At 41.2% G+C, this 134,025-nt stretch overlaps 1 protein-coding gene across 1 annotated transcript; it reads right to left on the bottom strand.

Annotated features, from left to right (window-relative positions):
- Positions 1 to 73,475: 73,475 nt before the first annotated feature.
- Ift57 (intraflagellar transport 57) lies at positions 73,476 to 131,644 on the bottom strand. The gene is made up of 11 exons (XM_006989979.4): positions 131,265 to 131,644; positions 128,774 to 128,936; positions 127,727 to 127,845; positions 124,695 to 124,785; positions 118,340 to 118,408; positions 103,375 to 103,497; positions 79,280 to 79,351; positions 78,225 to 78,356; positions 76,669 to 76,731; positions 74,978 to 75,044; positions 73,476 to 73,850 (listed from the first exon to the last, which is right to left on the bottom strand). Exons 1-11 carry the CDS (start codon positions 131,474 to 131,476, stop codon positions 73,672 to 73,674), a joined length of 1,290 nt encoding a protein of 429 aa, XP_006990041.1. The 5' UTR covers positions 131,477 to 131,644; the 3' UTR covers positions 73,476 to 73,671.
- Between the last annotated feature and the right edge of the window lie 2,381 nt (positions 131,645 to 134,025).

Raw genomic sequence — 134,025 nt, 5'->3', positions numbered from 1 at the left:
AGTTACGGAACACCAAGAAGACAGGCAAGTTACCTTTGTAGACACCAGCTGTCGCACCCCGGCTATGGAGGGGCACAGGGAAGAAATAGTCAGCAGACACCTGAGGAGATGTAGAAACTGCAGGCAGGGTTGCATGGCAGGAACCATGTCCTTCACCGCAAACAGAGCCAGCCTGGCTTTGCAGAGGAAGGGTATAAGAAAGACTCTGACTTCTTTCTCCATCCCCAGCTCCTATTACTGGCAAATCTCAAACAGAAACCAGAGGGAAAGGGGCTGTTGGTGCAGGTGAAATTCTCCATTGGCCCAGGGCACAGGAGAGAGGGATAGAGGAAGGACTTGAAGGAAGCCGTCATCCCTGTGGGACGACCCCTGTAGCTACTCTTTGGGTAATGGTGATGTCACAGACTCACTTTGGCAAGGATGTTGATTCCTATGCCTGGCAAAACAAATTACCATAAATGAGAGGTTTAAAACTAGAGACCACTGTGTGCAGTTCTGGAGGCCAGAGGTCCAGAGTCAAGGTGTTGACTGGGCCCCGATCCTCCTGAGGACTGGAGAGGAACCCTCCCTTGCTTCTTCTTAGTTGCCGTTAGGGGGTCCTTGGCAGCCTTGGCTTTTCCTGACTTGAGCTGTGTCACTCCAGTCTCTGCCCCTCTCTGTGCATGCCCTTTGTCCCTATGTCCTCTCTTCCTCACATCAGGACACGAGTCACGGGTTTTAGGATCACTCTAAGTCCAATATCACCTCAAAACCTTTAACCATACACAACTGCAAAGGTCCGTTCCCAAATTAAAGCCATAGTCTAAGGTACCAGGTGGATACGAATTTGCACAACCGCCAGTGAAATGTGTTATTTCTGAAGAGAAGCTTCAGTCCCTAGCATGCAGTGTGCCTCTGCCGTGGCAATCAGCAGGACCCTGAGGATTGCTGTTCCCTCAGGCTGGGTCCTGGAATGAGGATGAAACAGAAGACGGAGCCCCAGCTGACCCGCTGAGGAAGCACAAGAATATAAATAAACATGTCATCTTTCCTGACAGATGTCCCGTGCAGTGTTCAACCACAGTCCTGCTCTTCAGAGATATCCCCAGGTGAATAAAACTCCCTGCTTCCTTCTTTTTCCACGCAAACATCCTCAAATGGTCCCAAACCATGGCAACTTTTTAGTTTACTAATGCTCCTATTCTAAGGCTAAGCTATAGAAAAAAATCTGACTTTAAAGACTGCTGAGGGTCAAGTTTTCTAGGACAAGCAGCATGGATGTTGTCTTGGTTACTTTACTATTCCTGTGAAGAGATACCCTGACTGTGGTGCCTTGAAAGAAGATGGCCCCCACAGGGAGTGGCACTATTAGGAGGTGTGGCCTTGTTGGAGTAGGTGTGGTTTTGTTGGAAGAAGTGTGTCACTGTAGAGGCAGGCTTTGAGGTCTCATATATGCTCAAGCCAGGCCCAGTGAGACAGAGCACATCCATGTGCCTGTGAGTCAAGATGTAAGGACTCTCAGATGTTTCTCCAGCACCATGTCTGCCTGCATGCTGCCTTGCTCCCCATCATGAAGATAATGGACTAAACCTCTGAACTGTGAGCTAGCCACCACAACGAAATGTTTTCCTTTGTAAGAATTGTCGTGGTCGTGGTTATGGTGTCTCTTCATAGCAATAGGAACCTTAACTAAGATAGTGGTCAAGGCAACTTATAATAAAAGAAATTTGTTGGGGGCTTACAGTTTCAGGTGGTTAGTCCATGACCATCATGGTGGGGACCATGGTAGCAGACAGGTAGGCATTACTCTGGAACAGTAACTGGGTGCTTAAATCTAATCTGAGGGTTGGAGGCAGGAGGGAGGTGATTAACTGGGGATGGCATGGGCTATTGAAAGCTCAAAGCCCACTACCCCCCAGGACACACCTTCTCCAACAAGTCCACACCTCCTATTCTTTCCCAAATAGTTCCACTAACTTGGGACCAAGTAGTCAAACCTATGAGCCTATGGGAGTCCCAGTCACTCACACCACCACAGGTGTTCATTGTAATTGACTATAGAGTAGTTGTCTACATTTTAGATTGATAGTCCTGTCTCCAGTTTCTGCTGAATTCTCACCACCAGCAGCCAGGAAGGTCAATAGAGGACTCCTTTTCCTGTCTGCATCAAGGCTTTCTGGGTGTGTCCTTCCTGCCCTGCTGTGTTCACTTGTGAAAAAAAAAAAAAAAAAACTATCAAAAACATCTATGAGTTCCCCGGGTATATCTATTGATCTCTAACTCTGGGCCAGTAGCTGTGGCTGTGGGCCAGGTCACACAAGATTTGTCAGAGAGTCACTGTGAAAGCAATGTGGATGAAGGAGGACCACTCTCCCCGATGCGACTCCTTCAGATCTGGGATTGGGAGAAAGGTTGGTGGGTCGATGGCTCTTTAACCTTTCCTATCTGTATTGAAGGGAACATGGACATGGCGGCCCCACACACCAACCGCTGCTGCAGAAACTGAAACGTCCCCCTCTCTCCACCACCACATCTTCTTTGACCACAGTGGGACAGGAAGCCAGTTAGACACAGTGTGACCTGAGAGTGTAGTTCCCCAGGGTGACACCTGTGTCAACGGCAGCCCTGAGAGTTTGCCTGAAATGCCATTCTTCTGCTGCACCCAATCGCCTAAAGGGGGCATCTGGGAGGGCCCAGCGGTTTTGGTTTTGGTGAGTCTTCCAAGGGATCTCCATAGAAACACGTGACTGCCTCTGGCCTAGAGTAGAACCTAGGGAGGCAGGTGGCATGCCTTGGGCGGGATATGAAGTGTTCAGATGTCCTCCTCGGCTTCTCTCTGCCCTTTGTTTCGGCGGGAAAGTTCCTCAGCGGGTGCAGACCCTCAGCTCTCCTCGTCTGCTGAGTATGTGGTTCCTTCTGCAGGTCGCAGATGTCAGCTGGGCTTTTTTTTTACAGAACTCAGTCGATGAAGCGCGTCAGCCACAGTGAGGCCTCTCTATAGGCAGCTGGGTCTCCAGCACCTCATGCTGAAGGAGGGGATCCCTTGTCTGTTCTGACAGACACCAACATGTACTTCCAAGTGGCATGAGGAGTCTCGGGGCTCTCTCTAGTCAGTTTAGACTCAGTTTTGCAGGCAGGGTTTTTGGTAATTACAAGGTGTGTTTTTATGTATCTGGCAAGAAACTGAGTGTCTGAAATCTGTGCTAACGGTCTCCTGAGTTTCCACTGAAACTGTCTCCTGACATTTTGATAAAACTTGTAAAGCTTCTGTAGGCAGCACCCTTGTCCAGAGAATGAAAGAAATAAAACCCAGGGTTCCCTGGAGGGATGACAGATCAATACCCATTCCACCCGGTGGCAAACTCAGAAGCCCGTGTGGCATTGTGTGGACGAGAACAGAAGAAAGCTATCCTCTACTGTAATTGGAAAGAAAACTTGTTCATTTTCAACAATCATGGGGGCCAGACCACCTGGAGCTGATTCGGAGAAACTAGGCAAAATGTTTGGCCCAACATGCTGTCTTGGAAAGTTTGGGAGCATCCTAGACAGGTCAAGTGTGAGTATTGGTCCCCTAGAGACGGAATAATCTAGATTACCATCTGTGCTTGTGAGTGGCTAAATCCCTCTTCTTTTTATTTGTTCAGATGACTCTTGTCTGAGAGTGCTGGAGAACTATGCTTACCATTTGTGTCCCCATATCTGACCCCCTACCCAACTAGTCTTTCTTTCTTTTTTTTTTTTTTTGACTGAACCTATGCCTATACAGTTTTCTTTTTCTCTCCCAAGAAGTGTTTTGCGCCAGCAGAATTGAAAGCTAGATGAAAAGCTATCAAAGCTCTAATGGGAGGAATCGATAGTACTATGTGTAAGTGCGTACATATATCACAAACGACAGGCTTATTTCTATGCAAGTTAAGATGTTCCCAGCACCTCTTATTGGCTCCCTGCCTAGCTGTGGCATGCATGCTCTGAGGAATATACATGGCTAGGCTCATCTTGCCGAGACAGGGTGGATAGCTAGGTATGGGCTGTGATTTGATTTTTCTTCAGGGACCTTTCTGTGGCTGCCCTAGCTGGCCCAGGCCTAGGGCCTGCTGAGAATTCCCCCATCACTTACCCCTTTGCATTCAGGCACTAAAAGTTGTTTAAATGCAAATTATTTTCCAGGCGGTAGAGCCATTATTATTCATTAATATTTGGCCTCTAATGAGTTTATCAGCTTAGAAGAGAATGTGCTAGGGTCTTTAGGTAATAGAAACTAAGGAGATATGTTTTAATAATGATGGGTGGAAAGCGTATAAGGGTAAGTTCTAAAGCATTGTAGAAATATAGCTGGAGACTCAGGCGTGTCATGAGGCTGGTTACAAGGAAAGACGTAAGATGAAGGAAGCAAGTGTGAAGGTGGACATCAAAATGCCTTCACAAATCTAGGTTGTTTGTGCCTGACCTTCTTAGCATTCAGAGCAAGACCATTTACAGAACCTGTGCTGGGATGTGGATAAATGAATGCCACCTGGAATGTGGCATCATGGCCTCCCAGAACTTGCTCATCTATCATTCCCAGGTCCTGTGGGTGTAGTAGAGAAACAAACTAGATAAAAATATGCCTTTGTGGTGCTTCCAAAGGTCCATTAAGGCGGAAGGGGCAGAAACTGCAAGGCTCTGCCGCTGGGCCATGCCTGGTTTATTTGAGGAAGATTGGGTTGGGAGAATGGTGGTCAGCATGACAGACCAGCTAGATCAGAGTGAGGGAAAGTGAGAAGAGCAGGTCAGGGGTAATGGAAACTCCAGATCACACAGGACCTTCCTAGACTTTAGACTTCACCTTTTACCCTGATGAGGGGTTTTGAGGTCAACAGTGGTCATTTCCTAACTTACAATACAGCTAGAAGCCTGGAATGATGGCTCATGCCTGTAATCCCAGTACTTAAGAGGTAGACACAGGAGGATCAGGGGGCAGCTTCAGCCACATAGTAAGATTGAGGCTATCCTGGGCTGCATGAGACACTGTTCAAAAAACAATAAAAGCCTATTACACATGTTGGAAAACTCAGTAAAGAGACAGAGGTGGTAAATATTTTCAGTGAGGGGGTCTCTTCAGTGTGCTGAGTCTTCTATCATTGCACTGACTAAGTCAGCTAATATGTGTGGCCATGGGCCAATGAAATGTCAGTCACCAAAACAAATTATATTTGGCACTTATTGACCTTTGTGCCATTGCAATAGTCCAAAGGAAAAACTTGCTTTATATGATTACTTAAAATACATATCTAGCATAGATAGAGATACATATATATGCTATATATGTATATAGATTAAGTGGAGTTACCTACACAAAGAGATAATATGCCCTCAAGAGCAATAGATTACTTAACAGAGATTCCAGTGCCAGGCAAGAGATATTGCTCTTCAAATTGTTGGTCAAGGGGCCAAGAGGACCACAAACCATGTAGGTTATGGCCATTGCCCTTGGCTGCCTCCCCAAACATGAGTGCGATCCTATTGCTGAAGACATCACAGTCACAGACCTGGAGAACTTACATGAGTACTGACCTGGAAGTCTCCGCCCTTAGGGCCAGCTCTCATAACACCGTAAACTGTTATGACAACTGTCAAAGCAGAAAAGTTACCAGCAGTCCTATGCAGCTGTAAATCCGACGAACCCAACAATGACGAGCCCAGCAACACATCACCAACCGTGCAACAGTGGCACTTACGTCTTGTGAAACCAACGGCTTTCTCACTGGACTTAAGGCTCAATAAGATGGAACTCAGGCTTGGCACTGTGAGCCTAGCCAAGAACCTATGGCTGGAGGGGTCGTAGACCCTAGAGAAGAACCCACAACTACCATTTTGCTAAACTAATATAATTTCCAATTGCTATTGAAATACTTCATCTATACATTAGTGCAGCTCCTACCCCTTATCAAAATACTTCTTTCGGCAGCAGAGGGGAGCTATTACAGAGATCTACAGCTGGTCAAAATGACCATGGGGTGCCCAACCCTAACTGATGTACCTATAAAGTAATTCATACACTTAAGACTTAGGGGGCATCATGGAAGAAATGGTGGGGTGAGTGCAAAAGCCAGAGGACCAGGACACATGCTGTGAGAGAGTGACTTCTGGACATGAGAGCAAGGTTGCACCCCTGAACTCTCAACACCATACAACACCTACATATGACTCTATCAGTTGATCTACCAACATGATCCGGAAAAGCTCACACATCTCCACTCACACTCCTCCCACATTGTGCGTGTGAGGGTGTTATCTCTGGAACCTTCATGGGCAGCAGAGGGACGAGATGCAGGAAGCAAGAAGGCATTTGGCACAACACGACTCAGTAGCCAGTGTTGGTTCAAACTTCAGGAATCTGGCCCCGAGTGGTTTATTTTAGGCACTTTTAAACACATCACAATCTGGTGAAAACTAATCTTTTGATAATGAACTTAATCCCGTGTGCACAACAAAGCACACACAAATCTCCTTGAGGAACAAAGTAATCTAAATGCAAGATAAGGCATGCTACATCAAGACTCTTTGTAAACTACCTGTGACACCTTCCATAAAGACAAGTTCTATAGATTGAATGAGAAAAACGGGTTTAAATAAGAAGGGTGTGGAGGAGGCTCTCCAGCCACACAAAGTTTGCACAAAGGTCACCAGGCTAGAAGTCAGGTCACCTCCAGACCTCTGGGCAGAAAACTGGTTTTGCATTCTTTCCCCAGAAGGGACCCTGATGGCTTGACATTCCAGGTTTCTCAGTGCGTGCCCGGGAGCACAAAGACCTTTGTGTCCATAGGCTACAGGAAGAAGTACAGGCAGTCAGTCAATGACTGCTGAGAGAGGGAGAATCAGTTTTCTTCAGGGATGAGCCCAAGCTTAAGTCAGCCCTAAACCTGTGTATATATAAGAAACACTAACTGAGCTCAGTAGGATATACCTCCTCTGTGTGTGTGTGTGTGTGTGTGTGTGTGTGTGTGTGTGTGTGTTTATATGCCCTTGGATATGAAACTCTTTTAAAAAATAAGATAAAATATATGACTCCAGCTGTAGCAGAGGAGATAATAACCAGGGGCCGAGTCTTGCATGTTAAAAGGAGAACTGATAGCCTTTGCTGTCAGAGCAAATGTGAGGCAGAAGAAACTCAGGAGGTAAATGTAGTTCTCCGGTGTTTGGCCATGAGTCGGGATAGAGCCAGCTCTGCTGGGCTGCGGAAAAAACGGAAGGGAGACAATCGGGAGAAGGGCTACTAGGGATCAACTTGAGTCATGAGGATGTAAGATGCCTCTAAGATAAAGGAATTGGGCTGCATGTTCCCCCACTCGCCTTCTAGCTCCAATGTTCCCCGATCACGTGACCGCGAGACAGTAACAGCCCTGCTCTTTAGAAAGCCCTTGCACACAGTCCTACTCTGTCTTTCCCAAAAGCAGTTGGCAGTGGTGCTGACGAGAGAAAGGAGAAGCGATGTAAATTTCACTTCCTTCCATCATGTGGTCGAGATGAGCACACTTGAGACGTGTTCACCTGTTTTGGAGCTCTCCCGAGCCATGTGGAGATTCTGATAGCCTCTTTGCACCCAGTAAGACACAGCAGGACTTTTGCCAGAAGCTCCTCCAGACCATTTAAATGTTCTCCCTGAAAACCCGACTCTCAGCTCTCCTCCCTGAGAGCTGTCTTCCCTCTCTGCCTTGATTCTTTGTACCCAAGCAGCCGCTGAGCCCGTGGGGTTGTCTGTGGTTCAGAGTCCCCACCCTTCTCCGTGGGGCCGTTTGCAGCACAGAGCCGGCAAAACCTCACTGGGCGTATGCTGAACGTAACATATTTAAAAACTGAGCATTTATCGGAGGCAGCAGATGGAGGCAGCAGAGTGGAGCTCCCAGAACCGAGGGCAGGGAGTGTTTCATTCAAGTGTAAAGCTCGCACCATCTAGACTCAGCTGGCACTGGCTCATAAAAACCAGTGAAGAGAGAGAAGAGTGGAAAAAAGCCACCTTTGTGCTAGGTTCGGAAGGTCACCGCATTCCCTGACCTTGAGTCCTCCGCGGTGAAAGACAGTATTCACTGTGGGAGGGGAAGAGCAAAACTTCCTGACTGATGTCCTTAATATACTGTACTTTCTTAAAAAAAAAAAAATCTGATCAATTTAAGGAAAATTCAGAAGCTCAGAGTAAATAGAAACAGAAATCACTTTACTTACGTACGTGTAGTGAACGTTCATTCTCTGACAGACGTTTGTTGTGTGTCTGACCCAAGAGCCCTCGGAGACAAGGAATTAGGCAGGTCTCTTCATGGAGGTTCTTAAATATTACATGTGTTCAGTGGATTTCAGCTTTGATTTCTTTTTACTGTCCTCCTCATAGTTCACCCTAAAAGCATAAATATATTCAAAGCCTATTCTATTGACTACTTGAACTAAGAAGTATGTTTCAGTGGTGAACTTCCCCCGGGCTCAAGTACCAAACTCAATACGTCAATGGTAAAAAAGAGAGAGGTGGGGGGGCGGGGATAACATTTTTAAAACGCCTGTTTGAGAGAAGAGCTACGATCGTGCCGCTCTGTTAGGCAAAGTCAATTTTAACAGTTGATCTCAGGTTTGCAGAAGTGCTCAGAGTCACTCAAAAAGGGGCCAGTGGATGAGGCCAAAACAGTAAACCTTTGTGGGATGCTCGCCTTCCATTATGTTTTGAGAGGCATTGAGAAGTGAACGGAGTAAATCGTGCATTTCCTCCCCATGCCCTTTTAGGAGCTTCTCGAGGAAACTTCGCATCATTATATAAAAGGAAGGTATGGATTCCATCCTCGGTAGGTCCCATTCCCTGCTGCCACCCAATGCCCTAGTCAGAATTAATCACTCTTTCCCATTGGTACCACCAGGAAGGCATAATGTCACATTTAAATAGACCACATTTTGTACTTAGCTGGTGCTCATGATGCATTGTGAATCTGTCAGAGAAAGTATAGCTTAGTGCCTGGCACACAATTGGTACTGAATTCATTGAATAAAAGACTAAAGACTGTAGAGGAATATGTAAGGTTTATGAATGGGGGAAAGATCATCAAGTGTCCTTTTTATCATAGTGTCTCCATATAGAATAGGTCTATTTAGAGAGGCTCCCATTTGAGGGGGGCGGGGTTTGACAGTGTGTTCAAGGTACCCTCGGGGTTGTTCTGATTTCCAGTGTTTTGTTTGCTTGTTTCTTTTTAGCATTTGTTTGACAATCTTATTCAGCATTGATTCAATCAGGTTGGGTGATCGCTCCGGGATGATAAGACCATTAGGGGACTTTCCTGCTCCTCTGCAGGCACCTGTGCTTTCCAATGGGCTGGAGAGAGTGCAGAGAGGAGGGGCATGAGAGCAGGGGGGAGGAGAAGAGCCAGGGTGGAGCCAGGGCACAGATGGCGATGTAAGTTGAGGCTTTGAGTGGGTTGAGTCAAGGCAGAACTGCGCCCTTTGGACAGTCTGGACATTCTAGACGGCCTTACTGTGATCACTTACAGGAGAATGAGTCTACCATCCAGTGCCAGAGATGATATATGTTCTTTGGTTTAATCCATAGGTCCTGAATCTAGCATGATACGTAAATATAGCCCAGACATTCATGGAGGTGACTATCTGGTTATGATTTTCACAGACTAACCCCTGCCCAGGTCATGTATGAACACAAAGCATACAAGACACACTTTTAGAAAGCCCTGCATTTTCTAGGAAAATGATTTCTTTGTGACTAAAAAGAATATTCTGTCCTGCTGTCTTTGGAACCTTGCCAGGAATTGTTCATCATCTTCAACATTCCCTTAACTGTCACTTTGTTCTTAGAATCTATGTCCCCAACATAGTACATCTGAATCCATCTCCATTTGTAGCCAACAGTCCTTGGTGCTTCTAGGGAAACATTTTTTTTTAAACTTTGTTTTGTTATAGCCTGTCCCCCACCCACTCCTGTTTTGTTTTTCTGAAACAGGCCCTCCCTAGGCAGCCCTGGCTGGTTCAGAACTCACTCTGCAGGCTTGGCCAGCTTAGAACATGCCATCCTCCTGTTTCCACCTTCGGAATGCTTGGATACAGACCTGTGCCATCACACCAGTTTGTGGTAAGTCTTAGCATAGTGGTGCCCAAGGAAATTGTGTTTAATATGTTGCTTGCTCTTTGCCCTTTTTCTACCCTCCGTGTGTGTGTGTGTGTGTGTGTGTGTGTGTGTGTGTGTGTGTGTGGTGTATATGTGTATGTGTGTGTGGTATATATATGTGTGTACGTGTGTGTGTGTGTGTGGTGTATGTGTGCATGTGTGTGTATGTGTGTGTGAATTGTGTGTGTGTGTGTGTGTATGTGTTGCTCCTGTGTGCAGAGGCCAAAGGTAGACATAGGTTGTTCTTCACTCATTTCACCTTATTCCTTGAAATAGGGTCTTTCACTGACCCTGCAGCGCACCAATTCGGCCACATGACTGGCCGGCAGACCCAGGGCATCCTCCTGTGGCTGCCTTCCTTCTCAGCACTGGGATTAGATAAACACACCTCCCCACACCTGGCTTTTCCATGGATGCTGGGGATCAAATTTAGGTCTTCATGCGTGTTCAGCAAGCACATTATCTACGGAGCCATCTTCTCGGTCTATTCTTTTTCCCATTTCCTCAATGTAGCTGAATCACTATGTGAAAGTTTAGAGTATGACTATAGATACCTATGTTCTCTATATTCGAGATAGTAAAGACAGGTTACATGAAGAGAGTGAAGTGGTTTATAAGGAGTCAGGAAGACAGGCACAGTAAGAGTAAAGAACATTCTAGGCAGTCCTTCTAAACATTTCACATCTACAAGAATCGTCTGGTGATCTAGAGAAAATGTGGTTACTGGTTTGGTGGTTCTCGCTTGAAGTCCAAGTATCTACTTTTCATTAAGACCCACCCCTGGTCATGCTATGGTGTTGATGGGTAGACAGACCAAAATCTGCAGGGGAAAAAAGATCAGGTGCAAAGGTGTAGAGGCTCTGAAGAGCTCTTCTCGGTAACTTAGTGTAACTGGAGAACTAAGCATCTAGGGCCATGTGGTAGGAGGTGAGGTTTGAAGAGATGGAGTCAGAACACACAGGAATTCGCCCAACATGTTTGGCCTTCATTTCATAACCAGTGATGTATGTGCAAGGCTTTAAGCAGAGCTGTGCCAGGTTATACCTCTGCACCTTGGGACATGGTTCTGCTGAATACATGATGTCCAGGGAAGACGCTTTTACCTAATAAATCCTAGTGGAGGATTTATTAAGGCAACTCCACATAGTTAAAAAGGTTTATTTTGGGGTAACTTACAGCCAGTAAAGGGGTTGGTTGCAGGATCTGGGAGAGGCACAGTGCAGTCCAGTGTGGTTCTCTAGAGTACTCTGCTCGGTCTACCATCCAGCATCCAGGATCACAAGGAACCAAGAGAGCCAACATATCTGGATCTTGGGTCTTAGGGCCTCCTATCTCAGTCCCGCCTCAGGGGCAGATCATAGGTAGGCATGGCAGTTACCGGAAGCCTCACTAGGGGTAGTACTTCCAGGTCAAAGCTGGAACAGCTACCCACTACAACCCCCAACTAAGGAACTCACAGTAGAAGTAGAAGAAAGAAGAGGAGCATATTCCTTTGGAGTTGGGTTTTCTTGAGACTGTGCTTGCCTGAGTGTGAATGGTGAGGGCAGATCAAATAATACTTGTGAGTTTCTGGCTTGAGCCCTGGTTGTAGACTGATGGAGGACATTAAGCTCAAGGGCAAAGTTCAGGGACATCGATTTGTAGACATGTAGAGTGAAGGTACCTGCTCTATAAAAAACAAAAACAAACAAACAAACAAACAAAAACCAGGACACTAACCCATGGAACCAATGGGAGAACTTTTATTCAGATATTCAGGCTTACCAAGCTGTGCAGAGGAGGAACATATATAATCCCAAACCCACGGCTAGCCAGCCCAGCACTAAGGATGAGGGGGGAAAAGTAGCAGCTATTAGAGAAGATGTGTTACCCACTCTGATCACTTGGGTGTCAAAGATTAGCCAACAGATGGAACAAATTTCCTGCCTCCTAGGCTCAATCTTTTTCCTCGTTTCACATACACACACACACACACACACACACACACACACACACACACACACACACACACACACACACTGCTGCTGCCATGTTATACCTCTGAAGGCATTAATTACTTCAGTTTGGAATCCTCCTGCTCAAAAGTCCACATCGCTGTCTTACCTAGATTTCCTTCAAAATGCTACCAGGGATCTCCTGTCTGCGAAGACTCTTTCTAACCCCCTGACTTCATGTCCTGCTCACAGCTCCTTCTTGCTGCGATCACACAGCACTGTGTTTGCAGGGCTGTGTTTGTGGTTCCCCACTACTCTGCGGGCTGTGAGCTCCGGAAGGGTGGGGGCGTGTCTTAGTCTTCATCACTGCTAGCTCAGAAAGTCATAACATTTACACGTACAACTTCTTTACCAAGAGGGGCTTCCACACCGGCTTCCCTCCTCCCCCTGAATGCTCTCACCATTAATATCATACTTAATTATTTAGATTTGATTTATTGGGAGTCAATACTTAATTTAAAAAAAAACTAATTTCTATTTAGGATTTTAATAAATAATAATGTTAAATAATTACCAGGAACACATCAGAATACAAAAACATTTAATTCTTCACATAATTAAATTTTAAATAAAATCTAATGGAAATAAGTCCTTTCCACAGAACCCTTAGCTAAGTTTTCATTCTAATTCTTGTCCTTGTCTGTCTTGGCCCTGCTTGTATCTTCTGTTCGCTGGCTCTCCTTATGAGTTCTTTAGTGAGGTTTCTGTGGAAGAAAGTGGACTTCCTCCAGGCCTGCCATTAAAGAAGGTAACTGTTCCTGGCTCAAGGAAAACATAGTCACTTTTAATGTAAGAGAAAATTTGAAATGTCTATAAATTAGCATATCTGGGTTTGGATATTACATTCCATCTTTCTGTAGCAAGTATTTAATTTTACTCCTCTAAACACAAATATTAATGGTTAAAATATGTAGAACACCTGCCTTCTGACTTTGTAATCAGATGATGTACTGTAACACAGCAAACACATTCATGTGCATGCAGCACTCACACCCACACATGCTCTCTCTCTCTCTCTCTCTCTCTCTCTCTCTCACACACACACACACACACACACACACACACACACACACACACACACACACATTTCCAGAAAGCTATTGTGTTTGTCTGGCTCACAAGGAAGAACTCAAGGAGAACAAATTTATTATGAGACCGTGTTCCTCAAACTGAAGTAGCCCTTATCTCAAGCTGAGAATTGTGGGAAGCAACTGGAGTAAACCGTGTAGCTGATGCCCTAAATTGTTTATTTTAGTCAATGAATTAAACATCATTTTTTTTTGTATAAAAACTGGTACAGCTACTTGAAGGAGGAGAATGCAAATTTCCCATGAAAATTTAAAGACTGTAGCAACATAGACTGCAAAGAAATGTAGAACTTGAGGTAAAAACTGCTCGGGCTCTGTCAGAGTGCCAGTCTCACAGGTTCCGTTTGTTTCTTTGTTTAAGTGGGGAAGTCAGGCATTCTTGTACAGGCTTGGCATAGAGACACACACACAGCAGCTGCCGCCCCACAGAAGCCAACGTGGAGACTAAAATGCCGCTCTCCTGACTAAGTCAACTCATGCACCTAGGGGTTCTGGGAACAGAGGTATCAGGACATCAACAGCAGAGCCCCATGTCCTTGACCCCGGAACCTGAGAAGGGTCTCTATGTCAGCTTCCGCAGTTCTTATGCCCACCCGCTGACACTCCTTCCATACTCTCAGTTTCTGCGTTCTCACAGGTTTGTTTTCTAATTTTAGCACATATAAGGTATCCTTGTTAGCCTATATCCATTGTAAAAACGGGTTTTAGTATGACATTTTCACACATGCACATGATGTACTTTAAACATATTCACGATCCCATCCACACTCCTTGTACTCTTGCTCTCTTCAGCTGATCCCCCTCTTCTTCCTACACGGTCATCTTTCTATTCATGTCTTCCCATAATTTTGGGGGCCAACTTTCTCTCTGGGTCTTTGGCTCCTAATTTCATATCCCCAATGTCTAAATAAATTTGTATGTCAAATTTCTATCTCCACAAAGGTGAGAAAACAATTCCTTCATTTAAGCACAAGTATCCCCATTTTCACGTAGATTTGGTGCTACACTGGCACAGAGCACACTCGCCAGCCTACACTCTGCCCCCGAGCTCACTGTTGGCTTTTGGAAAGGGCCACTGTGTAGTTGGGTTACCACGGTTTAAGGATTAAGGTCATTCAACTTTTGGATCGACCACGGTCGTATTTCCTCTGCACAACACTGGAAATAAGCTAGGGGAATCCTAACTCGCTCTGAAAGGTGTCAGATACTGATTCACTCAAAATGATGGCTCAGTGACAGAGTAAGATAAAGAGCCCAAAAAAAGGCTTAACACTGAAACCAAAATTATACAGAAATGTGAAGAATGAGATCTCTAGTTGAATGAAGATTCCTGGATGTTGTGGATATCTTTTTTTTTAAATATGTCTTTTCTTTTAAATGTTTTTAAAATTTTTTCTGTTAGAGGGATAACTTAAATATCATTAGTACCAAGCCTACCATCACTATTCTCTAAAAGAATCCTTGGCCTCGGAGTTAGTTACGTTGCTGTGACAAAACCCCTGCTATTAAATAGTTCTTTTAAAAGGAAAAAATGTACTTCTCACAGTCTTGCATGTTGGGAGTTCAAGATCAAGGACCTCTCAGGTTTAGTGTCTGCTGGAAGTCAAGTTTACACTTGTATTGTGTTGCCTTGTTGCTGCATTCTCTGGAAGGGAGGACATTTGGACTTCAGGTTAATGAAAGCCAGAGGGAGATTCCTTCAAGTCTGAGCCATATCATAAGAAAGCTAATCCTATTCATAAGGCCAGAGCCCTCAACTTACCTCCCAAAGACAACATTTCTTACCACGTTGCATTGGAGATTGTGATATATGTTTTAGTTTGGACCATGTGTTGTGTGACTTTTCTCTGAGAAATGTGAATGAATGTTTCTTTGTCCCAGGTACAGACCAAAGAAATGTTTCACCCAAATATGGCTTAGCAGAGCAGTGCATTTATTGGAGTGAGTTATAGGAGAGGAGTGAGAGGTTATGCTGTGGGATGTCTTTCTGTACATTGTGAATATATGTTGCTGTGATTGGTTGATAAATAAAGCTGCATTGGCCTATGGCAAGGCAGGATGAAGTCCAGTGGGAAAATCCAAGAGAGATAGTGGGAGGAAAAGGAGAGAAAAGAGATGCTGCTAGCCGCCACCAGGAGAAGCAAGATGTAAGGTACCGGTAAGCCACAGCCATGTGGCAAAGTATAGATTTATAGAAATGGGTTAATTTAAGATGTAAGAGCTAGCTAGTGAGAAGGTTGAGTCATTAGGCCATATAGTTTAAAAATAATATAAGCCTCTGTGTATTTATCTGGGACCAAGCAGCTGCAGGACTTGGGTGGGAGAGATACATCCTGACCACAGGGCCCGGGCAGGACTGGAGAAATCTTCCAACTACAAGGTTACTTATAGAAACACAGATGACTCAAAGGCAGGTACATCACTAAAACATCCACCCCAGGTTGAGTGACAATTTAGGAGTACCACATCCCTGGAGCTTCCTGTCTTGCTTGCAGGCAGGTCTATATGCCAGAGAGTTTCTTCTCCCCAGAAATAGCTTTACTGCTTTTCTAATCTTGATTGTCAACTTGACACACTGAGGAAGAGGGAATCTTAATAGAAGAATTTCCTCATGTCAGATTTGTCTGTGATCATGTCTGGGGCGCGGGGGGCGGTGAGTTTCTTGATTGCTGATTGATGTGACAAGACCCAGCCAGTCCACTATGGGAGGTGCTATTCTTGGGTGAATGGGCTATATAAGAAAGGCAGTTGACTGTGAGCCTGGGAGCAAGCCAGTAAGCAGCATTTCTCTGTGGTTACTGCTTCAGTCTCCTGTCTTGAGGTCCTGCTGTGGCATCCTTCAATGGCAGACTATAACTTGCAATCTAAAATGAACCTTTTCCTTGCCAAGTTTCTTTTGGTCATACTGTTTATCACAGCAACAGAAACAAACTAGAATGGAAATTAATAGCAGAAACAATGTGGAGTTGTTGCTGTGATGGACCAGACCATGTTGTTTTGGGGGTAGTTTGAGGAAATGTTTGAAATTGAGCTGGAAAAGCCATTGAGGGCTCATAGCTTAATAATACTCTCTGTAGGAGGTTGGGTGAGACTAATAGAATGAATGGAAAAAGGATCCATCCTTCTGCTGCACCTAAGAACATCAATATCAAGAACAGACATCACCTCAGGGTAAAAGGATAGAAAAAGGCAATCCAAACAAATGGACCTAAGAAACAAGCTGGTGTAACCCTTTTAATTATCTGAAAAACTAGACTTCAAACCAAAACTAATAAAAAGAGATAGGGAAGGATACTACCTACCCATCATCAAAGGAAAGACTCATCAAGAGAATATTGCAATTCTTAACATCTATGCATCAAAAGCAAGGGCACCCAAGTTTGTAAAAGAAATGCTATTACAGCCTAAATCACATATTGACCCTCACACAATGACAGTTGGAGACTTCAATATCCCACTCTCACCAATAGACAGGCCATCCAGACAAAAACCAAGCAGAGAATTGTGGGAGATAACTGATGGTATAAATTAAATGGACCTAACCCGTATCTACAGAACATTTGACCCAAATACAAAAGAACCACATGGAACTTTCTCCAAAATTGACCACATACTCAGACACAAAGCAAGTTTTGACAGACAAGGAAACTGAAATAACTCCCTGCATCCCATCCGACCACCACAGATTAAAGCAGGATCTCAATAACAACAGAAACAGCAGAAAGCTTACAGACTCATGGGAACTGAACAACTCTCTACTGAACGAAAAATGGGTCAAGACAAATTGAGAAAGAAATGAAAAAGACTGTCTAGAATTGAATGAGAATGAACACAGCATACACAAACTTATGGAAACAAAATGCAGGTGGTTCTAAGGGGTGAGCTCATATCACTAAGTGCTTACATTAAAAAAAAAATGGAAGAAAAGGAAATCGAGAGACCTCATGCTAACTAACAGTGTACCTGAAAGCTCTAAAAGAAAAAGAAAAAAATCACAGCCAAAAGAAGTAGACAGCAAGAAATAATCAAACTCAGGGCTGAAACCAATAAAATCAAAACAAACAAACAAATACAAGAATCAATGAAATGAAGAATTGCTTCCTTGAGAAAATCAATAAGATAAACAAAACAAACCCTTATTCAAATTAACTAAAAGGCAGAGAGAGAATATCCAAATTGGCAAAGTCAGAAACGAAAAGGAGACCATAACAACAGACACCAAAGGAATCCAGAGAGTCAGATGGGCATACTTTAAAACCTGTACTCCACCAAATTGGAAAATCTAAAAGAAATGGATAATTCTCTCGACAGGTACCACTTACCAAAGTTCAATAGAGATCAGATAGGCGATTTAAACAGACCTATAAATCCTAGTAAAATAGAAATAGTCATTAAGTCTCCCAACCAAAAAAGGCCCAGGGCCATATATCGTTTTAGCCCAGAAGGTGGGGAGGAACTGGGAGGAGAAGAGGGAGGGGAAATCATTATCAGTATATATTATCTGAGGAAAAAAAAACCCTCTATTTTTAATAAATGGAAAAATACAGGGAAAAGGAAGTGGGAATTAAAAAATAACTGAGCAAAATGGAGACAGTGGAGGTAAGAATGTGACATTTCTGATGGAAACAAAAATTGTATCAAGGCTGTTTGTGTGACATTCTGTGGACGTGAAACCTGTGCTTCCCTGGGATAACGGATGTCATCATCTGGGGCTGAAGAACCAGTTATGACAATTACGTGGCCAGCATCATTGAAGCAAAGGCTTCTGGGAAGTATTTTTGCAGAGTCAGCACACAGAAGCCATGCTGCAGCAGGGCCCAGGATGCGTCTTAAATCGACAGTCTGATTTGGCAATGAATGAGTCTCTCGTTCGGTACTGGTTCCGGTGGCCTGGAAGCTATAAGACTGAAGGGGTCATGGAAAGAAGCTGAGGCTTGGAACCATGTGGCAGGGTTAGAGTCGCTAAGGGAAGCCAGGAGACGGCACTAGTGAGGGTGAAGTCTCGCACAACGCAACGGAGGTCTCAAGAGATTGTAGATGCCAGGACTGTGGGTTACCAACAAGAGCAGTGACCGATATGGAATGGCGCCATCCTGAGCCTATGTGTGCTCTTCAGGTAGCAGAGCCAGAGAAAAAGAGCTACTCAAGCCCTTGGGAGCCAGAAAATCATGAGAGAGCCGCTGATGGTTTTACTTAAGTGTGATTAGAACTGTCCCTGGTTCTTCCATTTTGGAACTAGAAAGTATGCAATTTAGGCTTGATTTTTATAGGAATCCACAAGTAAGAGGCTTTGGATTCTTAAAGACATTGGATTTTAAAAGTGTTGAAAAATTTAAAGCCCGTGAGGCATTTGAAGTTGTGCTGTGTTTTATATTGTTACGTTAACATGTGATCTTGTTTTTTTTTTTTTTTTTTTTTTTTTTTTTTTAAAAGCAAAGGTTATAGTTTAGCAGTGATGTGTTTGTGTGTCAAGTTGACAAGGTGTAGACTTGTGATAGCTAGGCTTGGTTGTCTATTTGACATACTTAGGAAGAGAACCTCACTTGAAGAGTTGCCTCCTTCCGAGTGGCCTGTGAGCATGTCTGTGTGGTGTTCTCTAGTTTACTCACTGATGTGGGAGGGCCCAGCTCACTGTGGGTGATACCACTCCTGTGCAGGTGGTCCTGGGTTACATAAGAAAGCCGTCTGTGCAGGAGCTAGAGAGATAAAACCAGAACAGTGTTCCTCTGTGGTTTCTGTGTTAGTTCCATCTTCCAGGTTCCTGCATTGGCCTCCTGCTCTAACTTCCTGTCATGGTGTTTACCACAGCAACAGGGGAGCACACTAGAACACTAAAGGTTGTTCAAATCCTGTAAGTTTTAGAAACTTCCTGGGTCTCGTGCAATTTTTCATTTCATGAGTCTTAGGACCCTCCTTCCTCTCTTCAGGAGGGAATGTTTATACTAAGGGGAGATGGCTGCAGGTTCCCCAGATTATAAATCCCTAGCAACGGTGAATCATTGAAGTTCTAACCCTCCTGCCTCCAGTTAACCATAAAGAAAATCTCCAAACTACCTTAACCTGATAATAGCATCCTCCTTATTCTAGAAGAGTTTTGTCTTAATTCTCTAGAGAATTCTGCACAGAGGGGTTCAAGTGGATCCAGATACACAGGCCTTGCTGGGTTCCTCTCCCAGCCTATAAACCAGTATGCCTATGTAATGGACCTTCATAAAATCTCTGAAGTTCAGAATCTTCTGGTTAACTGAACACAGGGACATTAGTAGAGAGTGGCTGGAGAGAGCTTAGAAACTCATGGCCCTGTCTCCCAAACCCACCCTATACATTTATTCATTTGCACCCTTTATAATAACACACCTGCAAATATCAGTAAATGCTTCTCCAAGTTCTGTGAGTGACTCAAGCGAATTAATTAAATTCAAGGAAGAGGTGTGGGGACCATCTCCCCGTTACTCAAAAGCTCAGGTAGAATAATCTTGGGGTGTGCCTGGAATCCAAAGCAGTTTTGGGAACTGAGCCCTGATCTGTGAGGCCTGATGCCATTTCCAGGAAGGTGGTGTCAGAATTAAATGGGATTAGAGGACAGGATCTGGATTAGAGTGGAGCAGCTGGTGTCCACTGCTGCAGGACTGCTTGCTGGTTGGGGGAAAATTTGTGTTTTGAGGTCACAAAAATTCTGTTTTGACTGCAATGTGAGAATGGACGGAAGCAGGCAGTTTTCTTTTTCTTGACACAGGGGTTAAACTAAGACATGAATTTGGGGCAAGGACAAAAACATTTCAACTACAACATCTTCTTTGATTGACTGACTGATGATTGACAAAACTACTCTCCACAATATGCATCACAGGTATTTTAACTGACACCTAGAACTCACTGTCTTATAAGAGCATCATCTTGCTATACACACACACACACACACACACACACACACACACAAAAAAAAAAAAAAAACTCTCTATTTTTTAGATAATTGTTTCTAATATTAAGCCAAAATGTCTTTACTGAAACTTGTTTTTAGTTGTCTCGGGTCTTTCTTGTAAAACCATATGGAATAAGTCTATTTCTTTCCTCTTCAAAATAGAATCTCAACTCCATCAATTCAGCTACCATAACACCAGGGTTTTCACTTTCCAATGTGAAACACAGTGTTTCCTCACTAGTTCTTCATATAATATGAGATTAATATACCTCACCATTTAGTTACCTTCTCTTACACACACTGTTTAACATGCATTTTTAAACTGTGGGTTGCATTCGTCAATCAATACAGGAGGAGGAGAAATGGGGTGCAAATAACACCAGGGTTGTTTGATAAAACCCCAAGAAATCATAGTATTTCAAATTTACCTAAAAGTATACTATATTTATATGTATCTTGAGGGAAGTATATCCAGTTGGGCTGATTATGTTCCCTGCAGACAAACAAACAAACAAACAAACAAAAAACCACCCAAAAACCATAGACTAACAAATACCCCAGTACCAGTCAGGAGAAACCTCCTTCCCAGTGGTTAGTCAAGGTAGTTCAAGAGACTTCCAGAACAATAAGGACTACTGATGTCACCCTTGGCTGCCTCTCTGAAGTTGAAGTTAAGCCCCTGCTGATGAGAACACAGGGTTTGGATTATTTGAGCTGGATCCAACCTGAAAACTCCCTTGCTGGAATTTAGTTTCCATAGCCAGAAAATCCTATGGAAGCTGCCAACGGAGGGAAGCAATTAATAGTTCTCCGCAGCAGTGATACCTATGAACTGCAACCAGGACCAACATGGCAATATACCCCTAAAGGTACCTAAGTGGTACTCACATATTGGTGATAGCCCACAGCTGTCAAATTGGACTTAAGAACACTCAAGGGTGGGGTGGGGGTGGAGGGTGGGGGGTGGGGGGGATCATGTCTGGTACCGGAAAGCTAGCCAGCATCCTGGGCTAGTGAGATCACATACTTGAGAAAAAAATCTGCTACCGCCTCTTTGCTAGACCAGAAAAGTTCCTAACTACATTCTAAACATTCTTATACCCACAGGTAAGTGCAGCTGCCATACCTCATCAAAGAAGCTTCTCTTTACAGCAGATGGAGAGACCATCACAGAAAACCACAGCTGGACACAATGCTAGGTCAACAGATTGTGGTGATCCCAACCCCAATGAATACATCTCCATCCACAGCTCCTGCTCCTATGGCTCAGGGAACATCATGGAGAGGGGACAAAAAGATTGTAAGAGGCAGAATATCAGGAAACCAGCTATGAAATATTCTCTCCTAGAAATCATTGCATAGACAAGACCAGAACAATGGCAACATCAACAGACATGCTGATGTGGAAGGGGGAAAGTTCAAGGATCTCACCCCTAGACAAAGAACTGCAGGTAACTAATGACTGTTGGGGAGAGAGAATTAGCCTTTCTTAGGGATAGTCCCCTTATTAGTTAGCAATTAAAAATAGTCAACCCTGAGACCATATATAGACAAAAGACTAAAACAGACTCAGAGGTATGTATTTGTACATACATATGCATATATATGTGTGTGTGTGTGTGTGTGTGTGTGTGTGTGTGTAATAATAATAAAGAAAAAAGGATAATTTGAGAGTTGGTGGGGACAGAAGAGTTTGGAGGGACGATACCTGGGAGGGGCTGAAGGAGGAAAGTTATGTAATTCTGTTTTAATGTAAAATGTATACAAATTAAGAATGGTAAAAAAAAATAATAAATAGGTTGCACTAGTCAGTTCTTTGTCACTTGAGGCAACTAATTAAGAAAAAAGACTTATTTTGGTTCATAGTTATGGAGATTCCAGGACAAAATTGAGCCCCACCCCCTGGCTTGGGGTTCTGTAGTAAGGGTGACAACTCATGTCAGGAATGCAGGGCAAAGGACAACTTTGACCCCATGCTCCAGTAAGCAGGAGGAAACAGACAGAGAGCATGGGCCTGCAGTCCCATGGCCTAGTAACCTCCCAGAGGTTCTTCTTCCTAATGGTTCAACCACTTCTCATCAGTACCACCCTGGGAGCAAGCCTTCCCTACATGGCCCATGAAAGACATCCAACATCCAAACTCTAACAAGGTTATTAAACTACTTACATTTTTAAATATTCAAAAGTAGTTTGCTTCACCAGTACATGAAGTAAGGGCACAGCTTTGCCCCTCCCCACTTAAGTTCAAATTCTGCTAATGCCTTCTCAAATTTGTAGTAGTTTCTGTTCAAAATAATATTCCCCCTTTTGACCCTCATTGAACTTTAAATCTTCATCAAGTGAACTGCTGTCAATCTGAAGCTTGCCTACCTTGTATTTAAGTAGTTGATTCTTTGAACTTGGATGCAAAACTTAACATTTAACCCTATTAAGCATATATTGTTAATTTCATTCCATTCTTCTCCTTTTCAAGGTCTTTTGACTTAAGTTTGATTTCTTTCAATCTGGTTTATCAGCTTTACCTCTAACTTTCTGTCATGTGTAAATTTGATAGGCCAAGTTTTTTTTGTCTTGTTTTTTGTTTTGTCCTTTTGGTTTTTTAATGAGACAGGAACTCACTATGTAGCTCTGACTGGTCTGAAACTCATTATGTACACCAGGCTACCCTTGAATTCACAGGGATCTGTCTGTCTCTGCCTCCTGGGTGCTAGGATTAAAGGTGTGTGTTGCCATACCTGGCCAGCCCGGGTGTATATTAGAATCCAAACTACTAACTGATTAAAATGTTGACAATTTTAGGAGGGTGGAGAATGACTTCACAGTAATTCTCAAATTTGAGAGTGTTAAAGAATCACTCAGGCCATGTGTTCAATATGCTTGATCCCTGAGTCTCATTTCCTGAAATTTGGATTCAGTGAGTCTGAGACGTGACTCCAGGAATGTGCATTTTTAACAAGCACCATATGCTATTCTGATGCTTTTGGTCTTAGGCCACATCTCGGAAGCATCTTCAGAAAGTTTCCTTAGGTTGAAGTTGATGATGCGCTCCCTAGTTTGAACAGGGTGCTGTGGCTTTCTGGCACAGTGTAGAATAGAGAATTAATAGGGACTGAGTGAAGGTGTGAACAAAGGAAGGAATGAATGGCAGGATGGTACTGGGCTAATAATCTAGCTATGTTTTCCAGCTTACTCACGAAGCCAGTATGATCAGCCTTGTCACATAGTCTGTGTAATTAAACTAATTGATACCGTTGATGCTCCTCACTGGGAGAAAAATAAAGAGGGAGGTTTTGCATGACCCATGCTTCAGGAACATATGTCATCTCTTAGTGATCACTGCTTTTCCTTTCCAAGTGCTCAGAAATCACATACTGCATCTGTCGGGACTCTGAGAATTAAGCAGTGTCTTGTCTTAACCTCCAGAAACTTCCTCCAATGCTTCCTGCTTCCCTTGCAAAAAATTAGGGTGTAGGCTTACATGGCATTGTCCATCCTCTTTTTAGTGTGTGTGTGTGTGTGTGTGTGTGTGTGTGTGTGTGTGTGTGTGTCTACGCGCTTCTAGAGACTAAAGCAGTAATTCTCAACTTTCCTAATGTTGTGACCCTTTAATACACTTCCCCATGTTGTGGTGACCTGAAGCATAAAATTATTTTGTTGCTACTTTGTAACTGTAATTTTGCTACTGTTATGAATCATAATGTAAATATCTGATATGTGACCCCCCCCAAAAAAAAATGTTTGCAACCCACAGGTTGAGAACCACTGGGCTAGAGGATAATCCCTCTCATTGTTCCTCAGGCACCTCACATTTCCCTTAACACAGGGTTTCTAACAGACCTGAACTTGTCAGACAAGCCAGCAAGCCCCATGCTGGGTCACATGTATGCTCTTTCATGGGTTCTGATGACCAAACCAAGATCCTCATGCTGCAAGGAAAGGACTTTATCAATGAAACCATGGCCCCGTCTGTCGATTGTCCTTCTTTTTTTTGAGGGGGAGGGTGTTTCAAGACAGGGTTTCTCTGTTTAGTCCTTGCTGTCTAGAACTCACTCTGTAGACCAGACTGGCCTTGAACTCACAGAGATCCACCTGTCTCTGCCTCCCGAATGCTGGGATTAAAGGCGTGCACCACCACAGCTCGGCTGTCCATATTTCTTAATACTTCTTCAGAATAATAAGAATCTAAGGAAGAGGTACTTTAACCAGCAGGCATTTTTTTAGTATCCCCCCAAATATATCTTCAAAGAACTTTTAAGGATCACCAGAAAAACTCAGAAATAAGACACCGTTCTTAATCCAGATTAATGCCTGTTTGCATTTTGCCCTGCCTGTGAGGCTTTTTCCTGACCCAATGGATCCATGTACTTCTTCAGTTCCTTTTAGAGAACAATTCCTCTGCCCTGTTTTCGGCCTTCCCAGATGGGCACTTGGGTTCTCAGAGTGTACTTAATTTTGTTTGCTTACTTTTTCCAGTTTTGTTTTTTAGATCAAACAGTAAAACGAAAGAGACTTCACCAAAGCCAAAGTTAAACATTGCTCCTCCAGGGAGAGGAGGGTTGTACTTAACTCTTCGCCACCGGTATGAAGGCATCTAGAGAGGGCTGATCTTAAAGTAAAAGAGGAAAGGAAGGCTGGAAGGAAGGATCTAGGCCACTGGGGAGTCAGAGGACACAGGAGAACCCTAAGGGATTTCTCCAACAAAGTCAGCTAACAGATCTATCCCCACCTCCCAGGAAGGGGCCTGCATTGGCTATCCCATTAGCTGAAAACAGTGGTGGGAAAGTGGCCTGGACACAGACAGATTATAGACCCTAGTCCCTCAATCTGCAGTCTGAGGAGACCCAGGTGGTGACTCTCTCAGCTATGACACAGAGCCCCCATTTCAGTCCCTGGGTGACTCTCTTCTGATTGCTTGTGGAGACACAAAGGCCCCACTCCCACCCCAGCTTGGGACAGACATGGAAGTTTCTCCCTGAGGTTCTGGGAAGACTGCATCCCAGCTCAACCGCCCATTCTTGTCAGCCTGCCTTCTACTCTTCCTGGTTCTTGGTACTCCTGAATTTCGGGGCACCTTTCTGCGTACCCATCTACAGGCACAGCTCTGAACTCTTGCTGCCTGTATAAATCTTTGCAGCCCTGTGGTGTCCGTGCCAAGAGCACCCTCCATCCATCTTATTCCTGAGGTAACTGAGGCTCAAGAGAGTGGGCATGTAGCTGCTCCAAGGCACTCCCGACACTGGGAAGTGGATGACGTCATTCTAATTTTTTGCATCCCTCTCACCTGCCATTCACTGCGCCTCTTATTGACACAGAGACAGCAGTTGCTTCACAGGGCACTACAGAACAGCTTCCTGAAGACCTACTGTGGGAGAGCGTTTGTTGCAGTTGTGTTAAGACCGTCTGTGGGAAAGTCGGTGCTCGCCTTAGTCTTGACTCTTCCCCAGAGCCTTATGGGGGAGGGGGGACTTGTGTCATCAGTCCAGTGCATTTCCCAGGGCTCAGCTTTCCCCTGGCAACTGGAAGCCAAGGGCCACTCCCCCTCTACACAAGGAAAGCATATACACAGTGCCAGAATGAGAGACAGGCAGGCAGGCCCCTCTTCCTCAACACAAGAGTGACCTCCTTGAGTGCACATTGAGACTGAGTGAAGTAGCTAAGCCGGATGGACAGTCTAAGCACTCTGCTCATTATTAACGAGCGCTTTAAGAGGTGACGTAGGCAGAAGTCTGCAAGGCCATTGTAGCCATAGCTATATGGAGACCGAAGCAATTATTAAGATGAAGGTTGACATTTAGAGGGGAGATGTTTTTTTATTAGAATGAGGCTCTCAGTCCAAAGGTAGGATGATGGCCAACTGTCCTCACTTCCTTGAGGATTTTGCAGAAGCAGAGAAGCCTTGGCAAACTGGGATAGTTGGTGGCACTACAGTGAACATTATATGGCTCAGCTTTTGTGGCTTTTAACTATCGAGTGTCTTCCCCTGTATTGATGATACTTTATGTTCTTTTCAATGGTGTTTATACGGCATTGCTCATCTAGGAAACTGCCTATTGAAACCGTAACAGGGAACAAAATGGAAAGTGAAAACTATCAGAGCCCATACTATAGCAACCACTGTTTAAACCTTCCACAGCTTCCACATGTCCCTATGTGCACGCGTGTGCATGTATGTGTCATGAAGATAAAGCTGGGCAATGCAAATATGTTTGCGGGCCATTTTCCCATCGATAAACATTCTTTAAAATCCCACTGCTAATGGCTGCATGGCCTCCATTGAGGATGCTCAATACTTTAACCACTTTCCAGTTGTTCAATATTTAGGCTAATTTCCACTATGAAAGGTAATGTTGCTGTAAATATTTTTAGGACTCTAATGATTTCTTTTGGAGAAGCTTCCGGGACTTTATTGAACAAAGCCTTGGAGGTGTAATTAAAAGCCACTGTATCTTATCTCTAGAGCACCTCTCGGAAGGCTGTACCTCACATTGCAACCCCGCTTGACTCCCGCTAGTGTCTAGGTTTTCCATGTTCAGCAGCCCTAGAGTGAAGAGAAGAAAATTTCCCCACGCATCCTTCATGTCTTTGTTTACTAGCACAGTTCAAACATCTTTCATCTCTTCCTCGTTTGAATTTTTTTTTCCTAAAATTGTTTGTTCATACACTTTCCCAGAACTTTTATTGAGTTTTAAGATCTTGCTTCTCATTTGCCTAAGCTAGTTACAAAGTTGCTACAATAAATCTTTTCATGACATCCTTGTTTTGAACACTTTCTTGACTGGAGTTTGGCAGGCGTTTTAAAAAGTGCTGTCCCTCAAAAAATGTTAACCGTTTATAGTCTTTAAAAGAGTTAAACCTGTGCACATATCTCCACTGGAGATTCCTCCTACCCACGGTTAGCTCATTAGCACTGACCGAAATTGTTTTATAATGCCTGAAAATAATATGTCACGCACGTATGATGAGGAGCTTGAACTCCTCAGCTGCACTGTGCTGGAACCCCGCCCACCCCGCCCCGCCCCCACGTAGACCTTGATTTTTCCAACATGGGACTACCATGCCACTTGTGTTGTTATTGCTCCCTCTGCTTCGAACTCCTACCCCTAGTTTTATGATGTGTATGTTTGTTCCTCTAATCATGCATGTGCTTTTCTTACCTTTGAGCTTCAGGAAAAAAAAAAAAAACAAGCACAAAAAAAAAACTTTGTAGTCTGAAGTTTTCCATGTCCTGCCCAATCCCGCAGTCACTGGGGCCCAAGTAAACACACAGAGACTTATATTATTTACAAACTGTATGGCCTAATGTCTCAGGCTTTTCACTAGCTAGCTCTTATATCTTAAATCAACCCATTTCTATTAATCTATATTTTGCCATGTTTTCTGTGGCTTTACCTATTTGCTGGCATCTTGCTTCTCCTTTGGCGGCTGCTAGCGGCTGTCTGCCTCTCCTTTCTCTTCCTCCTATCTGCTTGGATTTTCCTGCCTGGCTCCATCCTGCCCTGGCATAGGCCAATGAAGCTTTATTTATCAACCAATCAAAGCAACACATATTCACAGCATACAGAAAGACATCCCACGGCAGTTCTTCACAAAAATTTATTTTTTATCTCACTTATTTTATCTGACTTATTTTTTTCCCTCCATGGGTATAGAGTTTATCTATATTTTATAAAAAGATGTGGCTCAGTCATTTTCACCAGTGGATAATGTTTTGTTTTCTAAATATTGGTATGCATATTCTTGGAGCCTATGGGTGAGGGTTTCTCTTGAGGCTACATGTAGGAGTAATATTACTAGATGGAAGTGTATTTGCATGATCTGTTTTACAAGCCAGGGCCAAGTAGTTTTTTCCAGTGGTTGTGCTAATTACATCCCCAACTGCAGACTTTAAGATCATGTTGTTGGGTTTCCTTGCCAATACTCTGATATTTTCAAGTACTGAAATCTGCTAGCCATTTTCACCCAGTGGATTCACACCAAGGTTTTAGGCTTTTTTTTTTTTTTTTTTTTTTTTTTTTTGGTCCAAGTTCCCGACACCTGAAAAGCAAATCTCAAGAACAAATCAAACCCCTGTTATTTGGCTTTTCAGTTCTCTGTAGGGTCAGACACTTGGCAAACTGTTCATACCTGTCATACTGAGCCTGTTCTGTTTTTGGGCCCTGGGAAGAGCCGATCACATCACTGGGATGAGTGAACAGTAGGTTGAGTAGAAATTAAGAAGCCGGTGTTCTAGCCTGCTTCCACCCCTGATGCTCTGTAGAGCAGGCATCTAAGTCACATCACCTCTGCATCCTAGTTGCTCACCAGGAACAACAGAGCTGACCTCTCTCCCCTCCCGCTGTGAGAATGAACATGCCACCGCCCCCTCCACACAGCATTTTGAAATCTTTGGATGACAGAAAAGACAGAAGCGCCAAGTGTGATTGTTACCCGTGCCAGCAACACTAGAAGACAGCATAAAAATAGGAAGCAAAGAAAATTTCCCCTTGTACAAGCTTCAGTGAGAAAATTGGCTGGTCAGAATGTCATTCCCTGTTTTGGGTTCCATAGACATTGGCATTTATAAAATTAAGAGGGAAAAAAATAATGTGCACAGGCTTTTTTTTTTTTTTTTTTCCTTTTTTTATCTTGGTCAGGCAGAAGTCTTGCGAGTACTCTGATTCTTGTGAGACCAGGTGAGTCGCTGCTTCAGAAGGAAGGGTGATGCCTGAGGAGCTCCGGTCAAAACAGTTCTTATGGATGCCCTTCACATTCCACCTTTCATCCCAAGGCATCTAAGCCGTAAAGTCTGAGAGGATGTCACAGGCTGAGGACTGGGGAGAGTTGAAGCCTTGATACTGTCAGAAAACGGCACTTAATCTACTTGCAGCAGAAACAGATCATCCTTTGGCTGTGGCCTGCTACCTTCCACTTCATCTTCTCAGACCTCCTTCCTGCCCTGTATGTGAGAACATGAGAGATGCGGAGAGGAGACGTTTTTTCAGCAACCTTTGATATATTGGGAACCACAGAATAAGATGAGTCATGCCCATTAATGTGAAGGCTCATTCTAAAATTGCCTTAACCGTGATTTTAGTAGCTCGTATCCATCTTGGTCTGCTGCTCTAAGTGAGTTGTGATGGGCCATAATCACCTTTACTTATAAATGCGATGGGCTGTGGAGACAGTTCCAAGCCACAGGAAAGGCGTTTCCCACTCTGAGCTTGGAATCTGAAATAGGAGGTTTCATTTGATTTTTTTTTTCTCCCTCTGCTCTAGATCTTTACACTGGAGATTTTAAAAGTCAAAATTGCACAGGGTGGTTTGGTTGCTGCGCCCTACAGAGAAGTTCAGAAAGTAAAAGGTAAGGAGGTGTAGCCTTAGGCTTGTAAGGGGGATGTGAGTGACGTGTGTCCACCCACAGGAACTGTTCTGTGAAGTTATGAATCATAGAGTACTCGACTCCTAATTTTCACCCAGGAAGGGAAAGCTACCGAGCACTGTTGAAATGTTTTGTTCAAACGTTTCCCCCAGAGAGGGTCCTCATAATGCCTTCTAGGGTGAATGTGTGCTCTAATGGATGTAATGAAATTATTGCCCTAGAATTGGTGTGGTGTGGTTTCAGTAGGAATCCTTTCCATCAGGAAACATTTCTTAAGAAAAACATTGTCCACTCTGGTACCCAGCCACATGGCAAAGTGTTTATTCAATTCTTCCACCTCCTGAGGAGGGGCACGTTCTACAGATTTGGAATCACCTCACTGAAGAGATTAGTTGAAAAATGGAATGCCAGCCTGCTGGTAGTTTCCTTTTTTGCCCACACCTAATAAATGGTTGAAGTGATCTTTCTCTTTAAATTGACAGATTATTTACTCCCGCGTGAGTTACAATGTTGCTTGAATCTTTTCAAAAATTGTGTGTGTGTGTGTGTGTGTGTGTGTGTGTGTGTGTGTGTGTGTGTGTTTTAAGTTTAAAACTGTTCACAGTAACCTCAAATTCAGTTTCCCTTTACCAAGTTCATCTGTATCTGGTTTCTTAACAATGACAAGAAAGGGAATAATCATCCAGCCTTGAAATGTCACCGTGATGGAGGGTATGGAGAAACATAGGAAAGTGATACAATGCTAAGTGGTATCCAATGGTGTGCTGTAGTTACAAGGTCCCTCCCAAATGCATGGGACGCTATTGTAATCAGTGTTAAGGGGGTGCCAGACTTAAAAAGGTGAAGTCTTTCTCGAGTGAACTAAAACTGTTCTGTGGGAGTGGGCTTTGGATGAAAGAGAAAGACCTTCTTCCCTCTTACTCTGTTGCATTCACTTACCTCACCACCATGTTAGGACATGTATAGCACAGACAGCAGCCAGATGACACTACCTGTCCTTGGACTTCCCACCTACCAGAGTCATTATTCCTGTTGTTCATAAACGACCCAGCCTGCAGTATTATGTTACAGAAGCATAACACACATGAAGGCATCATGGTTTCGGCCTTATAAGTTGTGCATGTGAGTGAACATGGAAAAAAACCCAGAGAAGAGAGAGACAGATGGCTGGTTAAGATGGTGGACGTGTGAGAATTCCCTTCACCTTTTGTTTCCCATCAACATTCTTACACTATTGCTCGTATAATAAACATGGCTATAAAGGAATTCAGGTAAATGCAAGAGACGATATATAACGACGCTAATAAGGTGTAGGTTACAGGTCCCTTCCTGTTCAGGGTGTTTGGTGTAAGTGCCTGGGCTGCTAAGGCTCCAGGTGGAGAGAGGAAGCCGGGTTATAATCAGCAAACGTTTCTGTGTCAGCATTTCTGGCAAAATCACTTGGAGGGATTTTTAGAAGAAAGGGGCCTAATTCTCCAGCACTCCTGTAATTTGTCACGATATAATTTCTCATTCTAAGTAAATATTCAGTTTCATGTCTAATTTTGTATTTGTAATTCCGCATCTTTTTCTTAACGAGGGTTCCTATAATTGGTTCAGCATCATGTCTCACCAACTCTGAAGGTGCCTTTGGTTAGGTGGGTCATGGGAACACAGCTATGCACAGTGAACTGGAAAGCAAGCCCTGGCTCCCACCCCTACTGTTTCCTAAGAATCGCGGGACAAAATGCTGCTGTGGCCAGTACTTCCTTCCTCACCACATCCCCTGATTTCCCTGGCCTTCTAAGTGGCTTGGAGGTCTTAGTCACAAGAAAGTCGGCTGGAAACACTGGTTGGGAGCGGGGGAAGCGGTGCCACAGTGACGTCATGTCCAGACATTCTCTTTTTTCACTCTTGCCCTCATTTGAGGGGGTCTCTAGCCCAAAAGCTTTGGTGTAGGCAACTCATAGAAAGATTTTCCTTTTCTGAAAACCCAGCCAGCTGCCACTGGTGTTACTGTAAACCTCTGGACTCGGTAGAACAAGTTTAATCAAATGATAGCAGCAGAGGAAAAGAGAAAGAAAGGAACATTAGCCACCCCCCCTCTCCCCTCCCCCCACATTCCTTGTTGGTCATGCTGTGTGGTATTTCATTTAACCTCAATAACATTCTGAGAAGGGTATTATTAGTTTTAATATCTAAAATTGCCAGATTTAGCAACAAAAAATAGAAGTTGACCAAATAAATTTGAATTTCAGATAAACATAGCTTTTTAATATATGGGCTCCCCAAATCGGAATTGACAAGACCGATTGAAGTGCCACACATTTTGCCGGGCTATCCTATCATTATTCCCATTTGGGAGCTGATGAAACCAAAGCCCAGAGCTTCGTAAGAAGCCCAGCTGGTACTCAAGCCCAGGGCCTTGCCCTTTAAGCATGGTTTTAGTGCCCCCTCCTCATATCACGGAATTATGTGATATCAGCTCTCCTTCACCCCCAGATAAGTGAGAAATTAATTGGCCCTTAGAGGAGATCTTCCCAAGCTTTGAAAACAACAAGTGAACTCTTTGCTGAGAGAGTCCCCAGGAAATTGCCTCTCAGAATTTCAACATTGCAGATAGGATTCCTGGGGAGAAAGCAACAGGGCCTCAGCTGGAGAAAACACTGAGAATGTGTGGCTTTCAGAGGGAGAAATTCGAACAGGGGACTGAAAGCCCGGAGCACTTTTGCTCCTGGAAAGCAACCTCCCCTGTGGTCCCGACAGTGGGAGGGGAAAGACGCTGGGGAGTTGTGGGTCTTCTCACCTGGGTGTTACTGGAGCCTGAGGCCCGCTCACATTTCCTGTCACCTCTGACGCTGCTGATTTACCTTCTACTCCCGTTCTACACTCTGCAGAACTAATTGCCTGCCTAATTGCCAAAACTAATTGCTCCGACGCCCATTGTTCATCTGCTCCCTTCTCCTGCTTGAATCCGGGCAGACTGGCTCCCCAGAGGGAAAAGCTGGGATAATTCTTGCTTCGGGGATAGGGCGCTTCAGGCCCAGGAGTTTTTTTTTTTTTTTTTTTTTTTCCTTGTGGGTATCGACCAAGGAAGCATCTCCCTCACTTCCGGAAGGCCAAAAGCTCTCAGCGGGGTGGAAAGGCTTCCTGTGTCAACCATGCTGTTCATTGTACTTCTGGGGTGTTTCTCTCTAATTGAGAGTTTAGCATTAGAGCTGGTGATTAAGGTGCCGAGACCCAGAAAGGTTAACGCTGTTCCCAAGTCACAAACCCCTTCATGGCTGGGTTGCATCTGTGACTTAATATTTCTCAATTCAGAGTCCAAGATTCCTATCATCCCATCCGGTAGTTATTAGAGCTATAATAATAATTCTTTTACATTTCCATGCAAACATTTACTAAACCACTTTTGAGTAACATTTTCTTACTTGTAGCCAGAATATGAGTCATTCACATCTATTGAGTTGTAATGGCTATTAAGCCTTTTCTAGGCATTATTCATATAATCATATAAAAAAGTATAAATGTCTACTTTAAGTAAGGGGAAACTGAGGCAAAGGATGGTTAATAACTTGCCATGTGCATACCATTCTTCTGATTCACGGATGACCTTGTGAAACCATTTTAGAGCTGAAGCCGGAGCAACACAAAATTAATTACATAGAGGCAGGAACCATGTGTTCCCATGCTTCTCTACTGCTGAACTAAATACAAACGATTACAAGACCAGCTTGTAATGGACTTGAGGAGGTGTGAAGGATTTCTGCAATTTCCTAGGTAGTGGAAAATCCAGTGAATTGGGGGTGTGAGCTAGGTATATAGCCTTGGGGGGTGCCTATGTGCCCCAGTTTCCTCAACTCTGAAATGAGGGGATTAGGCTCCATGGTCTGAAGACCCTGCCGGCCTGTTCTTCTCAGATGGGTGGAAGCGCACGATGTCAGAGGCTCACACTGATCTTCATGATATTTCTCTAGTGGCCGCAAATGAGAGTCTGATCATTTGATAAGGTCTTCTCTCCCACACTGTGATGGAAAGAATAATAAAAGCAATGATACTATAGTTTGGAATAAGCATTTTCTCATCCAGAAGAAAACGATGGCCTTTACAAACAGTAACCATTTGGAAGGTCCAAAAATAACTCATATAATTCATTGAATTTTGAGGGGGAAAAAGTTATAATACAGGAGAAAGAGATTTAAAAGTGAAGAAAAAAGGTTTATTATTTCATTGGCTAAAAAGGATCTACTAAACAGTAATTATGTGCACCAAGAAAGCACTATTTCTTAAGTGGACTTCTTTTAAGCGGACCTAAAAGGGACAGTCTAGGCATATAATAGGAGCATGGTGTGTGTGTGGGGGAGGGTTTTATTTTTTCCCTGGTGGGGGAGGGTTGTCTCTATGAAAACCAGAGGCTTTAAAATAAATATTTTTGTCATCGGTTGTTCTGTCAGTAGTTTTGGGTGACTTTATGAAGTGTTTGTGACCTTTGAACTTCCAAATCATTGCACGTAGGAAGAAGAGTGGTAAGATACAGGGGACAACCTTGGCTTCAGGAGTTCGTGCCCGCAGCCTGTAGTGCTGGAGACTCATGGAAGTGATGTGCCTCAGAGGCTGGGGGATTTTTCCTGCTCTGTGACCTTGGGCAAGTCCATCCCCTCTCAGGGTCTCTCGCTGCTTGTCTTCTTATATGAACTTGTGGGACTGAACCCATTTGAAGTCTCCTAGGTTACATCTGGGCTTCTAACTGTATATATAACAGGATAGCATTTTCTGGTTAGAGGCTGTTAGTCATCGAGGTCAAAGCCATGAAATCTCATCTTTAACACTGGGGGTGGGGGTAGAAAGCGAATGTTTATATTTATGTTTGTGTTTGTGTTCTGGGAGTCCTGGTAATAGAATCAATTCTAGAGTGGTCCCCCTGCCTTCCATCCTGAAGGAGAAGAGAGGTAACTTGTTTTCCACCCTTTCCTGTGTTATTATGGTAGCACAAAACCTGCCCCCCTTAGAGCAGTAGGACACCCACGTAACTGTCATTTGAAACTGCTCTGTGTGCAGACGGAGGGATAATCATTCTGATCCCCACTCCCATCTCAGAATCCAACAACACAGACCGGGAGACTGCTCACAATCTGGAGGTTAGAAAACCAATGTCAAGATGTCAACAGGGTTGATTTCTTCTGAGGCCTCCTTCCTCAGAAGGCTCGTCGATGCCTTCCCTGTCATCCCCTTGACTCATCACAGTGGGTCAGTTCACTCTTAATGGGTCTGCCTTTCTGCCCCTCCCCCCTCTTACTTAATAACACAGAAAGAAGTCTTCGTGGAATAGACATTCTGGCCATCTCCTTTACATTTTTACTGTGTGCCGTTCACTTTGTGTGTGTGTGAATGTGTGTAGGGGTGTGGGGAGTGGGAGTATGGGTATATATCATGGCCTGTGAGTTGAGGTGAGAGGACAACTCATAGAAGTCTGTTCTGTATCTTCACCATGTAGGTCCCAGGAATAAAAGTCAGGTCATCAAGCTCAGTGGCAGGATACCTTTACCTGCATCACCACACACGCGCGCACACACAGAGTCTCTGAATAATGTGATAATTTTTAAAGGAGCTTGCTAGACTGTCTAGTCTAGAAAGATTGCCATCCTATTTTTAGAAAAGCCATCTCACTAACCCTAACAACCTTTTAATTTGATTACCTCCGTAAACGCCTTTCTCCAAATTGGCTTGCATTCTAAAACACTGGAGGCAAGGCTCTAACTTATCATTGGGAGAGCATCCAATATAACCATAACATGACTCACAAGGAAGAGACTTCCTACTGGTTTATGTTACCTGGAATCTGTCGAGAGAGCCTTCCTCTTCCTATGTGCAAAGGAGAAAACAATTCACTGCTGGCACTTTGCTCTGGCAGCAGGAAATTGCTGTAGGACACCGTTGGGGGAGCACCCGCATAATTCAGTTGTGACAGTAACTATATTTCCTCTCGCAAGCCCTGGCGGAGCTGCTCCATCTTGGGGATACAGCATGTTCAGCATGGCCACTGTGAGCCAAGCCCGCGCTTCCGCTGTAGGCTGGGCATGACACATGGAACGACTGTCATCTGGTGGGAGGCAAAAGCTGCCTATCAAAAGGAAACACCTGCCATGGAAGACTCACTGAAGCCTGAGAAAATAAAGGTCAAAGACTCCGGGCTGAGCCACCACCATTCTCCACTGTTATTCCAGGGCAGAAGGCAGCGATCAATTCATAATGCTGTGAAAGAAAGTAAGAAAGGCCAGGGTGGTGAGTGCTGTCCTACAGATATAATAAGCCCTGAAGGAGGGAGTCTGAGGAGCTGGGACTGAGGGGAAGTCAGGGAACACGATTAAGGACATTGGAGGGGTTGGATGTAATGGCCTAGGGCCTTATGCCTCTCTCTATATATGACATGAAACCTGAAAGTGTCTGGGGAATGTGTGTTTGTGTGTTTCGTATGCATGTGTGCAGGGGTTGTGAAGTATGTACACCTGTTTATCTGGGTGACTGCGCAGGAGAAGGAGGAGGAAAGGGAGAGAAAAGAAAGTGTTAAAGCATAACAAGTTGATAAGTAGCTGAAACATTTAATTGCTACATAGTGTTCTGAGGCCTTATTTATAGTCAGCTTATCCAAACTCTAGGTTACTACACTGTAGATGTCTGTGAAACTAAATTAGTCACACGGGGGTTCTTAATCTGAGGGCTGTTGACATGGACCCATTCCTCAAGGCCCAAGAAAAGGACTGACTTTTAATATAATTATTTCCTTTTGTGATCCTATGAGTTTTATTTTTATATGTTGTAAAACATTCAAAGCAGGGATGCACAGTCTTTATCATGTTGGTTAGAAATGGCATACACATATACAAAAAAGGTTAAACATTGCTAGATCAAAATTAGTATCTTAATTAGGATGAATAGAATATGTTAAAATGAATTAAAAATGTGAATCTTGACTATAACAAGGAAAAAAGTTCTGTACAACTTTTGTTTTAGGAATGCAAATATTTAAATGCTTATAAATATGTATGTTGTATATATTCATGTGATTGTATATTTATTTCCAGTTGTAGAACATGGTAAAAAATGTTTGATAGCCAGTTATCTTCAGGCTACTAGACGTTTGGGCGAAGACAAATCAATCCATTGTTCCAATGATGAATCAGGACTGTGGTGAGTCTTTTCTGGGTTAGACTGAAGTCGTCTGCTCACTTTAGGCATATTCTGGCCATCTTCCTAGTGAATGGTGACCACAGACAGTAGAAGATGGCAGTATCCATCCTTGCTTTGCTAAGACCTGAGTGAATCTGAGTGCCTCTGAGACATGAGTCAGTTCCCAAGTCTGCAGAATGTGTTAGAATCAGAGGCCCTGTTTCCTGGGTAGAGGCTCTTCCTGTCATTGCTGCCAGGAAGTACCATCTTCTGGGCAGAGACATCAATGACACCAGAAGATGCAGAGCGAATGGCTTCTTGGGAAGGTGACAGCAAAGGAGAAAAGCCAAAAGAAGTAGAGGGTAGGGAAGTGGGATGGAGCAAGCATTCAGGCAAGGAGGAGGAGCGCCAGTGAGCACAGAAAAAATAGGAAGTGAGTAAAACAAGTAGCTGGGCCAGCTGAGCTGAGGGTATTAGAGGAATCTACTGCACCATGAGTGTAGTGGTGGTAGTGGTGGGGCTGTTAACCTCCTGCAGGAGTCACAGCATTAGATAGAGTGGGATATAGTAGAGTAGTATATGGGATATAGTAGAGTAGTACAGTGGGATACAGTAGAACAGTACAGTGGGATGCAGTAGAGTAGTACAGTGGGATGCAGTAGAGTAGTACAGTGGGATGCAATAGAGTAGTACAGTGGGATACAGTAGAGTAGTACAGTGGGATACAGTAGAGTAGTACAGTGGGATGCAGTAGAGTAGTACAGTGGGATATAGTAGAGTAGTACAGTGGGATACAGTAGAGTAGTACAGTGGGATGCAATAGAGTAACACAGTGGGATACAGTAGAGTAGTACAGTGGGATGCAGTAGAGTAGTACAGTGGGATAGAGTAGAGTAGTACAGTGGGATAGAGTAGAGTAGTACAGTGGGATGCAGTAGAGTAGTACAGTGGGATGCAGTAGAGTAGTACAGTGGGATACAGTAGAGTAGTACAGTGGATATAGTAGAGTAGTACAGTGGGATGCAATAGAGTAGTACAGTGGGATATAGTAGAGTAGTACAGTGGATATAGTAGAGTAGTACAGTGGGATGCAATAGAGTAGTACAGTGGGATATAGTAGAGTAGTACAGTGGGATACAGTAGAGTAGTACAGTGGGATGCAATAGAGTAACACAGTGGGATACGGTAGAGTAGTACAGTGGATATAGTAGAGTAGTACAGTGGGAATAGTGGGACTGGGAGAAACAAGGCTGTTCAGCTGGAAAGCTCAGCAGAAACAAATCTTGGAATGGAGCCATGCTGCTACTATTAGAGTTGAAGGAAGCCAGGATTATGGCTGCCGGTTCCTGGCTATGGTTAACTTACTAGTAAATTTCAGCTGACTCGTGTTTACTTGGTTAATTTAGGAAATTCCAGATTCATTAGGGCAGGACCCTTTTCCTTCTCATTTCCTCAGTATTCCCAGGGCCTTGGAGAGGCCTCAGCATACATTTGAAAAGGAATTTATATGGTCTGCTGGGAGCTGCTATTGGAAAGAGCTGGAGAGACAGTCCTACCAGCAAAGAACATGCCACATTAGGACCCAACATCCATCCCTCAAACCCATATTAAAAAGCCAGGCATGGTGATGAACACTTTTAATCTCTCCACACTGGAGAGCAAAGACAGGTTGATCAGCAGTATTCACCCATCAGCCAGCCTAGCAGAATCAGCAAGCTACAAGCCAGTGACCCTGTCTCACAAAACAAGATGGATGGCTCCTGAGGAATAACACTCAAGGTTGACTTCTGACCCTTATACACAGGCTCACACACAGCCATATGTGCATACACCAACACATGCAAGGACACACACACACACACACACACACACACACACACACACACACACTCATAGGAAACTACTTGAAATAGTAGCAATACTAATAACTAAATTTAATATATCATGCTTAATAGTTAGAAATCAATTTCATGCATATTATCTCACTTAATCCTTACAGAGTTCCATCAACTATCACTGGTACGTTTTTCATTATAAAGTTGAGGATGCTGGTTCCACGCCACTCTATGACAAATGTCTGGGATTTAATCAATATCTAATATCAAAGCCGACTTGACATTTGGCGTATTTTTGCATGTTGGATATAAAAGCTTTATGGATCTGAGGAGGTGTTTCCCCAGCAGGCTTTCTGTTACTGTAACAAAATGCTGGAGATAAGAAGATACTGCCTCCTTATAAAGAGGAAGGACTTGGCCAGGTGGTGGTTGCATATGCCTTTAATCCCAGTGACTTGGAGGCCAGCCTGGTCTACAGAGTGATTTCCAGGATAGGCTCCAAAGCTACAGAGAGACCCTGTCTTGAAAAATCGAGGGGCGGGGGAGAGGGAGAGAGGAGAGGGAGAGGGAGAGAGAAAGGACTTGTTTTGGCTTACAGCTTAGCAGGTCTTTGTCCATGGTTGACTGGTTCTGATGCCTCTGGGCCTATGATGAGCAGCATTCACAGAGAAGAGCCCATGGAGGAACAAAACCATTCACATAGGTCATGGTGGCCAGGAACTGAAGAGAAGGTGAGGCCAATCCATGTCCTACACTTTCCCTCCAGATCCTGCCCCAGTGATATAGAACTAACCACTTTTTAAAAGGTTGGGGACCAACCTTTTAAAACAAGAAGGGGCATCAGGGTCTAAACTAAACTTCAGGTCTAAACTAAAGCAAAAGGTGTGTGTACTAGTCTGGACTCTCCACAAAGCAGGAATCTCGATGGAGATTCCTCTCTCTCTCTCTCCCCTCTCCCTCTCTCTCTTTCTTTCCTCCTTTCTCTCCTTCTCTCCTTCCTTCTTTCTTCCTTTTTAAATTGTGTGTGTGTATGTGTGTATGTATGTGTGTTCATGAACATGAATACAGGTGTTTAAGGGAGCCAAAGACAGTGGGCTTCCCTGGACCTGGAGTTACAGGAAGCTGTAAGCTCTCTGGTCTGGGTTCTAGGAACTAAACTAGGATCCTCTGCTGGGTCGTCACCTAGTAGCACTTGTTGCAAATGAATGGTCAATTTTCTTGCAGGGAGGGGCAAGTGGCACATTCCCACAACATCACAGCATAGAATAGTTGTTTTGAACCATGACATTTTCTCTACAATTTCAGCTGAAGTAGGTTGGTAGAACGTTGTTTTAGGTGGCATAATATCACTTCCTAATTTGTAAACTGATTACCACATAGTGACTAAATGTCCTAGTTTGAAGACAGTAGATTCCCACATGAAGGGTTAACAGGGTTTCAAGGATTACGTTAGGATGAGCAATTAAACTTGAATAGGCTGGACCAGGCCAACTGCTACAAAACACAAATGCATCACTCCATTTTTTCATATCCATGGCAGAGTTGGCCAATTGATCACAACACTCTTCCTTATAAGTTGTGTTGTCTGCCTCAAAATTATTCTCAACACAGTGATCCAGACAGCCACTACCCATCTATCAATGCTGACACCTGAGATGAAACCAATTTATCATCCTAACACTAGTGAAGAGGGCAAGTATAGGTCTTTGAGCAAATGTGTGTGTGTGTGTGTGTGTGTGTGTGTGTGTGTGTGTGTGTGTGTGTGTACGTGTGTGTGTGTGTGTGTGTGTGTGCATGTGTGCTAGCAAAAGTTCAAGCTTGGGGAGATATAATGAAAATGAACACTTGAGTTTGTTGAACAATTAGAAGTCTATGTTTCCTTTTTAAAGAGAATTATGCATCTGTTTGGAGGCAGAACACCTTTCTCTAGAAACAATTCTCTAATAAGGATTAGATGCAAAGTCAACAGCTAGATTTTTTTCTCACCCATACATAACTACCAGCGAGATGCTTTTGGACCCTAAAAGCCTCAAAATTTATTGACCACAATGCACAAGAGCTTATAGGTTCAGGCTTCTAATTACAAATGCTTACAGTTCAATTACTGCCTCTTTCATAGAATGGTGTCTGTTAGTCCAGATATTGCTTCCAGTGCTGGAGAAATCCAACCTCTCCCCAAGGGACTTCCATTTAGGTTCATGAACCATAACAGGATCACATAACTGTCCTGGTTTTAAAAATTAATAAAATTCTTATTTTATTTTCCAGTCTCTGTGGTAAGAGGCACTGATATAGAAAATGTTAGGAGTAGCTTTTGGATAGTTAACTGGTACGTGAAGGCGCTTAGAGCTAAAAGACATATAATTATATTCTAGAGTGAAAATGTCCCTTAGATACTTTTGAACAAGGGAAGAAAATATCCTCTTTTCATTCTTCTACTAATTCCCACTTTCTGATAAAAAAAATGAACTATACAGAAATACATGTCTCTGTGCATTTTTTGGACATTATTGGACAAGGGTAGAGTCTATAGAGAGGTGTTTTAACAATTCTTCTATTTTGATTTTCAGTGTAGCAATGTTTTAAAATCTAATCATCAGGTAGTTTAAAGCCCAAATATTATTAGTATGTTACTATTCTTCATGTAATTTAACAAAACAATGTAACACAAATTAAAACAGAATTTAAAATTAAATGAATAATGTGTTATGCTTAAAATAGCAGAAATTGAAATCTTCATCCCACACATGACAACACTCAAAATATACAGCATATTTACTACAACTTACAGACATTCCAAAACATTTCCAGGTCTTTAAATGAGTCACATACCAAAATGAACAGCCTTTTGGTGCTATGTGATCTTTATAGAATATAGAATACGTCCTGTGGAAACTCTGGTAATATGCTCATTTTAGATACCTTAATCTTTAGCCACACATAGTCAACCACTAGAGAGAAGCACTTCATCCTCCACAGGAAAGTTCAAGACATTGTCTTCTGACATTTGCTTCATAGAACTAAAGAAAGGACATTGTGTGTGTGTGTGTGTGTGTGTGTGTGTGTGTGTGTGTGTGTGTGTGTGTGTGTGTGTGAGAGAGAGAGAGAGAGAGAGACAGAGACAGAGACAGAGACAGAGACAGAGACAGAGATAGACAGACAGAGAGAGGGAGGGAGGGAGGGAGAGAGAGTTTTAGGTCCATACACATCATCACATCATAAATAACCAGGATATATTTGAAGAAAGCACCAGTTTGAACTGAATTTTTGGGAAAGGCCCCGAAGTCCTTCATAGCCTAATTTCCTTATCAGGTCAGAGTACTAACACAAAAGTCTATTTAAAACTAGGTTTTAGGTGGAGCCATTTGTTGGAAATTTCAGGGTCACCAAGTTGGTTTCCCTAAAGGTAATTGCAGGAGCAAGGGCCTGAATCAGTTCTCGAAGCTCTTACCCATGACGAGTGTTCTTGTTCATATGTATTCTGTACCATGCGTGTCTAGAGGTTATAGAATAAAACGCAGCATATTGAAGGCACCAAAAGGCTATTTCTTTTGAATATGCATAACAACCTCCAAGCCCCAAGTCATTCTCATTTGTCTCTAATGGAAATTTATGGAGGCAAATGATTGCCTTCTCCAGGGATTAAGCCCTCCTGGAATTAATTTGAAACTGGGACCCACAAAGTGTCAAGATACACAACTGTCCCAAAGTTTTCCTTTCTGTCCCTCTATCATCCCCTGGCTAGTACTATGCATTAGCTTAGGTGTGGCATGCTGGTGTGTTGGGTGGCTTCCTTTTTGTCTCTCAGAATCATTTTACTCTCCGATAATTCATTCTACTTTCACAGGAAACATCTCTTTCCTCACCACTTCCAATTGTATGTGTGTGGAGGGGCAGGGCATGCCAGTAGAAGCCGGTGACCAAATCTCCCAGTATCCTCTTCTTCCCTCCTGTGTGAGACAGGCTCTCTCTTTTTGTTGTGCCCTACTGTAAATACCAGCTCGCTGGACTGCAAGCTTCCAGGGATTCTCCCATCTCCACTGTTCTTTCATCATAGGTGTACTAGGATGGAAGGTGTATGCTACCACTCCTGGTCTTCCATGGGGTCTGGGTACTTGAACTCATGTCCTCATGCTTGCATGCAAACATTTTAATTCACTAAAGCCATCTCCTCAGCCTATCACTTTCAGTTTTAAAAACTTTGTTTTCCGTGCTAACTGTGTATTCAACAAGAACCTTTAACATCTCCTAGCTCCTGGACTTATTGGACCGGATGGAGTTAACAAGTTAACGATGCTTGGAAATTTTTTTTTTTAAACAAGGTTTTCAAATGAAAGGAATGCAGTGATGGTGAACAATACAAAAAGCAGCAGTATAGATTCCAGTATCGTTGCTGGCCCATGTAATCCTCGCAGACAAATCCAGTTTTATTTAAAGACATCCATCCGCAGATTAAATGTGGTAAACAGAGCAACATCTGTAACTAGTCTTCTAATTTCACAGGTTTATTCTTGGGTTAAAGTGAATGCTGTCCAAACTGTGAAGTGACATTGACATCTTCCCACAATCCCACACTGAGGCACGATAAACAGATCTTTGTGGTGCAACAGGATTGTCAGCTCCAAGTTGGATTTCCTTGAAGATGGGAGAGAAAGGGTCCTGACTCATAGAAGTGTAGCCTCACTCACAGCAGGAGGCCAAGTAGAAGCAAAATGTCTATTACGGATAGATTGTTAACACCTTTCATTTTGCGTGAAAACACCTTCCAAAACTTGCTTAATAGAGGGCACCTTTGCAGTCAATCACTCCACAAGAGTTCTGGATTGGATCAAAAAAGGACACAGGTTAAGATTAGGGTTAGAGGTTTTATATTACATCTCTGAGTGCCTATATAATTACACTGTGGTGATTTTGAGTTGAAAGCTTGTAGATAATAAACAGAGGATTCGTTTAGTGGTACTTCTGAAGCTCTGTGGGAATCAGGACACATCGGTGCTGGCACACGCTCCTGCCAAGCAGAGGGTAACGAATTTTTAGGCTGAGTCTCCAGTCACACAAATGATACACTAAGGAGGGGTCCAAGAGACCATCCGAAGGAGGACAGAATGGGAAAACTTCCAGGCACACTTGTCTCAGCCCACAACAACTGTAGACACTCCATCAGACCTTTAAAAGCCATTCCCCTCTTCCCCTTCACTTCCACTATGGAAACCAAGCTGAGTATTTATTTTCCCCGCTGAGTGGGAGTGTCAGGAAGAGCTCAAGATTAGAGCAGGCTTAGGCAAAACTGTAACGTAGGTGAGATTGTTGCTGCAGCCTGCATGTTGTCTCTGTGTTCTGGCCCATCTGTACCACCAGCCACCCCACCTCTTCAGAAGTAAACTCACCCACAGAAATGCTCCCGGCTCTTTAAACAGCGCCCTTGACTTGATCTCTCTCTGGGTGCCAGCTAACATGTAATGATTCTAATATTTATTTATCCAGGGCCTTGGCTTATGGACATGAACTTGTGCTAATATTTCTAGGATAGGATTCCTATGCTCTTAATAGCATTTCTGGCAAACGGTATTTAATTTTTAAAAGGCAAATAAATCCACGATGAGACTGATGTAAATATCTATTCCTCTAGGAAGCTTCTTCAGCCCACCTTATCTCCTGGGCTAGAGGCGGCCACTAAGGCTCCCGTGTTTCCTGTCAGGCACATCAAAGGGATCACTTCTGTAACTGTCCCCTCCCAGTTCAGCTGTGTGCAGCCTCGTGTGTATTCATATACATAAACCATTAAACTAATTCCCGCTGCCCAGCGCTTTGCCTGAATGGTTGGAGGATCTTGATAAATATCTTCGTAGAACACACGAACAACGTTGAAGATCTCAGGAACTAGAGGAAAGTGATGGGTTAGGGGAAAGCAAGGTGGTATTTGAAGGCCAGATGGCATTTCCTGATGCCTCTTACTTAGTTATTTTATAAGCCTCAAAAGTCCTGCTGATGAACTTTTGAAAATACCGCTTGAAAATTAACAGATCTCAAGAACCCCTTAAGTGCCTCAGAAGCCCCTTCAGCATTAGAGGTAAATGGCTAAGGAACATAACCTTGATCTGCTCTGTTCATAAGTACCTTTAATACACAGAAAATATTCCTCAAGTGTTTTGGTGTCTGTGTTTTATCCAGTGACAGAGTCTGTGCCTTATACGTTGACACAATATCTTCTACCGAAATAGGGCATAACACAGAAACAAAAATAAAAATAAAATCTCCCCATGGCCACAATCACAACACAAGTCTTGGTGGGGGACAGAGGAAGACAGAGAAATATTTCAGTGGTATCTTAGGTAAATAAACCTAGGCGTCTGGGCTCAGTGTGCTATAGGCATGATTCTACCTTAATAACAATGAAGGCTCAGAGAAGTAAGTGAACCCAGAGGAAGTGAATTAGAATATGAGTGGCTAAGAACTCAGCCTCCCAGAGCATGCAGGGAAGGCTCCGCTGGGTGAATATAAGAAGGAGAGAGTATGCTACTAAATGCTCCCACGGAGTCGCAGTCCCTGGTGAGGGAGTTTGCAGTTTATGCTGGAGTTTCACTGTCTGTGACTAGGGTATGTGCTTCTAAGGAATGGCCTTCAGTCACTTTTGATAACCAGCCTTATCTTTCTTTCTTCCTTCCTTCCTTCCTTCCTTCCTTCCTTCCTTCCTTCCTTCCTTCCTTCCTTCCTTCCTTCCTTCCTTTCTTTCTTTCTTTCTTTCTTTCTTTCTTTCTTTCTTCCTCTCTCTCTCTCTCTCTCTCTCTCTCTCTCTCTCTCTCTCTCTCTCTCTCTTTCCTTTTAAAATCACTTCTTCCTCCATCTTCCTATCTCTCTTTGTCTTCTTTCTTGGCTTTCTTTTAGTGCCTCAGTTGATAACTATCTACGGAAGTGGTATACCACAAAAAACGTAGTACATAAAACTCAGCCTGAATCTTTCACTGCAGCTCTCTTTCAGTCTGTTACATGTTACACACACACACACACACACACACACACACACACACACACACACACACACTGTTTGATCTAGTTTTCTGTCAAATTGACACAAGCTGGATTATTCTGAGAGGAAGAAACCTCAATCGAGAAAATGTCTCCCTAAGATCAGTCTGTAAACAAGCCCTATGGGGCATTTTCTTAATTTGTGATTCATAGGGTAGGGTCCAAACCATTGTCTGTGTCCAACCCATGAACTGTGATCTTGGGGTAGGGGGGGACTATAAGAAAGCAGGCTAAGTAAAGCCCTGAGGAACAAGCCAGTAAGCTGCACTTCTGGAGAAGTGATGGCCTCTGGCATCAGCTCCTGCCTTCAGGTTCCTGCCCAGATTTCACTTGATGATGGACTGTGATGAGGAAGTATAGGCAAAATAAACTCGTTCCTTCCGAAGTTGCTTAGTTCATGGTGTTTTAACACAACAATAGAAATACTAACTAAGACACACACACACACACACACACACACACACACACACACACACACACACACGGATCACTTAATTTCTCCCAAGAGTCTTACTCTCTAGTAATTTCATGTCCATGTCATTAGAATTAGTAAACAAATTCAGGTTAATTGATTTAACAGTGAAAAATTACTAGAATACAGAGCCTGAATTTTAAGTTACGCAGTCTGGTTTCAGAGCCTGTACCTTTTTTTTTTTTTTTTTTTTTTTCTTTTATATCTTGGGACATAACAGATACAAAGTAGGTAAAGAACAAACTTTTTTTTCTTCTTTTTGTGGTACTGGAGAGTGGAACCCAGACTCTGACACATGCTAGGTAGGATCTACTACTGAGTCTCATCCCCAGAATTCAATGGTGTGTTTATAGTTTGCCTTGGATAATGATGCAATGTTTTCATTGTGGTCTATACTTCTCAATTTTGAATGAAAACATTGTTTTTAAAACTATACGATATACATGAGAACCCAGAAGCTAAGGTATTTCGACACCCAGCAGCTTCATGATGTACTTCTGAGACTGGGCTGGCCTGGGCTGATGGACGGAATGCCTGCATTCTTGGCCTGGAGAGGTTAGCCACATCGGTGTTCCTGAACGGGAGTCTAGGGTTCCAAGGATTTGGTAGGTTCCTCCAGTGCAGCATACCTCATGGCTTCCCATGGACTACTTTCCCAGGTGACTGGCCTGCTTCAGGTACCGCTGCAGCTCCTGTTGCTCCTGCTCTCCCATCTTTGACTTCCACTGTGACTTGGAACAGGATCAGAACATTGTTATCATTTGATGTACTTCTATGACAACTTAGTGTTCTTACTTGCAGCTCTTAGAATTGATGGGGAGCAATAATTTAGAATTCCTATGCATGGGCCAGGCATGTTGGCGCATGCAAATAATCCAGGCACTTGGAAGATTGAGACAGAAAGATTACCATGGGTTTGATCCCACCCTTGGATAGATATCATGTACCAGGATAGCCATGGCTCTATAGCATGATGCTATCTCTTAATAATGATGATAATGATAATGATACACAAGAGAAAGACTGCACACATGTGAACACTATGAAGAACCTTGAGCTTCACCTAAAGAGGAGATACACAAGACATTGCACTGAGAAAGTGTTGAGGAATGGCAAATGGAGAGAAGAAACATTTTGCTTAAGAAAAACAAACTGATCATAAACCCTTCATCCTGCTCAGCCATGATTTAACAGGTGTGTGATTTATTCATTTATTCACAGACTGTCTGACTAACCATTCCATCACAGCGCTATTGTCTGCAGAGCAAAACACATTTACAGCAAACTGCACCAGCTTCACAGAGAGGCGGAGTTAGCCAATCTCTAGAAATCCTTTGTTTCCCAAAGAAAAAGAAGGTCAACATCACCAAAACAATGACCCTAAAAAAAAATTAAACATTACCTCAGTAAAGTCGCACCCATTGTAGAATTCTGGGTCATCCCACATAGCCCGCTATAAACAGTGCTTGATATTGAAAAGGAGAAAACAAAGCAGTATGTTATTTTCATTGACAAAACACAAGGCTGTCTCCATATGCAGCCAATATTATCAGGGTCCTTCGTGGATAAGAAAGGCTTGCCTTTCCCAGGCAACTCATCTTTTTCCTCGGGGAGTCATTGTTGGGTTTAGTTCAGTTATTAGGGTTTCATAGAAGTTATACAAGCCTGCCTCAAGTTGCCATGGTCAACTTGCTCCAGCTCCATTTCTTGAATTTGCTTTTCACTTGTAGGTGGGTGACTAGGAGTATTTTTGAGGTGTTTGGATGTTGATGTGCAGCCAAAGAAACTGGGGTTCAGCTGGTTTTCCTGCATGGTTTAAGGAAGAAACATGTACACCATATTATACCATCCAGCTTCAAGCTGATACGTTGCCTTGGTCCTCTGCCTTTTCCTTTGGCCAGGTCCATAACTGTAAGGGACATGATGGTTGAATGAGTGATTTTTACCCTGCCCCCAAACTCCAACGGAAGCAAGAGTTCCTGAAGAGACGCAGGACAGCAAGGAGATTGGGAATAAGAAAGAAGGGATCCTTAATGTGTACACCTGTGGGTGGGTGTGGAAAGAGCTACTTTTCAGTAGCTGTCTGACTTTAATACATTAGATTGTCCTAATTAAGGAAATGAAAGAGCTGCATCTGACAGTGTTCCCTGTGGCCACAATATGGTTGGCACAGTGGGAACCAGGCAATCAATAAGTAAACAGACAGTGCCAGTCTGAAGACCTTTCAGAAAAGCATTTCTATTCAGGGGGAAAAAAAACTTAGCAGTGGTTTTAGTCTCTTTAAATAATGTTCCTCAAAATCTTTTATATTTTAAGTGACACTGTTTTGCCTTTAAACAAGTACCCTTCACCCCATGCTTGTCTTTGGTAATGACTTAAGCTAGAGACCACTCAATATTCAACCTCTGAGTGCTTTAGCATCAGACTCCACCCACAGAAATCCACATGCAGTAAAATGAGTTTTGCTAGGCAAGACAGATTCACTTTTTGCTCCCTTCAGCAATCCATCAATCCAATGGGAAAAAGAAAAGCTCTCATAATAATGGGAATAGACTTCAAGGAGCATGAGCTGATATCAACACTTTGTTTATTAATGTCAATTCTATTGTATACATTTGATGCCAATCCAAATTTTATTTTAGACAAGTTTTCCTGTCACTCTGAATTCTCTCTCTCTCTCTCTCTCTCTCTCTCTCTCTCTCTCTCTCTCTCTCTCTCTCTCTCCCTCTCCCTCTCCCTCTCCCTCTCTCTCTCCTGATACCACATTTTACTAGCCTACTGTTGATGATGTTACTATCAACATTTTCAACACCTTAATAAGCATTTCTAGAACAGTCTAAATTTCTCTTTCAGCTGGGTTTTAGATCATGTAAAAATTTCTTAGTTGACATAATACAACCAGAAACAAAAAAATACACCTTTAAAAGATAACATAGAAGAACAAGGTATGAATGTAAAAATTTCATACTGTTATAACAGAATTTGTACAATATAGGTCACTTAAAATTTGTTAATGGATACATTGACATAAAATTATTTATAAGGTACTAGGTAATGTTTTCATGCATATATACATTATATAATGTTTAAACTGTTGCAGACAAGTCTCTCTTCTCAAACATTTGTCTTTTGTTTAAGGTGAAAACTTTCAAAATCCTTTCTTCTACCTTCTTATAATGTATAATACATCATTGTTATCTGTACTTACTTTACTGTGCATACTACAGCTTCTTGCTTATAGATGTAATTTAGCGTCCATCAATTCTTCTTGAGCTAACTTTGAAACATTGGGTCTCCTCATGTCTTGGCCTTGGGTCATACTTACTGTGTGTTCTCTGAAAGCAGAGATCTGCTCTTCTTGAGTGATTGATAAAGTAGTTTCTAGATACTCAGAATCAAGCCAAAAGTTTAAATGAATCGAACTATTTAGAACTCCCAGTACTATTAGAGAGCAGTAGTGAATTTTTTGTTTCTGTTTTAGAGATAAAGGAAATTTCATTGAGGATATCGTAGTAATTTTTCACCTGGTCTCGTGGCAAGGAAGTAACAATGGTAGATACAAATACAAGCTGTTTAGTCAGATCCTGTGCTCTGAACCAGTGTGGCATATCACCATTCATTAGTGCAAAGATATTGAAGTGATTTCAGTCACACTTGAGAGTCCAAGTACCTTGAAAACACCACGGACTTACACGTTTCAGTCACCTTCAAAAATCTGTACTCCAGTGTCTCAGAGACACTTCAAACTAAACACACCCCAAAGTGAATGCCTATTAAACTCTTCAAATTCACTCTTTTCTTTGGTTTGGTTTGGTGCCACAGTACCTTGCCCTGTAGCTCAGGCCGGCCTTGAACTTGCAATTCCCTGAACTTGCAATTGCCTTCGTCTCTCTTTCAATCTTCTTAATTAAGTATTTTCCTATCAGCAATGGAGGACATCTTCCATTTGGCGGTATGATCCAGACACCTAGGCACCATCACTTACCTATTCTAGAACCCCGATAAGTATGCCTGGAAGCCTCCGCTCATTGTCTTAAAGCAAGAGCTAGCTTGGATTCCAGGAACAACAGGGATTTCTATACTCTTCCAGCAAGAACAGTCATGTTATGGAAATAAGCATAATCCTTAAGTAATAAGGCCTTCTTCAGGACCGCCTTCCTGAACAAGAACTGAGTTAATAATCACCCAGACCATGCTTTGACCAAGAGTGTGGAACTAAACATGCCTCTTACTCTGCCACAATTCTTCCTCTATTTAAACCCGGAGCGCATGTCAGTACCTCAAAGATGGAATTGGGGTCACCGGACCCTTTTATCTATATTAGCCAATGTGGGCACATTAAATAAACCTTCTTTCTCTGTCTCTCACTGCTGCCTGTCTCTTTAATTGGTGGGTTAGATGAATGGCTGAGCCTAATCTGCTAGGGTTCCTGGAGCGGGGCTTTTGTCTTTAAACACCAGTAATAATACTCAATTTCAAGGAATTTAACTTTTTTTCTGGGTCAAAATTTTCTCTTTTGACCTTCGAAACATGCTCCAAATATCTCACTGAAGAATAACCTTCCGAAGGGCTCCTACAGTCCTTTTTATTTTCTCAATGGCCTTCAGCATGAGGCAGCATGAAGCAGCTAGCCTGAGTCACCATCTCCAGATTCCCAGTTTCCTGCCTTCATGTTGGGACCTACTTGGCCGGGGAGATTCTTAAGATTCTCTTCTTGTTTTACTCTTGGATTTTGTGTCTCTGCAGCTTTGGTGAGGATGGGGAAAGGTGGGTTCGATGAAGATGGGATGCTATTGGTAATATTGACAGCTGGGTTAATCCCTCGGTGTATGAATATCTGACCTGAAATCCAAGAGGCCTTGAGGAAAGCATGGAGTAATAGAATTACATGCGAGTGAGAGATGTTAGCAAGAATGACCGTTTTCAGAGTATGTAGGGAAAATGACCCGTGGGTTTCTCTTCTCTGAGACTGGTGTGGAAATCTGGATTCGAATCCAACCCCGTCCCTTTTATATACCTTTTATTACAGCTTGAACTAACACTAGCACAGTGATAGCTTTTATTCAAAACAATGTTAACACATATTCTAAAAACAAAACAAAATGAAAAGACAGAAAACAAAAACTCTCTCCTGTATTTTCCTCTCAGTTTACTTGCTTGGCACAGCATGACGCATGTCCTACACAGGCTGATCTCTAGGACCCTCCCGAGAAGGAATATTAATAGGTATCATTATGTTTGCATTCTAAGACGCACAGAGGAGCAGTTACCTGTTTTTTCTTTTTTTCTGTGAATCTCAGGAACATCTGTCAACCAACAGCTGCTGTTCTATATAGCAGGTGTATGCTAGAGATTGAAAAGATAAAAAAAAAAAATCATATGATGTCAGCTCAGATCACAACTTGCAGCCTGTCACTCCCGCCAAATGGGTCAGTTGAGATGGAAACCACACATTGAGCAGATGTCTATTAATAATTTGGGGAAGTGTCACAATTGAAGTTTACAAAAATATAGAGGAAGGAGAGAGACGATGTGAAACCACCCAAGAGCCTCATTAATTCTTCCCCATTTTAAAGCTCTCATTCTCTCCTTAATTTTCTATAAGTATTAAATACTTTTAAGACATTTTGCTTGTATATATATATATTTTTTTTTTCCTGAGACAGAATCTCACTATGTGTCCCAGGTTGGCTTTGAATTTTTGGCTATCCTCTGCCTCAAGCCTACTGAATGCTAGCATCATAATCATGTGCCCCAACCCCTAGATTTCCCAAGACTTGATGAAGATGTTTGAACAAAAGGGAGCATTTATATGAAAGTAGATGCATCAGGAGTTGGGTGAACCTGCATTGTCTAGTTCACACCTTTCATTACATACATATCTGAAGAAATATACGTCCAGGGATATGATCTAGCAAGGAGAAGAATGTGTTATCTATTATTATATCTGGAGCCCAAAGCAAAGCTAGAGTCTTAAGTGCCAAGCATAGTTCATTATTCTTTCTACACTGCCCTAAAGTCATGTAAAGAGCTCCAGGCACAAGGCATGTTTAATAATATTGTCTCAAGTTCAAGTGTGCTGCCTGTGCTGTTGTCTATGGTAACCTGAGCATGAAGTATAGTGAAAGACACATTCTGAGGACTTGACAAGTCTCCAGAAGGCCTACCTTTTTTTCCCCCCAGAAGCTTTTATTTTGGAGCTTCTGAAAACCTAGAGCTGACTGTCCAAGAGTCCATGTAGGTGTACCCAGTTGAATAGCATCCTTCAAATTTCTGACCATCCACAACCTATGCATGCAACTCATTAGGAATTAGGGATTTTTAAATACTTTAATCAAGTCAAAATGAAGTCCTACTGGGTAGATATGCCCAAATCCAATGTCTGGTTTCCCTCTCAGAAGGCAGTATCAAGACATATGAAGAGAAGGCCTTGTAGTATGAGAGACAGATACTGGAGTAATGTAGCTATAAGCCAGGAAACATCACAACTGTGCCCAGCCATGGGCAGCTAAGAGCAAGGAAGGATTTTTCAGCTAGAGTTATCAGAAACACACCTTCATTTTGGACTTGCAGGTTTCAGAACCGAGAGAGTAGACATCCATTGTTTCAAAACACCCAGCTTGTGGTTCCTCAGGAAATAAGAAAAGTCTGGAAACTGCATGGAAAATGAACAAGGACCTGTTTTGCAGCAGCCTGGGGTGAATCTCTCGGATGACTGTAGCCCACTTGTGTCTGACACAGCTACATGAACGAACTCTAAGTAAAACAAACAGAATTGTGAAGGGCTTCAAGCACATGAGCATCCTGGCATGAGACGTCTTAGATATTCTAGTTCAGTTGAGCCTCCAGATGATCAAATTTCCAGCTGTCATCATGTGGCATCGAAGAACCACCCCACACACTGCAGTCAATATACTAAATTGTGAAAGGTCAAAAAAAAAAAAAAAAAAAAAGGATTGTTTTGATGAGGACAGCTTAGGTTCCAAAGGCTGAAAACAGGAAGTGGTTATTTGAAGACATTTTTGGAGGAAATGTGAAGCAGAATGGGAGAAGAGCGACAGCAATGTGAGAAAAAACTAACAGTGAGAATGTATCATCAAGTGACCATCTGGGGAGGGCGAGGTTGACTGGGTCCTTCAGGGAGCCATGTTCATTCTTGTCCCCATCAAGGTCAAAGACCCTGGAGAACCCAAACTGCCCTACCCTTCAGAGATTGGTTAAGGACTATTCCAAAGATGCATAGACAGGGACTTCTTTTTCTCTGAGGAGTAAGTACAGAGGGTTGGACAGTGGGAAAGACACCCTCTGACAAGGGCATGAGAGGTGTGCTTTGGGGGTGGATATGTACTCTAGGTAGCATGTGTAGAAATGGTGAGGATGGGTGGGTGTGGGAGCCCATTCTCAGGTTCCTTGTGGCTTTACCCAGCAGGTCCGCATAGAGGATGATTAGGACCACCGGCCTGAGTGCAGGTGTCTGAGATGGTCTGCACTTGGCTGTGCTGGGGGAGGAGGTCTTTTGCTCCACCCCTTGGCATCTCTATAAAAACCCTGGGGCAGAGATAGTTGGGGCCCATTGGAATAGGTTCCAGGCCCTCTCGAGGCTATCCTTTATTTTCTATCTGTTTATCTCCACAAGATTCTCTGCAATAAATCCTTCTATCTAATATTTCCTGCTGCTAACACTCAAGAAAACTCTGGGGAGCTGTGGGGTTGGTGGGTAAATGCCCTACAGGTGGGCAATATATACTGGTCATCACATTTGCAGTGTTCACATTTAAGTCCAAAAGTCATTATTCTGGAAACTCATAATCCTGGGCAAATGGAATAGTTGGTCACTATAGGAAGCCATCCCAGAAGATGTAGGGAGAGCTTGATGGTGTTGTCTATAATGGATGCAGAAGTTTCTCCAAACTAGAATGACACTCAAGACTCCTCCAGAGGTGGCATGTAGGAGGCCATGCAAGCTAGAGGCCAACAGGGAACTGAGCCCACTTTTAATAATATAACCTGCCACCTATGACAGGTATAGTGTAATTGTAATTCTTGCTTGATATGTGTAATTTTACTAGGTTAAAGTCAAAACTTTCCCTTTTTTTTTTTTTTAGAAAGAAAAGGGGAAGTGATGGGGGAATGTCTTCCTGTATGCTGTGAAAACAAAATATCTTGCTCTGATTGGTTGATAAATAAAGCCGTTTGGCCTATGGCAAGGCAACTTGGAGGCTGGTGGAAAATCTAAACAGATAGAAAGGAGGAGACAGACAGAACAGAGGAGATGCTGCCAGGTGCCACCATGAAAAGCAAGATGTAAAAGTACTGGTAAGCCACAAGCCATGTGGCAAAGTATAGATTTATAGAAATGAGTTAATTTAAGATATAAGAACAAGAAACCTGTCATGGCCATAGTTTAAAAATAATATTAGCCTGTGTGTGTTTATTTGGGTCTAAGCAGCGGTGGAACTGGCAGGTGAGAGAGATTTGTCCTGACCATGGGCCAGGCGGAACACAGGAAAACTTCCAGCTATAGTATAGATGGTTTCACATAGTTTTGAACACTGTAGAAGGGCAGAAGGTGATAAACATCTTTTAGTTTGCAAATACAAGCATGGGTGAGGAAAGAGAAAAAAGCATCATGCTAACTCTAAGAGCTGGGCTAGAGTACATTACTCAACAATGTATAGACACAACATCATCCTTAGTTGCCGATGTAAAAAGAACATGAGCCTGTCCAGAAACAGGGAGATAGAGGGAGGATAGAAACAGGAAGAGAGGACTCAACTGTAAGAATTTGGTATGAGGATATCTCAAGTTAGAAGGATCATTTTATGAATATTTTCTAAGAGAACAGTTTATGAGTAAAATGGTGCTGTGAGATAGTTGTGTGTGTGTGTGTGTGTGTGTGTGTGTGTGTGTGTGTGTGTGTGTGAAGATAATGGCTGGTGGCTTTAATGGAGGAAGGCATAGAGTCCAAGTCATCTTTGTTACAAGTAGGGAAACATTTACTTAAATCAATTTGTAAAGCTAGCATGATGGAAATAAGGCATTTGTCATTAGGAATCAAAACTCTTCAGTGATAGGAAGCTAAGGGGAAATTGTACTAAGCATTATAGAAAAATACATGGGTTAAGGGCAACAAAAAGGCACATGTTTGTTGACTCTCAGCCTCTGAAATGAAAAGGGGTTTTTGAAATCAGGAAGGGCATTTCTAAAGGGATAAACAAGAAGAATCCTACTTTATTTGACTCCCACGGGGAAATACATAGAAAAGTTATGCTAATAGGGCACAACACTTAACTTGAATCTATCAAAGAGATCAACTCAGATGGGAAACTTTCAGTTAAAATATACATATACGTATACACAGATTTACATGTATTGCAGGCATTTTCCGGTAGAGAACTCATAGTAATGGTTCCTTATGACTTTTCAGACATCCTTATTGTTGTTTTACCATCCTCTCTCCTTCTTTGTATTTGTCTCCTTCCTCCCTTCCCAATTAAGTCCCTTTGCTTCCCATTTCTCTATCTGATTACTTATACTCTGCTCTTCTCCCCCCTCTCTCTTGCTCCCCCTCTAAAGGTCTCTTTTTACTCCCCTGGTTTCTGTAATTATTCCAGGTAATAGAATCACATCTGAGGATTTGGAGCTAGGAACTTCAGAAAATCAAGAACATGCAGTGTTTGTCTTTTTGGTTCTGGGTTAACTCAATTAATATGATCTTTGCCAGCTCCATTCATTTATGTATAAAAGTCATAATATCATTTTTCTTTTCAGCCGAATAGTATTCTATTGCATATGCGTAGCGCATTGGCGTTATTCAGTTATTGTTTGAAGGACATTTAGGTTGTTTTCGTTTCCTAGCTATTGGGAATAGAACAGCAATAAACGTGGCTGAGAAAGTATCTGTGAAGTAGGATGGTGAGTCCTTTGGGCGTATGCCAATGAGTGGTATATCTTGGGTAGACTGAGTTTTAGCTTCTTGAAGATTCTTCACATTAATTTCTAAGGAGAGTGGCTGTACCAGTTTGTAATCTGGCCAACAAATGAGGATTCCCTTTCTGCCACTTCCTCTCTTGCACGCGTTGTTCATTGTTTTGTTGATCTTAACCATTTGATTGGAGTAAGGGGAAATCTCAGAGCTATTTTGATTTACATTTCTCTACTTGCTAAGGACAATCAACATTTGTTTTTGAGATATTTCTTAGTCATTTTAATTTCTTCTTTGGCGAACTCTCTGTTTCGATTCCACGCCCTTTTATCTGAATAGGTCTTTTCTTAAATTTTGACTCTTTGTCTTTTGAGTTCTTTATATATTTGGAATATTTATCTTCTCTCGGATGTATAGCTAGCAATGACTATCTCCTATTCTGTGGTCTGCCCCTTCGCCTGCTTTATTGTTTTGTTAGCTGTGTGGGATGATCTGTAACCCAGCACTTGGCTGGGTGGTGGGGAGAAGAGGGGGATCCCAGGATGTCATTGGAATGCCAGCCTTGCGGAATTGGTGAGCTCCAGGTTCAATGAGAGACTCTATCTCAAATACTATGGTTGGAGAATGATCGAGGAAGATGCCTGACATTGACCTTTGGCCTCTATATACACACACGCGCGCGCACACGCGCACACACACACACACACACACTGATGCTTTCTTGTTTGCCTCTTTGTTTTAGCTTTATGTGGTCCCACTTGTCAATCATTGACCTTAGTCCTTGTGCAAATGGAGTCCTATTGAGAAAGTCCTTTCCTACATCTATATCTTTTGGGCTACTCTCTATGTTTTCTTCTAGCAGTTCTAGAGTGTCAGGTTTCCCATCTAGATCTTTGGTCTATTTGGAGTTAGTTTTTGTGGAAGGTTATGCATAAGAGTCTAATTTCATTTTTATGCATATGGACATCCAGTTTTCTCAGCACAATTTGTTGAAGGTGTTTTCTTTTCTCCAGCATATGTTTTTGGTATCTTGGTTAAATATTCAATGTCTGTAGTTATGTTTACTCATGTTCAGACCTTTGATTTTTTTCCCTTGTTGGTCTACATGTCTGTTTTTGTGCCAGTACCATATTATTTTATTACTGTTAATATTAATAATAATATTATGCTAATAATAATATTATTATTACTGTAGTTTGAGATCTAGAATTGTAATCCCCTTAGCACTATTCTTTTTGCTCAAGATTGTTTTGGCTCTTTAGGTCTTTTGTGGTTCTATATAAATTTTAGAATTTTTTTTTCATGATATGCTATTGCTGTTGTCCTTGATTGACTTCAGAGATGAGAGTTAAGTCCCTGTTGCTGATCACATCATGCACTTTGGTAAAAGGACCCAGAGGGCTTGAGCTGGATCTGACTTGAAAGCCTCCTCCTTGAAGACTAGCTTTGATGGTTCTAGAAGACATCATGCAAGATTCCAATGCATGGAAGAAACCAATAACTCTACCCAGCTATGATGCCTATAAACCACCACAATAATCAACATGACAAGACAACCCTACGGGTGCAATAATGGTACACATACCTTTGTGGGAACCAATAGCTTTCTAATTGGCTTTAAGGCTCACTTAACAAGAGGGATTTTATACCTGATACTGGAAACCAGCCAACAACCCAGGGCCAGCAAAGTCATGGATCTTGGAAGATAACCACTTTATTTTTTTAAAATAGCATAATATCTAACTACATTCTAAAGACTTATCTTTATATCCACAGATAAGTGTAGTTTCTCACCCCTCATCAAGAAAACTTCTCTTTGCAATAGATAGAGACCATTACAGAAAACTGTAACCAGCCAAAATGCAGAGTTGTGGGACCCTGTCACAACTGATACATCTACAGCACAACTCCTGAACTTAAGGCTCAGAGATCAGTATGAAAGAGAAAAGAAAAACTATAAGAGCCAGAGGATCAAGGAGTTTGCTATAATTTTTGTGTTTTCTAGAAAGGTCAGAGAAGCTACACCTATGAAGTCTTAACATGGCTGTCTCAACATGACCTGAAAAAGGGTGACATCAATAGACATGCTAATTTGGATGGGGGAAGGCTCACAAGGCCTCAAGTCTAGACAAAGAATTACAGGCAATTAAGGAATGCTAAGAGTGGGAAAAATAGTCTTCCCCAGGAAAAAGCACATCAATTGCTCATCCAATACCAAATGGTCAGTTCTGAAAACATACGTAAGTAACGTTATAAGGACTGAGCAGGTTGTATGTTGTCGAATATTAGTATAAGATGTGTTACATTCATTTACGCTGTGTAATATTTGTTTAATGATGCAAAGATGTGTTGCATTCTTTTATGCTGCATTTGTTTAACTCTGTAAAGCTGTGTTACTTTGCCTGCCTAAAACACCTGATTGGTCTAATAAAGAGCTGAATGGTCAATAGTTAGGCAGGAGAAAAGAAAATAGAATAGAATAAAGAAAGGTAAAAAGCCAAGAGGCAAAACATAAAGAGAAATGGGATAATTTAAGTAGGTTAGAAAAGCTGACTAGAAACAAGCCAAGCTAAGGCCAGACATTTGTAAGTAAGAATAAGTCTCCATGAATTTATTTGGGATCTGGGTGGTGGGCCCCCAAAGATTTAAAAAAAAAAAAACCCAACTACAGTTGTATTTATGTAATTAGGAACACAGACACACAGAAATACACATACAATTTTCATGTGCATGTATAACAAAAATTAAAACAAAAAGAGGCTATGAGTTTAAAAAAGAGGAATGAGGAGTATTTGGGAGGGGTTGGAGGGAAGAAAAGGAAGGTTGGAATGATATAATTATATTATTATCTAAAAAATATTTAAAAATCAAGACAAATTTGGACAAACTAGTGAGTGCAGCTCCATATTAAATTAATGAGAAAAAGTACTTAATATTGTTTATTCATTTTTAAATTTGTATTTTTCTTGTCTTAATTGTTTTAAAGATATGAAAGTCCAATATAGGCCCAATCTCTGCTTTTCCTATGAGGAATCACCATTACAGGTTTCTTGTGTCTTCTCTAAGATATTGAAAATACTTACAGAACAAATATGTATTGGCTTCTTGAGGGTCAGGAAGTTTGGTATGTTTTCTTTCTTGCTGTTGTATCCCCATTAGGAAAACATTTCCTCAGATATAGATGTCTAGTAAGCTAATGTGAAGTGACTGTAAATGTTCACTCCCAGCTTTCACTTGAGTATATTTACACTTGAATTTGCTCATGTTCTATCATTGACTTACCAGTACATCCTGGAGATCACTCTTAATGGTATAAGAAGATCGCATTCGCCTTTTTGTTTTTAAGAACTAATTTGTATTCCATCATATGAATGTACCACATTCTACCCAGTCAATTCCTTATTCATGAACACTTGGTTTATTCCTAAGTTTTTGCCATTACAAAATCACTTTGATGGTGTTTGGATCATGAAGTGAAGTTCTTACATAACAACACTAGCTTTTAAGAAGCCATCCCTGCCTACAAGTGTTTCAAATACCAGTGGTAAGGGTCTGAATCAGGTAAGCACAGATTTATCTTGCATGACATTTCTCATATGAAAGACTGTGACATGTTGGAATCGGCGAGGTTGCTGCCAGGATACTCAAGATCATATCTGATGATTACAACAGAAATCAAACACCCTAGCTCTTGGGTGGTACCTGCTTGGATTACTAAACTGGCTTTGCACAGGGTGGTTTAGGTTTTAATGTCACCATATAACACTACACACCTGTGATTTTAATGTTTTCAAAGACATTTGGGCATCCAGGCCAATCCATAATGTTTCTTTAGTCAACTTTCCTTCATCATAGCCTTTCATCTCCATTACAGTGTGGGGCTTTGAGCTTATTATTTTGATCAGCCTCTGACTGTGGGGACATCAGGCTGAAATGACAGTCTCCTCTTCATTTTATCTCAGCATTTCTTCTTGCAAGGGAGAGCAAAGCCGAATCAGACATGGATGACAGTGCTAAAAACAAACAGGCTTAGAATTTTTAAGCCAGACACACATGCTATGCTTCTTTTTGTGCCTCGTTTCCAAGTGACATGGGTAGATAGAGGCACATGCCCACACCCTTGGAGGGTGCAGTGGTGAATATTAATAACAGATGTTTCCAATCTCGTTTGAGCTCCTCGGGCCTGAAGTTCTTGATAAAATTGGGTTATAGAATTACTGAGATAAAGGAATACTTTCAAACCATGACCATATTTCATTATAGACTACCTTGACAGCTGCTTTAAGCCTCTTACGCCAACACAACATCTATGAACTTTCCAATAGAGTGCATATGTATTTTTAATATTCTGCTCTAGCTTCTTATGTGCTTACTTCTGGGAACTGTGGAGTTTATTCACTCAGATGTCTTTTAGACACTCAGTCCTTTCTGGTGGATGCATCAGTCTCAGGAACAGCCAGGGTCTGCCAGCCTGGGGAGTTACATTTCTCTGACTTCACCCCAACCACATGAGTGGACTTGAGGAGGAGCCTCAGGTCCTTTCTCAGGGAATCATATCAATGACTTCACTGTAAATACACAACATGCCCCTTGCAATTCAAGGATCAATGAGGAGTAACTTTATTACACAAATATGTTCAACAGAAAATCAATTTAAAAATTAAGATTATTATTATTGATGTCTACATAGAATATTTCTTCAAATTATAAAGGAAGTTGAGATGTTGTGAAACAAGGCCTACATGTTTAGTCTAGGACTTCCTGCCTTCAACTAAAATATATATATGTATATGTATATATATGTATATGTATATATATATCACTAATATATCTACATTTTGTACTTTGATATGTAATAATCATATGTGCTTATCTATACATACACAGTAAAATATATGTATACACATAAATATATGTATAAAATATACATACACAGTAAAATATATGTATAAAAATGCAATATGAATACAAAATATAAGGATACCAATATTTTAGCATCAGCAATCAGCAACAACAGAAAGTACATTCAGAGCCAGGCATGGTGGCACATGCCTTTAACCCCAGCACTGGGTAGGTAGAGGCAAGTAGATCTCTGTTGAGTTCAAGGCCAGCCTGATCTATATAGTGAGTTCCAGGCCAGCCTGGGTGGGCTACATAGTGAGACCCTGTCTAAAAACTCTGGGGAAAACAAAAAAGGTATTTTCGGTTTTGGTTCACATTGAACTGGGATAGCAAGGGAGAAGTTTTTCCTCTCACCTGGAAGAGTTAGGAAATGTCAAAGGACCCAGTGCCAAGCTTGAGTATATTCTGTCCCATGGCCTTTGGATGGTCTCAAGAGCCTGGTACCATGTTTCTTATGAGAGTTCCAGGGGAACATAATGGGAAAATGATATATTGGTCTTTTTTCTTTATTTCTTTTCTTTTTTTTTTTTTACTTTAGTGGCTGGCTAAGTGGGACTGATCTGGTAGACATGGTAGAGCTAATAGTCAAGTAGGCAGGAAAGAATTCCCTAGACTGCCCTTAAAGGCTGACAGCGCCAGGCAGAGAATGCACAAGAGAAGAACAGGGAAGCCCAGCATGTGTATCATCCACTTTCGTTGTGTTCAGTGCTCAGAATCGCAACTGCTTCATTTCCAGGAGGCAGCAGGGAGTGGGGAGGACTGAAGTACAGAGCAGAGCCTTGTGCTGTTGGCTCGATCTGGATTTTAATGGGAATTTTTTCTTTTCTAAACATTAGCATGTGTGTGTACCGGTGTCTGTGCAATCCCAGATGGTCATGTGTGACAAGCTGACGTGACTTTCTTGGGGACCTATGGGTCCTGGAGTGGTGGAGAGAAGGTGCCACGGGACCCTGGTGATCACTGACCACCAGGGTGGCACTCACTCTGCTGTTTTCACTTCTTTCCAGGAGCTGCACCTGAATCTCCAGGGACCAAGTGGGGGGCTTCTTGGCCATCATGCAAAAGCTTGTCCCTTCCTGGGGACTGGCAGACAGGAGATGCTGTTTCTGAAATGCTTTAGCATCTCCGTGGCTTGCCAGTTCTGGATTCCTTAGCCATAGACACTTAAGGTGTGTAATGGAAACGTGCTCCGAAGGCTGCAGGAGTTTCTAAGCTAAACTACATAAGCTAGGTTATCGGAAGGGTGGGACTGTGAAGCAGAACTAAAGATTACCCCTATGATAATGAGCACCAAGCTACTTCTAGTAAAGTGGAAGGTTGGTCTAGCAAAAGGGAAGTAAACAGGTCGGTGATTACCACCTTTGTACTCGGGCGATGGCCTTGCTGAAGCAGAGCAGCTGAGCAACAGACCTCTCCCAAAGTGATTCTGGGGAACTGGTTTGTTCCAGTATTAGAAGGATAAGTAGTACTAAATGATTCATTGTCTTGTTTCTTTCCCTCCATGGAACATTCCTGAACACTAAGCAACAGGAAGGAAACTGAAGAAGGCATTTCAGTTCCCTGATTGTCTCAATTTTCTCACCCATGAAAGGGCAGAGACAAAGAACGCTTTCCCAACGTACGGTAAACGCTGATTTGGAAACCAAAGGCTAGATTGTTTTCTTTTTCTCTCAGTGTGTAGAAATCACCCACACCCACTTAAATCAACCCCATTTCTGTTTGATGATAAGATCAAAGGACTAATAATCCACAATGAGTAAGATGTGTAACCTCAGGGAAGGGGGAAGAGGCCCCAGCACTGGAGGCGGTTCTAAGGAACACAAATCGAAGACTACCTTTTCCCATGTGACTTCCCTGTGATAGAGGCAGCTAAACTCTTCTTACGGTCAAGGGGTTTTCCTTTAGAGGCTTTGTTCCAATTATAAGTCAAAGCTGTAATCAATACTGTGATACCTAGGAAATGAGAGGAGAAGATAAAGATGACTTAGGAATCCATACTTTCCTCACACTGTCTGCTGAAATCTAGCCCCCCCCCCGCCCCCCCCCGCCCCCCCCCCGCCCCCCCCCCCCCCCCCCCCCCCCCCCCCCCCCGCGCGCGCACTGGCCAGTCCTTAAGAGTAGGGATTCCCAGCCCTTGGCCCTGTGTATTTTCTGAGCAGTTTCACTCTTAGCTCAAGATGCAGTTTCTAGGTAGAAAAATCTATCTCTAGCCCTGGCTCTGTTCTAAGTCGTAAAATCTGGCCAACCCCTGCCACACTCAGCCACCATGGGCACGTGTAAATGTGTGGGGCTTAACTGCTCCCGTATAAGTGGTATGTGTTGGAGCCAGCCCCAGTGAGATTCTACTAAACAGCATCAATTTAAACCAAGAGGTCAGGATATTCCTAAAGGTAGCACTTTTAGGCCAGCTACATCCTCTGGAAAGCTGCTGGCTGACAAATGGTTTGTGAGGGCTGTGCATAATTGACTTTAATGAGGGAATCATACCCACCCTAATAACCCTGTATACTCCCTACTTTCCTACCTGCACTGGGCCTGGGAACGGCCCATCTCACTTTCATTCTGTATGCTGGCATTACCACCAGCTCAGCATTTTGTACCACGCTGACTCTAATACCTGGTTTGTTATTGCTTAATTCAAATTCTGGAATTGCCACTTCTTGATTTTGGAGTTAATCATGACAGCCCCGAGCAGATTTGGTCTTTGCCCTGCTGGCCTCATCTAAAGAAAGGGAAGCTTGGTCCAAGGTCTCACATTCCATTTTACTTTGTAGTCAAGTTGTGCTACCATTTCTCATGTTAAATTATCCCACCCCAGCCTTTGATGGAAAGTATCTGCAGTTGTCTTTTTTAGCATACCCGTGTGGATGCTTCCAATAGACTTCAACGGTATTCACATCGAGTAGGGTCTCCCTTCTCACACCAAATATCCTGAATATTAGTGTGTGTGTGTTCCTTTTCTATGGAGCTCGCTGTGCTGTGGGCTTTACATAAGAGTCAATGGCAGTGGATATAGAATACAAGTGTAGTCATCTCAAAAGTTCTTGGTATTTCGGTTGATACCTCTTTGGACAGCCATAGTTGATGGTATTCTTCATGCCTCTCTTCCATCCCCAATCCCTCTGCCTTTTCTATGTGGGAAGATTTTCTAATTTTGACATTTCTAATTTTTTAATTTGATCTTTTTTCCTCTCTTAAGATTGTTGTGATGGTTCAATACATACATAAAGGTCCTTGTACAACAGTATTCACTCAATAAAAGGTAATTATAACTTGGGGAATCTTTTTACTTCATAAACAATTGGAGTTTATTCTTCTCCTCATGTATCACATGCGAGGCACAATGGGCTCACATCCTTTGGTATTTAGCTTAGCTTCTCTGGATCGTTTTCAAATGTGCAAATGGAAATAACACCTCCCTCAGTTACACAATAAAATGTGTAATAAAATGAGACTGGAGATGTATCGGTCAGCTTTGTGTTACTGTAACAAAATATCCGTGAAAAACAACTTAGAGGGAAGAAAATTTATTTTGGCTCAGTCGGTTTCAGAGGTCTGTGATTGTTTGATTTTGTTGCTTTGAGCCGGAGATGTGGCTGGATATCATGGTGGAGAAGGGATTATGGATAAAGCCTCACTGTGCCCTTGAAAGAGAAAGGAGCAGAGGGAAGGAGGGAAAAAGAGAAGGCACAAGAGGCAGAGATAGAGAGAGACAGACAGAGACAGAGAGGCAGAGACAGAGAGAAAGATAGAGACAGACACAGAGAGAGACAGAGAGAATGCCAGGGCCAAGGATGACTACAATCTTCAGAAGCTTAGCCCCATTGCACTTACATCTCCAGCTGGAGTTCTTGTGTCTTCCAATAGAGGTGTCAGGTTCAGGCCAAACTTTTATTTCTTTAGAAAGATTATATTTGTGTATTCTCTCTGTCTCTGTCTCTATCTCTCTGTGCATATATGTGTTTGGGGGTGGGGTGGGAAGGGGTGTCAACTTGTGCCACAGCATGTATGTGGAGGTCAGAGGAGTTGAGTCTTTCCTTTTACCATGTGGGTCCTAAGGACTGGACTCAAGTAGTCAGGCTTGGCAGCAGGCACTCCAGTGAGCCATCTTGGCAGCTTGAGGACCAAGCATTTAACACACAGCTTTGAGAAGACATTTACAATCCAAAGCATAACAACAACGTAGTTAGCACGGTGCAGGGACACCATCCCTGCTTCTATTCTCGTGTCTTCTTTCATGCTGGTTCCATTTCCTGTCACTTCTTATCTTTCTCAATTTGAAAACTTCTAGAAGCCTCCATTCTACACATTGCTTCAACTATGTTCTGCTGCATGTAGCTCTACCATCACATTATCATAATCTATTATCCAGTGTCCATTCCCTTCCTAAACTTTTCCTGCAGGGATTCTTGACCTTCAGGTCCCCCCTTTCATCTCCCTTTTCTTCTAGTGTTCTGTCAACACCCACCCTTGTGACTCCATGATGTCCACCCACACCTTCATGACTTCATGTCTAGTTGTCTGTGTGGCATATCCCTCTTTTTCCTTGCTATTGGAATCTTGCCATCCTTCAAGACTAATTCGACAACTATTTCTTTGTTTTCTTAAAGTTAGAATTATTTTCTTATCCCAGTTTGAACTGCTGTTTATCTCTCTATCATGAAACTTACTATTATGAACATTTTAATTATGTGTGTGTATCTTTCCCATTGGACTGTGAGCTGTTGAAGAAAATGATTATGCTTCATTTGTATGTGGCTCCCTTAATACCTCATACTGCATCACAGCAGAGTGGTTATCTGTCAAATGTTTATTGACTCTGTACCACATATATGTACTAAGTGGCAGCTGCCTAAACCAAGAGGCTAGAAATACAACTGAAAGTAGTTTTTCTAGGTCACCAGCAACCTCCGTGATGCTGGAGGACTGCTGAATGGTTCCCAGGGGCAGAATGAATATGACGGCTTAAATTCATCACAATATCTCTCTGAAATAAAATGTCCGGTCACGAGCAGGAGCAGGGACTAACACTTAATGACTTTCGAAGTCCAGAAAGTACATGAGAAATCAGGCCATATGCAAGACAAATGCATCAGTTAGAATAAGAAATACTGAATAAAAGCCTGGTTATGATAGTTTTGAGTCACCACACGTAAGCTAGAGTCCTTAGTGAAATGTATGGTTATAGAAAAGTGGCCGTTTCCATTTTCAGGACAGTTGGGTCAGGGACACTTCCTGTTATCAATAGGAAACTGCTGTACAATTAAATGGATCAATGATGCAGTGAACTAAATTAGGTTTTTTATAGTCAAATAATTGGACTAGCTCTGCATTCTACATTATTTCGGTTTGTACGAGCACGATCTTTGAATCCATCGCATAGGAAGATGCCTGGACTGCTCTAGCCTATTGATTTGAGAAGCAGTAAAAGGTGATAGCTGGGAAGGGCCATGAAGTAGTATCAATAAAATGGTTCAGGGGATACACATCTGAAACACAGAGCGGCTTTATGTAGCCTTAATGATTTTTTTAGAACAATTTACAAATCTGGCCTAATTCAACCAATACTACAGTAATTTGCCTGAAAATATGGTGCAACATACTGTCATGCACTTCCTGTGTTTAGGCCAGGTTTATGGAACATTGTATGGCTTGTGGTCAGTGGTATGTGAGTAAATTGGCTCTTTGTCTAAAGCTCTGATTCGTAGTGCTTTTCTTTTTTCGTGGTGTAAACACTCACAGTGGGCCGGTGATAAACTATTTACAGTTACCCTGCTCCCAAAATCTCTAAATATCCAACAATGAGCTTCAAAGATGGATGGGAGGAGCTGACTCTAGAAGACCTCTACGAGTTAATGCACACGATGGCAAGAGACTGGGACTACAAGCCTTTAGACTATCCCAGCTTGACCAGTCACTTTAGGAATGCTTTGTACTTCGACTAGCACATCTGGACTCATGGGATAGCATCCCATGCAGAAGCTTTTACATACGGTAAAAGAAGAGCAGCTGGCCATGAGTGAAAACGTAACTCTAGCCCCTTGCAGGACCAGTGATGGCTCAAGAGCCGAGCAGAAAGTTCTTAGCTGAGATATTGTGACACAGGAAGAAGTAAGTTTGACCGTTGCCTGAAGTTCTTGGCATGAGTTTCCAAATGGTTTGCAATTTCTTGAAATGTTGAGGGTTTCAAGCACACATAATGAAACCTCTATGAAAAACTAAAGGGGTTCAGAGTCTTCCAAGTGGGGGAACACATGGAAATGTTAGGACAGAGGTGTGCCTGAGGATGGCAAAAGGATGTTTCACCCCTTTTTATAATCTACCTGGTGTATTTTCTGTTGCTATCACAGAATGATACAGACTGGATAACTGAGAAACAATCAAAGCTTTTTTGGCTCATGGTTCTGACTGAGAAGTCTAAGAACATTCCTTGGACTGTTATCTGACAAGAGCCTGTATGCCGAGTCACAGCATGGCAGAAGGGCCAGTGAACCTGTGCAAGACAGAAGAAATGAAGTATAGGGGGCCAGGACTCTTGACTGGTGTCTGCGGTGGGGGCAGACTTGGGGACAGCCTTTTCCTAGAGGCCTTACTAAACTCTGAGTAGGTAGTGTCAGAATCCAGTTGTTGGACACTAACGAGCTTTAAGAAAATTAAATGTCAGGAAAAGCTCATATATTTAGTGCCAGAAGTGTTGGGACTATAGCAATATTTTTCTTCCTAGCAAACTTGGAACTGGAATCTGGTTGGCTGGACTTCTGAGGCAGTGTTCTATGCACAAGCTTTTGAGAGAGGAGCTGGGAAAGATCACCAAAGGGCATGCATGGAAACAGGATGCGTGATCTTGATAAAGAGTGTGGATGGGACAGTGTGAATGGGAGGAGATGTGGTTTGAAGTTCTCCCGGGGAGGTGGGGGGAACAAGCTGGGAGAACTATTTGGCAACTGGGAAGACAGTAACAGACTTTGGTTTCTAAATGGGTAGCAGATTTTCTTTTCTTCTCCCTTTCTTTCTCTCTCTTTCTTTTCTCCCCCCCCCCCCCCGCCTCTCTCTCGTTTCTAACATTGTGTATTAATTTATCTATAAGGTGGGGCTACTATTAAAGCAATCCATAGGGTACATTTTAAGAAAAATGACTTTAGGTCCTCTTTAAAGGTCTCCTCACACTGAAATGTTTTGCCTACTTGTACCCAGGGAGGAAAATCTTTGGATGGGTGATTCTGTAGATAATTGTGTATCAACATTAGCTGAGGAGCTTTTGAAAATCCCCGATAACCCTCCCCCAATTGGAATAAAAAGACATCCACCCATGGCTATGAGGTACAAGTTGAGAAGGGGACTTTGGTACTTAGATATTTTTAAAAGTATTTTTTACTAATTATTTGACAGTTCCCTACAATGTATTTTTATACACTCAACTCCTCCTCCCTCAACTCCTTCTAGATCCAGCTTTTACCTTCTTACCCAACTTCATTTCTTTTTAAACCCACTGACCCCAATTTGTGTCACCCAAACACTTTTTAATGTGGGGACATCAAGAACATGGTAGACCTAGGAGGGTCACACCATTGAAGAAAACTGATTCTTCCCCTCTGTCTTAATTATGTTCTATGTCTGCGAGGAGACACCATAACCAAGACAACTTATGGAAGAGTTTATTGGGGCTTACAGCTCCTAAGGGTGAGTCAGTGACCATCACGGCAGGGAGCAGGCAGCAGGAGGCTTGGCATAGTACTGGAACAGTAGCTAGGAGCTTACATCCCGAGACAACCAACATGAGACCAAGACAGAGCCAACTGGAACAGCGTGGGCTTTTGAAACCTCAAAGCCTACCACCAGTGACAGACCACACCTCCTAATCCTTCCCAACGTTTCCACCAATAAGACTCAGCGATCAAACATGGCAGCCATTCTCACGCAAACCACCACTCCCTCCCAGAAGCTAGCAGTTGCCAATAGCTCCTTAGCTAGGGATGGGAGCACATCGGTGTTTTGATTATGCACAGGCAATGTGAGGACTTTTTGGCTTGTTAAAGGGAGCGCCTTGCAGGGCCGGAGAGGAGAGTAGTAGCCAGGCAGTAACTGCTGAGTCATACAGGACCTTGAAGACATCCAAGAGCTTCTCCGAGCAACAATTCGGGCAGCAGTGGCTGTAAGGTGCAGTCTGACAGCCACTTTGAAAGGGTCGGTGTCTTACTTAGTGCAAGGACAGAGAACAAAGGGGACAGTCCAGGCCTGAAGCAAGGCGCTAGTGGTGAGGTGGCAGCTCAGGTTGGAAGTTTGGGTCTGAGTTAAAAGCACACAATGCCCAAACTCTAAGGCTTGCGACATTGCGTAGACATGTTAATATGAGCACCATCACCAATGCTCTCCTCTCCTGCATTTTAAATTATAAAAGAGTTTGTAAAGATGTGAATTCAAACCAATTCTACTCATTTAAAAGAGTAAGTTTCTAATTAAAAAAATATAATAAACAGTTTAAGGTTTGTGGTTTGATTGTTAGACACATGTTGAAAAAAGTGAAGCTATGATAACCGTTGCAATTTGACCGCAAACAGGGCCATATATTCTGCCTTCTAAAATTCTATTGCAATATTTTTTATTGCACACACACATATATAAACTATATATAATAAATATGAATATACATATATACATACATATATATACATATATACATATACATACATATATATATATATGAAGGTGGTGTTGCTAGGGACTCAGCCGATGGCCCTATGCATGATAGCCTTGTAGTTTGCCACTGAGTTACACCCCCAGTTCCCTGACGACAGTTCTTACTTGTACACAAAGTTTTAAGTAGAAGATTTGGCTTTGGAATCTTAGGTTGGCCAGCGAATACATACCCTACATCTTTGGGCTATTGCATACAGGGAGCATGGAATGCTTGCATCCTTCATGCTGGGAGCTCTGAGTCAAATCCCACTGGTGTCTCATCTTCTCACACAGGTTATTGGAACCAATGAAGGGATGGAACAGGGAACCAGACTGCCTATGGTTATTACACCTATTTATATATTGGCTTGTTCTCTGTGAATTCTTATGAAAGATGTTCTGACACTATTAAAAAACTAATATAATGAAATAATAATAATAATAATAATACCTAAGCACTACTGGCAGATTTAAGGAAGAGGACAATAGGGAAAAAAACTTGTTTGGAGTGATCAAGAATTTGTTCTGCTTGGTCAGTGAATACAACTGAAACTTTGTTTTACTCAGTGAACTACAGAATTTCAATGGAAGGGCATACTGTTTTAATAAATGGATTGGCCATTTGAATGAAGATGAGGCTGTGAAGCCTGTGTCACCCGTAAGAACTATTACTTCAGATTTGCAAGAAAGTTGAAACAGTCTAATAGATTTCTACATATCCCTTTCCCAGATTCTCAAGATGTTAACAATTTATCATAATTTCCATTGTTTCTTAGTGAAAGCTTTTAATGATTAGTTAACAATATTATGTCACAGTGATTCTTTTATATTCAGTACAATCCTAGGCACCTGCTGGGAAGAGACTTGAGGGATAGAATCCAAAAACCATTCAGAAAAGAATTTTTACTGCTATGTTTTTTAATTAGCATGTAAGTTGTACATATTAATGGAGTACAGTATGTGATTTCTGATTTCAACACATGAATACAATGTGCACTGAAATCAAATCAAGGTAATCGGGATTTAACTATTATGTCATGATTTATCACTTTCATCTTTCTCTGTACATGCTTAACTGCATACAGACACACACACACACACACACACACACACACACACACACACACACACACACACACTTCACTCCCTGAATCATTTAAGCTGCTGCCATGACCATTTATATCTAAATCATTATGTGTATTACTCATAAATTCTTTTCAATAGCCACAGCTCAAATAATCCAACTCAAGAAGTTAAGATGCAATTATCTAATTTACAAACCTTATTCAACTTTTTTCTATGTCAAGACATACATTGTAGCTACAGTCCCTATATTCTTCTTGGTCCAGGGTCCAATCCGGAACTACTGTTACATTCAGAAGTCATCATGCCTCCTTTAGTCAGGACCAGTTCCTTGGTCCTTATCTCTCATCACCTATCAGTTTTGAAGCATACAGGCTATTTTGTACAAGTCTCTCCATTGTCTGACATTCTGTTATTAGATTCAGGGTATGCATCTCCAGTAGGATTCACACAAATGCACTCTCTTCAGGAGGAAAATGGTATTTGCTCATGGCTGGTGATGTTAACTTTGATCAACTTAATGTGAGTGGTGTGCACCAAATTTTCTAGTGAAAAGCTGACAATTTTCTTTCTTTGTGTAGTATCTTTCCTACATTGAGACCATGCAGTCGCTCCATTTCCCATCAAATTTCCACCTAGTAGTTCCGGCATCCATCAACGAATCTCACTCCAATTAGGTACCGTGCTAGTGGCCAGCTGGGACTTTTCTACACCCAGCATTCATTTCACACATCAGCCATTCTACTGTAAGAAGATCATTCCCATCTCCTCATTTATCCACCCATTTATTTATGTCTGTATGGGCCGGTGGTCATTCTGCAGTTATAAGTCATCACTATGACGCTCAAGTTGTCTCTGACCTGGCTGTCCATTGGACATTTCCCCATCATTCTTTGAGTGCTTTCTTTATGGCAGAAACAGGTATTGCACACACTTGTAGTTGGGCAGCCACTGCCTCTAGACCCTTGCCGAGCCCACAACTAGGAAATGGGCTGGGGAGATGGTTCTGTGGGCAAACTGCTTGTGCATGCATGAACATCCCTAGCACCCAACACAAAGCCTGGTGTGGTCAAATGTGTCTGTAAACCCAGCACTCGGAGACAGAGGGGACAGGAAGATCGTTGGGGCTCACTGGCTAGTCAGACTATTGGTGACATCCAGGCTCAGTGAGAGACTATCTCAAAATTAGGGTGAAGACCCATGAGGTAGCTATCCAGACACCTAATACTGACCTCTGGCATCCACAGCTAAGACAGAACCTAGGCAGGGAAGTCCCCAGGGCCAACTGCTGTGCGTCATATTTTCTGCTAGGCTCTTGCACTGAGCACAGTGCAAGAGGATTTTAGACTTTCATACTGCCTATCATCCCACTGTGGATTAGTCCTCCTTACAAATTAAATAAACTGTCTTATTTGCCATTGTATTGATTCTCATCCTCTTGGGTGGTAGACTTCAATTTTCTCTTAACCAAACTTAGAGAGGTTTAGTGAACACAAAAGATGTGCTCGTGTGTGTGTGTGTGTGTGTGTGTGTGTGTGTGTGTGTGTGTGTGTGTGTGTTGGGGTATATATCTAGAAAGTAAGTATTAAGATAATAATTTAGGGGAGAAAGGTATTAGGATTAAAATGATAATTGGGGTATATATCTAGAAAGTAAGTATTAAGATAATAATTTAGGGGAGAAAGGTATTAAGATTAAAATGATAATATTTCAATAGGCTGTTCCTAAACATACAACATTTGAAATCAAAACTTGCTCCCAGTGCTTTTATTTCTTCAAAGTACTGAAGGCCATCTCTTGCTTTGTGATGCTCTCACTAGTTTTTCTCCCCCAGGTTAAAGACTGTTCTTTTGTTTTTGCTTTTCTAAGACAGGATCTCATGCACACCTGGCTGGCCTCAACGTCACTGTGTAGTCCAAGATGACCTTGAACTTTTTAAAAGTTTAACTTTATATTATTTATTTATTTATTCATTTACTGATTTGTGTGTGTGTGTGTGTGTGTGTGCGCGCGCGCGCGCGCGTCTGTCTGTGTGTCCATGTGTGCATGCATGTAGACCATGGTGCTTGTGTGGAGGTTAAAGGACAACTTTTGGGACCTGGGGATAAAACTCTAGTTATCAGGTTTGGTAGCAAGTGCCTTTACCCACTGAACCATCTTGCAGGTCCATGAGTTTGAACTTGTGACTCTCCCACCTCTACCCTGTGAACGCTACATTATAGGTGTGAATCACCAACTGGTTTACACAGTGCTAAGGATCAAATCCAGGGCTTGATGCCTTTTAGACGAGAACTCTTGTTAACTGAGATATACCCCCAGGCCCTAAAAGCTGCTCTTCAATATTGCTTATTTGGCTGATTTAGAAATTCTAGTCTAGAAAATCGCTGAGGAAGGTTCCTCAGAAAAGAGTGTCAGTACCAGACGCTGACCATAAGACTCATTATGGCAGGTTCCACAGAACACTGCTGAGCATAGCTGACTCCACATAAGGATGCAGGGTAGGATGCAGACCCAGGCACACTCATCTTTTCCCTCGTTCTAGCAGCTGAGCCAAACATGGCTGAATTAGTAATTAATTGAAGATAAGTAATAGGCTGCACATATCCACATGGATACTGATTTTTTTTTTATAGTTAAGGTGGTAATATCATATAACTGTAGGGCTGCGGCAAGGGAAGTTTGGCTTCCTATGAAGAGTTCCACCACCTATTTTCAGCTTCTCTAATACATAAGGACCAGTGGTCACTGCAGAGGGAGACCCGCTCTGGAGATCACCAGAGGTACCAGTCCTGTGTCAGTAGTCTAGGCCATGACAGCAGCAGTGGACAAGTGATACACGGGTCACATATACAAGGAATACTAACATAATGAGCTAATCAATACCAATACCAAGAGTAGGACACTGGGAATGACAGTGAAAGCTCCTTTGAACATGAGAATTTTTAAGCACTTTATTAAATACTAGATTCATTGAAACGGCTTTAGCCATCATAATCACCATGATACAATACCTGTGCAAAAATAGCCACTGAACATGCTTGAGAGGTATAAATTGTGTTTGGAAATCCATGCAACATTAAAAAATAATTTGATAGAGAAAACAAATAATGAGAAGCATGAAAGCCCATATGTTTTAATAGAAGCCTATCGCTGATTCTGGGGTAACAGCCGCGTGCATGTCTCTAGTCATATTGCTCTTCTCCTTCAGCTTGGACTGCAGCAGGGTGTGCTCCACCACCCCGATTCTAATGTCCATCTGCACGGTTTCTTGCTTCAGCTTGGTTAAGCTCTGCTTAATCTTCACCAAAGGAGCTGTAGAAGAAAAACAGCATGGGAGAAAAATGTTCATTTGGAGTATCGGTTTGTTAGAGACTGGCCTGACATTTTCCCCACTTTGTCTTAAGCCAGAAATAGGGTTAAAACACAGCCAGTGACTCGCTGACATTCACACCGCTTTGCACTGGTATTTGAAACACCTGAGATTTTCAGGATGGGAACTGGTTCAATATTTGATGTACTGAGGCTGAATTTTCTAACTGTTCTAGGAAAAGAAGTGCTAAGTGGGTATTTAAGGATGTGTTCAACGTGGTTTTGTCTACAGGAACAGGGAACAGAATACTTAGAGAGGGAAGAAAGATATATTTGAGACACAAACAATGAGCCCATTGAAAACAGTGCAAGAAAATCCCCACACCCCACTCCGGATTCCCAGTCTGCATGCAGAGCATCATAGACCTAGACAATCTTTCTGACATGAAAAGCCTGAGGTGATGACCACTGGCCTGTGTCAAAGCAAACAGTTGGTAATGGAGGATAATTACTGAGAGATTAATTCTTCTCCATTTGAACCCTGCTCTGTCAGGACTTCCTGGAAGGAGGGGGAAGCCCCAAGGGCCATAACATCACTGTCCTGGTGTCATTTGGGATATTCTTAAAGTCTTTTGTACATAAAATGATGAAAACAGAATAATATATTTTTAAACACTGTTAGAAGAAAGCACTTCCTTGAAATTCCCCATCCTATCTTTGAGTTATTAGCTAGAATCAATAAAAACTAAACTAGAGTTAAAAAAAAATTGTCAGTTGACTTATAACAAACTTAGCATTCTGAGGATCAGACATCATTTTCGTACCACACCTCTCCCTTAAAACAAGTAAAAATTGATTATTTATTTATATAATATTTATATCGATATGTGCGTGCACACGTGCAGGTGTGCACACATTTGCACGTATGCGTGGACATCGGAAGACACAGATTTCAGGAGCTGGTTGTCTCCTTCTCTCATGGGGTCTGAGACAGAACTGAGGATGCCAGGCTCAGTGGCAAGCGCCTCCACTCGTGGAGCCCCGCTGCTGACGCACACAGACGTCAGCTGACTTTGCGAAGGCGATCTTGTACGTGACCCGAGGTCAGCCCGAAGGGAACGTGTACTCACTGCCGTCCGTCATGCTGCTGCCCTTCTCCTCCATTTCCTGTTTTACCTTTTCTAACTCTTCCGTAACCTTTTATTGAAAAACAACAAACAACAGCAAAAAAAACCTCCCGTGAGTGCTAAATGTTCATGAACCTTGAAATGTTTTGAATGCTGTATTGAGGAAAATCAATTTAGATATAAGGAAATCAAACATTAAGAATATCCAAATAAAAGATAATGTACGCAGAAACACAAAGCTTTTCATTTTTTAAGAACTGCTTATAAAACACTAGCAAATTACTTTCACATTAGCTTCCTCATGCTGCGATATTATAGAATGAAAATCAAGTTGTTTGCAGTACGAAGCTCTCAAACTGTGCAATTATCACTAGCATTTACCATATTGTTCTCCAAAAATTAGTTATTAGTAAATACAATGTTACTAGAACCCCGATTTGGCTTTCTAGGGATCTTTCTTAATAGTATAGTTATTTGGAGACCACATTACTTTTCCTTGTCTAGGCTAGTAAGAAAATGCTTATATCCTATGATGAGATACAAAAGTGCTCGACTGCCTTCTCCAGGCCAGGAACTGTGAACTCTAGAGATGTAAGTGCGGTCACAAAGATTTCAGATGAATCTGCACTTGATATCAAGATACACCACTGCAGGCGAAATTCTACATCAGCAGTATAATCTCTAAAATTATATAGAAAATATAATCTCTGAAATTGGAGAAGTTGTTTTTACATCATCTAGGGCTATGCTGTAATTACAGTAACTTAGTAGGCTTTATTTCTATCATGCTGGTGAGTAAAACCTTCCCAGGGAATAAAGTGCTCATCCAGGCAAAGCAAATTAATTTCTTCCAGGCACCTGAAACATCACAACTGGGGACAACTACCGACTCCAGAGGACTAAGTGGTCCCTGGACGCCCTTCCAGCGTTCATTTACCCCACATTAGTGAGGACTTTCCTTCTGAGGAATGTTTTATTTGCCTAGAAACACAACAGGACTGCAGTCTAAATATTTCTAATGTTATATGTTAAAATAAATATTTCTGAACTGCTCTCCATAAGAGAAACTCAATTCCTCCACCAAAGCTTATGAAAACTGTGCTGCTCTGTAACTCTAGACAGTCTCAAATCTTAGTCTCATACTGGCTTCCGACATAGCTGTAGTCTTTGGACTTTTGAACCTCATCATCTCCCGTGAAAAATGAGAATATCTATCAGGTCCTCATTCTCTTGTAAGATGAAGGGAACAAAATGCAATGGCATTTTAAGTCCCTGAATGAAGAGGTTTCCAGTTTTCTCAATGGTGGATAGAGCTATCCTCTGGATCACACACACGATTAACAGCAATCACAATAAGCTTTACATCTCAAAGCGCCACATTAACACCGGCTACAGACTCCTCCCATGGTGCTTTGTCTGCTCTTCTATTATTAATTACTATGTTAAATAAAGATTAGGAAGGTTATCAATGTGCTGATAATACGAGCAAGTTTAATGATTAATTTAATTCAGCAACTTTAGACGTCTTAAAGAAACAAGAGAAGGATAATTGGTTCACTTGTTAGGGGACTTCTAAAACTGACTGCAAGCTGGGAGAGGAACTCATTGGAATCAGAAGTGTTCAGTCAGTGCATAGCTGTGCCTGGCTCGGGCCCAGTGGACAGGTGACATCATATCAGGGTGCTGATGTGTACCTCAGACAGGAGTCTGGTCCTTTCAGTCACTCCGCCATTCCCCTGCTGGTAGCGCTCCCTTGCCTGAGGAGGAGAGAACACTGTGTTTAACGACAAATCTCCAACATGAGCAGATTACTTAAATATGACCTCTGTGTGTGCGCGGTTTCTGCACAGCATTTTATGACACCCCCTTATTTGTGAATACATTTATGAAAGTGACATTTAACTGTAGCTATTTCATGTCCTTATTAATAGGGCCATGCATTTAAGTGAAGCACTATAATATGATGAACTACTGCAGCCTTCCCATGGCAGCTGAGTAACTCGAATGGGCACGGCTGACAATAAAAACTGCCCTCCACCCTGTCTAAACACTCCGGGAGGGTGACTCTCGGTCAATCTAATTTGTGTGCTATGCAAGAGAAAATTAGTTCTAAAAAGAAAAAAAAATCAATCAAAGTAGAGTATGAAGTTCAGCAATTAATAAGGATTAATAAAGTGGATGACGGTGCAGCCAGCTAGAATATGTTCTCAGGAACTAATCTAGCAATCAATTATTCAATGCTAGTGTTAGATACACAGTGGTTGTAACCAGAGGGCATTTTAAAGTAAAGATGCTCATGAATTCATGTATATATAAGTGAATAATGAATTCAAGGAGAATATAATAAACAGTGAAAATTATTTTCAACTCAATCTTTGAGAACTTCTGAAATTACCAGTTATCTCAAACTTATTTTCATTTTATTTCTGCAAGTATTCTTTAAAATTATCATTTGCTGACAATTTCATAAGTGTCCATGCAATGCATTCTGATCATTTTTACCTTCACTGCTTTCTCCTAGCCCCCCTACTGCCGAACCCCTTATTTGCATGTATTCTTACTAGTCTAGCTTAACCTAAGCACATACGGGATTTTCCTTACACATTCCCAAGGAAAGCTATGGGATTCCATGGTTATTTTCAAGAGCTGGGGATTTTATTTTTTGATCAAAATTTCTAAAACATTGAAAGACTGAAAAACCAGTTTCATCTAATTAATCAAATTGTTTGTCTCTGAATTCATCTTGCTTTTGTGTTCCTTAGTCTGTAGACGTACGCCATTGTGGCAAGGGCTGCTTCTTCCCTTGGGTACATGAAAATGCACACTGTTCTTTCTCCTGCTTTTACAGTGAATTAGGGACAGACTTAGAAATGAAACACAGCATCCTGACACTCTCTCCTTGTTTATGATCGCCAGCAACAAACCTGTATTTATCTAAATAAAACAAAGAAGTGTGTTTAGGGACTCCTAGGAGATAATCATTTCTATCATCTATATGAAATGGAGAGTCGTGTGCCCCCCCCCCCCGGGGGGGGGCTTCAAGTGGGCAGAATGTATATGCTTCTGTTGATGAAAAAAATTTAAACATTATATGTTCTTTGATCAGTTCACACTTGGATACAATGTATTTAGATCATATCCACCTCAAACTCTCCCCCTTTACAAATTCACAATTTATGAACAAAGTACGTTGTTTTAGGGATTAGGGTCATGAATTGGAATAAACCCCTGAAAAGCATTCCTAAATTACCTCGCTCAGCTGGGCCTGGGCCCCACGATATTCTTGAACCAAGTGCTCAAGTTGATTGTTGATGTACTTTTCTCGGCTACCAATCTTTTCCAGAGTCCGGCTAATTTCATTATGGAGCTTGTCCAAAAATCCCTAGATATTCCATGAGATTTTAGTAGATAAAAGAATATGTAAGTTTTGCAAAACTGGTAAAAACAAGTTAAATATTCTTCAATCCACTCCACAAATGATCAGTCATGTGTGCAAAAGATGACAGCTTAAAACTTCAACAGTAAACAAAGTTTATGATTAGAAATACTTTAATCACACCATATTTTTTTTTTAAGGAAGCCAGATGTGATTGTTCAGTTCTGTAATCCAAGGACCCTGGAGGCTGAAGCAAAGGACATGCACCTGGACCCTGTCTCCAGAAAAGAAGAGCCCTGGCTGTGTTCGCCATATCTTGTCCTCATGCACACCTAAACACCTACAGCTTATGTCGTTGTAATAAGTTGTATGTAAACTTCAAAGTCAAAGTAGCTAAGGAATAATATGACTTAATGAAGTCACAGTTCAAAGCTGATAGGAATATCACAGTTATAAGGAAAGTCCCAGATCTGCAATTGGTCTAGCCTGGGACCCATAGCCTTGCACTCAAGCTTGCTTCTTTGTGGCATTACCTAAAGATCCCACTTCTGCCATGGAAACAAGGCTGGGAGAGCTACACGTGCTAGCCATTGTCAGCCTGGGGTGCATGCGATATTGGCAATCAGGAGAAAGACTGATTTGTGTCTAAAACATCTACTAGACATATGTGTGTAGTATGTGATATCCATATATATATTTAAAATACAAACGGATTATAGGAGTGGACTACCATGTCTGACTATAAATAGCTTCTATATAAGTAGCTTGATTTCCTTGGTGTAGGCACCAGGGCTGTGAAGATGTAATGTGGTATATGCAATTAATTATCTCCTGAAAGATCAGGATTCTATCTGTTCTCCTTTCATGTTCTACCACAATAGATCTAGATGAGCAAACCCATGTTGATTTGTCTGAAGTAATTCGAGTACCTTGGTTTCCTTTAGAGCAGATTCAATTCCACTTTTGTGCTGGTGCATTTGGTCAACATGGATCCTCCAATCCTGTTGGTACAAGCACACACAGGGACGAAGTGAAAGACACCACATTTCCTCCTTTCACCTGTCTGTTGGTTAGCTGCATTCTTTATCCTCATTACTTGGTAGCGGTCCTATTTCAGGTGGCACAGTCCTATATATAGCTTGCAATCAGAGTGTAAAGAAGCATGCATAGGGTACTTTAGGATAAAAGGTCCTAAGTAAATGTAAATGATTTTATGTGTTCGCAGAGTGATATCTGGTAATTTGAATACAAATTATTCCTGCACTGCTGGTGGTTAATATTTATGACTACCCATCAAAATGAAAAAAATCTAATTATTAGCAAAGAAATACTTGCTTAAGCAGTAACGATTATGTTTGCCAGAAGCAACTATCAACTCTTTACTCAAATATCATGTATCAAAGATTAGTTTGTCTCTTGGAAAGGAAAATAGGCTTTTTCTTCAGCAAGACTTCTGAATTCCGTCCTTAATAAAGGAAGTCTATACTGATTACTAGAGCCCAATGCTACTGGCCTCATTTTAAATTGATGTCAACTGTGTAGTCCCCTAAAAAATACCTTCAAAATATTTCAGTTTATATCATTATAAGTAAACGCTTTAAATGACTTCAGAAATACCAATCATGAGAGGTAAATTGAAGTAAGTGATGAGACTAGACTATTCTCAATCTCATAAATCTGTGTGCATAAATTGACAGGCATGCTTGTGCTATCTACACAACTTTCTGAAAGAAAAAAATGTGAATAGTTCACTCTACTGACTTTTTCACTTTGAAACATGCTGATGGCAACAGGGTGTATAATGTCTTGGGTGCTTCAAACATAACAAATTATCAAGTTACAATGTATCTAAACTGCAGAGACCCCAAGAAGCACCTCATCTCACACTCCTCATCCCCCAGAAAAACAAGCAGAGGCCTGGCCTCAGGAGAGGGCGCAGCCAAGGACATACGCATAGTAGTGTAAGTTCCTGCTTGACACATACTGCCAGTTCAGGGGTAAGGGGACGACAACTGTCATGTGATACTAGTGAGGACGGCAAAACAGAGAACGAAGAAGCACTGTCCTTTTCTGGATCTTTCTGCATCATTAACAAAACACCTCAAAACACAAGGGCTGGAGAGGACCTTCAAGGTAATCTCCTTACCCATTTAACAATTAGGTAGCTCGACATTGCCATTTTACAGTCCAAAGGACTCTTTAGCACCCAGGTCTGACTGTGCATATCTGGCACAGGACAAAGTCCTTTCCAGTCAGCAAGCAACACTGGAAAAGCAGGTGCAGAAGCAGGAGACAGGCACTCAGTCAGTCCAGGAAAACCTCCATGGGAAGAAGGAGCCTGACCACTACCATATCCACTAGAACAATGGCAGCACAAATTGGACCCCGGGGCGGGGGTGGGTCTGGGAGGAGTTCGGGAGGGAGTAAATATAATTAAAACACATGATATGAAATTATCAAAGAACAAATAACAATTTAAAAGAGACACCATGATGCAACACCTCCCAAAATTATTCGTATACCTTGGTTCCCAAAAAAGCTTTTAATAGTCTTAATGAATACCAAGATTAAGTATTTATACATTTTTCTCTCTACCTATCACTCTGTTTCTGTCTTTGTCTGCTATTCTCCAAATAAATGTATACAGAAACACACACGCATGGTCCTAATTTATTATAGTGGAAACATTTAAAATAGTATGTGGTCTCCTTTTTCTACCCAGAATTATACACACAAATATATTTCTGCAAGCATTGACATTCAAAATTTTTTGAAGTTGGCAACTTGACTCATCCATGTTAATTATGATAACTTACATTGATATAAAGCTCTATAGAGGAGCTAGAGTCTCCATGGTGCCTTAAAGCACAAGTAACATCTCAATAGGATACACAAGAGGAGAGGAAGGTTAGGTTGAAAGAGTGACGCAAATAAGGCTGGCTCAAGTATAAAACACAGAACTCTGGAGTGGGAGGTAGAGAGTCTTGATCATGAAGAAATAAAACTGAAGGGGTGGAGTATATTGTTTCAGGGCTTTGTTTCTTACAAGTGAAGAGTGTGGCTTTTACAATGTGGACAGTGGTATGCTATTAAATGTTGTTGGTTTGAATTTTAAAGTCAAGTCTGTGCTTTGAGAAAGGACCCACTAGAAAAGCAGGATTTGGAAGACTGGTGGGAGACCAGTCAGGAGGCTGTGCAGTGGTCCAGTCTGGAGGTGTGCAGTGGTCCAGTTGGGAGGCTGTGCAGTGGTCCAGTCGGGAGGCTGTGCAGTGGTCCAGTCGGGAGGCCGTGCAGTGGTCCAGTCGGGAGGCTGTGCAGTGGTCCAGTCGGGAGGCTGTGCAGTGGTCCAGTCGGGAGGCTGTGCAGTGGTCCAGTTGGGAGGCTGTGCAGTGGTCCAGTCGGGAGGCTGTGCAGTGGTCCAGTCGGGAGGCTGTGCAGTGGTCCAGCTCACACAGATTTGAAAGGAAGAGAGGGATATAGCCAAGGAATTTGGTTTTGGACTTGTTAAATTTTTCTAATTTTTATAGGCAATTAAAGTACAATACTAGTCACGATTGAGAATTATCTGCCAGAAAAATCCAAAAACATTTATTTTTAAAATCTCCATGGACACACTGATGAACACTTATTTTAAAGAAAACAGGCCAGGCGGTGGTGGCGCACACCTTTAATCCCAGCACTCAAGAGGCAGAGCCAGGTGGATCTCTGTGAGTTCAAGGCCAGCCTGGGCTACCAAGTGAGTTCCAGGAAAGGCGCAAAGCTACACAGAGAAATCCTGTCTCAAAAAACAAAAACAACAACAACAACAACAAAAAAAAAACAAAAAAACAAAACAAAACAAAACAACAACAAAAAAAACAGAAAACAAACAAATCTTTAAAATATTCTTATCTTTTAATCTAGAAATTTTAACTCCAGAAAGTATTCCCACCCCAAACCGGAAACACACATAGATTCATGTACATGTTTTCTGTTAAAGTAAAACACCAGAAAATAATATTGCTAATTTTGTATCATTCATTCTACTATTACAAACAATGCACACAGTATAAAACAATTCTTATAAACTTCAAAACCAAGCAGAACTCAGCAAAACACTGTTGAGAGATAAACACAGGTAAATACACCCAGAAAAGTGGGAAGCGCCAAGAATAGTCCACAGACTTGAGAATGGTAGTTACCATGGACGGGGAAGGAAAGGATACAGAAGAACACACAGGTAACTTGAGGGTGCTCAATACTCAAGTCAGGAAATGGGATGGTTTTATTTTTGAAATCTGAAAATCTGTATTTTCAGCACATATACATTAATATGTATTAAATGATAAGTTCATGTCCTTTTAATGATTAGCAAAAATGTATGCTTACTAGCATACAGAAAATAGAAAACACAGTCCCCAAAGACTAGGTATTTAAATTATTAAAAGTTAGTATTATATATGTTTAAGTATATATATTATGGTTGTGCTTGTGTGTCTTTACATTAACATATAGGTTTGATACAGAATAATTTAAGTTTCATTTTTATTCTTTAAAATTTCTAAGCTTTCTAGAGAATTTTTATCACATTAATTATCAGAGGAAAAAGAGAGGGAAAAAATTTTCATAGTTGCCCAAGCAGTTCCTGCGAAGGTTTTAACATAGTTATAATGGGAAGTAAGTGTGATTCTAACTGTGCCATTTTAAAAACATGAATATAAAGGAGGGAAGGCATACATCTGAGAACCAACAACTGAGATAGCTGAAAGCTTTACAAAGGTTTGTGTGGTGAGAATGGAGAAGTGATGGGTTTTAATGATACGTAAGGACGTGAAGCCTACCTGGAGTCTAGAAATAAGTAACATTAAAAGGAACTATTCAACAGGGCTAGCAATTCAGACATTGGTGGAGAATGCATTAAGTTAGAGCCACTTTAATGTAACTTTACATATTTGAAACACAAAGGTTTGCAGAGATAAGTAGACACTGTCTTCTGAACCATTTCTCTCTTCTCTACACAGTTTAGTGAGACTTTCTGGCTGCTAATTGGAGGAATGGACTTCCCTGCTCCACTGATGGTCTTGGCTGTGTGACTCTTTTTCAGTAGAGCGACAGACTGTATAGAAGTTGGGAGAGGTATCCACCTAAGAGTGCCCTTGTCCTATCTTTCAGCCAAGATAAGGAGGCTGTCTTACTCTGATGTCTTTCAGCCTGAGCTTGGGACTGAGAAATTCTCACTAGAATTAAGGAGTAGCTGACCACACATCAGCAAATGTTATCTGGAGCCAGGATGATTGATATTGTTACGGTAAGCCACTATGGTTTGGAGATGTTTGTTGCAGAGGAGACAACTACACACACACTTTACAGTGAGAAACACTAGGAGTCAGGTAGGCTACAGGAACTTTTCAGTGTTCTGCCTGGATAACGTACTTCCAAACCTGTGGATTTTCATACGTCATATATGATTTTCTTTGTGACCAAACAGACTGCCATGGAGTTTATAAGGTTGAATTATGGCCTCTTTCTGTTATGTATCCAGTGAGCACTGTGTGCTACTGGAGTCTACTGACCTCCTAGCCTATGTGCTCTGAGTCTACTGGCCATCTAGCCTATGTGCTCTGAGTCTACTGGCCATCTAGCCTACATGCTCTGAGTCTACTGGCCACCTAGCCTACATGCTCTGAGTCTACTGGCCACCTAGCCCACATGCTCTGAGTCTACTGGTCACCTAGCCTCTGTGCTCTGAGTCTACTGGCCACCTAGCCTCTGTGCTCTGAGTCATGGTTTAGTGTTCTTTAACCATTTATCCTGTCTGCTGAAGATTTCACTTCATTTCACAGACTTTCTCTCTCAATGGAATGGAGAGCAGTAAGGATCCAGCACACCACTTCCTTCAACTTGCTTCTATGTGCAATGTTTATGATTGAACCCTGGGCATTGAGCATGCTGAGGACTAACCATTCATCTAGAGTCCCAGTTCCTTAGGCTTGTTATCTTTCAAAATTATTTCATACAAAATCTCCTATAATTCTATCACTCATGAGGATCAATAACAAAAGTATTCTTAGCATTTTCTTTCTCTTCACTCTGAGTTCTTTGGCACTAAATTATATTCTGAATCTCCTCCTTCCAGAAGTGGAGAATTGTGAAGAAGTATGTCTAGCTGGTGATTTACAGAACAACATACAATCAAAATGGGTGCGAGCTGGCTGCAGCTATTAGGTGGCTGTGAGTATACAAGGTTCTTATCACCTGACTGGTCTCTTTTGCATAGGCAGATTCAGTATAGTGTCTTTTTCTTTTCTGGGAGGGTGGGTAGGTGGTAGTTCCAACTCAATGACTAAAAGCTTCTCTTTGAAACTATGGGGCAAGGGACTCAAGGATTAAACCACTGAGTTAGTGTTCCTTGTATGTCTGTTGTATAAGATGTATTAACATGTAACTCGTAAAATGTTGTAGAATATTATTTTAAGGTATGTTACTATTTTTATATTGCATTTGTTTAACTCTGTGGAGCTGTGTTACTATGCCTGTCTATAACACCTGATGGTCTAAGAAAGAGCTGAATGGCCAATAGTGAGGCAGGATAAAGGATAGGTGGGGCTGGCAGGCAGACAGAATTAATAGAAGGAGAAATCCGGAGAGAAAGGACATAGCCAGAGAAGGAGGAGGACTCCAGGGGCCAGCCACCCAGCTACACAGCCAGCCACAGAGTAAGAGTAAGATTCACAAAAGTAAGAAAACGGGAAAAGCCCAGAGACAAAAGGTAGATGGGATAATTTAAATTAAGGAAAACAAGTCAAGCTATGGCCAGACATTTATAAGTAAGAAAAGCCTCTGTGTACTTATTTGGGAGCTGGGTGGCAGGCCCCACAAAAGAGTAGAAAAAAACAAACAACAGTAAAATGTCTGACTCTCCCTTCCATGTTAAATCAAGCTGGAGCTTCTGTGCTCATAGGCAGACACAGCGTTCAAGTCTGTGACACAAAAGCCAAAGCAAGAGCCTTCTGTGTGCTGGGGTGTATTCTAGGCACCACACGGTAGAACCTACTAGTTCTTAGGGGCTACCGGAAGCATTTGCTTCTCCCCTCAGAGCAGAAACAGGCCCGAAGCTCTGCTGTATCTTGGATCACTACTACACAAGGACAACAATGCCACCTCTGTTCTGCCATGGGCCTCCTTTTCTCTTCTGTTTTCACTGTCTCTACCCCGGATCCACTGCTGATAATTACTAGTGAAATCTCAATTCAATGAGGCTTTGCAGTTGCAGTTTAATAAATATAAGAAGTGTGTCTTAGGGCTCCTATAGGTTCTATTTTAGACAGTTATCTCATTTTTCCCATTCAATTTCAATTTCTCTAGAAGTTTTCATGGTTACTGTAGTGTATAAAGGAAGAAATCCTGTACTCCAGCTCACAGGCTGGGAAACAAGCTGAGGCTGTTTGATTTTCACAGTTTATCATTAATTGAAAAGGAAACCAAATGTCCTTTTCTGTCACAGGTTTTCCTTTATAAAGCAGTCACTTTCATTTTCTTATCCTGTCCCCAGTTTCAAAAAGAAAAACAGAGGTTAAAATAATAACCCCTTATTCAAATATGCACACTGAATGAAATCATTTTCCTGTTGTTTGGCTAAAGTATAGACACTGGAGAATCTTACTGCTTCTAATCTGTTCCAGATCAACAAACTAGATAACCCTGCTAGGACTATCTCTAACACAAAATAAACAACTTACAAAGATGGATTATGGGACTTTCTTACAAATAAATGAGCTTCAGTAGATATGTACATGTGTGTATACATATACATAAATAAATAATACATGTACACACATATACATAAATATATAATACATATAGACATATGATAGACATACATGTACATATAATACACATTCACACATATGCATATCTACATACATATATAATACATATATACACACACATATATTCATACACACAAAATACATGGGTGCACACCACATGTATGCATTTTGGTGACTCAGAAGCCTTTCTGCTGTTGCCTTGCTCTAGTGTAGATTAGGATCTCAACAGTCACAAGGGTCCTAGAGTCTCTTTAAGTCTAATGAAGACAACCACAATGTTAACAAGCATTACATTTCATATATGTAAGCATTATGCTAAGAACTACTGGAATCTCAGGACATATATTTTGTCTAGAGAGTCTATTGAAATGCAGATATCAAGACTTAGCTACTTTTAAGTAGAAGCCTTGAGTCACACAGGTAAATCCATCATCAAGCTCAAAATGACACGGACTATCTAACATAAATTTTCCAATGAAAAATGCACTAAGATATAACTCAAATTTTAAGAGGACAGTTGGTAATCATGACTGTAATCTTATTTGTGGTAAAACTTGCATCTTCATAGCTTCTAAAGTCTCAAGCCCTGGGGCTTGATTTCTAGGAGGCATTAGGAGGGGGTAGAAACTTGAAGTGGGGCTAGTGAAAGATGTCTGGGTCACTATGTGCAGGCCCTTGAAAAGGGTAATGGGACCTCAGCCTCTTCTCTCTCCCATGTTCTGGCCATGAAGTGAGCTGTTTACCACACTTCTAAAACAAAAATAAAGTGTTATATGCTGCCACCCAGCAGTAACAGGGCCAGCAGAAACTCCCGGATCGTCATTCAAGTGAGCCTTTCTCTCGATCATGCTTCTGTTAGCATAAAGGCAAAGTTAACACCATTTTTAATATTTGAAAATTCATGAGTTAATCTATATATCAACTATCCTAAAATGAATTGAAAATGTTCACAGGATCAACAAATATAATTGAAAACATTCTCATTAGGAAATATCCAGACCCAGATGGCTTGAACAGTGAATTTCCCAAACAGTTAATTAAATAGGAAATAACAATTATGTACAAAGTCTACTGCAAAGTAGAAAAAGTAAGGGGTGGAAAGTGGGAGGAAGGACGGGAGGGGAAGGAGGAGGGAGGAGGATGAGAGGAGAGGAGAGGGAGAGAGAGAGAGAGAGAGAGAGAGAGAGAGAGAGAGAGAGAGAGAGAGAGAGAGAGCATGAGAGCCAATTTGTTTCACGAGGCTCATCTAGCATTACATTAAAAGTTGACAAGGGTACCGGAAGCCAAAACCAGCCAACCAGGCAACAACAAATTATAGATCAACACCTTCTGTACCTTTTATAAAAGAGTTATAAATATACTAAACAAAAAATTACCAAATCAAATGTAGGAATGAAAAAAAGATAAAAAAGATAATATGCTTTTTATGTATGCTCAAGTGGAGTTTGTATTTAAATTTATTTCAAAATACAAGATTGGTTTTATACTCAAAAATTGGTACTTAAAAGAAGGTGACATCAGCAAGTTAGGAGCTTGACATGCTTTCCTCAACACAAAATGGCCATAAATAAATAAATAAATAGATAAATAAGAAAGAAAGAAATCGATCTGCTAGTCTACAAGAATATGAGGAAGATTATTGAAGTTCAGTAGCAATGTGGCAGAGATGCGGCCTTAGAAAGAAAGGGACAGAGTCCGTATCAGTCACCATGTTTCCTACTCTAATTTAAACCCTGAACCAAGAGGGACTCCACACGGCAAAACTGGGTTAACAGCAGGCCAATATAATTTCCTACTAACACCGTGGACTCCTGGAACATTTGCTCCTTGAGAAACTTGCACTCATCCCTCAAGTTCTAGCAGAGTTTAGGGAGCAGCTGGGGACACAAGCTCCTTCAGCAGCCTGGAGAAAGAAAGAGTTTAGACCACGTGTCTTCTCAAGCTGCTCCACAGAGAACCATCCTGAGACGTTAGCACCTTTGATACTAGAAAGCGGCCAGAGGAAGAGCTAGACCCAGGTACCAGGCAGCAAATATATCTCCATTCACCCGATCACAGCTTTTGCAAAAGCTCCTCTGCAGCCCTTGAGAAACAGTGGGCACCCTCCCGCTTAGGCCACTAGTGTGGTCCAGACTATGGAGCCACCAAACACTTTGTTCCTGCTGCTGGGAACATTATCTGCCGAGGACCACCAGAATGGCTGGATCCTCCATTTAGCATGCATACATTAATATTATAGGTGCTCCATCTCTGCTCTTGAACCTACCGTATCATGCCTACCTGAACCTGTCTATCTCCCCTTTCCTCTGTGCATCCTTCACAAAGTGATGGTGATCCCAGCTTCACTGATGTGTACAATTCTGAGATCACTTGGCTGGACAGGCAATAGCACAGACTCCTGCAGCTGAGATCACTTAGATACTTGCAGGCATTGCCAACACTGATTACAGCTAAAGAATATTGACAGTGAGTGTTCTACTGCGTCCACCTGAGACACAAGTCAATGTACCATACACAATTGCTATCACAGGACATGCTGCCAAGAGAAAGCCTTTTGCTATAAAAGCCCTCATATGCGTTGACAGGGTCAACAGATCTGATGCACAAATAACATATGTACAGTATGAAAAAACAAGGTTAAATGATGCCTCCAAAGAAACACAAATTAACTTTCTAGCAATGGACCCTAAAGAAAACGGAATAGATGAGTTATTTGAAAAAAAAAAAATCTAAGTGATGTCTTTAAAGGAAGTTCAATGAAATATAAGAAATTTGGAAAGTTTAATAAAGCAAGAAAAAGAACTTTAATCTGAACAAGAAATTTAGCAAAAATAAAGAGATTACAATAAAATAAGGTATAATAGGCTGGGGAGATGGCTCAATGGGAAAGCACTTGCTATGCAAGCCTGAGGATCTGAGTCTGGATCCTTAGCCAATGCTGTGCACATAGGCACTGATCTGTAACTCCAGCGCTGGGGCTGCAGGTGCCTGAGTAGAGACAGGCAGATCACAGAGGCTCGCTGGCCAGCCAGATCAGCTGACGCAGCAAACTCCAGCTTCAGAGAAAGTCTCTGTCTCAAAGGTTGCATTCATGTATGATTGCATGTACATATTTATGTACACACACACTATTCACCATGATCAAATGAAATTTATCAAACCAGCAGATTGCTCAGAGGGTAGAGGTTCCTGTTGTGCAGGCCAAGTCTGGTGACCAAAGTTTGATTTCTGAAACTCACGTAAGTGTGCATGGTGAAAATCAACTCCATACAGTTGTCCTTTGACCTCCAAATGCATACGGTGGCAAGAAAGCTCTGGGTGATGTGGGTACACACATTAGCAGTGGTTGTCTAAATATAGCTGCACCAAATCAAGACAGTCAGCATCCTAGCATGAATGGGGGAGGACAAGGAAGCCTCTACCCCTAGCCAAGTAGGTACTGAGAGTTGATAGCTTCTAAAAAAAGGAGAGTCAGTTTTCATTAGGGTGTGGTCCATGGTAGGCTGATCATGCTTCAGCGATAGTCCCCACAACCATGTGCTGTATAACCCAGTACTCAAAGAGTTATTAAAAAATAAACAGGGCATGAAGTTGAAAGGGGCACGTGGTGGGGGAAATCCAGAAGTTGGAGCAATGCATAAAGAAAATGTACATAATTGCAACAGAATGCTTTGTAGCATTAACGGGAATGGGGCTTTGGCATCTGCAGTAATAGTGATGGAATAGAGGACATTATGTTAAGTGGAATAAGCCATTGCATTAGTCAGCTTCTCTTCAATTTGACAAATGACTCAAGAAAAATCAACTGAAGGGAGAAAGTGTTCTTTTGCCTCATGGTTTTCCTCACTGGTTGGCTGTTTTCACTGCTTTCAGACCTGTGGCAAGGTACAAGAGTCCATCGGGGACCTTTGAGCACACACACTGTGGAAGCCGAAACAACTGTTGTACAAACCTGTAGTGTGTGTTGAAGTTGACTTGTTTCAGGGGGTGTGGGAAGAATCACTAGTAATGTTTCTTTGGGAAGTTCCTCTTTTCTGACTATTCTTCTCATTGTAGAGAAACAGTCAACCATGCACACAGTGGCAAAGCATGGCCACTCAGAAGGAGCACAGCTATCCTCACACCTGCCTATAATCTAATTCAAACTGGAGACCCAGAGTTCTCAAGGTAATATCTTGTTAGTTAAACAATCACACCTCTAGCTGTGTGCAGAGATTATCCTTACTGACTACCACCTGCTACTAAAGAGCCTTTACATGTTAACTAAGAACTGTCATTCATGGCTATCCCATGCTGCACTTCTTTGATATGACTACACAGACCTTGTTGAGGGCTTACAGGCTTCAGAAAGCCATGCCCAGAGCAGAGATCTCACAAGGCCAACACTCACAGGTCAAGTTAGAAATCAGAGTTGATATCATGTGATACTGAGCAACTACTGTAGAGAACTGATGAATAAGCTTGCTGCCACACGTTCCAGTTGGGTTGCCTGCTGTGATAAACATCAACCAAAAGCAACTCAGGAAAGGAAAGGGTTCATTTCATCCTCCACTTCAAGGGTTCATCAGAAAGAGAAGTCAGGGCGGGAACCCACACAGGAACTGAAGCAGAAACCATGCAGGAAGGCTGCTTATTGAATTGTTCTCTCAGGCTTGTTGTGATCAGACAACCCAAGGACAGCCTTCCCAAGAGTGCCATTGCCCATAGTGAGCTGGGCCCTCCCAAATCCATCAACAACCACGGCAGTTCTCCGTAGAGCTGGCCACAGACCAATCTAATCGGGCCATCCCTTGACACTCTCTTCCCAGGTGACTTGGTTTTGTGTCAAGCCTCTAACAACAGTTCCACTCAAGCTTAAGAATTTGCTGATCAAAACTTAGATCTAAGACTGACATTCAACAAACAAAAAATAGTTGTCTTCTACATTTGTAAAGAAACAAGAAACATAAACCATTTCTTTGATATAAAGAGACAGGCAAAAATAATGAGATAAAAACCACAGGAATAAGCCGGGCGGTGGTGGCGCACGCCTTTAATCCCAGCACCCGGGAGGCAGAGGCAGGCGAATCTCTGTGAGTTCGAGGCCAGCCTGGGCTACCAAGTGAGTTCCAGGAAAGGCGCAAAGCTACACAGAGAACCCCTGTCTCGAAAAACCAAAAAAAAAAAAACCACAGGAATAAAATTTTGTTCCAACATTAAGAAATTTCAAATAAAACAGAGTGATAGTGAGAATGACTCTAACATGGCTGATTAGAAAAATGAGTCAAGCCAATAAAAACTACATTTTGTCGGGAGGTCCATGTGACAAATGGTTTCTGCTTCAATTCATATTTTATATTAAGCAATTCAAGGGAAACATTAAATCATACTTTACAATAATGAAATATTTAGGCAGTCTAGACATTTTAATTATAATCAATATATATTAATTCCCTGCTCTCAATCACAGGTGTCTATTTGAGGTCTGTGGGCAGTGAGGCATTGGGCTCTTACCTTCGCAGTATTAACAAAGCATGCAGTTTTCACTGCTTATTTCCTGGTAATCAGCATTCACTGCTGATGCTCTTTAGTTACAGCTAATGGTAATCACTAAGACACAAACATTCTTCAGCTTTAATTTGTGATACATGGGACCTTTACCTGATCCAGTTCAAACATTTCTCATACTCAAGGTAAACAGAAAGGAAGGCATCATCAGCCATGCTTAAACAAACAATATCCAGAGTGTTCAGCAAGAGGACCACAAAAGTAACTTAGGATCTTGTGTTGATTAGGGAGACTGGCTTTGTCTCCACTCCTTTGCTGTATTATTCAGGATAATTTTAAGCACAATAGACCTTTCCCATCACGTGGTATGTATCCATGATCCACATGCAACAAAGCAACAAAACCAAAATCCAACAGCTGACCTTGCAAATACAACTTTCAGTGCACAAAATCCTATTTTGTCTGAAAGAATACAACAGTCTCAAAGAATAGCCGCTTTGTGCAATCTCTTTTGAAGAATGCTTGCTATACAAGTCCATCAGCGAGTATTTTCCCTCGTTCTGAGATGATGTGGCAGTTGAGTAATCACGCAGGCTGTTCTAAAAATGTATGTGTGTCTAGTTAATTTAGGCAGTTTATTTTGATAGCGTTCACCTCTTTTTGATTATAGCAGGTGTTTCAAGGATAAATTTACTGAAAATTGTATTTTGTTTAAACAACAGCAGCATGTACATTTTATGGCCCTGCTATATTAAAAAGCATTTATTGTCTGGCAGCAATAGATACAATTACAAACATTTGTGACAGTAATTGAAGCTATTACTCCTGCATGGAGCCTCATGGAGATCAACTTATTGCCACCTGTATTTACATTTGTTGCTATAATTGTAAAAGCCGACTTTTAAAATTGGGTGTCTTATTTTTCTTTAAATTACGTGAATATTTTTAATAGAAGGTCTACCAGAAAATCTCTAAGAATTATAAATGCAGTTTCTCCATTATGCAAATAGCAGGCAGAATCCTGTTTTAATAATGATCATGTACATGGAATTCATTCCTGTATTCCAACCCACAGAATACATTATATCTCTTGGCTTGTGGATACAAGAATTCTATTAATATTTTCTACCCCAAAACTAGAGAATAAGTCTTAAGAAATGTTCCCATTCCAAAACTATAACAATACATAAATATTTAGAAAAGTTAACTTTTGCTAACACCTTCTCATGCTGTATCCAAATCAGTTATAGGCACAAGGCCAAGAAAACTAGTCTCTCTATTGCTTTGGAATGAGAGAAATTTCAGTTGCTCCCAGGTACAGATTTGTCTGCAATAATAAAAAGAAGGAGCCTGCCCCGGTAACTTTCTGCAGGACTTGGCTTCCAATTTGAAGAGACTGAGATCTAATGCAGTAATTCCGTGGTCCCTCCAGGTTCATTTAAATGGAATTCCACCTGCTGATTAATGAAGGGCCTCTTCTGCCTCTTAGGTTTTAGCACTCATGGTGACTGAGGAGCCCAAAGGCTCAAAACTATTGCAGTGATTTTATCCTAAGCACAATGACTCTTCCCAAAAGGTCTCCCGCTGTAAGTCACCTAAGGCAACACCTGAGCCCTTTATTTACTTTAAAACAAAATCCAATTGTGTGGAGTTGAAATTTAAAGTTTAAGATTCTTTTGACGACAGTTCAGGAAAGTCAGATGCTGCAGGACAGGAAGGTTGGTAAAAACAGTTCAGTGACTCAGAGCTTTAAAATAATTAGAAATATATGTTGTAATACTTTCAAAGCTTTCAAAAATAATCACTTCATCTAAATTCCTTGTAATGAATCTGAAGATTTACATAATTACTTGAGACACTTTGGCAAAAGGAAGGAGGTACCTACCCAACTATCTCTTAGAAAAACAAAGCAGGAAACATTTAATTATAATTTGGAAAAAAATCTATTTAAGACATTAATCAAATTTTTAATTACTATATCCATGGGGCATTGAAGCATATTAGAACATTTGTTCATTCCATTAAATAACTAATATTAAATCATCATAATGTACAATCTTTTAGAAATAAGCACTGCATAAATGAAAAGTGCCTATGTTAAAATTTAGCTGAAAACTGATTTCACACTTCCTGTTTTTCCTTATTTTTAAGGAATAAAAGTATTTGAGGAATAAATATTTGTAGGATTCACTTGGCTTTTACTGTGGTAAAACAAACAAAACACCATTAATTTGAAATAAAAAGGAATTTCTGTGATAGAGACTAATAGGATTGATGATTTTCAAAATATACAAATAGACCGCGACAACACCAAGACACACACCAAAGCAGAATTTGAATCCACCATGTGCAGCATCTGGTCCAAGAAGCCGAACCATGGGCTCTGTAGTAATTAGCCCCACACTGACCTTGGTCAATCACTTCCAACTTGGGACCAGCCTGTAGACAAAGCCATGTCCTCCCTGTGATGATGAGTTTCACTTGTCAACTAGACAAGGTATGGAATCATCTGGGAGATGGTCATCTGGGTAAACATGTGGGTGACTGTACTGATCACGTCAATGGAGGGGAGAAGACAAGCTCACAGTGAGCTGCACCACTCCCTAGCTGAGATCCTCAACTGTGTAAGGGAAAAAAGGGACGTGAGCGGCAGCCTTCATTCATTCATTCTTCTCTGCTTCTTGGCTGTCAATGAAATGTGGCCAGCGCAACTTCAGTTCTTGCTGCTTTGGCTCTTCCCATGTTGTACTGTACTCTTGACTAAGAGCCAAAGTGAATCCTTTCTTCCCTAAGTTGCTTTCTTCAGGGTATTTTACCACAGCAACAGGGAACTTTTACTAAGACACTGCCCTGGGTGGGGACCCGTTCCCACCTTTTCCCCCCAGGGTACTCTTGGGGAGTGAGGAATAAGAGATTTAGATAGAAATATAGAGGGGAAAGAGACAGATAGAAACACAGGATAGCCTCGGGAGGGCCTGGATCCTTATCCATCAGCCCCTTCTGTCTTTTCTAAAGGGCTTTTTAAAGGAATGCCAAGGGGTGGAGCAAAAGACCTTCCCCAGCACAGCCCAAGTGAAGACCCTTCCAAATACCTGGTAACCATACACATAGTCAATCCATCCCCTTATGCAGCCCTGCTGGGTAAAGCAAGCTCAGGTCTCACTAGGAAGCCTCTGTGGGCTCCCATACTGCCCTACCCAACCAATTGCATAAAATGGTCTGCTTCTGATCTTACTTTACTGCAGATTTCCAGTCCTACCTAAACATAAATGAATCTTTCATTTATTCTCTAACAAAATCTTTTAAACTTCCCTACCAGCCTTTGAGGCTCTGTCAAACCCAAGTAAGAGATGGTGAATGAGCCCCTTGACATGGAGAGCTCTGAAGAAAAAAAAAAAAAAAAAAAAAAAAACACACACAACAACTCTGCTTGGTCCCATCTGAATAGTCTCCAAAGTCAAAGATTCATTTTAAGAAATCTCAAGACGATAAAATACTCTAGAGAATCAAAGTTATCAGTAACACAGAAGGTGAAAATCTAAACAAACATTCACCCGCATCTCAGAAATACTGGGCATGTAGAATTCTTTGGAATGTCTCAACACCTTGTCAACTGAGTCACTTAAAATAAAAAAAGAAGTTATTCTTTTGTAATGCAAAAAACATTTAAGTCATTTAGGAAAAGATTTCCTTTGATAATTATCTTGAAGTACCTTCACAGAAAAATTCTCAAGAAAATTAGCTTCAAACTAGAGACCGTTTTAAGTGTACATGCTGTAGCCTAAGACTGTTCTGACTGTACATGCTGAGGTCTAAGACTGTTCTGACTGTGCACGCTGCAGCCTAAGACTGTCTGACTGTACATGCTGCAGCCTAGACACTGTTCTGACTGTACATGCTGCAGCCTAGACACTGTTCTGACTGTACATACTGCAGCCTAAGACTGTTCTGACTGTACATGCTGCAGCCTAAGACTGTCTGACTGTACATGCTGCAGCCTAGACACTGTTCTGACTGTACATGCTGCAGCCTAGACACTGTTCTGACTGTACATGCTGCAGCCTAGACACTGTTCTGACTGTACATACTGCAGCCTAAGACTGTTCTGACTGTACATGCTGCAGCCTAAGACTGTCTGACTGTACATGCTGCAGCCTAGACACTGTTCTGACTGTACATGCTGCAGTAGAAGTTTTGGATATTCCAAATCTACTTTACATTTAATCTGCATCTGCCTCCTCTCTCCCATATCACTGTTCCTCTCAAAAGAGTCATCTGGACAACCCATGCCTTTCTAGGGGTCTGCACTCAGTCCTTGTGGTCCTTGTGCCTGCCCATAGGCTAGCCACCCTCGCTGCTGTAGAACGCTGCTGTGCTCTTTCCCTACCCAGATCCCAACTCCGGTTTGATTCCAACCTGCTGAGCTGGGACAAGCTAGCTCTCCTGCCTGGAAATCAGGTGAGTACTGACGGTACAGTGCTAGGACTGTCAACAGCCAGTAATGTTACCATCCCTATTTATTAACAATGTCTGGAAATCCATATAATGCAATGTTATATTTCTAAAAAATAGCACAATATCAGTTATATGAATAAAATGTACAGAAATAATGGTCAGCATGTAGTGGTACTTTGACATTATCCTATGTGCTTTATGTATGTTCACTCATTTGGTTTTTTGTAACTCCTTAAGGGAGGCATTATAATAAATTTCATTTTGCAGATGGAGAAATTAAGGCAGAGGGTGTTGGAGTCGCCCACCACTGTAATCTGTAGTCATGTGACCTGGGTTGAGAACTTCTGCTCTTAGTCATATGATACATTGTCTCTTCTCGAACAGTTAAAAGCCTGCCTTGTCATTCAGACACTGTTTTCCTCGTTTATAAAAGCAAATTACTTTTCTGTTCACAGTTCCGCATTTGAGGTAAAAAGATATTTGCATTTCTGAGTGGTAGAAAGGGCTAAGTTAGCTAATGCACATGCAGTGCTAGGATCAGCTCCTGGCATATAGTAAGTAGCAAATGTCAATTATCACAATGATATTTAATTATGTGCACAGTTATTGGGGAAAATGGAAAGACTTAGCAAAGGATAGTGACATGAACCATGTAAGAATATGGATATAATAATGTGGATGTTTATATATACTTCTTAAATGACAGAAGCTTTACTGCGCATACTTTGTAAACCTTCCTAAATACTGATTAGGTACTCAAAGTAAAAGAACATAATAATAATAATATTTATTAGATATCGACACATTCTGTCATAATTGCTTTTTTACTTTTTTATTGCTGTGACAAAATACCATGACCAACTCAACTTATAAAAGAAAGCATTTAATTTAAGGCTCACAGTTCCAAATGGTTAGAGTGCATAACCATTATGGTGAGGAGCTTGGCAGCCGGCAGGCATCCATGATACTAGAGAAGTAGCTGAGAGCTTACACAAACATAAGGCAAAGAGAGAGAGAGAGATAACTGGGAATTGTGTGGGCTTTTGAAACCTCCAAACCCCAGTGGCACACCTCCTTCAACCAGACCACACCTCCTAATCCTTCCCACGCAGTTCCACCAACTGGTGACCATGCATTCTAAAATATGAGCATATGGGGGCCATTCTCATCAACTACATTCCACTCCCTGGTACCCATGGGCTTGTGGCCATAACATAATGCAAAATGAATTTAATTCAACTTCCAAAGTCTCCATAGTCTTTCAGTCTTAACACAGTTTAAAATCCCAAATTTCAAAGTCCCTTCTGAGATTCAGGGTAATTTCTTAATTGAAAGCTCTGTAAAATCAAAAAGTAAAATACATACTTCTAACACACAGTGTCACAGACTATACATTACCATTCCAAAAGGGAAGAGTTTGGGCCTAGAGAGCACACACTGGACTAAAGCAAGACAGACAGAAGTCCCTCAAGGCAAGCCCCAAATCCTGCAGCTCTATTTCCATGTCAAAGGATTTAGATTGCTCTGCTATTCCAGCTTTGTTGACTACAACACACTACCTTCTCTGTCTGTCTGTCTGTCAGGCTGGTCCCATTTCATGTTTGCATCTCTGTTTGGCAGATATCCCACGGCTCTGGCATCTCCAACATCTGGGGGTCTCCAACACAATCTAGCCTTCACTTTAACAGCTTTCTACAATGGTCTCTGGGCCTCCCCTGGCACATGCCTGGCCTGTGCAGTTTTCCTTAACTTTGAAGGAGGACTGCACAACAGCTTTACTCCTGTGTCCTTCATGACTCTAAAGCCAGAACCATGTGATTGAAGCTGCCAAGTTCTGCTGCCTGCTGGGGATGGAAACTGGCCTGCTCCTTGAATCACATTTGCATGAACTTGGTTTGTTGCTGTTCTATTAGGAGTAGATAACTCCTTAGGTGTTTTGTTTTTAGAAGTTGCAAGATTAGCTGGGCGGAGTCTCACCCTAAGGGTGTCAACTCCCTTTATTTCATTTCTCCCAATGTCTTTCAGCACAAGTCATGATTCCAATATTAAATTTCCTGGTGTTCTTGTTCTCCTCAAAATGTACATTTTGTATTTCTTTTTGCCCAGTTGACTCTTTTTCATTGTATATCTGCACATGAGTATTACTAATAACCACATAACAGAGTCAATGTAAGGCTGTCTTGAAATTTTTTCTGCCAACGAAATTAGTCCCACACTCTTCAATTTAGCTTCAGGTAGATTCCTAAGACCACCTTCTTTGCCAAACTATAACAAGAATGGTTCCTAGCCTAGTCACCAATATTATTTCCCTTGAAACCTCTTGAGCTGGGCCTCTATAGTTCACACTGCTCTCTGCGCTCTTGTCTTCCAGTTCCTACTAGGATGTCCACTAAGCTCTGCAGACAGCCTTCCACTGCTTTCCTAGTCCAAAGTCTCAACATCTTCCACATGTCTCTAAAAAACAGCATGGTCAGGCTGTCCCAGCAAGAGCCCATTCTCTGGTAACAATTTCTGTCTTAGTTACTTTTCTATTGCTCTGCTAAGATACCATGACCAACTTATATAAGTCTAGAAGAGGTAGTTACTGCCCAAAATGAGCTGGACATTCCTATCAATCATTAATCAAAAAAAAAAATACAGACTTGCTTGGCCAATCTTATGAAATAATTTTTCCAAGATATATCTAGGTTGGTGTCAGGTAGACAAAAATCAACTAGAAAAATGAATAAACTTTGGATCTAATTTATCGCACACTCCCAGCCTCTTCCTCTTTGTAACATTACTTGCATATTACTTTCATAATTAAAAACAAAACTGAATTTAAACTATCGCTGTATATTCATTATATACAGTGATGGGTTTCACAAAGACATTTTCATCAGAATACATCCTGTTCTCTGACCATCTCAACCTCTCCTCCATATCATCATCTGTCTTGACTGTCCTCCTCTTCTGTTAATTTCCTCCCTTCCCTCAAACAATGTCTCTGCAATTATCATATATATATATATATATATATATATATATATATATATATATATGAAATAGTTGTGTGTGTGTGTGTGTGTGTGTGTGTGTGTGTGTGTGTGTGTGTGTGTATGTGTGTATGTGGCATGCATGCCCATCATACCACATCCAAAGCAACTTGGGAGGAAAGGGTTTATTTGGCTTATACTTCCACAGCACTGTTCATTATCAAAGGAAGTTAGGACAGGAACTCAAAGAGGGCAGGAACCTGGAAGAAGGAGTTGATGTAGAAGCCATGGAGGAGGGCTGCTTACTGGGGTGATTGGGGTGCTGCTTTCTGGCTTGTTCCTCATGACTTGCTCAACCTGTCTTCTTATAGAACGAACCCACGACCATCAGCCCGGGGTGGTGGTGGTGGTGGTGGTGGTGGCCCCATCCACAATGGGCTGGACCCTTTCCCATCAATCATTAAGAAAATGCCCTACAGGCTTACCTACAGCCTGATAGTATGGAAGCAGTTTCTCAATTGAGGTTCTCTCCTCTCAAATGACTCTAGCTTGTGTCAAGTTGATATAAAACTAGCCAGCATAACACAGTTTTATGTATCTATACTATATCATGAAATATTCATCTGAGTTGTTATTTTCTATTTGCTAATGACACAATTTATTTGTTTATTGCTGAATAAAACTCTGTTATGCATATATATATTTTCTTGGCTCATTCATTTGTTGAAGCACACCTTGGCTGCGTCTATAACCTGTATAAGTGAAAAGCCCTGTGATGCACATGAATGTGTAAGTGTCTCTGAGGTATGTTGATCTAGTGTCCTTCAGGTATATGCCCAGGAGCTGTATTGTTGGGTCATATGATATTATTCTTCATAGGTTTTTTTTTTTTTTTTTTTTTTGAGGAAACTTCATGCTGAGTTCCATAACGTTTCATCGGTTTATATTTCCATCAGCAGTGAATAAGGGTCCCTACCAGGCCCCAGTCTTGCTAGTGTTTGTTATTGTTTTCCTAATGATAGCCATTCTCACTGGGATGAGATAGAATCTTAATGTAGTTTTAATTGCATTTCTCTGATAGCTGAGACTGTTGTGGGTTTTTTTTTTTTTTTTCTTTTTTTCTTTTGCATGCTTATTGGCCATTTGTACTTCTCTGGAGAACTGTTTGTCTTATTAGCCTATTTGTTGATTGGTGCTTTCTTTGGCAAATTTTTGAGTTCTTTACAGATGTTAGATAATAATTCTGTGTTCAAAATATTTTGTTTTCCAATCCTATAGGTTGGATAGTTTTTCCTGGCAGTTTCTTTTTTTCTGATCTATAGGTTGTTTCCTCATTTGATTGTTTTTCCTTTGCTGTCCTGAAGCTTTTTAATTGAATTCAGATTAGCATGCAACCAGACCTTTGTCTTCAGTCAAGTACACATTATTTGTATTTTTGGCACGTATTCTTTTTCCTAATTCTATTTTGTTTCTGCTAATATTAAAATTAGTTTCTATTCTTTGGAAACAGGCAACAGTAGCAAGTAGTACGACATAAAAGATACAAACTACTTTAGCAAAAAAACCCAACCAACCCCCAACCCCCCCCCCAAAAAAAACCCAAAACAAAACAAAACCCAACTGCACCATTATGGAAAGGATTCAAAGAAAAGTATTAGCATATGATGGAAGGAATCTATTTTTACAAATGTAATATGTAAAAAAACATATTCCCAAACTAAAAGATTCCTTTCTTTTTTTTTTTAATTCTCTGCAAGAAAGCATAGAAGTAAAAACTTAGCTTTAGAGGAAAAGTGGAAAACCTTTTATCCTGTGGCAGACAAATATGAAACTTATTTACTACTAATGTAAGGTCATTTAAAATAAATTTATAATGAGTTTAAATAATGAGACCCTTTATTATGTGCCTCCCAGAATCTCTAAGCTATTCAAATATTAATACGTGATAACCAGTAAAACACATTGGCTCTCCAAATATTTAATTTCTTTTTCCCCCCTCAAATATGAAATGAAATAAAAATGGTTCTAAATGTCCCAAGTAGCCTGTGCTGAATGAAAGGTTATAGGCCAAATAAAGGCTGTGATTTGGATAGGGTCAAGAGTCAAGGACAAGGTCAAGGCAAAGTAGGCTGTGCCCCTCAGCTGCAGCCTCCGTCAAAGGCAGGGCATCTGAGAAGAAGACTCACATGTATCTCCATTACTTTTTATTCTTTTTTTAATTTTTGAGAAATGATAATCCATTTTCTATTCACTAGACCCTTAATGCTTTTAAATCATGGTATAATTTCATTTTTCTTAAGCTGAATAAATACTGACCCTAATGCTGTGCTTTTCCTTTGGTACATCTGAAGAGCTCAGAAAAAAAAGAGGTCGTGAAACACTGGCTATAAGGATCAAAGGACTCACCAAAGAATTCTGACAAAGCAATCAAGTATCAGTGCCTTCGGTCAGTATGTTTTAGCCATAAGAACCAAAATTCAAACCAATATCCTCATATCTTAAAAAATCCCAAGAAATCAAAACGTCTGCTCTTGGGGATGTTGCTCACATAACTGACTGTATAAATAATTGGGCACAGTCAATCCTCTGGAGACTAAGGTGGTAGCATGTGGTGGGAGGCAGTGTCCAATTTTAAATTAGTTAATTATTTCCCAAATCCAAGGGACACTGACTCTTCACAAATCCAGGATTCTGAGTTGGTCCACTCTAGAACCTGAACTGTACCTACTTCTGCAAGATAATATAGTGTTAGTGGCTCTGGTTACACCCTGTCTTTCTTGGTTACTTCTAGTGTGTAGAAATCAGTGACTGTAGTTAAAACACACACACAAAACCCATTAGGTTCTAAATGAGATGTCTGACTCTAAGAGTATTCTTAGAATGAAATAAACAAGTTAAATTTGCTTTCTTCTGTGATTAAACTGATCCCAACTACATAGTTATTTTAACATGTTATTATATCTAGAATCACAATAGTAACTTTTTAATTTCATAGAGAATTTGTTCTGACAAAATCAAAGAAATAGAAATCGCATTTATTTTGCCAAAAAAAAAAAAAAGGAAACACATTACTTCTTTTTGAAAGGTTTGATTTCTAGCTGAGATCTAATCAGTGAAGAAATTCTTATTACTAGATAATTTACACATGACATACAAACAAAGCATTCACCTTCAGTATGGTAGAATGCCAGCTGTTCTCCACAATGACTGGGTAAGCAGAGTGACCAGGCTGCAGGATTCTTCCACTGATCCTGACAGACTTGTCTCTCACTGTCTAATAACTCTTGTAGCCTCACCCTGTTCTCGGATGTTGCAGGAGTCTAGGCTACTTCTTAAGGGTTGGGGGACATAGCTAAAGGATGAATATTCTTCTAGACTCTCAGAAAACAGCAATCTTTGTGGAGTTCCTACTTTGAGCATAGACATAAATCCGTGGTTTCCAGTAATGATCTTCCATAGAACTTTGTTCCCTAATTCTGAGTTTATGTTTAGCCCCTATGGATGAATGTTCTCCTTCAGTCCCATTACCTAGATGTCCCCTTAGTCCTTCATGCAGAGATTATTAATGTTAGTGAGAATTGAATCCTCAGCTCTCCTATGTGCTTTTGCTCACCCTGAAGTAATTACTTATAATACCATAGACACACACACACACACAAAAAAAACCAACCCAAAACTAAACAAAAAACAGTACCTTGATTCAGAAGCAACTCCTTTGCTCAATTATCCAATCCTTGTCTTATTATATATTTCTTGTCTTCTTAATAATGACCTGGGATTCCTGATCCCCTTGCCTCAACCCCCTTAGTGCTGGAACACGGGCAGAAATCCTGCCCTGGGTGTTCACTTCCAGTCACCCATAGTACAGCACAGATTATCTAAGACAACATCTAGGTTACGCTCAATTGTGCTAAGCAGCAAGTTCTAAAACATCTTTAAGCTCTTATCAACTGGTATCACCACAGAATTCCGGTTGACCTCAAGAGAATATGATTTTCAATAAATTACATTAAAGTTATTGACAAAAACTCCTCAATCCAAGCGGAAAAATTCTTTCAAAGATTTTTTTTTCTCCTCGTACTGTATTACAGTATTCATTCAATTTGCTAAACTCTTGTTAAGATAAGCACAGACCAGGCAAGGAGGCACATGCCTATAATTTCAACACTGGAGGTGCTGAGGCAGGAAAACCACAGGCCAGCAGGCTGAACACTAAACCTTCCCCCATTTCTCCCATTCTCAACCTGAAAGCACCTTCTAAGGCGGGTTCTTGGGGCAAATGTGCTCTCTCTCTGGTACCTTATTGTCAGTTCTGATCGTGACTTTCAGCTGTGGTAGTACACGTTCCACTTCTAGACTCCATTCCGCAGCATCTGTCGTAGATTCCAAAATATCTTCTTGTTTGGCAGACTCGTTTGTGTCCTAAGAAAGGAAAGATATCACAAGATTTGGAGTTTATAAAAAGAACTGGAAAAAATCTTGAGGCATTTAGGCAGCGCTGCACAATTTAAATCGAGGATAGTAGTGTTAAAATTATAGTGCGGTAGAAAGTCTTTTCTGTCTTCCCACCCAGGTTGCAAGAGAATTTGGTAGAATAGCAAAATAAGTATTTAAAAATGAGGTGAATATATGATCTGATCATTTTATAGTGGATAATGCTTGGGTAATATCAGATTGAACTCAATGATGATTTTACCAACTAGACATACCACTTAGGAATTTTAACTGGTATTAGCAGAGAAATACAAATACTCATGTTTGGTAAGAAAATGTTAGTTGAATTTATGATACAGAAACACAAAGCCAAAATGTGAAAGAAAAAAAGAGATACAATTTCAGACACAAAGTGTTTAGTATTTACAAACTCTATATTTGTAATTAGACTGGTCTTTTGGCCAGGGCAAAGGACAGGGCACTTTAAAATGAGACATAACACAGACATGCTTCAACTCCAAAGGGGAGGGCCCTTTGGCTGCTGACCTTGAATGACAAAGTCAATTCATGGCCATTGAATCACAGAAAGAAAATCTCCCCTCCCTCTGCTTTTCTCAGCTTTTCATATTTTAGCATTACATGCCGGGAATCTAAAAATGTAGAAAATTTACACATTAATGATTTAAAAATAAAGCCCCAAGCATTAATTTTGAAGGCCGTTTTTTCCGCTTTAAACTCCCTTGATCAATTATAAGTGATTCTAAAGAAAAATTAAATAGTTATATATAATAAGAGATACAAGAAGCATAAATAGCTAAATACATGAGCCTTATATGAATTCTAATTAAAAATAAAATGTAAAATATTTTTATTTTAATTTTTAAAATGTTTATTGCACCCAAGTGAGTATATATGTGCGTGCGTGTGTGCGTGCGTGTGTGTGTGTGTGTGTGTGTGTGTGTATGAGAGAGAGAGAGAGAGAGAGAGAGAGAGAGAGAGAGAGAGAGAGAGAGAGAAAGAGAGAGAGAGAGTATGCCTGCTACTTGCTACTTAAGTGTGCATATGTGGAGGCCAGGGCTTGGCATGAGATATCTCATGCTATTGTTTTGTACTTTATTTTTATTTCCTGAAACATGTCTTTCATTGAACCTGGATCTTTTCATTTAGGTTAGGCTAGCTGGCCAGGGAGCTTCCAGCTATGAACTATGTTTCTACCTTCCAATGCTAGGGCTATGGGTATTTGCCATCATGCCTGATCATTACATGGACATTGGAGATGCAAACTTAGGTCCTACTTCTTCAATAGCAAGAAACTTACCCTGTGAGCCATCTTCCCATCCCTTTGTGAAATGCCATTTATGATTGTTATATGTGAGTACTACATGGTACGTATGTGTTGATGTGCACATGTGCAAGCAGGAACTCATGCATGTGTGCGTGTGCATTGTGTGTCTTCCCCCATTGTTCTCCTCACTATCTTTTGAGACAGGGTCTCTCACTGAACCTGGAGCTTACCACCTGGGAGAGACTGGCTGGTGGGCAAGTTGCAGGGATCTGTGCGTCTCTGCTCCTCAGTGCTGGGGTTACAGATGTGCACTGCAGCACCTTGCTTTCATGTGGGTTTTCATGTTGGCATGGAAAGCACTTTACTGATTGGGCCCTTGAGTGATAGGGTGAAGACCGTTAAGACATTGAATCCAGAAATTGTGGGACATCAGGAAATGGTTAATTCTAGAGGAATAACTTGGTATGGTGGTAATATTAAAAAAAAAAAAAAAAAAAAAAAAAAAAAACCCTTATAAGTTAGAATATATGCCAAGCTTTTACGGATGTTTGAAATTCCCCTTAAAATAGTTTGGGACAAAAAAAAGTAAGCTTAGGTGAAACACGATTGAAAAAATATTAACAACTTAAAAACAGGCAATGGTGCATAAGGGGCCATTATCTAATTCTAATTTTGTGATGTTTGAAATGCTCTGTAATATAAAATTCAACAATAAACACCATATAAGCATAAAACTTTAAAAACTATGTAAATATCATAGTGAAATTACACTCTCAATGTGAATTTTATACCACTGAAAGACATTTCTTAAATGTCTACTTACAGTGTTTTGCATTTTTGTGGAAGCCTGAGGTCTCTAGTAACTGAACTCACTCACAAGACTGTATAATGCTGACACAGTTATGCATCTCCGACCTATTACAAGTCCTGATAGACTCAGAGCCTTAAAGAGAGGATATATTGCTTTTATACTTCTATTCCCATTATCTGAGGATAGATAAATAACATGTGCATGCATACTTGATTATGTATATTCTGCATTTATTCAGTTCTATTCTATTTAGAAGGCCTCAAATTACTTGTTTTTTAAACTATAAAGTACCTTTAAAAAAAAACTACAAGTATTTGTCACAGTAAATGTGGACATCTAAGTGGAAATAGCTCAAGATTTGATCTCGGGCACCACAGCGCCCATTTAATATTGGAACCTTTGTTTTGAGCACTTCAGAGAATGCTGTATGGTGTAGAAACTGAACGCAGGGCAGCATGGGAGCACTGAGCACCAGAGCTGGGAACTCGAGGGGGTTGCAAGGTTCACGAAGCAGACACATGTGAAGTCTGTGGGAGCATGAGTCATGGCAGGGGCTGAGAGGCAGGGAAAGGTTCTCTATCATTTGATTTGCTCTGGCACTCATAACATGCTTGCTCTGGGAAGGGCAGCATGTGCACATTCACTAGCACATCTGGTTACTACCCTGGCTCACGAAGGCCCCAGTTCTGACCAGTTCAGTTGCATCAAACAGGTTAGAGTAACAGGGCTAATGGAAGTGAAACTGTTTGCCTTAACCATGTGAAGCTTGGGTGGGATACCCAGGCTGCTCCTGCCAGGGTTAAGGGCCCCACTTTACAATTCCAGAAAGCCAGACTGAGCCAAGACGACATGTCTTCTTAGTAGCAAGTTGGCCTGGTTCTTAATAGAATGTAGATGTTGTGGTCACTGATATAAAATATGTTTGAATTATGGAGCCATCATTTAAATTAAGTGAAGCCACATGTGGTAGATTGAACCCAGAGTTGGTGCTGTTCAACCTCATCCCTTCATTTCTGCCTCTTTTCCTAGCTGCCTTTCAAAGGCTGAATTCTAGAATGGCCAAACCTGGAAAGAAAGGACCACCTGCTGCATTTTCTTTAGGCTGGGACACAGGATTTCCATCTATGGAAATACTGAGTTCTAGTCTTTTCCTCAAACAGTGGCCTCGCTTTGCTAAGACCCAGAATCTGAATTTGTAGGATGAAGACCAAATGCTGTTAGGATGCACCAGTGCACAAGCATGTACTTTAACACTGGCCCTTTAAAAAAGTCCTGTTTACTATTCCTGGCTTATTTAGTTCTCTTTTGCAATAATTTACTAACACCTTCTCCCAGTGTCTTAAGACAACTTAATACAGGCACTCACACATTTTTATTCATTCAGGCCATAATATACCAGAGAAAGAGCCCAGCTGCTGAAAAGAAAAGGTAACCAGAGAACCGGAGCAGCTTAGGCTTGGGAGAGTACCACTAACTTCCTCCACGTCTGCTTCCGTATTACTTCATAACTTCTTCCTCCTTCAACATCTGTAAACATGAACTACCAAAGATAAACCATGTAAAAATTACAACACTTGGAGAAAACCGCTTCTTTTCATTTAACAAATGGTGTTTTATGTGTGGCTATTAGTAAAGACAAAACTGCTGTTTTGATACGGTCAAAATGTTGGGTCCTTCTCTTGAGCAGTATTAAATAAGGTCAAGCTTGGCTCTCAGGAAACTGCATTTTCCAGTTACTGCTGTGGAAGAGACAATTAGAAGTCGGGAGACATAGGCTATCTAGTAGTTTTACTTATAATTAATTAGCCTAACCAATAATTCATTTGTTGAATTCTTAGAACATTTGAGGCAGGAATCCAGGTACTGTGCTCGGTTTGGAAAGATAAAAGACTCTAATTCCTGCCTGCAAGGGGTTTACAGCTTCTCAGGAAGGAAGCATTTGAGGTCGGCTAATGGACGTGAAATTTGGTCTCAGGTAAAAGGAGGACTAATGAAATGAGAGGTGATCCGCGCTGCGAAAGGAAGAATTGATGATAATAGTCCCAACCCTCCCATAAAGGAACCTTGGGATCAAATAGTGGGGACAAGATCAAAGTCAGTTCAGAGATCAAACATGAAATGTTAATAGTCTTCCCAGAGCCTTGTGCCAGTAAGTAGCCTCTCTCTCCCAGGCAATATTAATAAGACAAGACAGTTAAACATCTAAAGAGAGACTGTATTATATACATATATATATAGACATGTATATGAATGTGTATATGTTCTCCAAATTAAAAAATATATATAATATGTACACATACTTATAAACACACAACATCCTTATAGAGACACATGAATTCATCGGAAGCACCCAATTCATACATCTACCAAGATAAATTTCAAATGGAGTTAACTGCCAAGACTAAATAGTCCTACCTAGGTGTGGGACACATGACTGCAATCTCAACACTCAGGCTGGTAGCCAAAACAGAATTATGAGTCTGAGACCAGCCTGTGCTACGGAGCAAGTTCCAGGCTAGCCTGGTCTATATGAGTCTTTGTCCAAAATAAAAAAGAAATGAAATAATCCCAAGATTGAGTGGAGGGAACAAAGCCACCTTCAGAGTCACAACAGTACATTGTACACAACACGATGGCAGATCTCAAATCTCATCTCTTATCACTTGTGTTGTAACTTTCTCCTGACCCCTCCCCACTGATCTTTAACATAAATTATGTGATTTTATACATTCCAATTTCTTAGTGTTTTATTTTTCACTTTGTTTTTTTTCATATCATGTATTATCATGTCTAACTGTACCCGTGAAGTTAACACTTTTCATTCATGTTTCTACTTATTACTTTGTTCTTCTTCTTCTACCTGTTGATCCATGGGGAGTTTACATAGACATAATAAATGAGGGAAGACTCTAGCTTTTTCTCCACATTAATAGCCTGCTTATTATTTGAATAATAATATGAATTATTATTCAACTTCTGTCACTGATCGACATCGTTTCATATATTAATTTTTGCCACATATTTGGATTATTTCATGGATTCTAAACTAGTTTACTGTTCTATTTCTATGCCTGCCATTCCCACCCTAATTTTCATAAAAAGCACAAACAATTCTCTGTACCTTCATCCAGATTCTGAAATAGAAGGATCTTACATAAACTGAGGACAACAAAAGAATAAAGGGTATAATGTTTATGTCTAGATGCTGAGATGTGGAGATAGTTTCACATTTTTCCTACTGTACTATTTTGTGCTTTGTGGTGATACACTGTGTACCCTAATAAAATTTGTCTGAAGATCAGAGGATAGAACAAGCCACTAGATTAAACATAGATGCCAGGCCGTGGCAGCACACACCTTTAATCCTAGCACTCGGGAGGCAGAGATCCATCTGGATCTCTGTGAGTTCAAAGCCACCCTGGACCACATGAGATTGACTCAGTCTAGGACAGCAACAGAGGCAGGCAGTGGTGGCCCACACCTTTAATCCCAGTATTTGGGAAGCACACATGCCATTAATCCCAGCACTAGAAAGGAAGTGATGGCTGGGCAGAGAAAGGCATATAAGGCATTAGGAGACAGGAACTAGAGGCTTTTCAGGCTGAGGAGTCCTAGAGGTAAGAGGTGGCTTGTTCCTTTGTCTCTGATCTTTCAGCATTTACCCCAATATCTGGCTCAGGGGGTTTTATTGAAAGACCTATTAGAATTTGAGTTACAGTGCTTTAATTTACAGGAAACATACTTGTTTTTTAAATAATAAAAATGGAAGCATTTTTCTGCCTATACATCACATGTACATAGATTGTGGCAACAATAAAGTTTTGGTCAGGCTTTGATTTGCAAATCTGGCAACTAATCACATATCTAAAGAACCTTGTTCTTTCTCTCCCCCCACAGTTTCTTTTAATTCAAGGTTAGGCAATTCCCTCCTCAGCTTTCAAACATGTGTGACTACATTAGTATCCTCCCCACCCCCACCCACCCATGTGTGTGTGTGTGTGTGTGTGTGTGTGTGTGTGTGTGTGTGTCTGTCTGTCTGTCTGTCTGTCTGTGTCTGTGTTTGTGTGTGTCTGTGTGTATGAAGGTGCCTGTGGGGGCCAGGAGTAAAATATAAGTAGTTAAAAATAAAATTTTAACTAACTTTCAAGAATAAGATGGAATATAGGTGGGCAGGCTTTAGGGTTTAAGTGAGAAATGAAGAAGTGTGTTTTACGGCAATAGTGAGATTTAAATTTATCCCTACGAAGATGTATGGGATGCAGAGCAGCGGAGGAGAAAGAAAGAAAGTCAGGTGTTTACAATGATGAAAATAGCATAAGCCAGAACTCTGAAATAGGAATGAACACAGCTTGAAAAAAAATCACAATGAGAAGCATGGTCAGGGGCTTAGAGAGGAGAACACAGAAAATCTAGGTCACAGGATGTGCATTTGTCCTTTGGGCCGGAGAAGAGGCAGAATTACAAGTAAGGTATGATGGAGAAGAGGCAGAATTACAAGTAAGGTATGATGGCTTCTTTCACTTAGCAGAGAAATACTTACTTGGCGCCTACTATTGCCACATACTGTGCCAGTCCGGGAATAATGAAGAAAACGAAAACCTTCCTGCAGAAGTATTCTAGTTCTGCTTCATAAAGATCTATGTGTTGTGGGTTTGTGGGCCACAGGGTTGACTGGGGTGGAGTGACAAGAAGTGTCACTGAGGAGAGAGGATCTGAGCTGAACCTTAGCCGGTAGAGCTAATGACTTAAAGACAAAGACAGAAGGGTGCCATGGAAGGGTGGGGTGGTGCTTCAGTCCCTAAAGTGCTTGCCTTGACAGCACAGAGCCTAAGGTCAACCCCCTAGAAGCCAGATAACCAAGGCCAGGCTCAGTGGCATGTGCTTTGATCTCAGCACTGGGGAGGCAGAGATGGATCCCTGGGCCTCACTGCCCAGCTCACCCAGCTTACTTGTGAGTAAACAATAACAGATCTTATCTCAAAAACCAAGATAGATAGCTTCTAAGGAATGACAGCCTAGTCATCCTCCACAGACATAGGCAAATACACGCATACACACACACACACACACACACACACACACACACACACACACACACAATCACACACACACACACTATTCACCGCCCCTCACACACACACAACGCTCACGAGCGCACACACTCATACATACACACACACACACACACACACACACACACACACACACCACTCCCCCACAAACCCACACATGTACACACACACATAACACAGAGAAAAACAGAGAAAGAGTGTTAGTTATAAAAGTTGGAAAGCCAAGGAGGAAACTGGTTTAACTTGAATCATAAGGGTTTGTGGACAAAGGAACAAGGTTCGGTACATGAATGGTCGCTAAACTGCAAACGGAAGCCTGGACAGAATCTTACTGTTTCACAATCTATGTACATAAACTTGGAGGCAGAAAAAAAAAGCCTCAAAAGTGAATAGAGCCAGAATAGTCTTATAAAAGTCATGCACTGGTATTCAAATGTTTGAGCAGGGTGACGGTATTTTGGAAGAGCGCAGGGTGGGACTTAGGGTAAGTACAGAAGACCACTGAAACCTAACTGACTGAAGGATCAGACAGCGGCAGAGCACATGGCCTTGAGCTACAGCTGAAAGGATGAAAAGGAGACACATGTAGCATCCACATGTCATGAAGTCTCTGGTGAACATGAATCAGTCAGATATGCAATACACCAATGTTTTCTAGGAGTGAGTCATGAGGCAGGGCTGGAGGCTGTGGGTAGAGGACTAAAAACAGACTCATCTTATGGGTGCCCATCTTACACACTCAATTACACAGTAAATATTTACTCCTAGAGTTGATTCAGGAAACAGTGTGTTCATTTATATAAGAACAGTTTGCAAATGATACCTGAAAAACAAACGCATTAGTTTTTAATAAATTCTCCTGTCCTGTGACATTTCTGTAAGAGAAACCATATGACAGAAAATGCAGTCTAGTGGCCACCAGTCATAACCCATGTGACAGATTATGAAAGTTAAGCTATGACAGTGCCAGGGTTTCCTAATTTACACTGAAATGCAAGCTCACTGATAGCTTGTCCCTATGTAGCCTTCTTACTAAAGATGACAGCAGCCGTAAGAGCTGTTTGGATCAAGGGAGTAGGGCCTTTTCAGTTTTCTTACGGCGCACACAAATGTGGTAACTGATCCCATCCCCGAGGAAAGGTGAACATTCTTACAGACTAAGAAATAAGCAAGCACATGGTCTGTGCCAGCTCCGCGCCAGGTGCGGTCTGTCCACAAGTTAGGTTCTATTAATCTCAAAAGCAGCCTGGGAGAAATTGTGTCCCCACATTACAGATAAGAAAGCAGCATCAAGGAGAGGTTAATTAACTTGCCGGGGTCGTGTGGCTAGCAACATACAGCCAGGACTTTCATCAAAGGCTATTTTGGTCATAGCATCTACCTTTAAGGCTCAGACTTGGAGTTGAGCAAGGACCTTGAAAAGTCCTTGTCCCCTATTCTTGCTAAGTCTGCAAGGACCAAGATGGAAATAAGGATGTCTATTCAAGTGTGGATTCAAAAGCTAACTAAAGATCAAGTGAACTGTCTTTTACACCCAGCAAGAACTGCCATTTTAGCCTTCTCTGAGCAGAGGGAGGCTGAGCTTTCTTCTCTGGCCTAGATTTCCTGTTCTCCGGTGTATATAAAACTGACGGGGTGGTACAGGTTAGCTGCCAGAGAAAGAAAAGCATTTACTTAGCCATAAAGTCCCATCCCAGTCAAATGTGAGGCATTTTAATCCTTTCTCTGGCAAATTACCAACCACAGATTACTCTCACAACACAGACAGCCCTACCTCTCAAATCAATGATTTAGGAGAGGAGAGAAATGGCTCCTTCAGGCCCGGATAAGAATCCACGGTAGAATATGAGGCAAGCTGTGTCGTACAGCAGCCAGCCGCTCACCATCCCCTCACCCCCACCCCCACCACACTACCCATGTTTTACCACGGAGCTCCCCTATACTACTCAGAAAGGACGTTTTGTTGAGAACGAAGGTCTAAGGTGAAGTGAGATAACATTCAAGTTACTTTAAGGCATTCGTCGGGTAACCCATCCCTATCCCTGCTTTGACTACATGACAGCAGACCTGCCTGGATGACAGTCTAAAATTACAGTGAAGTTCGCATCCAAACGCTTTATTTTTACTTCCTTTCAGCTTTTGCTTTTGAAGCTAAAAAGTCTCTCATTCTTGGTACAATGACTTTTTTTTCTTTCTTTTCTTCTTTTTTTCTTTTTCTAAGTAATTAAAAACCAATTGTGTTTAAGGCTTTTGAGAGACTTGGTTTTATGCTGCATAACTCAGGATCGGGTTTCTAAAACCTCAAATTTAGCATCTCAAGGAAGAATAGGATCTATGGCATGTTTGAAAAAATGTTTTGAAATGAAGTGATGGGCATTTAAAAATAGACTTCGGCAGAGCACGCTTAGCTCCTGCTCATTTCTTTTTCACTGGGGCTGGAAAGTGACACATCTGCCTTATGCAGACAGAACAGTGTGGCTGTGATTCTGGGGGCTTTATAATGGGCGGGAATGCCGGCAAAGCCACCCTGGATGTGCTGGCAGCTTTCATATGACCAATGCGACGTGGAAGCACAGTGACAGGCACACTTTCCTGACACTCTGCCACCACACCTTGCCCTCCGTGTGCCCGCTCTGATCTTTGAACATGCTACGGCACGCACGACCTTCAACAGGTCCTGCCCAGCCCTCAGGACTTCAGGGCACCACTGCTGTCCTCCTTCCGGTGTGTGTGTGTGTGTGGGGGGGGGGGGTCCAGTGTCAAGAACACTCTGAGATTGGAGAATGTGGAAATTCGTGGTCTAGCCTCAAAGCCAAGTATCAGTTCATAAAGTTCTCCTTCTAAGAAAGGCTATCTCAAAATCCAGATAATTAGCCAACAGCTGAAACTTGGGGAAACCATACATCTGTCATTAATTGTGGCTGTTTCCTGAAAGGTATGTTTGGCAAGTTCACAATCAGGGAGAGGAAGTTATATGGGAAACTTGGACAATAAGAATGGCTGTAAAGACAGTCTTAAATCTGAAAGTAAACAAATGCTCTGGGCAGTACGCCTCCTCCCAAACAAACCAGCTCCACAACCCTCAGCATGGACCACCCAGAGGAAGGGCCTTCGCTTTCCTCAGTGCTTGAGAGGTCCCCGCTGTGTTATGATTTGCTCAGGCAGTCCTTTACAACTTAAGTCCACGGAGGATGGTAATTCCTTCCATACATGGTATTCTTCAAGTTAGTAGGTGCAGACTTCAATACATTAAGATGGTAAAGAAGAGGGTTGCCAGGTTTTCTATCAGGTGGGGCTTACCTACCAAGCTGCAGGGAATGTGAGAGGCAAGCGGCCTCCTGCTGTCTGCTCCAGGGTGTCTCACCCTGGAGCATGGCCTTCCCCGGTAGCCTGCTTCCAGGGACTGGGCGAGGCAGGAGGCTTGCTCTAGTGCTCCTCCCCAGGTAGTCTACACTGTATCACAATTAGAGTCCTCTCCCTGTCCTTTGCAGCTTCCTGCCCTCTTCTGTTCATCACCATCATTCTAACTGAATGAGCATCTTGCCTCTAAACTCTGTTTTCATTGACTGCTTCTTGAGAACATGACCCGTGACATGTCATTTCATTGGCCTTTCTTCTTGTTCCATCTTACCAAAACTCAGGAAAACAGACATTTTTCTAAATCCTGGAATTGCTCTACTTAGCAGACTTTCAGGGTCCAGGTTTCACTACTTAATGAGAGGAAGAAATATATATATATATATATATATATGGAACAATCACACACATATGTATATATACATAGATAGATAGATAGATAGATAGATAGATAGATAGATAGATAGATAGAGATAGTTTTCTCCCTGTTTTTCATATGTGGTACATAGAAGCAACAACTACTATTGAAAAGATCTTTTCTCTAAGGAGACTAAATTACACCTTGCCTACAAAATTCCATATATATTATATACTCAGCACGTGTTCATTCAGTATTATTGATTATTGAGGAGCTTCCACACACCAGGCACAGGTTTTAAAAAGGCAGTAATAAGCTCCTGCTGTAGAGGAGTGTGCATTCTGGAGATGAGACAGACAATGAACAGGACAGTAATTACTATAATAGAATACTGGGTCTCTTAAAAAAAGGCAGGGTGAGAGGATAGAGCACGATGCTGGAAGCATCCACTGTTTTAAAGCCACAGGTAAAAATGGCTTGCTTTCACGCGTCCCTTCCCAGGTTTGCAGTTACATACATACTCAGTGATTGGTTTCCTTGACGGTCTGTAGACCAGCAACCTTACTGAAAGGGTATTTCTGCAGTGTTGTGAGCCCACCTGCCACATTAAATGTGAGATCTTAAATCTATATTACTAACCTACACAGCAATCTGTCTTAGGGAAAGAGCAGTCTACGCCATTAGAAGCTGGAGTTAGTCACAGCTGTCCCAGGCAGATGGCTTTAGTGGGCAATATGATAAGCCTGCCAGGTTTCTCAAAATATGAAAGGGTTTTTCTGTCTCATTAGTACTTCATGGTTGACCATCCCCAAACACCTGGTGTTCAGACTTTTTCCTCCCATGATAATGTCCCATAGTTTTAATTCCAAAGGATATATATTATGTAATCTTTGCCAAATGAGTTAATATGTAAATAAGTTAATAAGCACACATATAGGAGGAAAACTCTTCTTCATATAGCCTAATTTCAGTGACAAATTAAATTAGCGGTAGAAGCAAATTAAGCTACTTTTGTACTTCTCAACATTCCAATTATTTGTTCAAAGGGAATTCCACCTTCACACACTATTTACCCCATCAACAGACATCAACCACACAAATGAGTTTCTAAGAATAACTGCGGATTCATCTCTACTTTGTTTTTCTCGTTTTAGAAGAAAGTGTCATCATCTGCAACACATACACCAAATGAATACAAGCAAAACAATGTACTTGCTCCAAGTAAGAATCACACCATATTCAAACTTTGTCAAACCTGTTATGAGGTAGAAGGGGGAAGACCTGGATTTTGAAGAAATACTTTAAACTTAGGTAGTATAATTTATTAACTTTTAAAAATGTGAAGACCTTGAGGTTATAAATATTAATGATTATATTTATGAAAATAAGGTAACAACTACATAAATACATCAAAAGAGTAGAAAGTATTTTAAAATAATTTGAGTACTAAAAAGTGATCTGAAAATGTAAGGTATAAATAAATAACTTGAGTTTATTTATTTGGACATACATGTTAACATTATTTTACATAATCTTAACAAATCAATAAAAAATACCTTCACTCAGAGGGAAATGGGAAAATGGGGGAAGGCTTAAATTAAGGAGGGGATGGAAGTCAAAATAGAAGGAGAGAAAAGGAGGAGGGAACGAAAGACTATGAATGTTTGGTATACTGCCAAGGGAGGGAAGAAACCAATAGTCCTATCCAGCTGTGAAGCCTGTGAACTAGAACAATGACCAACATGGCAATATATCCCGAAAGGTGCAATAGTGGCACTCATATCTTGGCAGTAACCAACAGCTCTCTAGTTGGATTTACGGTCCACTCAAGGTCAGGAAGGAGATCACGCCTCGAACTGGAAACCTAGCAAACTACCTGGGGCTAGTGAACTCATTGATCTTAGAGGAGAACCCACTACGAGCACTTCACTAGCCAGCATAAATCCTAACTGCGTTTTAAAGTATTTATCCTTATATCCACAGATAAATGTAGCTCCCAACCCTCACGAAAGAAGCTTCTCTTTACAACAGACAGAGACCATCACAGAAAATCTCAACCAATCAAAATGCAGGGAACAACTGACCACAGAGTTCCAGCTCCTGCGGATACATCTACAACATCACTCCTGCACCCAAGGCTGAGGGGACACTGCGGACGAGGAGGCTCACAGACTCTAAGAGCCAGAAGACCAGGAAATCTGTTGTGAGATTATGTTTTCTAGAAATGACAGGGAAACTTCATCCACGATACTTCAATAATACGGATACCTAAACAGGACCCAAACAAGGACAACACCAACAGATGTCTAAGGCAGGAAGGGAAATCTCACAGGCCTCCACCCTAGACAAAGAGCTATAGGGAGCTAAGGGATGCTGAGAGCAGAAGTTTTCGCCAGGGAGAAGCCCCCTAGTTGGTTATTCAACATTAAGTGGTCATCCCTGAAATACTTTACATACATGCAACATTTAATGACTCAGAAGGCTGTATTTATGCTTATGCGTGTGTGTGTGTGTGTGTGTGTGTGTGTGTGTGTGTGTGTGTGTGTGTGTGTAAAACAATAACAATTAAAAGAAGAAGAGACCAGGGATTTGAGAGGGAGCTAAGGAGGCGAGGCATGGGAGGAGCTAGAGGAAGGGGAGTGAGTGAAGGTAAATAACATACTTATATTTTAATTTAAAAATAAGTTTAAAATGTGTTCATTTATTGAAGAAGTATTTACTCAGCACTTTGTGATTTATATCATGAGAAATAGAAAAAGGACAATTATCCTTGTCATGAAGGAACTTACAAATCAGACATATGAGGACATGGGAAAGACTGATAATGCTTTTGGATAGCATGTGATGAACATTTTCTATGTGATAGATGCTATTCTTATAATGCTTTGCATATAAGTCTTTTAATCATAGAAATCTTATGAACAGGTTAACATTTTCCAAGAAGTTTGGAAATTTGCCCAAGGTTAGAATCCAGTAAAGTACTGAGCTCAAGCCAGATACTTGGCAAGAGAGCCTCAGTATTACATTCCATTTCAAGTTGGGACACACATATATGCACATACACACGCATGCACACACACACAAGCAACATACATATGGGTAAATACATGCATGCACACAGACATGCATATGCACACATACACACTGGTGATAATTACTGAAAATCAACAATATTAAGGCAGTAAATAATACGTAATAACAGAACATCTTGGGTAGCTTGAGGAAGTTTTCATATGAAACAAAAACTAGATCCAAACTTGCTTTGAGGATTCAGACATGAAAATAGAGGGCAAGTAAGACTATATTGCATACATCTTTTTATGAGGGTATATAGGTACATACTTTATTGAAATATAACATACATATACAATGCAAAAATGCCACATGTACACTTAAAATACTCATTGACAGTAAGTATACTCTCATAGACTATATTTATTTTGTAATCAAAATGAGGGAAAATCTGTCTTAAAGCAATGCCTGACTATGTAAGAGGATTAATTTTACTTCATAGAAATACAATTTAAGTATTTTCCTACAAACAAAAATCATCCACTCCTGGTCTCCTGATCTATTTCAATGACTAGTATCTTGAGAGAGAACAATTTACAGCTTTGCATAATTAAAAATGTCATCCAGAAAATATATTTTGAGTTTGCCCCAGAAGCACCATGTTGGTTTCCACACGCAGGAGGCAGCTTCACTCACCCTTCTGGATCTTTATGTTTGTTATAATTGTGTTCATAGATATATATGCATGTGTGTGTGTGTGTGTGTGTGTATAATTTTCCTATGTATATTGTTTTGTACATAGAAAAACAATTTTCATAACTACTTTGCAAGGAACACACAAAATATGCCTGGCAAACAGCTTCTTCTCATTGGATTTCCAGCACAATACATAGGCTGATTGCTTGCTGATTTCTTGTCTAGCCAATGACACTTACCAAGCGATAGGTCTGGGCCTTTAAAACGTTGAGATCAATAAAGTTTTCTTCATTATCTGTCTCCTCTTCCTTTGAAAAATAAAAATATTTTACATTTATAAAAACTTAAATACACATTTGTAAATATATAATATTTTAAGCTATGCTAAGCGTACTATGACTGACTCAGTAAAGCATATTTAAAAGCCTAATAAATATGCATAAAGTAGGGCACACAATTATTAACAGCTCATATGTTCTTTGAAGTTTTCATGGTGCCATTTAAAGGACCTGTTTTTGCAGACACTGAAGGAAGGAGGGAAAAAAGAGGGAGAGGGAGGAGTAATTGCTATAATTCATGAATAAACATAAAAACAAGAGGCATATATGAAATAGTGGAGGAAGTTATGGGAATTCTGAATAACAAGACTTAACTGAAAAAAAGAAAGGAAGGCGGAAAGACACAAGCCGTTTCCTTGTTCCAGGGACTAACTACATGTAGATGCACTATTTCATTTACCTGTTGGTGTCTTTGTCTGTGTTTGCATGCTACCTGTGTGCCGGGGCTCATGGGAGACAGGAGAAGGTTGGATGTTGGGTCTTTGGGAAGAGCAGCAAGTTTTTAACCACTGAGCTATCTCCCCAGCATTTTTCACACTGAGTGTGAGCATTCTGGGTGCTCAAGCTTGTTAAGGTAATGAATAGTAGTAATGTTTGGTGTATGGCCCTCACCTCCATTTCAAAGGACAATCTAGAGGGATTCCAAGCTGGCCTCATCTGACAGCAGTTGGTTGTGGGGGTGTGGGTAGGAAGTAACCCTTTGAGATGCAATCTGCTGTATATACCGAAAACAAGCTGGAGGGTCTATTACATATAAAACAACATGAGCTTCTCCTTCTCTTCAAATGTCATTGTGGTGACAAGCAGCATAATCGGAGAAAGTAATCTAACAAGAATATTTCAATCTTATGGACACTGGGCATCATAATAATGCCAAAAAAGATGGTCCCCGAGTCATGTGATCTCATGAACAAAAACACAAGCCAGGCCAAAAGTGAGTGTCAGCTCATGAACCTTTCTACAAGCAGACTGTTCAAAGCTGCAGTGGGAGGTTTCAGAGATAACCCTGACCTTCATTCAGACTTGAGATATGTGACTCAGTGGTTCTCAAAATGTGGTTCTGAGAACAGTAACATTAGGATCGCCTGGGGACTTCCGGAATGAAAAGTCTAAGGTTCTGTTCCAGATCTGTCCCACTGAAGTAAGACTTGAGAACTAACTGCGCCCTAAGCCTTGGAGAACTGGAAAGAATCCAGACCTCACAAGACAGTATAGACACACTTGATACACTGGCTTGACATTTGTTTTTCTTGAGGTGGGGAATAACGGGGGCAGAGATGTGCAGACAACACTGATTTGTTCATGTATTAAGTCATGCACATATTTATACTTCTGAAAAGTGACTTAGGCACATTCTGTGTTTGTACTACTTAATGAGCAGAGTAATTCATTGAAATGCCAATGACTCAGTGTTGTTAGGAGGAACAAGGTCACAATACTTTACCATGACCTCATCAGTACTGTTTGCATGGGTGATCAGCAGATACTTGTACACTAACATGACAAAGCTTTAATACTAGATACTAGCACAAACCATCATCCAGTATATGGTAATGTTTCTTTCAGACAAAATTCACAGGTTCACAGGTTCAGGAATTAAGGAGTGTACCATTACTTCTAATTAGCCACTAGGAAAATCTTTGTTTCTGGTTCCTGTGACTTTATCATTCTGTTAGCCAACAGGTCTTAATTCCAAATGGAAGAATGCTTCCCCTAGGAGACACAATGATGAGTCTACTGAACTGCATGCTAAGAATACTATTTGGCTACTTAGGGCTCCCCACTCTTCTGCATCAATAGCCAAGAGAAGAGCTACTGTGCGGACTGGCTGACTAATCCTGACTGCCAAGGGGAAATTAGGCTACCATTACAACAGAGGTATGACAGAGGATGTCTGGACCACAGGCAATCCTTCAGTGTATCTTCTAGTACTGCCACACCCACTAATCATGGTCAATGGAAAACTATAATGACCTAATCCAGACAAGACTTTTGCTGTCCCCTTAGGAATGAAGGTTTGGATCACCCACCGGGTAAATTCTGAAGGCAAAGGGATTGCAGAACGGGCGGTAAATGAAGGAGGTTATAAGTGCAAGTATAAGGTTTATACCTGTGTAACTACTTATAAAATAAGGACTGCACTGTCACGCATATTTCTCCCAAATCTATTTGAAAATACATTTCTGTCATCCTTTTTCATAAACTATAAGATACTTTGACTGCGCGATACAGTTAAGCAGAATTATGATCCTGCTACTGCCTTTATTTGGAAATAAAATGAGATTTAAATGGTGTCAAGTTGACAAGGGATGGAAATGTAGTGGTTAGTTCTATGCGTCAATTTGATTGGCCATGGGATGCTGAGATAATTTATTAAATATTATTCAGAATGTGTCTTTGAGAATACTTCTGGGTGAAATAAATGTTTGAAACAATAGAATTGAGTAAAGTGGGCTGTCTTTTCCAGGGTGGGTATGTCTCTACAATCTGAGTAGTCTGAACAGGAAAAGCACACCAACAAGCTTTCCTCTCCGCCTTGCTTTAAGTCAGGACCTTGGTCTTCTGCCTGTGGCGTAAAATTCAGACAGAAACCCGAGGCATCATTCTCCTTGGGATCTTTGCAGTCACACTGGAACTAGACCATCAGTTATCCAGGGTCCAGCTTGTCAAGAGCAGACCTTGGGACTTCTCAGACCCCATAGCCGAGTGACTCAATTCCATATAAACACTTTCTCACAGCCAAGCTTACAGTACAGAGCTGTAATTCTAGTTAATCTGGAGGCTGCGGCAGGAATATCCAAAGTTTAAGGCCCTCCTAAGCTACATAGTGTGTTCAAGGGCAGCTTAACCCTGGGTGAATTAAAAACAGTGTATCTCAAACAGGCACTGTGTTGGAGACCAGTGTTGGGGTCCTGCCCCACCCTATCAAAGGGTCCCTTGAAATGGGGAGTGAGGAATTGAGAAATGTTAAATAGGAAATATAGAAGTAGACAAAGAAAAAAGACAGAGACACAGGATAGCTTCGGGAGGGCCCTGGGTCAATGCCCGGCAGTCTTAAGTTTATTTCTAATGGGCTTTTTATACACTAGCAAGGGGAGAGGTAAAAGAGCTTCCCCTTTCAAGATCAAAGCACAGCATACAACCAAGTGTAGCCCCCCTCAAAACACCTGGTAACCACACGTTTGGCCAAATCATTCTATTATGCAGCCCTGCTGGGCAAAGCAAGTTCAGACTTTCTGACCTTTAGTAAGGCCTTAAGAGGGAGCCTCTGTGGGCTCTCAGCACTGTGGCTCAGCTCAGGGGAGAATACTTACATGGTATGAATGAGGCTTTGGCTTCAATCCAATCCCCAGCACTCCAGGGGGAAAAAGTTATTTTTTCTAAAAGTGTGTGTGTATAAGTGTAAGTGTGAGTATGTGCATCCTATCAGTTCTGTTTGTTAGAGAATCCAGACAAACAAACAGAAAAAGAATAGTACTTACTAACTACTATGAACAGAAGACTTAAAAGGCATTCAGACATAAAGAAGTTCAGAAGAAAAAGCTTTAAAGTAAGTTAGGGTTCTCCATAATTTATCTCGGTAATTCAGAAAGCACAATTTCCTGCCATTTCCTTGGTTAATTTGCACTTTAATTCCCTTCCTGCTTGTTACTAAAGGTATGATCACATAAACTGAGAATATTCCACATCATTACTAATTTTAAGAACTAATTGCCAGGGTGACTGATTTTGATGTGGCACGTTCTAGCTGAAGGTCCCTACTTTCTAGATGATAGGAGCCAAAGTGTCAGAAGTTATCTTCGCCATCCTGGACCCACCCCAAAGCTCTGCCAATAGGATCAGTGGGTCCCTTACAAGGCTCTGCAGGCACCAACCCAGCTTTCCTAAGGAACAGTGACAGGAGACGACAGGAGAAGGAGGAGAGAGGATCTCAAAGTAATGTGAGGAGCAGGAAGAAAGGAAAGGAACATATCAAGAGACTTGAGCCAATGCACATGAAGAGCTCCAGAGACAATTCCTCTGCGGAAGGCCTATGGTTTGGTCTTATCCTAGAAGGTCTTTCCCTCCTGGCTTGGAAGAATAGTATAAAGAGGTTGTTGTCTCATTTATTTCCTTAACTTTATAAACACAATAACTCCATTTTGAATTTAAAAAAATCCATGGAAAAAATTAGCTAAGATTTTGAAAAGTTACACAACAGTATCCTGAGAGATTGTATAGTCAAATACTGAAACCCTGACACATATTAAGTCATAAACGGTAATCTGGGGCCATGACACGGAGCAAAGTGAGACAGTTTCTGTCTTAAATTACCCCTCCTGATGAGTGGAGATTTTTCTTCCTTTGACTAGCACTTTTGAGTGACAGCATTGAAGTTAAATATTGGTATTTAAGACCCAGGTACATTGGTGTACTAGAACCTGGTACAGATCAATGCACTATCAGTTATTAAGAAGACCATGGAAACACCCAAGTGAATGGGGAAAAAAGTTAAGAATAAATGAGGGCTTTATTTCTGAATCTGAACAGAAAGTCTATTGAACAATAAAGTCTAAACTTCTTTAAATGTCCAAATTCTCTTTCCGGTTTATCTGAAGCTGTGTCCCACCCAATCCCAGAAGCTATGGTTTTCTCAGTTTCTAGATCACACCTGGTTCCTCCCTGCCTTTGCGCTTTAGAATATGCTGAAACAGAGCTACCTACTACCTGCACACAACAGGGTTGGACAGCTACATGCAGAATTAATGGCTCATTTTTTTTTTTGCCTTGACTTTCAAAATTTTATCATATTAAAAATTTGTTTTAAACCAACTAGTTTTATTGTGGTCTAGTTTGAGAATTGGAGGCCAGCCTGGGCTATACAGTGAGTATACTAGGAAAGCCTCAGATCAGAAGCCAACCTGGGCTATAGTAAGTGTTCCAGAAGAGCCTAGGTACAGTGAGATTCAGCCTTAGGAACTAAAAAAGTAGCAAAGACATATAAGGTTATGTATTTTAATATGATTAAGAGTATTCTTTATATTTCTAATAAAATATACATTAAAAAGCTTGAAAATATAAAGAAATATTAAACAGGATCATCCATAATTATTCTATCCATTTATAACAAATATTAATATACTGGTATTTTTATATATTTTACATATTTACATAGTTACGATCATGATAATAACTAATTTTGTAAAATAAAGTACATTTGTCATTTTCATATTACCAATGTCTATAATTAAGTTATATCATCTACATACATGTATTTGGATATACCGCAATTTACTTAATGGCTACTTATTAACTTTTACTATTAGGTTAATTCAACAACTAGCAACTTTGTAGCTTATACTAGTTTATTTAAGCTGAAATATGGAATGGATTATCTACTGATTAAAAAAAAACATGAAATCTTCAATTGGCTTGTGACAGCAAAATACTACAGAAGTGCTTTCCCCCACCATGTGTCTAGTTCAGATCACGTGGATATATTCTACAATACTCAGCTCAATCTACTTCCAATTCGAAAAAAGAATCACTTTGAGAAATGCACTTTGGTTTCTACTGTCTTACTAGCCTTATTACTGTAGAGAATTGAGCTTCATACCATGGAGAGGAAATTAAACATGAAAAATGTGTAGATGGCACAAACAACTTAAATAATGTTGGTTACTTAAAAGCATTTTAACAAAATTTCATCAGGGTAGTATTCACACTAATTTAAAAAAAATAAAGCAATTCCTTAAAAACAATTAGTATTTATAGGAAGCAGAATGCACTAATTATGAATTCTTAGGGCATTCTGAAAATGTTGTGTTTTGTTACAATATCATCTTGCTATGTAGCCTGAGTCCTACAGCTTGCTGTGCAGTAGACACTAGCCTTGGGGACTCTCTAATCTCTGCCTCCTAAAATCTGGGGACACAGGTCCAAAGATGAACCGAGTGTTAGCTTTCTGTTCTAAATTCTTTGTTAGTTATGGTTTCTCAAGATCATGCTTGGTTGTTAATAAAACATGATTCATATAACTAGTGATATATATGTATATGCATATATGTATACATATGTACATGTATAAACAGATTTAGAACCTCTTCTCAAATTGACTAAAGACCATGCATATTAGCTTAAGCGAAGGCCTAAAGGACTGATAATGGCACTGAACTTAGAAACAATTAAAACACAGTCCAGGAAAATGGAGGAGGGGAGTCAGGAGAGGGGAAGGGAGCCATGGGCAAGGTTGGAGACAGCTCAGCTCTACACTTACCACAAATTCTTCATCCACTTTACTTAATGTTAATTCTGCATCATCTTCTGGAACAGTTTCTTCTTCTAATTCTTCCACTGGGTATGATGGCCTGAAATAACAACATTTATTGAATGTTAAAAAAAATCAGTAAAAATAAAAGTCTAGTGAGGAATGGTAAAGATGTTTCCATATAAGACTGTGTTCTCTTTGCTAATTGTTTTGTTTCTTTCTGAAATTTTGAATGTTAAAAAGAGCAAAGATCTACCTCTAAAAGCACATTTATAAAAAGAAGTTGATATTGTATATACTGTTATCACATACATTCATCCATAAAATATATATACTGTTAGTTATCATGTACATACATACACGCACATAAAATGCACACTATATAATATATACATATTATATATATAATACATAATATGCATTATGTTCCAATGAACAGTAGTACTACAATTAAACTGTCAGTCTATGACTAAAACATTGGTGTTGTTTCTATTATTTGCTAGATAATACTGCAAAGATCATATTTGTAGGTTTATTACTAGACACATCTTTAAAATAGATTTGTCCATGTGGAATGGCTACATCAACAACTTTGTACATGTTATTGTTTTGCTGAGTACTGCCAAAATTGTCTTCTAAAACGCGATCCTAATTTATACTCCCAAGAATAGTGAGGAATGGCATGTCTGTTTCAATATGTTCACCAATATGTGTAAAATAATCTGTGCCAATAAAACAAGTGAAAAAATATCATTGTGTTCTTTAACTGAATTTCATTAGCATGAAAGTGATTGAACAACAATTTTATATATTTTAATTGATTACTCATTTTTTTCTCAGTGAAACACACATTTATACTCTTTGTCTTTTGTCAATTAAGAAAATTAATGTTTGCCTAATCTATGATGTTCCCTAGTTTCATTACTTAGAATCAAGAATAGTCAAGACTGTTATAATTCTTACTGGGTAGATCTGGCAACTTTTCTGTCCAGACCCTAGAGTTAACATAATACATTTAAAGCATTCCCCTGAGCCACATCTCCTACAGCTCTCTTTTAGTGTGCCTGTGACTCCATGTTTCAATTCACATCACTGAAATCTGCAGGTTATTATTATATAGGAAACAAGCTTGATTCTTACTTCTAAAATCCAATTAGTGGTTCTAACATTAAGTATTGGACAACCATTTCTCTCTTAAGATCTACTTATTTCCACATTAAAAATACCCAGATGTATCTGCATTTATTTTGACAACTTGTTTTAAGAATGTATATTTCAAAACTGTTAAGACAATATAACAATTAACGTGTAACAGGGAGAAAGGAAAGTATTATGAACCAAGTCAATATTGTATGATAAATTTCCCAATTTTTCACTAGTTGGAATTAGATAATTATCTCAAAAAACAATGTTCTTCTAAGAATAGTTTCACATATGTATAAAAACAGTCATTTATAAATAAGAAAGTTGTGTGAAATTTGTGTATTACATAGTTCATATAGTTTCCAATGTTTATTCTTTTTAAGTTTCTCCTTTCTTCTTCCATGTTTAAACAATTCCTACAAATTATCCAAGTCATAACTCATAGGCCAAGACAAAGATTTTACTAGGAACAAAGGAAGTACAAATTGAAAAGTGGTTGAGACATTAATAGCTTGGAATGCAATAATGATAGACTGGGCTACGGAGTTAGTATCGGAAAAACTAGGGCAGCACATCATGCAATTTATCTTGAAATCTAACCAACACTATGAGGGATTGCAGAGTCATTCTTTACAATGTACTGAATGGAAATGTTTGGGGAGAAGCAAAGGAAACCGCCACACTTTAGCTTGAAAGTGAACAGATATCAGTTACTTAACACACTTCAATCCAATGGTAGCCTAAATCAAGGAAGTTTTAACACTTTTTTTGAGATTAATTATATCACTTCCCCCTTTCCTTTCTTTCCTCCAAATTCTCCCATATATCCACCCCCTTGTTCTCTTTCAAATTCATGGCCTCTTTTTCTTTCATTGCTGTTACATATATATGTGTGTGTATAAATATTCTTAAATATATAAATATAACTTGTTCAGTCCACATAATCTTCCTTGCATATACATGTACACATGTTTTGGGAAGTTTTTAAAAAGTACTTACTAAAAGGAAGTAGATTTTCACCTAAACGTAATTGTATATGTTGTATTAATATATTAACATGGAATAATACATATCTCTCTATCTTCAGAGTTTGCTCAAATCTAAAACCAATACTGTCATATCTTTTTGCATCATGTCTTTCACATTCTAATTTATCAATAATCCTAACTTTAAAAAGATGAACTGTATCTATTTTAATCATACCCTATATAAACCAATGGTTTCTGATTTTATTTATTCACCAATACTTACTGAACATATATGACGAATTAAGTACTGTGCTAATTAACATAGAATACATATGATGCATGATTAGCAAGATTTGTAACAACGAATCTACACTGGTAAATAAATTATTTTAATACCATAAAATATAAACAATGTACTTTCAGGTCAGAGAGAAGCTATGGACACTGTCCAAGAGAATGTCCAGTGGCTTCTTCAGTGTAATTCTTGCCACTAAGCAAAGAAAAAAGAAAATCCCACACTCGGTACTATATTAATCTCCTTTTCTACTTAAATATGAGGTTTTTGGTTACCTTCACACACACACACACACACACACACACACACACACACACACACACTGGCTGTAGATATAAATAAACATAGGCACAAAGAGAATTATAGAAAGTTTTTCCAAACTGGCATGGATGCATGAGGTGACAGCTAACCCTTCAATAATTACAGACAGGGAAGAGGCACTGGGATAGATGGATGTATTTCCATATATTTCAGAAAACATTTGGAAGGCATTCTGGTTTTATCTAGACTTAATCTTCGGTACCACTGTCGATTTAGAACAGTCAGCTCTTGTCAGTTTAATTAGACAGCTCTGCACTCTAGAAAAAAAAATGTTAAGTGCATAACATCAATATTGCCTGTGAGGTAATAGTTACCTTTTCCAAGTGAAACCAATATATTTTAATGCTTCCTCAGCTAAACAGTCAAGAACGTAACATACATGTTCTCCATAACCAGACTTTAATTTTGAAGGAGGAAAATCTGCAGTCCTCCCCTGAAAAGATAAAGATTATTATTGTTAGGTATAGTCCAGATGTCAAGATTATTTCAGCAAAGAATCACTGAGCACATGTATAATTTTCCCACTTTTCAAATGATTTGAGAAAAAGGTAATTGCTTTGCTTCTTAGACATTAATTTCTTAAGTCTCTTCAATCAATTGATACAGTTACACTAAGGAAAATACAGACACTTTATTGTTCAAAGTACCAAAATAAAAGGCAGTTATATCATAGCAGGAAGACAAATCACTCATTAAAAAACAAAACAAAACAAAAAAACAAAAGTAAACCAAAAAGTAGTAAAAACTACTCCCATGGTAAAATACATTTTTAAACAAAGATCCAGTGACTCATTTATTAAAAATTAGCAACCTGTGTCAAAATGTCTTATTGCCTTTCCCCAAGAAAAGTCAGAAATGAAAGTACCACTGAGGACTCCTAATAAATCCAAGATCCTTTCAAAGTGCAGGATTCGGCTTTGTAAGCCTCAGTCTTCCTTTGAGAGGAAGGACTAACCAATCACCTAACTGTTCACTTTTGAAAGCTACCAAAATTAAGACAAATATTATTACTCTGGGCTAAAGAGAGTCTAGAGTAACATTTTTAGAAGTAGAATTAATGTTGTATGTAATGTCAACTATTATCTGTCTGTCTACTATTCCGAAAGAGTCACCTCTTTTTTTTTTTTTTTTTTTTTTTTTTTGGTTTTTCGAGACAGGGTTTCTCTGTGTAGCTTTGCGCCTTTCCTGGGACTCACTTGGTAGTCCAGGCTGGCCTCGAACTCACAGAGATCCGCCTGGCTCTGCCTCCCGAGTGCTGGGATTAAAGGCGTGCGCCACCACCGCCCGGCAAGAGTCACCTCTTTGGCTAGCATCTGTTGCTGAATTGCTAATATTGAAACCCACAGCTGAAGAATACTTACAAACGAGCGAAGCTCAAAGAGTATGTTAGATATAGTTGCATTGGGATCGTCGTATTCCTGGGGCTGCTCAAAGGGACGCCCCGTTTTGTTGATCAGCCACGCAGCAAGAGTGCAAAACATGTAGAACTGCTCACCTGGGTTGGTAGGCAGAGCAAAGTAGTGTCTGCATCAAAGCGAGGGAGGATGGGAAAGGTGAGAGAAAGCGAATCGACTAGGACTAAGCAACAGAGTCAAGTCCAAAGTTGCTAAATTTGCCCCTCAGCAGCCTTCACCAATGCACTTGAACCATGGAGGGATTCAGAGCTCACAGAGTTCTGAATCAGGATCACTGGGGCAATCACTACCGTAGACAAAACATTTGATCAAAAACCTTACAGTCAGGGAATGGAAGGCAGTATATTTTGGAGAATAAATACATGAAACTTTTGTCCAACTCACTCAAGTGTCTAATTATAAGTGAGTTCCCCCTAAAAATGGTAATTCTGGATTATGAGAATCTTGGCATTTAAGAGACACAAATAATTTACCATGTGTTTGCTGTTTGTAACCTATCAGCTATGCCAAACAGTTGTTTTCATCTCTGCTGCACATTCAAATCAACTCCTAAAAGTACTAGATGGTGAAAGCCAGGTCTGCCCCATTCATGGCTAATCACAACGTGGGGGAACAGAACACAGCACAGGAAGACTTCAAAAGTCCCAACTTAGATGGTCCAGGGGTAACACAAGGGATAAGAACCCCTGCCACGTACCCCAGCATCACAACTGCTAGATTTTGCTAAACTTCTTATTGTAGTAAATATGCTCCAATGGGGATATGATTTATACAGAGCCATAGAGGACATAAAAGGTATAAGTAACATCATTCAAGAAAGTTGAAGCAGGGATCTGCTCTGCTTTCTTTATGTAGCTATGACTATTACACTGATATATATATCACAATTATAACCAATGACATAAGAACCAGTGGTCTAATACTTCTGTTTTCTAAAACTTTTTACATGAAGAAAATATAAATGTTCTAGAAGTAAAGAGAAAGGTAGGCAGTTTTAAAGGGTCATGAAGTCTTTGCAGGCATAGGCTTATAAGGAATCTACCCACCAACAACTGTGTTTTCCTTATCAACAGGCACTCCTCAAGGACAGAGGAATGCACCCTGACAGACATTGTGGGCCTGTGATGATGGTTCTCAAGCACACAGGTACATCAGAATCACCCAGAGGGGTTGAGAAAACAGTTTGTGTCCAGAACTTCTGAAAAGACAGATCCGGACAATGTCTTCCTCCATCCCTAGGTGATGCGACATGCTGGACGTGACACCTTGAACCACTGGCTAGAATACGTCCACACAAACCCATGGTACAAAGTATTTTGCTCCCCCTTTGAGGTTCAGTACAAGGTATTCATAGTAACGTAAGGCCATTTTCCTTTTGTTTGACAAATGCATTTGAAAAAAAATAAACACAGTCTTATCAACACCGAACATGTTTGCCATCTATATTATTATGATCAATTCATTTTAAATAATAATCCAATCCTAAAACATCTTTTGTGGATCAGGATCAAGATGAACTTTCTTCTCTAACTTTTCTCCTTTTACAGACAAACTTAGCATTATGGACAGTTTGCATAAAAGCCTGACTATTCTTTCAACACAAGCGTCTGGAAGAGGGCAAGAGCTGAAAACTATCAAGGGAATTTATTTGAGCCTACCTGTAAACAGTAAAGTACTCAGGTACTTCTTTTTATTTGCTTCTTACAGAATAAAACAAATACAAGCTTTAAAGGAACAGCAATAAATCACAGTTATCACTAAGCTATCATGATTACATGACAGCGTGCTGTCTGTCCCTCTAGGCAACTAATGGCACTGCCTTCCCGGTATTCCCAACTTTTTCCACCACAGGAAGCACGGAACGTTAGGTTCTATAATGGGGACGATTCCAACCTTATCATTCCAATTGCCTTCTCCACTTTCAGTTTCTAAGAGTATTGTTGCTGCAAAAGCATTAAGTCTTTTGAACCATAGCAATTAGTACACAAGTTTACTACATAAAAAGTGCTCCTCAGCAAGGTCCTAAGTACCCACAGTTGTTAGTTTACAAAGCCTAGCAAAGGAAAGCAAAAACTGGAAAGAGATCTCAATGGTAAGGGCATTCATCTCTAGAGAGCAGTTTTTCTATCCTTTTAACTATGAGTATTTTATCACCTTTAAAACAAGGCATGTGTTTGGTTGACGGTGCGTGTATGTTTTAAACAATGGGCAGGCTGTCTTTCCTGGGCCTCCCTGCCATTACAAAACTTGTGTACTTTCTCCACAAATGACCAAGCCTGAAAACTTCACCTCGCTCTGTGCAGCAGAAGTTCCCTTTCTGGGCAAGGAAGGCAGAGGAAGGGAATGTGCGGCTCTGAGCCCCGGGTCCTCGCCTCACCGAGGAGGAGCGTCCCCTGGGCCCAGCCAGCAAGGGGCGCCAGGGGGGCAAGGCACGCACCTGGACGGGGGCTTCAGATTGCTCTTTCGGAGGAGCTCCTCCTCGTAGCGGAGCAGCTTCAGCTTCTCCACCAGGTCCTCCATCACCACGAACATGTGGTAGGCCGCGCCGGGCCCGCGCTCCACCACCGCCTCCCCTGCGCCTTCCCCGCGAGCCCGAGACACCCCATCCTCCAAGCCCGACGGCGAGATCACCGCTGCCGCGGCAGCCATCGCAGCTCAGACCCACAGAGCCAGGCGTGGGCTGGGGCCAGGATCTCCGCGGCCTCCGCCGCCAGCACCGCGTAGCCCGCACAGCCGCCACCGTTACCTGGAGACCGCAGGGCAGCCGGTCACCACGGCAACCAGACCCCGCCTCCTTCGCGCCCAGCCTGCCTCTCTAAATTCTCGCCAACCAAAGCTGGACTCCTCCCTGACGTCACGCTATTCCCGCCCCTGGCCTGGGGTGTAGCCCCGCCCCGTGGGCGTGGCGATCCTTCTTCCTCCGCCTCTTTGGCGACTCTTTCCCTCGCGCCTTAAAGAGGCAGGATCGGCGGCTGTCTGGCTCTGCAAGCTCCGTGCAGCTCCTAGAGGAGCGCAGGATCTGGTGGTTTGTTCCGGGCTGGTGAATGAATGGACGTCTAGTTACCTGGGTAGCGATTCAAAGGACTGAAGCGAAGCGGAACGCAGTATTGAAGGCTACTCGCCCACTGATCCTTAGTTCTCGTAGTTGTGAAACTCGCTGTCCTTAGTTTCACAGTACCTCAGAGATTCCAACCACAGGACTGCTTTTGTCTGTGTCTTAACTATTTACTAGGTAGTGCTAGATTTAATAGTGTATTCTAAATAAGGCTTGAGGTCTTACTATGACCCTACCTTACTTCAATGTTAGGAAATTGATTGATAGGAGGGAGGGGGAGGGGAGGGAAAGGGGCACGCGGAGGTTGAAGTGAGAAGAGTGGGTCTGGGGAAGGTTTTGTACCTCCCTCACATCCTTGGGTTCAAGTGAAATCCAACAAAATATACTATCTGGAAAGAAACGGCTGCATTGAGCGCTCATCAACATAAGGGCATTTTTGTTACTATGTCTACAGGTATTGACCTAGAAAATACAAAGGAGACATAACTGACCACAGGTGTGACTTATCCTTACAATTCTAAGAAAAATAGTGCATCAGGCAGGCTTCCTGACAGATAAAGTAGAAGTGAAGCAGAGTGGATGCTCCGTCACTTCTTAAAAGATAACTCAGAAGCAAGAGGTCAAACATTTGTTAGTTTAATCCTGTGGCTCTCAAGGGGTCATTATGTCTTGTACCACACTCTAAAGAACGTAGAAGAATCACATTCTTTACATAGCTGAAATCTGAAACATATTTGTAAAACTTTTGCTTTGTGATAATTAAATGAAGAATATGCTTTTCATTTTAATCAGTCTTGCTTCTAATACTAATGAAGTATCCAAATGAAAAATTATTCTGTTTGTCCGATAGAAGACACACATAGAAGTACTGATTTATATAGAAAATAAACTGAAGGGGAGAAGTCCACAGAAAATCCTATTTCTTTAAGTCTTTATCATCTATTTAGCTATCTCTGTGTACAGTGAATGTGTGTGCACGTTCATGTGTGAGTGGGAGTATTCAAATACCATGATTCACTTGTGGAGCTCAGAGGATAATTTCCAGAATCAGTCTTCAACCACCAGGGTCTCTTGTTGCTTGTTAGGCATATACCAGGACAGCTGCCTGTGAGCTTCTAGGGAATTCTACTGTTTCTGCCTCTCATACTGGTGGACCACAGACCCACACTACAGTGCCCATCTTTGTATAGGTTCTGGGGATCTGAACTTAGGTCTACATACCTGCAGCACAGTGTTTACCCACTGAGCCATATCCACAACCTAAGAATTGCTCTTTAGATCACATTGTTTATTAGTCATGAGCCAGTGGCTGTTAGTAAAGATAAATGGGAAGATGGAGTCGGCCTCTAGCCCGCTGTCAGTCAAATTAGTCTTTCATTGGCTCAACTATTCTACAACAGTGATTTCCCTAGACACATCCACATCCAATGATCACATGTGGAAGCTGAGAAGATTATAAGATGGATGTGAAGCTTTCTAGGAACAAAATAAGAGCCACGGTTATTCAGATATATGTTTTGGGGTATTTCATTTACCAACGAGCAGCCCATGACTTTTAATGCTTCTCGAAAGGCTCTCAGATAGGAGAAATGTGTGGTTCACACCCAAAGGGGTGGGGTTCACACAGAGCGTGCTGCCTACATAGGATGTTCTGACATGCTTGGAAGGTTATGCAGCAAGCACAGTAGGAAATAGTCAAACACTGCTTTCTGGCTGACTTTTCAATAATGCATGCATTTTGACTTGGGGGAAAATAAAAACTCTTCTCAAATCCAGCTGTTACCTTCCCTGACTTGGCCTGGTTTGTAAGCAGGTAAAGAATCAGTTTTCCATTATAAATGTGATGAGAGAGAGAGAGAGAGAGAGAGAGAGAGAGAGAGAGAGAGAGAGAGAGAGAGAGAGAGAGAGAGGTGGGGGCGGGGAGAGACTAAAGTATAAACTATCCCCAATAATCCTGGCACATAGAAAATAAAAACAGAGAAAATCAAATTCTTCCACACATTATGGTTTTCCATGGGGAAAAAGTAGGAAAGAACACAGAAATATCATTCATATTTAAAAGGCCCAGATGTTTTCACATTTTCTTATTTACCTGCAATAGTGCCAGCAACCAGCAGCCTTTTCCTTGATGGAGTAGTTTCCT

The sequence above is a fragment of the Peromyscus maniculatus genome, chromosome 12 (assembly GCF_049852395.1).
Source record: "Peromyscus maniculatus bairdii isolate BWxNUB_F1_BW_parent chromosome 12, HU_Pman_BW_mat_3.1, whole genome shotgun sequence".
In the NCBI taxonomy this organism is placed as follows: domain Eukaryota; kingdom Metazoa; phylum Chordata; class Mammalia; order Rodentia; family Cricetidae; genus Peromyscus; species Peromyscus maniculatus.
The sequence above is the reverse complement of the archived record's forward strand: the minus strand, read 5'-3'. Positions and strand labels throughout refer to the sequence as shown.

Excerpts from the sequence above, each read along its gene's own strand:
- Ift57 (XM_006989979.4), bottom strand. The coding sequence starts at position 131,476 with ATGGCTGCCGCGGCAGCGGTGATCTCGCCGTCGGGCTTGGAGGATGGG. Across the intron at positions 127,846-128,773 it reads TCTTTGAGCTTCGCTCGTTT|GGGAGGACTGCAGATTTTCC; the intron begins GTAAGTATTCTT and ends TTATCTTTTCAG. Across the intron at positions 76,732-78,224 it reads CCCAGGCCCAGCTGAGCGAG|GCAAGGGAGCGCTACCAGCA; the intron begins GTAATTTAGGAA and ends TCTCCTCCTCAG.